Here is a 144,179-nt window from a genome sequence, read left to right on the forward strand (position 1 = left end):
AAGCTGAAAGATGATCACCTTCATTAAAAAACTGCTCTGGCTGCACAAAGCAAGCATCTTGGCTGCCTCCAAGACCTTTCCAGATGACAGCAGAGATGATATATTGCAGAAAGCAAACCAGAGCTGCATTCCCAACCACAAGGGGAATGGATAAAGATTTCTACTTGTTTTCCTATGTTGGTCAGCAGTTTCTTCTCATGATATTGCTCAGAAATCCATTCCCTCTGTCATCCATCTCTAAAAGCTCATTAGATGAAACCAGGATACAGCACAAGGGGATTATTTGCACCTGCTGCCTCTGCAGCAGCACTGCCTGCCATCCCAGTCTGCTTGCAAGTCCCCCAGTGCAGCTGCTGGGCCCTCACCCACAGTCACAAGATGCCCTCCTGCATCCCTTCCTGCTCACTTGGGGATGTCCCAGGCAGCTGTGGACACCTTATGAATGGATCAAACTCTGATCGCACAGCTGAATATCCTTGTGACCATAAGAAGGGAAAGATCTTCTGTTTACTGTGCTTCCTCTTCCTCCACAGGCAAAGACAACTAAGAACTTCTACCAACCAAGATGATGGGAACACTCCTTTTTTTCCAGCACCAGCAGGTGGTTAGATCCGGGTGAGGGGGAGGAATCCCATTTGCTTCCTTTGAAGAAGACCTCTGCCATTTTTACCAGAATATAGTGCACATTTCTGACGATGAACATTTGTGACTAGTTAGAAGCAAAGGAAGCTGCCAAGAGCAACAGCTGAGGAGCTCCTGGGAGAAGTAACCATATGGCAAGAGGAAGGCAAGGGTGGGCAAAACCACATCACAGTGCAAAGCTTTAAGTGCTCCATTCCTGAAGGGGTTGGTATGGGCAGCTCATTTCAGGGAAAGCAGATCCTGGTTTTGGGGCAGGCTATTATGATGGCTTGCCACCACACCCACCTGGCACCTGGCACAACAGGATACTCAACAGAAGCTGGGAAGAAGCAGGCATAGGCTGAGGAGAAGAGAATATATATACCTTTGCTGAGCCTTAAGCAGTGTAAGGTCAGGAAATGGAAATGTTGGCAGTGGAGGAATGTAAACTGCATTAAGACAGGCTTGTAAACATTAAGGTGAAGCTGGCAGGAAACCAAAGAACTGTATGCAAAAGAAACCTCAGCAGCTGGCCCTCAGGGAAAAGCATATCCTCACCTTGGGCACACAGCACAGCCTGGCCTTGCTAACTACACACAAACAAAGCTTGATGGTGCTGCACAAATAAGAAAATGAACCCATAATATACTGGTTCGCTCTACAAGTTCAGCTACACTTTCTGTTTATTTCCAAAGCATGAACTGGCAATCCAGCCCAATTCTTGATTTCCATATTGATTGTATTGTATTGAAACCTTTAAAAGCCTTAATATTTTAAGACATTTATGTTTGAATCAGATTGAGGGGTTTCTTTATTCAATTAAGACAAAAGCAAATCTCAAACAATTAGGAATCTCTTCTTTATGCTTACTCTGGAAATTACAAAAGGGAAGTGCCTCGCTCCCCAGGATATCAAACTGAGGAGTGGTTTTGGGATTGCTTCAGCAGCCTGACTGCAAGGCATATTTTGGTGATACCAGGTCACCTGAACTCAAGAGATCCAACATGTGGCCTTCTCAGGAGTCAGAAAGGACATCAGCTGCTCACTGGCCACCGAATGGGAAAACTGCAGTGATAACTGAAAGAACTACACCACCACTCCATCAAAACTTGGCACTCCGTATTTCAGGCTGGAAGCAACAATTTTAGCATGTAGATACTGAAGATGCAGAATCAACCAGATAAGCAACCCACAATGGGACTGTATTTTCCATCAGAAGAAAGTGCCAAGTTTGCAGTCTTTATTCACTTTTTTATATATAAGAGCATTGATGCATTTTTGTATCTATCTTTACATAAAAAGCAAATATACGCACATCCCTGTATAAATGCATGGGCTAGTGTGGTTGCTCATCGACAAGGGTTTGCAGTGCCATGCTTGACAGGACCAGAATTATTCTCCCTTCTTCCCTACTTCTTTGCTGAATTGAGAGCTTCATCCTAAAACGTGGCAGCAAAATACCCAGCCTCATGACTGCCTGAAGACTGGAATATATTATTGTATCAGCAACTGTTACAGAAACATGCAACAGATGTACTTAAAGGGCAGCTCTGTACATCTTATTTTGTGCCTCAGTAGAGCAGGTAATGCTTCAGAGCATACTGTAGGGGAAACAGGAGAGGAGTCTAGTCCTGTCCAGGGACAACTGGATGCAACAGGTTTCTGACCAACTAGCATACACACCATCAAACCATGTACTTTGAGTTGTGACACGAAAAAAATGAAATTCAAGTGCCATTTTTTAGCAAGTAAAATGAGTTTTGAACTTAGAGAAATAACACATTTCAATTATGATTTATTCAGTAGAAGGAAAAAAGAAAATCCTGGGCTGTACCATGGAGGCTCTTTAGGTTTATAGACTTTTATTTGCAACACAGCTTCTAAATTGCAAGCTGCACAGGTTCATGCCTCCTATTCTCAAATGATTTATTTAAGTAAAAATAAAAGCAAACAAAAAACCACAACTACAGAGGGCAGAAAGTCTGAAAAATAATTATAATTTTTTGCAAACGCATACTCTTCTGGTGCAGCCCAAACTTACCACAAAAAGCTAAAGCATTTAAGAAACAAGTGAAGAAGTGACAAAAGTCTTCCCAAAACGACAATGCTCCATTTCAGAGAACTTGGAACGCCTCATTTCAAGATGCTCTAAATTTTCATTCAAATACATTACACACCATACACAGAACAACCAGGTGATCAGGTCCAGACAGCATGGGTCTATAAAAGGAAGGTCCTGCTTGATGAACCTCATCTCTTTCTATGACAAGATGACCCACCTGGTTGATGAGGAAAAGGCTGTGGATGTTGTCTACCCGGACTTGTGTAAGGCCTTTGACACTGTTTCCCACAGCATTCTGATGAAAAAAAACTGGCTGCTCATGGCTTGGATGGGCAGATGATCTGCTGGGTAAAGCACTGGCTGAACAGCTGGGCCTAGAGTGGTGGTGAATAGAGTTAAGTCCAGCTGGTGGTCTGTCACAAGTGGGGTTCCTCAGGGCTCAGTGTTGGGACCACTTATTTTTAACATCTTTACCAATGATCTTGATGAGGAGACAGAATGCACCCTCAGGAAGCTTACAGATGACACCACATTGGGACGAAGTGTTGATCTGCCTGAGGGTAGAGAGGCTCTACAGAGAGACTTGGACAGACAAGATCAATGGTCCAAAGTCAACTGTATGAGCTTCATATCCAGCAGAAAGGGACCTGGGGTTTCTGACTGATAGATGGCTGAATATGAGCCAGCAGTGTGCCCAGGTGGCCAAGAAGGCCAATGGCAGCCTGGCCTGTATTAGAAAGTGTGGCAAGCAGGACCAGAAAGGTGATCGTCCCTCTGTACTCAGCACTGGTGAGGCCACACCTCAAATACTGTGTCCAGTTCTGGGCAACTCAATACAAGAAGCACATCAAGGTGCTGGAGTGTGTCCAAAGTAGGGCAACAAAGCTGGTAAAGGGCTTTGAAAACAATGAGGAGCAGCTGAGAAAACTGGGGCTATTTAGCCTGAAGAAAAGAAGGCTGAGGGGAGACCTCATCACCCTCTACAACTACCTGAAAGGACATTGCAGAGAAGTAGGTGCTGGTATCTTCTCACAAGTAACTGGTGATAGAACAAGAGGGAATGCCCTCAAGCTGTGCCAGGGGAGGTTTAGACTGGACATTAGGAAGAACTTTTTCACTAAAAGGGTGTCAGACATTGAAATATGCTGCCTGTGGAGTTGGCAAAGTCACCATCCCTGGATGTGTTTAAAAGTCATCTAGATGTGATGCTTGGGAATACAGCTTAGAGCTGGACTTGGTAGTGTAGGGTTAATGGTTCGACTTGAGGATCTTTTCCAACCTAAGTGATTCTAGGATATGCTATGCTATAGAATATCTATGTGTCCTCATACAAGAGATCTAACAAGAGCTTATACTGATTTTTTATTATCCCAAGTGTGTGTGAGGATAATAGGAGTGAGGAGAAAGGCAAGCGTGATTCAAACAACTTCCCTAATAAATGGAATCTCCTTTTTGGAGCAAATGGGAACACTAAAGCACCAGCATATTCACAAACAGTATATCCTGAGTTTTGATACGTCCTAAAAAACATTCCAAATCTGCAGCTTTTGTCTGTATGGCAACTCTTGCCTGTTCTTCACATTACTCAGTGTTAAACTAAACTGAAACCTGAGGGGGTGAGGGGCAGATGCAGGCAGTGCACACCCTGTGATGTACTGAAAAACCAGATTTTGCAATTCTGTTTACTTGAAAGGAAACACTATGTCTGCTTACTGCCAATTAATGTCTTCTCTGAAAAGAGACAGGCAGTATATTTTAGATTAGTTATAATGAGGTCTTTATACAGAGTACTGAAAATGCCTCAATTTCCTTCAGAAGCTAGCTGAATAAATGGTATTTCTGATAAGGATAAATCATGTAAAAGAAAAAGGATCACAGAGTGACAGGGGTTACAGAAGGGACATCTGCAAAAATGGAGGCATTCTTCATTGCTTCACAAGCAAAGACAGACAAAAAGTTCCCATTGATTTTTTTAACAACTTATAGGCTGTATTAAGTATCAAGTTCCTGGCTATTACATGTATTAGAACTGACATAATTTTAAAAACTAAAGTCAAAGAGGGAAAAAAACACAACCGAACAACAAAACATGCTTGCTAACAAGCCTGAGAGAAGTCCATAAAGAGGCTGCAAATGTGTTGTTACACATCAACAGCACCAGAGACACCAAAAAGCTTGCAGAAGGTGTAACTAGGGAAACCAGAGCCAGCGGGACACAGCACAGCCTGTGCAGGCTCTTGGTGCCCTCCTCTGGGCAAGACAGACTCTCACTTTGCCAGTACAGAGCACAGCCCCTCGACACTGAATTGTCTAACAACTCCACAATGCATCAGCATTTTCTATACCTTAAAATAACTCCTTGGGCAAATCAAAGAGACAGGTCAATTATGTCCAGAGGGAAGAGAAAAAAGTTCACACGTTTCCCAGAGAAGCTCTTGGCTGCTCAACACCTTTAAAATTTCTGACACTGCAGGGGGTTACATCACAACATTGTTTATTATGTGACTTTTTACAATACAAACAAAAATACAGAAATGCAGTATATGAATACAGCTAAATGCGAAATGGTGACATTTTCCTTGAGGCCATATTCCCATTTCTAGTAAAATAAAGAAAGACTGCACACAGGTAGAAACAGGTTGGTAGTTAACTCCACAATTTTGCCTAGAAATGACCTATAAATGCGTTTTCCTGCTACTTACCATAAAATGTAAAAAGGGAGTTAAAGGAAAGTTTTACTCACTGGTTCCTACCATATGAAAGAAGCTATATTCTATTTAGGAGGGCCAATATATGGAAAAATATCTAAATTAAATGTTATTACAAAAAATGAAGCAGTAATGAGATCCTTCTGGCTAAAGAAGTTACTAAATGAGAATAGCATATATTTAAAGAATCCAAAACATAAAAGGGTTGTTATAAAAAGCTTAGGTGCACTGTAAGCCTACAACTTTTGTTTTTCCATGTGTACTTTTAAACAATGGAAGTGTCAAAAATAGGGTCAACTGTGTTAGACTAAATTACATTATTGTATATGCTGCACTGAATGGAATTTTTGTATCAATAATAGAGAAGCATTGTTTGCATCATATTATGGCAATTTATCCTCACTAAAAACCGTCTCAAGTCCTTGCATTTTTTTTAATAACCTGTAAACCGTCAAGCCACCAGAACATGATTGTACAACAGTAAAATGTTCTCTTTTGCATTAAAACATCTGTTGAAAAAAAAAAAAAAAAGGAAAAAAGGTACTTAGAGCTGTCATTTTTCCAAGTACACAACACCCTAGACAATTCAAGGCATCTCATTCTCCATCAAAATTAACAAAAAATTTGTCATGCTGTTAAATCCATTACTATGGATACAACTGGTGCAAAATTGGTCAAACGGATCCAACAAACACTGATGTCCAGGCTGGCATATTGGCAACTAATACATAACTGGTGGTCAAAATGATGCATTTAAAATATCTTCCCTTTCTTCTTATTCTTTTCCAAGGTTCTAGAATGATATTTAAAAAAAAAAAAAAAAAGTTTGTTAAATAATCAATATATGTTCCTATTAAACACTTCATAATGTGTATCTTTTAAAAGATGCACTTTATAAAGCCTTAGTTGTTGCAAATACAATGTACTGAAATTTATTATGTATGCAGTGCTTGAGATGAAAGTCAGGCTATGTATTTATCACTACATTTCCCCTTCCATGGACTAGGAGAATGAAATGCTTTCGTTCTCCAAGCTTTAACTCTTCATCCCTCAGAAGTTTAATGCCATCCAGCTTTCATAGACACACACATTTGTTTAGATAGCTCTAGTTATGTATAGATGCAGAGTTTTTGCAGATTAAAATCTGCCTTAGAAGCTAATATTATGATATATGTCCAATTATAACTAAAAGCAGTTCAAGATTTTTCTTAGCTTTTAAGTGTCCCTTCCATAGCAGTCAAACACCACTGACCATTATTTACCACAGAAATTGCCTGTTAGCAGAAAGCTACAGAACAATTACTGTGAGCTGCAGGACAAGGCTCTGGTTTACCTGGAAGAATTCTGTTGTTCCAAAATACGCTGTTGAGCCTCCCAGTTTGCTTTCTCGTCCTCAAACTGGCGACGCTTTTCCTCTAATTCTTTGTGTTGTGCCTCCAAATTCTTTTTCATTTGCTCGTGGCGTCGCTGCAGCTATTGAAAAGTTAAGGACAGAGTCAGTAAGCACTGAAAACATAGCAACTTCTAAAGCTGTAGTAAGAAACATCAGCAACTATACTTAACAGTGTTTTATATATACAGAAAATAATATTTATAACCGTGTATAATAACGTTTACATATTTAAGTACAGAAAGTAACAGACTAAAAACTCTCAGATTACAGGTATTGCCAATAACAGAAACAAAAAGGATATTAACCCTATAGCCTCAGTTTACAGTTAACAGAAAACACCCCAGATGCTGCCAGTTATAAATAGGAGCTGTAAGCAGCTACATGTGGCAAACAAAAGGAAATTCAGGAATACTTTGATGCAAATGTTAAGAAGCAAATTGCAGAGCATTTGAGTATTGGTATTACACAAATTAGCAGCACCTTCGACTCTGTGTGGTGAGAAAACCACAATCATTGATTTCCTCCTATAGTATTAACTATATTAAGGATCTATTTGGAAAAACACTATTAAGTGGATGAATTTACCCACTAAATAAATGAATCAGTATTATTGAAGTTAATTGTCTCCACTGTCAGTAATTACACAGTTCACAGTGTAAGAAGTCTCCTCTGTAAGCTGATGGGACAGACTGACAATCAAATGTGTTGTATGTGAGAACAGAGACAATGCCAGGAAAAGTGCTTCTTTTTGTGTGGGGTTACACATTTTTAAAGTTAAACAAAACTCCCTCTTTCCTTATATTCTTTCAAAAGAGAGTTCCTTTCATAGATTTTTTAAAAATGCTTTATACTCAGTACTGTCTATTGCTTACATTAAGAGAAATGCAGCAGAAGTTCATGAAATCACAAATGGTGAAGAAAAAATAATTAATTGTATAAACATTTAAAAACTGGCATCACAGAATGTACTCAGTCAAAAAGCCATGAGGTAGTACATAAAAAAAAAAAAAAAAGACTTCTGTTTGCTTGTTTTTCATATAACAAGGAGAGCGTCAAGGCCAGACCATAAACAGGTTCAAAAAGATTCAAGACAGAAATTGAGGAAAGATAAATCCAGTGATTAAGAATTCCTTCCTAGTATCTAACCTATATCTCCCCTCTTCCAGTTTAAAGCCATTACCCCTTGTCGTCTTGCTGCAAGCACTTGTAAAAAGCCCCTCCCAGCTCTCCCCTAGGCCCCCTTCAGGTACTGAAAGGCTACTATAAGGTCCCCTCAAAGCCCAGAGGCCATGTTGCCAAGTTTTGGAAAAAGAGCAACCTCTACACTTGTTCAGCCTCAAGCATACTGGTGTTTAAGAAATGTTGATTACCTCAGCTTCAGAGTCCTTCAGTTTCTGAACTTTTTCTTTAACTTTCATCTCAAACACCTGTTCCATTTCCATTTCCATTTTTTTCATTTTGGCTACATGCTCCCTCCTTTCCTCCTCCATCTGTGCCAATGGGCTCCTGCCATAAATCCAGAAGAAGAAGTTAGCTAGTAAGAATTTTTTTCCTGTCTGTTACATTAGGGCATCTGTGAAAAACAAGATAAAAATGCTGAAGATAAACAACAGTGCTGTATGCACTGCTAGCTTAAATTTGATTTGCATTATTATATTAACTGTTAAGCTTTCCTCAAAAGCACATTTCATACAGTATCTTTTCCCCCCCTCCCCACATTGGATTTACGTTATATTTACATTAACAGAAACTCTTGACTTTCTATCTCTAGAAGAACCTGGTTAGGGGAGGGAGGAAATAAAAGTTACAACAACAACAAAAAGCATTTTCCGAGTGATCTTCAGGCGTCTTTTTCTTTCTGTTCAAATATATAAAAAAATTAATGAACAGATAAATATGAATTTTAAGTGTTGCAGACAAAAAGTCTCATTTCCTCTCTAAGTCTTCACTGCTCAAAGTGAGCCTAACTGCAAGTTAACATTACATCTGTGTTGAACACAGCAGTCACGCTTCTGAAGAAATGGCAACTTCCCAAAGAAACCCCAAAGGTTCAGGCAACTGCACATCAGTCTTCCATGAAAGCACTAGTTTGAAGATTTTCCTGAGAAAGCTATTAATAAGCATAACATCTAAAAATAAATATGCAGTAATTTTAATTTCGCTGTGCACTTTATGGTAACTAATTTTCTCAATTTCACTGAACTTTTGAAGTTGGATATGCCTGCTATTTATGTTATGGTGATACAGGTTTTAAATAGCAAGCTTCACTTTAAATACCCAATAAAACAGGGTTATTTTGATTTTATTATTGCTACACACAGTCCTGCAAGACTTTTCTACAGTTCAACAAGGAACACTCAAAACAAATTACTGGCTCCTTGTTCAGTTCTGAGTTTGTGACTCTGAAAAATAACAACATCTTAACTTATTGTGTTGGCAGAAATGAAGAGTTGAATTTATAGGGAACCATTCCAGTCAGCCAGCAGAAGGTAGCTACTGGGAAAGCCTCTCAGACCAGCAAATTGTGGAGGTGGCAAGCCTAAGCCTTATTATAAAAACAAAAAAAATTCATTCCAATTCTTAGAAAAAACTCCAAACCAAACAACAGAAACCCGATTCTGATTTAATTCATGTAGATAAAGCATTCTAAAAGGAGAACAATTTTGTTACCAACTTTCAGTAATGACTGAAACATAATTAACAACCTCTATTTTGATTCCGAATTTGCCACTAAAAGAATGGAGGTTTTATAACAAACATATCTGTTTTGACTACTAATGTCTCATTTTATCCTTACTGCTTGTTCATTTCCAACAACTACCCATACAGTGAACGTAATCAATGTAATGTGAACTCAAGGCCATGAGAATTTCTTCTTTAAGTGTGCCTTAAAAGTGACAGTTTAGGAGTGGCAAGGAGGAAGAAAATGGCATTTCCATGAAAAAAAAAAAGTGAATCTAAACAGTTGTAAAGCTTGAATTGGTGAGTAAAATGCTGTCTAGCATGTGGAATTGAAACTGATCCTCAAGTGTTTAGCCACTGGCTTTTAGCCAGTTAAAAAGCCAAGTGCTAGCAACTTTGTCAAGGAAAAAAAAAGTCAGTTAAACACAGGTGAAGTACAATAATACACAAAAATAAGAAGAAAGTTAAAGAAGAGGTGAGTAGCAGTACTTGTAGAAGCTAACCAGCTGTCTAAACAAAACCATTTTCTTGTTGTTACCTTTCAGAAGTGTAAAGTTCTCAAATGTATCTGCTCTCCAAAAAATAACTGAAGAGTCATTGCTGCAGTTTCTACAGACTTGGAAGGGGAGCAGAACCATCCTTCTATTGACAACCTAATAATCTAATGGGGATGTAACCTGAGCTGTATTTGAGAAAGTGATAAGAATCAGTCTGCACACAAAATTTCATAAACAAGCGAGCACATACAGCTGAGAACTTTACAACATAGGTCACAACTGGTTTTGTTATGTCTTAAGTATGTGATGTGGGTAAACACACATCATCCTGTATTGCTGGAGAAAACTATACAAGTGACTCAAAGGAAAAACAAAAATGAGATGAAAGAAAAAAACCCAAAACACTGAACGAAGATGTAAAACATTCAACTGATTTAAACAGGATGTATGTGAAAACAGCCCTGTAAAATAATCTGCAAAAATGAAAAATTATTCTAGACATGTGCAAAGTGGAACCTCTGCAAGCCAGTAATAAAATAAAACCATGGCCAGGAAAGACTGAAGTAATTCCCTAATACAATGGAAAGTTGTAAATTTACATATAAGGATGAAAATTTAACTAATTCCATCTAAATAAACATGATGGAGCTACAGATAGAAACTGGGGGAATTCTGTAATTTATGCACTTCTACTCATTGTTGAAATTTGACCAAATTTGTCTTGAGGCTTAGCCAAAAGGTTTCTAAAAAGGATGGGGTTTTACAGAGAAATTTGTCACCGAAATTATTTATATCTTCCTAAAGTTTACATTAGCATAGCTTTAGAACATCAACAACAACAAAAAAAACCCAAAACACTAGGGGGGAAAAAAAACAACAGTGCCAAGAGTTGGATAACAGGAAATTGTTTTAAATTTGAAACATTAAACAGTGAAACCCTTTTTGTGTTTAAAGAATTTTTGTCTTTAAGTTTTTTGGAAAAATTTAAATGACCACTTACATGCCTTCAACTGTGTCAAATCTAAAAAACAAAAAATACAGAGGCTTAGCTTAGCATGCTTAAATAAAATCACAAAACCAAAAAGCATAATTTAAAAAAGTAAACTCATTATTAATAGATTCCTAAAGCTAATTATATGCTCCCCAAAAGCAAATTTTTCACAGTAAAAGGAAAGACTGTTAGTTAAAGCTCGTTATATTTATTTCAAATTCAGTTAGTAAATCACTACACCATGTAAATATTAATTCAGGTTTGATGTGCAAATAATTTCAGGAATAGTTTCCCCAGAATATGCATGCTTTTAAAGCAATTTTAAGTATTTTAGTGATGTGAAAAAAAACCAAACCACTCTCTAAACAAGTCTTCGGAAACCAATGCTATATCAAAGCTTATCTCTACATTTAAAAATTGTAACCTCGTAAAGGACATCATATTGAAAACCCACGAATGTGCCTGTGCTACAAAAAGAGCACTCGACTTCAATGGCCAGCAGAGGTCTCACCGGCGGGTGCCTTCAGCTCTGAAGAAGGCTTGGTCACCTCCCCAGAGGACAATGCTCAATCCTGAACATGCCCGTGTGTTGTTAGCACTTCACTAATAATACTACAGGAGGGTGAAAAAAGTCTGAAAACAGGATTCTGATATTAAGTCCCACCATATAGTAAGACGGGCTTAATAACATCAGAACAATTTCACAGAATTCACTAAGAATATAGGCAAAAGGAGTTAGAAGTAGCCCAAGCTCAGCAGTTAGAAGGACCTATGCATTGTGTATTTTGTTACCCTGTGTGACAGGTTGTTGAACACATCAGGAGATGGCTAAAGCTCATCTTCACAGCGTACAATATGGCTTTCAGTAAAATAAAGTTTAGTACACGTGTGAAATTACAATTATAACACAGCTTGAAGAGACAAGATATCCATATATATGAAGATTACCCTTGATGTTTTTGTGTTTTTTTTAATGGATGGGATGATGTTGAAAATTTGAAGAAATCAGACACTAAACCTAAAACAAAAAAAGCTATAAAATAATGGAAAATACATGCTTTGAATTGCTTTTAGGTCAATGAGCTACTCGTAGAACAGTCAGAATTTCACCAAATCAAATGAGACAAACGAGAAAGAAAATTATCAACTGGAAAGAAGAAACTGCTTCAGTTCATCTGCACAGCATTATTAAAACTTGTAGCACATAATTATGTTTGTTTTCACATTTGCATTTGTTTTTTTCAAAGAAATATCTCAACAGTTGCATGAAAAACAAAATCTGCTAAGATCATAAAAGTACAGCTGCTTCAAAAATACAAAGGTCAATCAGTCTCCAACAGCTGCCAGTAGGAGATACATTTGGAAAAATACAAGAACCACTGCGTGTGAATCTCCTCTTACACGTATGCTCCCAGATTACAAAACAGCAGTTTAGGAGTTTCCAGAGCCAGAGGTTGTATCTATAATACCACCAGATAGCATCAGAGCACGTCTCTATTCTCATATAGAGATACGGGATCTGTCTCCCATGAAAGAAACAGATTTCCAGAGGACAAGTCAAATATTGCTTCATTTTGAGACACACACTTCTTTCAAAAGGCAAGCAGGGAACCATAAAATTCCTAAGGGGATGCAGAGATAAACTGCTAATACCTGTTCTTTCCTCTTTCAATTAATTTCCAGGAGGACATGTGGTTATCAGGAAAATTCTTTCTATGCTGTTTCAACTATTCAAGATTCAAAACTATGAAAACACACTGAAGCCAAAAAAGCTTAAAAAAAAAAGCTGCAACTCAACATATGGATAAAGACAAGGACAGCATCAGCGCTTTATAAACAGAATATGCATTAAAGAATTTTATTTATTTACTTGCTTAGTTACCCTTTGTTTGGAGGAACAAACTAAGGAAAGGTTCAAATTATTTCTTACAAGTTTGTGATAGATTTTGCCATCTTTCAGATAGCTGAATCAAACAAACTGCAATAACCTATTTCTTCTCTTGAAAAAAAAAAAAACCAACAAAAACCTGACAGCTAAAAACACCAGCTGTATATATTCACCTCCAAGCTGCAGTACTGCAGTGTTCTGAGCAACAGATTACTTATGGAGAAAATTGTTCCAGAAGGCATTTTTACCTAGAAATATTTAGGTGGGGCAGCAGTGACCTGAAATGGCCAGAGATGCATAAGTACTTCCAGACCCTCCTAGCATAAATTCTAGCTAAAAAGGAAACCTTGACAATGCTATCAACAACTGACCGGGGGTAATGGACAGCATGAAAACAGTTTTGAAATCTTCTGGTATATGCATTTATGCAAAAACGCATCTTGTTATGGTTGAAACAAGGGAATAAAAAGTAAACTTTAAAAATCACTGTTATTCTTTTTAAAAAAATGCAGAATAACCAATCCTTACTTGAAGTAAGGAGGTGCAGACTAAAAGCTGATTAAGCAGGCACAAAACAAGAAGTGGTGAAACTTATAACCAAAAATTAAGATCCTTCTAAATCCAAGGAAAACATAGTAAGATTTTTGAAAAGGATAAAAAAATAGTATTAAATAACCAAAAAAACCAAAATCAAAACATCTTCCTCTGATATCCAAAATAGCAATGGAAAAGTTTCACTTTTCAGTACAGTAAAAGCAAATTATAGTACAGTAAAAAGTATAGTAATAGCAAGTTAAGTCCTGGAGGAAACCCAGCATCTTCTATTCTATGCTACTATTAATACTCTTAACACCTTAGCAAAGAGAAAGCTGGCTCAAGTTCCTGCATTCAAGCACATTTTCTTCTCTGATGTGCCAACCTGCATTTTCTTCTCAAACGTGCAAACTACCTTACATGCCCTCCAACCCAACTTTTCCACACTAACTCATTTAGTAATTTTGATTCTTAAAATTCCTCCTCTCCTTACCATTGTACTGACAAAGGACAAGAGTAAGCTTGAGAAATACTTCTAACATACTTGCCATATGCACTCAGAAGCCCTGAGATAAGAACCAAAGAGAATATCATGGCAAGAAACATGACAGTGAGAACAAGTAATCACTGTCTTATGGATACACATTTGACTTAAGACTTGACATCACTGCAAACTTTATCTAAATTCAAGTACACTTTAGAAGAGCTGATACAACTGACATACTATTCTATTCATGTAGGCTCACACTAGATGCAATAAATCATGTTCACTTAAATCCTTCCCTCAGAGCCACCTTTGAAGCATTAAGATAGTGTAGAATAGATGCTCCTCTAGTGAGGATGGGAATAGTAGATAATTCCAACTAATTTCAGGGACCTTTTTCAGGAAGAACAGCTGTAATTTGATATAGCTGAACAGAACATTACCCTATATTTTGCTTGAGAAATTTGTATTCAAATAAAATAAAATTTACAAATAAGAGTATCACTAATTAGTAATAATTTAATCACTAAATATTGTTGATACAGTTGATAAATGCAGAGCCAGAAAATACTTAAATTTAAGACTGTAGCTGTTCTCAAACAGCATTTCACAATGCATAATACAGTAGAGCCTACTTTTAAATCTGCCAGTAACTTCCTCAGGTTGGCAAACAACTTGCTGTCAGAGGCAATTAAAATTACATACTAGGGGTAAGAAAAACAGCAGAAAAAAACAAAACAAACAAAAAACCTGCATTGCAGCTCTCCTCTCCGAATAATTTCCCTGCCATGCTAAACAACAATGGAAGTAGCCAGGGCTGCATTTCAAAGCTGACAGTTGTGGGCGTGGATTTTCAAAGTTTCTAAACAAATATTAACCCAGTCTTCTCAAAAACATCCCTGGCACTGGAGTATTGAGCATTCATGCCAAAAGAAACAATAATTCCAAAAGCAGCACATAAACCAAAACAAATACTAATGCACAAAACTTTGCAATAAGTACCAGTGAAGTAAAACTTCGAGACAGAAATAGTAAATGTAAGGATTTCCCTTCAGAACTCAATCTAACCAAAACCCAGTTATTGAACATGTTCAGTTAAACTACTGTAAACATTAGTGAAACAGAAAAACAAATTCTCGAGTAGATGAGAAGTACACAGTGTTCAGACCAGAACAGGGTGAAGAGGCAACTGACTGGGGAACAAATACAAAACCAGCATGCCAAAACACCCCAAACCAAAAATCTCACCACACATACCACCAAACAAGTAAAACAAGCAAACAAAAGGAGAAAAAAGTGCAATACCACCTGAAGAAGAACTTACTTTGTTAGCTGCCCTTTATTTTTGTTGTTGTCAACACCATTGTATGTAACAGCTGCCAGTTTTCTGCTTCTGTAGTTCTCATAATGTACATTGTTAGTGACATCCTTCAGGTCCTGCATATGAGTTCTGTCAACAAGTGTAATTTATCAGCTTAGCACACAAATACAAACTACTACCTGAAAAATCCATGTTCATTTTGCAGATTGGTTTATATTATATCCCTCCATTAATGTCCCATTCCCCACAATGTTGTCATTCTTCCATTTAAATTAGAGCTGTCAAGACAGCCAAGTCACAAAAATACCAGATTATTTTGCACTGAACTATCTCAAGCTTGCAGTATCCCAAACATTAACGTACAGGAGCAATCTCTGGATAAACCTGCAAGCATTTGGAGAACATACACAAAACTTGTGTATTACTACTGTAGTAGATGTACCAAAGGGTGTCAGGCAAGAAACAATAAGCAAGCCAAACTTCCTAGCTTTTGTCTTTTAAGTCTGCTAAAAGCTAAATGTAAAGTTCAAGATTAAACCATTAGCTTCCTTTACTAATTTTCCATTATCAGCTTGCAGAAAAAAAGCAAAGCTTAAAAATCCAACTAACAGTTGTTACAGCAGAGGTCACTGAAGTGCTATGAAGACTCTGTTCCTAACACAACAGAACACAGTCAGTCTTGCTTTAGGTAACTGCAGCACTGAAAATTTAAAAAATTGCCTATAGGTCCCTATGGTTTTAAGAACAAATAATCAGAAAGTAATGGCAACTATTGAAAAAATCATTACAACCACCATGTGCTAAATATGTGGTTAAACAAGATTTCATAAAGTGTAAAATACTGCTTACAATTAAATCTAATAGTCATTACTATGTACTCCGTAGATTAAATCCTCTTTTCTCCAATATATTACTTTCCAATCTTTCAGATATATTAGGAGAACTTAATACTACCTGTAAGAGACTTACCTTATCAACATGTTCCTCAGAATTGTGAAGTCACAGTGTTCACCGTTTTCAACTGTAGAAAGAAGAACATTTTTGTTGAGACACCAACCAAAATATGTGCCTTACACAGAGGTCTAGCTTTTAGATGTCACCCCATTTCCTATGTTCATTTGAACAACAGATCACTTCCAGCCCTTCCTTCCTCAACAGTATGTGTGTTAATAGCAGGAGAGCATTAATGATATAACTGTATCAATCTATTTTACCAGCAAAGTTCCTATGCTTGCCCAAGCAATACTGCCAAACTATACTCTGAGTCAGTACAGAAGAATAAGCTATTCCAACAGAAACACAGTTTTTCCCATTTAACTAACTTTCTGATCCTTTGGAGACCCTGCCAGCACAGTTGTGTAACTAAGAATCAGACACTAAGCAAAGACCTCAAGACACTAATCAAAGACCTGAGCCTAGATCCGGCTATATCCAAAAACTTCAAAAGACAAACAATGCAATCTATTTCTCTCTGCCTCACAAAATGAATTGCAAAAGTCTTAATTTTAATGTGGTTTTAGTTATTAACTAAGCAAAGGAAGGTCATATATTTCACTGGATGCAAATACCTACAGTTCAAAAGAGAGGGTTGGCAGCTGGCATTAGATGCCATCCATTGCAGCTGTGCCTACAATCCTGTTATTGTACAAGAGGCTGATGCTGTGACTGGCATTTCCCTGATACATGTTGAAATTATACTAGAGAAAAACGCACACACCAGAATGCTCTGGTGTGCAGAGAGAGAAGGCAACAAACAAAGCTCTTGGTGCATACAAAAGAAATGCAAGGAGGCAGGTTTCAGTGTGCCCCTGAAGCAATGATGAACATTTTCATAGGAAGAAAAATAGGAAGAAGGAATTAAAATAACTCAGGTAAGTTCAGTGAATCCTACAGAAGAATGAGGCACAAAGCCTCTTCATGTGTTCATCTTATATTTGCACTCCTACATTAATTTATTCCGTTGTTTTTCCACAAACTACTAAGTTCTGCTCAGGTAATACCTGAAGTCAAACTCCCCAGGAAACATCATCTCTAGGTATTCTGTCTGCCGCTGACAGGATAAAGGCCACTTAAAGAGTGGCTGTAGTTCTTCCCAAAGTTATACAATCATGTGAATGTGAAACATTTATCAAGTTTATTTTAAAATTGAGAAAAGCAGCACCATTTTGTACATCTCTAAATGCTAACAGAAGAGCCTTCAAATAAAGCTTGATCCTCTCTGGTGCAGCTGGTTTTTTCTTTCTGCCAAAACTCATTTCCTGCCAGACAAGCACTTCAAAGTGCTATAGTATTTCTCTTTAAAGTATTTTGGTCCACACTGATTTATAGTTGGGTTTTTTTTGGTCTATTTTACACTGCATCAAATGTATGGTCCATTGCCCTCAGAAGGCAGAAATAGTGAGGGGAAAAAATATCTTCTCTTTTTTCAATACATGCACACTACAAAGACAAGTCTTCAACTATCATGAAAAAACAATTTAATATTGATTTTTTTGACTAATACAGCATGGTGCAAATTTTATTTTTCTTGTGCCACTTGAAGTAAGTGAACAGCTTTAAAGCACATGCCAGAAGAACATACAGTTGTCTTCAGGCCTCTATAACAGTAGGAAGTAAGTTTTTAATAAATTTAAAACAAAACAACACAAAGAACTAGTACTAGTATTAAATTAATTTTGAGGTATGTTTCTGTTGCTACACTCCAGCAATAAAGACTCAGATGTTTTGGGGAAAAAACCCAAAACCCAAGCTTTCCAGAAACTTAAAATCTAATTTATGCTAGTCAAACTGATTAAGTTAAGATTTATAATGTAAACACTCTAGAAAGGAAAAAAAAATAAAATAGTTCTTATATGAAAAAATAAGAATGCTAGCAAACAGTTGTAATTTAAGCCTAATCATCAACTGCAGTTACTTCAGGTTTTTTTTTAAAGCCTCAGTGAGGCTTTAAAAGGAAACTGCTTGCAAAGTTGTGTTGCTGAACCTTTACCTTGTTCCAAGACTGTCAGAATGATAAAATGGTATTTGATATATTTCCAGACCAAAGTACATTCAAGTTAAGCATTTCAAACGTTTCAAATACAGACTAATAATTTTTAAATGGATTAAAAAAAAAAATGAGAAAGCCTTACCTTCTGCAACACCCCATGGGTACTGCCTTCCTCTAACTCTCTTGCCATTGACTTCAATGATCGTATTACTACCTACCACAGCAAGAGGTAAACGGTCCTACAAGATAAAGCATTTGCTTTAAAAACTAAACTTTCTACTGCAAAAGATACTGAAAGCATGCCCAAGTTTACACTTGATGTAAGCTAGTTTGAGTAAGCTGCATTGCAGTGTTATCGCACCAAAGTGTAAGAATAGTTATGTTTATTGACTTCTGTCTAGTTTAATGACATACATACACCCCCCCCCCCTTTTGAAATTCCTTACACTGCTGTTTTCTGTAAATTTAGTTAAGAAACAGACATTACTGTTACTAAGTAGGCTAAGCAACAGGCAAATAATTTCCTATTTATCAACTTCACAGTAATTATTTATCAATTCATATTCCCACTGGCTACAAGGACTGTTACTTTGACTGGATCTTGTATCCAGTTTTCAAAGGGTTTGTCAAAGAACTACTTTATGTTCCATTTTTTCAGCTGAACCTAAGATCTTTCCAGTGTAACAAGAAACAAAGGAGCCAAGAGCAGCCTCAAGTAGCTGAAAGGAACAGTGTACACAGCTAAGTATTTTGGACTGTTGTCCTTGCTTTTATTCTGCTCTTCTTTCAGGCTTACTTATATCCTATCAGAGTGGTTCGAGTTGGAAGGGACCTTAAAGATAATATAGTTGTAACCCCCCTACATGGTCCCTGAATATCTTCCATTTCTGCTATTTCTGTTCTATCATAGGTGACTCCCACATTAACAAAAAAAAAGTAAAAGCTATTTCAAGCTGTTAAAGCTACTGAACAAACAGAAGCAAGGCTCCAGAAACATTTACAAGATCAACTTCAGCATAAAAGAACAAACCCAAAAAACCAAGAAAACAAAGAAAATTTAAAAAAAAAGCCTTCCAACAGTCTGGCAGCCCTTATGATTTTCTTCAGTCATTCATCTCCATTAAGGTTTCAGTGTATCAATTACTCTGGCAGCTATTAATTGTAATGCCACACTTTGTGCCACTGCACAGCTCTGTCTGAAAGACAACCCTTGCCTCCTTCAAAGCTCACAAACAGAAGGTGGTCGGTGGATAAAAGTCATATAGGAATGAAATTTTAAAAAGTGATCTTTAGGAGTTTATTAATGAGCATGTAATCTAGTGCTCTCATTCTGAATTTTAGCCATTTTTCGCTCTCTACCCTCCCCCCCCCCCCTAAGCAGTTTATGAAAGAAAATTCTTTACCTTTATCTTTTTAACAATCTTATTTTCTTCTTCATCATCTGTTTCTGGAAATTCATATATTTTAATTTTGTGTTCTTGGATTTCTTTCATTATCTACAACAAAAAGTATGTTAGTTGTTTTAGGAATTCAGACTTGGTAATAACTCAATTTACTTCCTGCTGCAATCCAATTTTTCCTCCTTCTGTTCATTTCTAAGTTCTTTGCATATTAAGGTGGCTAAGTTACAGCATAAACCTTGCATTTACTTAACACCATCAGGTGATCCCAGTGGTATTGGGATCAGCTCTGCTTAGTCAGAAGACAGGATCAACTCCAGAGCCACACAGTTAACAGAATACTATTCTATCAATGCAAGATAACAAAAGTAAATGGCTGTTTTCTAAACTAGGCAAACAGAGATTTACACCAATCCAATTCTACTTACGTGCACGTGCAAAAACTAATACAATACAGATTAAATTCTCAGACTAGTCTAGCAATTAAGTACTTTAAAAAAAACTGGAAGAGATAACTGCAGGCATACTTCAGCCCTCTGAATTCCTACAGTAGCTACTGCTGTCACTCCTTTTCTGTTTCTAGCGCACCTGAGAATCAGTTGCTTGAAGCAGGAGCACCTGCCTGATTTAATAGAGCTCGTGACTGATGGACTGACTGTACCAGTTAGTTGCACTAAAAAGTATTTGCAAGCACTAATGAAAATGCAAGACTGTAGTCTTGCTGCCTGATTTGTCTGAAGAGTAGTTACAAAAAGAAACTGATTAATTTTCCAGAATTTTACAACAGAAAAATACTGGACCATTCAACTGACAGCTACACTGCAGAGCCCTGGGCAATACTTCTGGTTCATAGGTTTGCAGTCTTGTAAGAACCTAGTTTCCACTTCATGAAAGGATTTATTTTCAAAGTTTGATTTGTGAAAGTCTCTGCTATTTAACATCAACTCATTGATAAAGCTGCTTAGATGTGAAGTATTCTGCATTCTACAATTTTAACCTCTTTACCAAAAAACTCCCATGAAATGCAACCAAAACAGACTTCAGGTCTACAGCACCTTGCTTCATTTGTGCAGAAGTACAAAGCATCCTTTAATTTTTAGTCCTAAATCAAGAGCTTTGCACACAGCATCTCTTCACGCTAGCTCATTTTCAGAACATGTGTTATTCGTAACTACCACTGAACATAGTTCAATAAAACAAACTTCATGCTTTGTCTTTTCCTGGTCTGGGTCCTCCTTCTCCTCCTAATACAATCCATGTTCTACTCTGATCATTTAGTTGAAATAAAACATAAACCACTTGGAGACATAAATATCAAATTTATTCAACAAGCACAAATAAATTGTATCAGTTATATCAATGTTAAAATTATCTCATGATCTTTAAAATGCATTACCCCAGCCCATGGCTGAGTTACAGGCATACTGATTCTCATCTAATACCTGAGGCATCTTTAATATAGTTAATCAATATGACAGTGAATACCACAATACAATCAGTAACAGTGTAACAGTGTTACATATCTTTCTTTAAAAAAAATAAGAAAACCAAAACCACGTCTGTTAGGCACCTAAATCTTGAAAGCTCCCTTCCTCCCTTAGTGATTTTTATCTCAGCAGTGAATTATTTCCCTTGCCAAAAAACATACTACACTTGAAACCTCCTCCCCTGAGGACAGATAAAAGGTTATTTCACCAAGAAACATAATTAAATCTAGAGATATAAATTACTCAGCTTTGCTGTCTCGAGTCATTGCTTCAGGGTTCAAACTTTGCATATAAGAAGTTAAATCTCACCATTTCCACAGGGACCAACTTACTAAATTATCCCATGTTGTAAATATTTATATTTCGACTCACCTGTTTTTTAAATTGTTGGCATTCCTCGGGTGTAAGTGTGTCTGCTTTGGCAATAAGTGGAATGATATTCACTTTTTCATGCAGGCGCTTCATAAACTCTATATCCAAAGGCTTAAGCCTGAAAGACAGCATTAGAGCTTTGCCATTTATATTAATTAAACAAGATTGTACAACTTACACAAGAATGTAGATGCTATTCAAGATTTGTCCTGAAAACTATTCTGAAGACACCGACTTATGAGTGATAGATGTTTGAATAAAATTCAAAACGCTACCTGCAACTGTTACAGGAAATCCCTTAGCTTTGTATAACACCAGAGGAGTAAGTCCTAAGTTAATGTTACAAGTAGCCATGAGACTTCTGCTAGCTGAAATTACTGTCATTTAAGCATGTGATAAGAACTCTCCTATGAAGGTAGTAAAGCTCATGTCATTAGCTGGAAGATAGCACCATATCAAGCCAGACTGTTGTGAACCGTGCTCCGTTCATTTGTATGCCTCCTCCTGAGAGTGGGCTGTGGTGGTTACTACTTTGTATTTATTAGTTTCCTGAAGACCCTTAACTCTGTATAAAAGTAAAAATATCTCATCTATAAATTGCTGTGTATATATAAAAACAAAACACATTATGAAAGAGGATGACAATGACACAAAACCTAAAAAAATCCACCATATGGGTACATAAAAAAACCACTGAAGTGGGTCAGTATTTCCTGCTTGCTAAAGTAAAGCTACAGAGGTTTCTATGCATTAATGCTTCAGAATTATAGCAAGTTTAGTCAGGCTTAAAGGATTCACTTACAGGATTTAACAAGATTATTTCTCATATAAAAGAAATTAGGATTAGGAACACTAAAAAACAGATTCGTTTGGTATTCAAACTCAGCTTCTTCTCCAAGCCATATGCACACACATAAAAGAATAAAGAAAATGTTAAAGAACGTTAACTTCAATTTAACATTTTTACTTGTCACCGAAATTCTAAGCTTCTCAACGTGCTTCTATTAAAATGCAAACATTACTCCATGTCTAGATTAATGAGCACTGGTTTGGCTACCCATTTACCTTAACACGCTTCCTTTCTCTTCAATTCAAAAAGCTACCTAAGGCACCACTAGGTTGCAGGGCAGTTGCCAAAGCAAAATAGTTGAGAAACACAGCAGCGCTCTCCTCGAGGTCTTCATTTTGAAGTGGAGACTGGGGCAGGAAGCCTTTAAATAAAAGATCCTACAGCTGCAGAAAGAGGCTGCAATTTATTATCAGCCTATTGACCTACCTGGAAGGCTCCTCCTACCCCTTCACTCTTTCCCCCTATCCCCACAAAACCTAACCCATTAGTTTGGATCTCATGGGGATACTAGCTAGAAGTGCTGGGATGTGTTAAACGGAAGGACCAAACCTGCATTTTTTTCCTGCATAAATCATAATACAATTGTAAAAGCCAGCTTTTTAAGTCATAAGAACAAACAGAAGTTCACCTACAAGTGCTTTAATTCAATGTAAATACAATCATGCATTATGAAGACACTACTTGATGGGTTACATCCGCTGCTGCTGTCTGCACAGGAAACATGACTGAAGACTGCACCACCAGGAAAACCAGGTAGGAAGTAAGCAATGTCCTTTCAGAGAAGACAGAATCTTAAAAGAGGAAATGAATGCTAACAGCAGCACCAGTTCTCTCAGTGCTCCATTTTTTCCTTAATTAGATGACAATTCCAAGCACTTACTCCAGTAACTGAAAGACACCATGCAAACCTAGCTTCATGTGTCACCTCCAAGAATAACAAAGTACCTGTACAAAGAACATACATCTCCAGCTTTTAGCCTCACAAATTTAGTGACCAAAAAACTTAATTTATCTGAAGCATTACCTCCATTTTTCCTTACAATCTGTACCTCCTACTGGCTTAGAAAGTTTTAAAAGGTGAGGTGGGGGTGTGGAGGGAAGACGAATGTTTTTCGAAGAATCTGAAAGTTATGCTTGAAAAAGATTGACTAACAAGGAATGGATTTTCCATTTATTTAAATGCCAGTTTGATTTTGCACACTAGTAAAACAGTATATGCCAAGGATTCAAGTGTTTGAATTTAAAATTTACACGCACATTGAGCAAAACTGACTTTACAAATGTGCATGTTGAACAATCACCCCAAAAAATGTTTAGTTAAGGCATGTCTGCATGAGAAAAACTCTCCTCCATCCACTAATATTTCTTTCTAACTTTGAGAAGTCTCTGCCAAACTTACTAGAACAGTTCCAATGCAAGTTAGAGAAGCTGAGTTTAACAGCTGATGTTTTTCACTGCTTGAAGAATATTGCTCAGAATTCCTCTTGTTAGTCTCTTCAACACATATTAATACTTTTGACTCATACCATTGAATAGAAATAGGCTACTTATATTCTCTTCCTTCCGGTTTTGAAAGTGTAATTTAAGAGTCTCTGCCAAATCAGTTATAATACAACAATAAAACACTAAGCAACCAATTTCAGATATAGTCAATCTGCATCTAATACACCCTGGAAATGCAGTTCTCTCTCTCTACCACTAGATAGAAGTCTGATCAAGTTAAAAACTAAATGGGGTGGAAGGTTGCATAATAATTGTAAAAAATCCAAAATGTCTATACTGGAATTATAACTAGACATTAGATTGCACCCGAGGTGAATTAAAGCATGCTTCCAAGGACTCATGAAACTTCTCATCTTTGATTTATCATTAAAATCAAAGGGAGGAAGAGTGGAAAGGAAAAATCCCGTTGCTTGAAGCGTGAACCTGTTTCTGCTTCTATTGTAAACAAAAGACATAGATCACAAATAGACCTGGCACTTGTGAACCCTGTGCATTTGTACTTGTTCTAATACTGTTCTTCTTGTTATATAATTACACGTGCAATCATGTTTTCTGGTGTTCTAACTTATTACTTCTCTGGCTTGCTCATGACTGATAAGCCAAAGCGAGGTAATCTTCAAAATTAAGCATAGTATGTCAGCCATCAAGAAAATCCTTTTTGGAAATATGTACATAACTAAGAGTGCCAAACTTGGATGTTTCACTGAGATAAAAGATAGGGAAAGGAAACAAAATACACTAATACAAACCCATGTCCTGAAGGAGCAATGAAGTATAAACAACACTGCACTCTATTATCTGGCATCTGACGTCTGTTCACTCGAGATTCTGCATTCAGGTAGTCCTCAAATTTGCTGTCAATGTAGTCGATAACTGGCTGCCAACTGCAGAGGTTACATGAATAAAAATCTGTAAGTTATATCACGTATATAAAAAAAAGCCTATCTTTGCTAAGAGATGTACACTATTTCTCCATGGCTTGCCTTTTTATTATTTGTTTTAGTTAAGAAACCTCAATACAGCACATTTTAAGTAACCAGCTCTTCAACAAATGACTGAGTTATGTAGCTCCAAAAACACAATCAGTGAGTTCACTGAGAAAACCTTTCAAACACAATTGCCTTCATTGTAATAGCATTAAAGAGAACACTTAAAAACAGTAGCCAGAAGAAAAAAGTATGCCTTCCTGGTCACATCTTGTGACAGCACAGAAATCAATTCTGCACACTGCATGTGTGTGTAAAGAGCCAAATGTTCCATTCACTTTAAAGAGAAAAGCTGATAGCATTTCAATCAAGTTATAAAGGTACTTGGAACTACAGTAGTTATAAGTTTCCAGCTAGCTGACAAGTTAAAAAAAATGTTAAAATATTAACTGAAGATCTAAATGTGCAATAAAAATAAAAAAGGTCACAAGATATTGTATCATACACACAAAATACAATTCAGAATTACTGTGAGAGAACATCCAAAGAATGTCTTACCAATTACTATTATCCACAGCATCTCCAAATCCTGGTGTGTCAACTATTGTAAGTAGTAACTGAACACCACCCTCTTTGATTAAAACTTTTGACTGTTCAACCTGTAAAATTAATTAGGTAAGATTAATTTTTTAGCAATTTAGTCATCCACTTGAAACACTGGGAAAAGCATTTGATTAATAATAAGTCTGACAACTACTTGCTATATTTCATACTTCAGAGGGATACTGGGTCTGTGTTTTGCTTATAAAATCCAAGTAATGTTATAATCATTAATATTTTTAAAAAGAAAAAGTCAGTGACAAAAGAACTCAATATTTTAACTCCTGTTGAAACACAGAAAAACCCTAACAAAAAATAATAATGTCAGTTTTTAAAATAAAAATTCAGAGATATCCAGACATTCTGATAAACCAAGCATTATACTTGATGAAATTGTCAACTCTGGTCACTTTGGGAAAAAAAAAAAAAAAAAAAATTAAAAAAATACACTTTTCAAAACTAATCCTCCCCCCAAAAACCTTAGATTCTACATTTCTAGTCCTGTTAATGTATTTTTAAGAATGCATTTATTCTTCTACTAGTACAATGCTTAGGAAAGGAACCATAGAAAGTGATGGTTTCCTGTTACAACCAGATTGATACTGGCAGGTAGCACAATCTAGCTGCAATCTGCTAAACTAGACCCCATGTGACCATAATGGATTGGTTCCTGTTAGCTCAGGTCCCTGATGGAAACCTGGCTCTGAAGGCAACTGCATCAACAGAAGGCATGATGCAAGATCTGGGTGTGGGAACATGTGCCTCCTGTTGTGACCACCCATCTGCAGCACTGCTCAGTCAGCTCGCAGTAAGCATGTCAAAACAGATTAAGCATGTAATGACAGAGAAAATTAAGGCTCAACTGCAAAAGGGCTGCCACCCTTCTTTCTACTAATATCTCAGTAATTATCGATAACGCCAGTGTCAGGCCTATCCACCTGAGAAAGTGCTGTACACTGCTGTCGTATCAGTCAGTCTGATCCACAATGCTGAGAAATTACAAACTCATGTGTTAGCTCTTTCCAATTGCTTACATGTTTAATCATCGTTTTTTCCCTGATTTTAAGACAATTTTTATCACTAGTGATGCAGTTTTCCAGATACTGTTTCAAGAAATCAGCTGTGTGAGCTATTTAATCAAATCCACACACAAGCTGGAAGACACTGGTGCCATCTTGTTGTTCACCACTTAACACTTTTTAAGCCATCTGAACCCTAACTGGGGAGAGAAAAGGAAGTTCTATTTAACTAGCTGAACACCTGCAAGAACATTCAGTAATGAACTTTTAGAGAGAGTATAAACTTGGATAATAAAGCCTTTCTACATGGTCTCTGGACCAGCTCAAGATTTGAGAGAGATTGTATCAATGCTGCTTAAGCACTTGCACAGCCCTAGTTCCACAGGTGAAACACACTCTCTCACAGCCACACCTGAACATTATTGTATAAACACTTTGCAATTGCCCCTCATGTGATGCAATGTAACTCTACAAGATAAATTAACACTCTGAAGAAACTCAAACTGAATACCTCTTGCACAAGCCAAACACTGATTTGAATTATTAAAAGAATATTCAGAAACAGAAAACAGTAACTAATTGTAAAAAAAAGCTCCATAATCAACTTCTAAGTATGCAGGATGCTATTTTTACCAACTCATCAGTAGGGATCCTATCTAAGACAGATCAATCCCTTTCGCTGCTAGGTCTCAAAAAATTATCTCTGCTACGCTAAGTCTGTCTACAGGATGCAATCATTAGGAGCTGGTTCTTCATCCAACAAAAAGACATAAAATCCCCAGTAAGACAGTTTCATAAAACAAAAAGTCCCCAACACTGGTCTGCCTGGATGCTAGTCACAGAATCCAGGCTGGAATGGACTTCAAAGCCACCCAATTCAATCTCCTACTTGAGCAAAACTTACTGCAACATAAGCAAGATTTAAAAAATAATAATTAAAAAAACAAATTACCCTTTCACTAACTGTAAAACTCAAGAGTTTTATGGAGAAATTTTATAGCACACAATCTATGCCAGAACTCAATAATCCCCAGCCATGCAACCAATCCAGCCAAGAGTTTACCACTCACAAGCTTTAGCACACAGAAGATTAACTTCTGATTCCTCACATTCTTTTTACTATCTTGCACATTTTAGTCACTGAGCCCTCCTATAACCAGTATCTCTGCAGGCATAAGAAACCCATGACACTCTCAAAATACTGGAGTTGATAATGTTGAGAGCTGTAGTCTTGCCAAGTGCTACAAAGTATCACCTTTATTCTCCAGGACAAAAATTCCCAGCAAGAGCCCTTAAACTATCAGACACTCACAGTGGAATGTTTTTGTAAAAGAAGCAATTAATAAAACATTATCTTGAATGTGTTTATAACAAAGGAAAAGGAAGGTCAGGAGACCCTCAGAAATGCCACACCAAACATTTTTCCTGATTCTGTATGCTCATAAAACCTAAGTGTGGCTAAATTTGTGCAGATACCTTCAGACAAATGGCCTGCACTAATTGAATCTACAGACAGTGCTAATACCTTATTGGGTGGTGAGAGTTTAAGTTTATTCTTACTTTTCATTAATTCATGTAGAGATCTTGCTATCAGAGCAGGGTTTTCAAAAACCTACAGAACAAGAAACATTAGGTGATCAAATTAAATGCCCTGTGCTTGTGTCATGAACAATCAGACCACAGCCGCCACATACTGTAAGTGGTAGAGACTGCTGGTAAGAGATAGTGGGTGAATAACCTGCCATAAGACCTCTGTCAAGCTGCATTTTTCTAATCTAAATGGATGTTTCCATACATGGTCACAGACACAGAAAGCAGCAACATCTGGAAGAGATCCAGAAAATCACTGTAAACTAGTGTCATTCATAGTTAGGCATCCAACTGCATCCTATCATCTGATTTACAAGTACTCCCAAGGGGTTAACAGAAAACATTAGCTCAAGTCCTGGAATTTAAAACTTTTAATAAAAAAGTCTCCACCAAACAGCCATTTTCCCATGCACTCCAGTCAGCTGGGTCACACGGGCCTCCTTGGCAGTTACTACACAGCGTTCCTGACTTGATGCTACAAACTTGACTACTTCTAATGGATTACTCAAGCCTTTACCATACTCCATTTAAAATAGTCAAATTCCATAATTTCTGAATAAGCTTCTTTTAAATTCATCTGACATTGAGTCACTTACTATGAAGTGATTATCCGTGTTTCCCATGAAATTAGTATGAAGGACCTGGCTCTCACAAGAACTTGAAACTGTAATTGTCTTCGAGCCCAAACCACAGTTGGTATTTATCTATGCGAGACTCTCTTACAACTCCTGATCAGCAAGGTATCCCCATCATTTAAAAGCTTGCAATTATTACCATCAATATTTTAGGATGCTCTGGTGCTCTGTCTCATCTCTACCACACAAAACTCTTTCCCCCTGTACTCAGCACTGGTAAGGCCACACCTGGAGTACTGCGTCCAGTTTTGGGCACCTCAATTCAAGAGTAATATTGAAGCGCTGGAGCGAGTACAGAGGAGGGCAACGAAGCTGTTGAAGGGCCTAAAGAATAAATCTTGTAAAGAATGCTTGAAGGAGCTGGGAATGTTTAGTTTGAGAAAAAGGAGGCTGAGGGGAGACCTCATCAGTCTCTACAACTACCTGAAAGGTTATTGTAGAGAGGTTGGTGCTGGTCTCTTCACAGGTAATTAGCAACAGAACAAGAGGGAATGGCTTCAAGCTGCAACAGGGGAGGTTTAGACTGGACAGTAGGAAAAAAATTTCACAGAGAGAGTGGTGAGACACTGGAATAGGCTGCCCAGGGAGGTGGTTGAGTCACCATCCCTGGATGTTTTTAAGGGTCGTTTGGAGATGGTGTTGGTGGATGTGGTTCAGGGGAAAACTTTGTAGAGCAGGGATGATGGCTGGACTCTGTGATCCCTAGGGTCTTTTCCAACCTGAATAGTTCTATGATTCTATAACATCCTCAACTCACTGACAAAGAGTACAAATGTACCACTCTTAGTTCTTTGATTTAATACTTGACTGGAATCGCCTCCACATACACGTAGCTACGAGTGCACACAGAATTTTCAACATTGCAGAGGGAAACAATTTTATCCTCACTTAAATAATGACACCAAAATATGACAGTTTCGGTTTCCTCTTTTAAATGCTTTGCTTACTGATTTTTCATTCAGCACAAGTAATTGAAAGCTAAGGAATGTTACACTATGAGTATACTGAAACAACAACAAAACATACTTATTAGACAAAGTAAGCAGTACTTTCTAAAGGGGACACTGGTCTTTCAATAGGTTTTATTACAATTACATTATTTGCCAAGTCATGACATACCCCATTTCACCACTGAAAATAGTTTTGGCTACCTCTCAGCCATCCTCAGGCTTTAGCCCACACAGTGGAAGTAGGAAAAAATGCACCAGCTTTCCTGCCAGGGCTTTTTTCATTTCCCTCCCAGCTTTACATGCAAACACACACACACACAAAAAGCTTCCTGAAACATACAAAGAGTTTTTTTCAGTGTGTAAACTAATAAAAATCAAATCACTTCTGAAGAACTCAAATCGTCAGGATAAACAGATCATCTAACTTTGCCACCTAATAGATGAAAATACTCAGATTCCACGCACAGTTTTAGTTTTTCTTACACTGGTCCACTTTTAGCCAGGTTGGAACCGAGTTAACTCAGAAAAATGTCTTGTTATTAAGTTTTGGTGTCAATTCTTCCTATGATTTTTCCCAATTAAAAAAAAAAAAAAAATAATCTTCCAATGACAGGTAGTCTAACCATCCATTGGTATTTAAACTATAATTCAATGAACATAACCAAATCAGTTTAGCTTCAACTAAACAAATATGTAATCAACAGTAATGAAATCACACTCTCTTCCAATAAAAAAAAGTCTTCTACTTTCCTTTTCCAACATTCATTGATTATTTCATTAATAAGTACATTATATCAGACCTTAACTATTCACATACCTTTTCCAACCCAGTTAACATCTTTTTGAATCAGACAGAAATTCAACCCTTCTAATTCAAACCCTGCTAACAAGTTTTTAAGTCCATTTCATCAGAGCCACTATGGTTTAACATTAAACTGACATAGCTTAACAGACATGGCAAAAGCTTAGAAAAAATAAATATATTGATAATCTAAGTCAGGATGTTCAAAAGCTTTCTTCCAAAGTAAAATATTTACATTCTGCAAAGAATGCATTTTACTATTAAAGACTTTGATGTTGAGTTAACTGACAAGCAATGTCAGTACAAGCACGTATGAGCGTAACTAACTTTTTCCTGGCACCATGGAAATTATTCACTGTTCTGAAATTGGATTAAAGAAACCATTACCTGAACCCCCAAACAACAACAAACCAAAACCCCCACTAAACAGTAAAATCAGTAGATCACAGCACTGGAGCACAGTTATTAGATTCCACTGAATAAAAAAAAAAACAAAACAACACAACATTCAATTTTACAGCTCCTGTTTAGCACCCTGTGCACCCTCCTAACTCAAGACAAGGCTTAATCACTTTATGACAACTCTGTAATGGCACAATCACTTCAGTCACAGTTCAGGTGGTCTAAGACAGTCATTTTGCAGCTGAAGGAACTGCTGGACAACAGCAGCAATGGTGAGCACCCTGGTCTTTCATCTGTATGAAGTCTGAGTATCACAAGCTGTCTTCACCAAAAATCTCAAACAAGTGTCCGACATGCATCAAGGGAGATGAACAGAGCTCATGCATGTTTATTCAGCTGCTCAACTGTGGAGACAGAAAATACCCCACTGAAATCTAGTGATTTTGTGAGCTGTCCATAATGTTATTTATTAGTATTGGAGGTGGTTTTTTAATAACCTTTTTATAATACAAAAAACATGCTCCTTTTCTTAAGAGAAAACACAATCATTAGCAAATTATTACTCAAAATAAATGGATTGAGTTCAGTTTTCCACTCTTTGACTAAACATTCCAGCTGTATCATGGACTTGCAGAAACATCATCTTTCCCTATGTATGTCTAGTCCTTTAAGTCAAACAGGTTCACCCTAGTCCCAGATATGTTTCAGAGTAACAACTTAAAATAAGTAAAAAGTGTGTCACAAAGGATACAGGCTGCAGAAAATTTTGGATGTTTTTACTTGCTAGGTCCTTACACTTACGTAAAACCCTCTAATTATTTCTGAAAGGCTATCTTAAACAGTCTAGAGGTTTATGCACACACATCTACATATTTCTAGATATATACTCAATACTTTAATTTATAATAAAACATTCAATTTCCAAACAGGATTGCATCCCTATGGAGTTTCTAAAGTACAGGCAGCACACAAAACATTTCATGGCTCCTGCACTCACACAGGCTACAAGTTTCACAACCTGTAAGTTTTGTATAGCTAAGATACTCTGAAAGACACACTATTTCTCAGTGGTTCACAACATGACTATATCTATCTGAAATATAGGTTTTTAATGTGACAACTGTACCCCCTACATGACTAAAATGCAAGTTGCACTATTCAAGTTGCAGGTTTTTCCCCCAGACATACCTGTACAGTCTTCTTAATTCTGTGTGAAGGACCTGGATACTCAGGGGAATACAATTCTGTTAAGAATAACGAGTTGATTAATGTTGATTTTCCCAGTCCAGATTCACCTGGAAGAAAACAGAGCAGTTTCAGTAAATCCAAGAGTATCACACTGAGTATAAACATAAACATCAATACTCTTGAAATGTAGTACCTGAAAACATACACTGCACTCTTCATGCTTTAAGCATCTCTCGTATTTTCCAATTTCAAGGAAAACCTTGCAAATCCAATGTTGGATTCTACAGACATTAATTTTTCAGATCACATTAAGTACTGAACACATTTAGTGCTTCTCCATTGCTCTCATTACAACAGAGGAAGATTCTATTGCTCCAGATTAATGTTTATGAACAAGCTATCTTTGTGGTATTACTTCTGTCACTTATGTGGGGAAGAACAGAACAGTTTCCCACAACTTCCTACCATGATGCCAAAACAGACTGAGCTATCTCCTTTATTTCAAGTATTATTTGAGGCTCTTTTATCAGAGAGGGAAACAAAAAAACCCCAAAACAACAAAAAACCCACAAAAAAAACCCCAACTAACCAAAAAAGAGACAGAGATAAATTTGTTTAACTTCTAATGCCACAAAATCTAAAGTTCCAAAACTATGTGGTTTGCATGGGAATTTTGTTGTTATTGGGGCTCAGAAGGGGGACTGCATTTTGTTTGGTTTTTTGCTAATTTGTTCATGAATAACAATAGAAGTCAGCCTTGCTAGAATATCTGGAGACACTACTGCCATAACAATCCAAGCAAATGCAGTTACAACTCCCCAAGCAAAAATTAGCCCCCATTTACAGCTCTACAGAGACAGGAGCAAGAATTTCAGCACAACTACTCATAACCGTATTTAAAAATACAAGTCTTTTGCTTAGTTTTCTATCGTAAAGAGACCACTTCAACCCAACAATTCATGCCAGTATGAAAATTAAGGTAAAAAGTATTCAAAAGTGGTACTTTGAGTTTTCATATACAGTGCTCTTAGTACACTGACCTGAACAGAAACACCTACACAGAAATTTGCTCTTAAGCTAACAAATTTGGGTGCAAAATACATACTACTGCTGAGGGAGGAAAATTAACTGCACTGTCCCAACATTTTTTAAATAAAAAACCTAATCTACTAATCTCTCCACCCTCAACAAATAATGATTAGAGACTAAACTCAGAGCTTCAAAACTTGTCTCGAGATACATGTCCTGGGTTAATGCAAGTAATTGAGAGTTACAAAACAGAAAGCAGTTACAAACCTCAGCAGACAAGACCCTGTCTCCACTGTAATGGCCAGCTCAATTTCATACACAAGCTAGCTTATACACATCAGCCATCTCGATTACAACGGTGTAGCTCAAAGCCTCTGCAGCACCGAGCAGAGCAATCTGATTAGCTATACTGTAAACGGATTAGCAGCTGATGAAACATTGCAACCAGAGCTTTGGCAGGCTGGCTACATTATTAGCAGCGCTTGTTCTTCAAACCCCACCCTGTCAGACAGATGAGCTAACCCACGCTGCAAGCAGGGTCCAGTTACAGCTGAGAAGATGGGCTGCGGCAGCCAAGGAACAAGGAGATATTCAAGTTATAACCTCAAGACAGCAGTGCTGGGAATGCTATCCCCAACAACACAAGTGAGCCAGAAGGCACAGGCTTGCTGACAAGCATCTCATCACTACCACTTCAGCTTCTGCTGTTTCCTGTGGTCAGATGCATTAGTAATTTCAGAACTATGAAGTTGATAAAAATCCCTAAAAGTGTTTGTTTGCAAATGACACAGGTCTTCCACTCTGCACTTGCAAGATCTTTAGGGAAGGGTCAAGCTGCATCTGAGAGGCTTCCCTACCAAGTCTGCAATAAAAAAGTTTCTGCAAGGCACAGCTTCCCAGCCTCTCAGCCACAGCTAGTTTAAAACTTAACTTTTTCCCATCTCACAATTCTTGAGACACACGGTATCGTTCCAGTTAAGCTGAAGAGTTTTTTATCTACCCTACTGAACCTCTCAAGAGGAGGGCTCCACTTTTGCAATGTAGAATTCATATCCTTTCAGTGAACATCACTTTTTTAGTTGAATATAATCTTGCAAAAGGCTCTCTAAACACTTTTGAAGGAAGATTTCTGTAACAGATTCTGCTTCAATATACCAGAAGGGTTGTCTCTTCTCCCTTCTATTAGGGTTATTGCTGGTCTTAACACGCTACAGAATTTAAAGTGGAAAACATCCAGAACAACCACTTCTCCTGAAAATCACAGTTGCCACTGAAAGTCAACAGAGAGAAATAAGATTTTCAGCTTTGAAAGAGGACCGTGGAAAATGAGTTCACCCTATATGGTTCCTACAGCTGTGGCACAAGCCATAGCAAGGATTGGAAGGGTGTTTTGGGCCGAAATTAGTGAAAAGACAAGTACACTATGTATACGTATGCACCACCTTGTTCTCAAACCTGCCCAGCCTCCTACATACCCCTACCTATGTGAAGTTTAATCAGCCGGTGCAGATTATAACAGCTTAGACTGCTTGACTGGGCTCCAAAGTTCAAGAGGGAGAGAGATTTACTTGAGTCCAGTGGAGGGCTACAAGGATGACTACAGGACTGGAACACCCGCCTTACAAGAAAGGCTGAGACCTGGGGCTATTCAGTCTAGAGAGGAGAAGACTGAGAGGGGATCTAATTAATGTCTATAAATACATGAGGACTGGGCATCAAGAAGGCAGGGCCAACCTCTTTTCACTTGTGCCCTGTAATAGGATGAGGAGCAACGGATTCAAACTCAACCACAGGAAGTTCCACCTCAACAGGGGAAAGAACTTCTTTACTGTGAGGGTTACAGAGCACTGGAACAGGCTGCCCAGAGAGGTTCTGGAGTCTCCTTCTCTGTAGACTTTCAAGACCTGTGCAGATGCCTTTCTGAGTGCTCTGTCCTAGTTTTTTTGGTCCTGCTCTGGCAAGGGGTTTGGACTTGATGATCTTCAGAGGCCCCTGCCAACCACTAACATCCTGTGATTCTGTGATTCAGTAATTGATGTATTCCATGTAAGAGTTTGCATCAATACACCAGTCCTGGACACAGCTGTACATGTGACCACTAACATCATCTATGATGGTAGTAAAAGGCTATAATATAAACTAAAACAACTGCACTGAAAAGGTAGGTAAAAACCATAACTGGAACATACAGGATTGTACTATAAAGGGTCAAGCTGCTTCCACTGTAATCCAATAGGAGTTTCTCTGCTGACACAGGGGAGGCAGAATTAAGACATCAAGTGTATTCGAGCATTCTAGCAACCTTCATGTAAACATTTAGATATTCTGATCTTTGCTTAGAAATATGGTAAAAACAAAAACCAAACAAATGCTTGCTCAACCCAAATTCATCTGAAAGGATTCCCTCCTGGACGGGCTTCCAAAGTTGCAACGAATATGACAAACAAAACACAAGAGAAAAGGGAACACATATAAAACTTACTTTGCCTTAATATGAAGGGAAAAAAAAATAAAATATATACATTCCAGATAAAATGCATTCTCCCACTCTCAGCAAGCATTTCTGGTGAGATGTTGCCCTTTCACCACTACATGAAGTGGCATAAGAATGCAACGTAATAGAACCATTTCAGTGGTAATAAATTCCAATCACTCAGTGCATCATGACAAAGTAAGATCTAGTTGCCCAAATTAGAGTGAGTGGCTTTTAGAAGTATCCTATGTCTTCCATTTTCAGCATAAAATGCTTTGTTTCAAAAAGATAAGGAAAAAAAATAGTACTTTCAATACGCAGGGTAATCTTGAATCTAAGAGTTTAATTATTTTTGGTATCCAGCTACTGCTTTCACCTTACCCTCACTGTCCCACTAAATGTTTCATATGCACTTCAGGTTCTTCTGAACAAATACATGGTTCTTTTCCTTCATTATTCTCTCTTATGTTTATCAGCAAATCATAGTGTCACAAAATTTCAAAATTTTCTGAAGATATTTTTCCTCTACAGTCACTTCCAAATACATGGTGCTGGTCACTCCTGTTGGTAGAAATAAGCATGTACTTTTACTAACATACTCCTGTCAGCCTTGCAAAGGACAGAACCTTCTATGAGCCCTTACAAAACCAGCAAAAGTTTCAACTCTTCTCAAGTTTATGAATTTCTAAGTGGCTGTACAAATATTGCAGATTTTCTTATATACCTGCAATAACAATTACCTGTTGAAAATTAGCATTTTTATACAGGTGGCCCAAGGCAGATCACTTAAAACAAACCTTGGACAGCAAAATTCTACTGTGAACAAAACACTGATCAAGTTAATTCCTTTTTATCTCTACAAAAGTGAGACTATAACATGAGAAGAGAAACAAGATACTTCATCACATTCAGCTTTTTCTTTTATATTTCAAACACATTTTTGGGGGAGAAACAGAAGAGGCAACCAGGAACCAATGGAATGTTTTGCAAACCATGGTAAATAATCTCCAGAATAATATTAAAGCAGGTAAGTACAGAGAACTAATAACAAAAAATTGAACAATAAAGAACAATCAATGGGAATGGGCAGAAAGCAGTTTATTTTTAACCTCTGGAGCACTAATTCAGGTTGTTCTCAGCTGAGCTACATAAATTTCTCACCTTCCTTTCCAAATCACTCCCTGTAAACAAACTAGAAATCCTACTCTGTGATAACCAATTAGAAAATCTACTCACAGCTAAGTTGCAAATGTTCAATAATGTTATGTTATGACTTTATTACTACAAAGCAACTTAAACTATAAGCATCTCCTCCCTATGATAATTGAAGTGAATTGTTACCCTTAAATATTAACGGCTCTTTTTCCACCATCCATTGTTGTGGCACGTTGAGAATGTGGCAGATTTCCAGCCTCCTCCAACTTTTCAGCCTCCGCCATTCTTACTCAAATAGCTGCAACAGAACTGGACGAGGAGTCCAGTCCAACCCAGCTTCCAGCTCTATATCTAACTCCTGTTGGAGACCCCTGTTTCCTCATTCATGTATTACATCTGATAATGCACCACACTACATCACCTAGCTACTACACCCCTCTGAAAATCCAGCATCAGTTTTTTACTGTATTTTTAGGATCTTGTTTTCTAAAATTCTTCAGATTTGTGACCCCATGGGAGAGTTCATTAAACACATTAAGTGATCAAGAGCATTAATCAATATTGAACATTCTTAGTATGTCCTCTGCATGTTTTATTTCTTATTTCTTCATTAAATAAGAAAGAAATTACTCTTGCAGAAATCATGGGAAGTTTTTTAATTCTTCACCCCTGGCTATCTACCAGTCAAACAAGTATTTCGTGCTCATACCCTGTGACAGTCAATTGTACCCCTGGGAATGTTACCATGTGTGCTACACACGTTTAGGAATTTCAGGTTGCTTTCCCAAGATCTGGATGGGATTACAAGGAACCATCCACCTGCATAGGAGACTCTTTTGGTGACAGCAACATTCAAAACTGAGATTTCAGTTAAATTGCTCAAAGTAGTATGCTTCATGGATTGTTGAGGGTGACCCTAGTCTCCATCACTGTATCCATTAACTGAAAACAGTAGGAACTACAGATTCAGAAGGTGCGTTAAGTCCTAACAGCTCTGGTTGGTGAAAGAAGATAACTTCTCCTAGTGGGGCTTGTAGCTTATTAGAGCCAAGTCATCAACACCATACATCCCAGGGTAAACAGGTCTTCTACAAATTGCACATTTTTTTCCAAAGCTTCCACTGCATTCTAAGAAGTCTGTATTCAGAGTTACTTGATACAAACAGTCCAACTCAAGCTGCAATTGCTTTACTGCTTTATCAGAATGAAGATATCCAACAACACATTTCTTCTCTGATATGAAGGTACAGCAATTTTTCATGCATTTGATAGCCCTGGTGTTACTACAACAGAATCAGGTTTAACAGAAAAACACTGTTCTTCTCCATAACTTAGAGAAACAGAATGTTTATATCAAAGCATGCTTTATTTTTAGCAAGTGAGCCAGTTTTTTTCAGTTTTATAAATTTCAATTGTTGTGACAAGTTTTTGCTTAAAGTATAATCCCATCAGTTTTATGCTGGTGACTCAGAGGGGTAAAAAGCTTGTCAGAAGACATAACAATAATGCATTTCATCTTCTTTCATCCTTGTACAACGCACAGTTTACGTGCATGACAGCTTTATGCAAATGTGCAATGGCTTTGATGGCACTGTAACACATTTTTTTGCTTTGATACAGAAGGGAAGCTACATGAATAATCAAAGCGCCTGAACTACACCGAATGGTATGATGGAACCATCCTCTTGCCAAGGCGGAATGATGCTTTGCCATGTCATTATAGGTGACCACAAAAATGGAGACTACAAGATGTTTTTTATTTTAAGTCTGATTTTAGAAGCTTTCGTAAAAGCCAGTTCCTGTCTTCGGCACTCTGCAAAATATGAGCCAACATTTTGATAAAAATACAAGAACATCCAAATGAACCCCATCAGCAAGAGGGGTGGGAGCAGGACTGTGCTACACAGCTGCTCCCACCTATATACAGCTCCATGTAGGATGGTGTCATGTGAAATCCTGCAAAAAGTTCAACTTCATATTTTGTGAACATTTAGGAGGAAAGAAATCCAATACTCCACTGTTTCATAACTTTAATTTGGAGCATAAACTGTGGAAGTAACATGTCAGAACCACAAAGCTGACCCTAGCAAAACAGAGCAACAGAGAGGCCCATCAGTGATAAATTCACTTTTGCCTATCAGCAATGGTATCAACAGCAATAAAATTTCAGCATTCAGGATACAATACAACAATTCAATTGACTTTCTTAGAGCAAAATCTAAAATTTAAGTGACAGACCCTTGGCATATCATTCTTGTCACAGATGCCATTTAAATAATTCAGAAAAGCCATCAAAAGCAGGGAAGAAAAGTCCTTCAGAAGAATGCTTTAATAGTTTCTAGATAGCATTTTTCAAGTAATGTTCACCCTCAAAATAGAAGCAGTTCTAGCTTTCTACAATGGACAGATTAAGATGACCATGAAACAACAGCTTAACTTCACAGGTTAGATTTTGTTTGCTGCCAAAATAAATGGTCCCCTGTTCGCAACCCACCACTTGCACTAGAATTCACAACGCAGTGTGGTGAGACAAGAAGTGATCCAGCAAACCAGGGCTGCAAGGATGGGAAAAATGAGGGGCAAGAAGACTCCAGACAGAAAAGGCAAGTCAAATCTACAGGTTTCCAAAAAGAGGGGAGGATAAATGTAAAAACCTGTATTTAAAATTAGACTTCTTCTCTGCAAGAAAACAACCACCAACGAGTCACAAGCCAAAGAATCTGTGGCACTTCACAAATAAAGTCATATTTGCTTTAATTACATATATTGGCTTTGCTCCTCATAAACAGCATGTCTGCAAAGTAGCCATTTAAAATAGGATATGTTACTTAATTAAACATTAGGCAAAGGAAGCATGTTCTTAGCATTTAAAAAAAACCAACCAAACAAAAAACACTCTCCTCTAGCAAAATCAAAGAACCAAAATAATGAGTTTCTCTTCATTTTTACACCTTCGACATGACTGCAGATGAAAGGAAAAAAACACCCCACATCGTTAGGCCACCTACATCTAGTACCAACAGCAGCTGAAATGTCACAACCTGGGCTTCTGCAACCCAGCTTGCATGGAGATACAGATACATAATCAGCAGCTGCAGCCCAGCTTACTACCTTGTTTTGCTTTCTGTTAGTTTAAAAAAACCTCCTATGTCTGATCAAGCTGTAGTCACACAGCAATGCTGTTTCAAAGATATTACAAGCAACAAGAAATTGTGAAAACTGACCTACATGGAAAACGTGAATGCACAAGCTATCCATGAAAAAGCTAGGTTAAGGGATTCAGTTGGAAGTGACAGAAGCTGCAGAGCTCCAGAACACAAATCTTCTATGGTTAAACCCCATAACCAGCATATACCTCAAATTTTCACAGGCTTTTAAGAAGCCAAAATAAAGAGTCTTGACAAGAAAAATAAATAAATAAATAAACAAATAAAACCTAACAAAACAAACCGTTTTGCTTCAAAATGAAAGAAAGAGGAACAAAACAATTGTGAAAGATGCTAAAGGAGGACGCTCTCTTTAAGGCTAGGAAAGCATACATCTGTGACCACCACTGCTTGGTCAGGAAGAATTATCTGTCTAGAGAAAGCTGCAGAGCTAGACTTACACTCCTGGAGACATACACAATGACAAATATAATTAATTAAATTACCCATTTATATGAATTTTTAAAAGGATAAAAGAAATACGATAGGAACATGAAATTTATCATCTATACATTACTATTGACAATTCCACAGCATTTGCAGTACATAATTTCTAACATCTGCCAACTAAAGAATCAAAGTTATATTAATCAACAGATCGCAATTTAATTAGTCACAGTAGAATCTCTCTTTACTTGGGCAAAAATAAAAACCACACAGCTGATCAGGAAAAAAAACAAAACACTGGGTTCACTTAACCTTTACGACTAAAACATTTGGTACAGATACAGGGTCATGGAATCAAGGAATCACGGAATTGTCATAGTTGGAAGGGACCTCTAGAGATCACCCAGTGTCAACACCTTAAAGATGGTATAGATTGCATTATTTGCATTCTACTTAAGAACAAGCAGTATTACAGATCAACTTCGGCAAAAAGAGAGACAGATAAAGCACATTAGGCCCAATGTTACTCAAAAAAACACTCAACTGAAAAATCTAAGGCAGTAATACGATAGAAAATTTCAAAAGGGCAAAATTTACGCATGAACACAATAAAAACAACTGGAATTAAATGCTGAGTGCTCTTAAAATATCTGAGGTGGGACAGCCTGCTATGAAGCCAATCCACAAAAATCTGTCAGAGGACTGAACTTAGAAGACTTGCAGTGCCAACAAATATTTCTTTCAATACCTTATACCTTACTCTTGCAGCTTTCTCTCCTTAACATCTTTGGAAGCACTTGTTATTGCAAGCAGGATGTTAGGACAAGACACAACTGGCCCAAGTGGCAACAGAAAGATACAAGTAGATTGACAGAATTCTGCAAACTTACTGCAATAATTATATTTTGGGGGCTGTAAGGAATGAAAAGTTAGGACAATGATATTTGCAAGCTAAGATACTTGTGCTTTTCAATACTTGGTCTAGTGTTAGTCAAACAAGGAGCAAAGTATGGCACAAATATTCTCTGCTGGACGCTTCTAAGTTGTCACTTCTAAGCCACCTCAGCAAAACAAAAATGTGTTATCTCAGTTACCTGAGGGCAGTTATATGCTTTGTTTCCATAAAATAGCTTCCACTGTAGTCACAGTATTTTATCTTCAATAAAGTCTGAGGTGGGTTGGAACAAGCCTGTGTTGTCAAGGCTACACCCTTTTTAATAGGATGAGAAGAACTGTTTTGTTTAAGTAAAGCCATTGCTTCCAGATTGCTGCCCCTACTAGTTAGCTTTCTGATAATTACTCAGAGGAAAACCGAGTCCCCTTTTGTAGCCAACAACAGCAGCATAGATTTAAAAGCTGAAAGGAAAAGGGACAGATCTGATGACAAGGTGATATCCTAAGACTTGTCTGGTGTGCTTGTTATATTTTGCAGATGATGAGCATGAAGAACAGACATAAGAGGTGGACCAGGACTCCTTCTGGAATGCCTGCCAGCTAGGGAGGACACAGCCCAGAGCCAAGGATCCAGAACAGAGTAGGTGAAAGGCTTCTCATTTACAGAAGGTGAGGATGATATACAATGAGTTTAGGCAAAAGAAACAGAAACCATAATTCTTAAGACATTTTCTCACATAAATTCTTGTAACATTCAGTCAAATGCAACATGAAAGAAAAATAAAAAAATACTGACTTGGTAAATTAGTGAAAATCTGACATCCCCTTTTCCTCTCAACGTGAGCCAAGTGCTCAGCTATTGGTTTCTGCTATGCCTGGCACTGATACAGGATAAAAGTGATGAATAAATACTTGCCAAGGGTCAGTTTCATCTAAATTAAAAACTCTTGAGTATAATCCACATTTTTGTTAGCAGTCTATGCCTCCAAAACCTAAAAAATAAAGAAATCTTGCAATTTCTCCTCCACTACAGTGTAATGGCATCCCTTTAAATGCACTTCTTCAATTCAGAATACCACAAAATCTCACCTCATCTCCTACTTCAATACTTATGCTACTCTAGGGCTCTGGCTTTCACTGTTGATTTTAACATTACTTGCTTTTATGGGGCAACATATAAAATATTCTAGTAATTTCTTCAAATTAGAATATGAGGATACCACCTTTGCAGTTCTGTGAATTTTCATTTTAACCAAACCTGAAAATAGGTATTGAAAAAGTCTCATGTTGCTCTCCCACAGCAAAAAGCTCTGCACTCCTCACAAGTCATCTTTTAGAATTTGGTTGAGTAATTGTCAGATTTGTACTTAAGTTTGTTGATAAAAGTGGTTTATAATACACTTATTCATACTGAAATGGTAATTCTACTCATGGAAATTTACAAAAACTTAAGAAAAGCTTCAGTGATGCATGGAAGTCTAAATAAGACACATCTGATGAACATGTAGTTATTTAGTTTAACATTTGTGAAAACTCTCCACTTAATAAAAACTTGGGGAGTAATTTGAACATACATACAAATAAGATTTCCATGTCCAACCAATGTTTCACACACACATCCTAAACAATTTATTTAAAGCCAAGACTGTATGTACTCTAAACCATGTGTCATTTACAAAACTCCAAATTGTTTTCAAGACCAGGAAGAAAGTCTTGAATTTATCCTACACCACACTAGGCAGCTGCAACAGCCAGTGCTTCAAAAAGGATAATTAAACTCTAAAGCATGTCTCAAATCAAATCTCAACTCAAAAGCATGTTGCCAAAGTGTAGTTATGCATCCATTAACATCAGCTGATCTGATGCGTTACTTCAGCTGAGCAGCATAACACCTTACATTCTTCCCTGAGCTCTTAAAAACTTCAGCAGACAAATACAGAACCCACAAAATACAATTTCACAACATCTACCTAGGAATATTTTTCAATCACATCCTACAAGACTGACGTGAGCATAGCTTAATTTAGTATTTTTATCACCAAGGTATCCATAGGACAAGCTGCTCTTCCAGCGATAAAAATCTTAAAATTCTTGAAGAATAACTATCTCAGACAAACCTAGATACATCACTACAGACACCACAGCATAGTCAGTAAATACAATGCTGAATATTTCTAGCCAAAAGCAAGTGTTATTCTAATACAAGCAAAGCTCATTTTGACACATTTCTGAAAAAAAGACACCTAATCACTGTCCTATCAACCAGAACTGCCACCAAAACCAAAACCAAATCCCAGCCTCCATGCCACCCGTTCTTTGTGCTGACACAAGATTATTTGCTCACCATACTGCAAACAGACTGAAGCCTAACCTTCCATACAGCTCCCAGAAAACTCTCCAGCTGGATTCACACATTAATCCAATTTGGGCCAGGTACTATTAGTCCTTTCAGCAGCAGCACAGACTTAGGCCACAGTACAATCTGAACTTTAGCCTAGAGAAACAGCTGCTATTGCTGGATCACAGTTTTTCCTAATTAAACCAGAACGACACTTCATAAATGCCACTGAGACCAGTATGCCTCTTGAAGTACTTAAAAATGATGGAGATTCATTTCAGTACTCTTATTTACGCAACCGACACCCTTCTACAACAATCGGACTTTCCCATCCAAGCACATTCAAAAGGTTGCCCAGGTTTCCCACTCTATTAAGGAACAGCATAAAAAGAAAATTCTAGAATCTTTTTTAAAAGTCAGTTAAAAAAAAAAAAAAGCTGTATAGAAAAACTAGTCAAAAAGAGGCTGACCGCATATGGAATGTACAGCTTAATTTTTTCCCCTTCACTTTGTTCTGTTTTTCATTAAGCAACAAAACCCTTCAAGTTTTTTTGGTTGGTTTTTGTGTCCCCCACTTCCCCTCCCAACAAAAAGTACTCAAGTCTTATTTTCTTAAAAGTCACTGTAACCTAGTTTGGGAAAAAAAGTTGACAATCACACAACACCAGAATTAAGACACTCATTTACATTTTACAGTTTTAGAGATATGCAATTACTGAAAAGCTGAAAAGAGAAAAATGCAAACCTTGAAATAAACAAGTCTAATACTGACTCTATTGCCAGATTTAAAAAGGTTTTCTGTACAGTGTTTTATCCATTAATATCTGTGATGTTAATCGTCCTTGCCATATTCCAATGGGAAACCTCTCAGAGGAACCAGTGATCTTGGAGACAGCAGCTCTAGTTATTTTCCAGTGGTAACTCCATGCTGGTCACATTACAACCAACATAAAAATGATCGAAGGAGAACTAGAAAGAGACAACTGGTCAGTGGAAAAAGAGCCCTGTCAAAGACATTCACTGGCATCCATATTAAAAAAAGAAAAAAAAAAAGGAAAAAAAAAGAAGAAAAGAAAAAAAAAAGAAAAAAAAAAGAAAGCAGCAGCCAGATGAGGCAAGAACTGCAAAATAGAGTTGTGGCTAAGGCAACAACTGCCAAGGAATTTGCATTGATTTTAATATTTTTTAAAATGAAGATGCAAGTCTGGATTCTTCCTAGCGGCTTCCAAATTCTATGGCTAAACCAGGTCATTATGTAGCACACCATCCTTCTGAAGGGGTGTGTGCATGTGGGCACTTTTACAGTTTCAATAACATCAGATATTCTTCAAACTTAAAATGACGAAAAAAGACAGGGCAAGTTTTTGTACTTGAGTATCTATAGTGTTATCAGGAACTCTGTTCTCAAAAGCAAAGCAACCATAACAGCCAAGTCAAGACCACAAAAATGAAGCCCTAAATGAAGCACAGACTAAAAGATAGGGAATTAAAAGTATGCAGCCAGCAGATGCAGCAGTTATGTTGCACTAAAACACCAATACGCATCAGAAGGTAAAAACACAAAAACCCTAAGTTTCCCCTAAGGAGGGAAACTTGGAGAAGACTGGAAAGTCTTCCAAAAGTACATGGAAGTTTGACTAAAATTGAAAAATAAACTCCTAGCTATATCAACAAATAATACACCTGTAGCCCATCTACACTGCTTCTGAACAAAACGTCTCCACAGTAAAGCACTTAAGCCATGCAAACTAATCAAAGAGAAAGCAAGGACAAGAGTCCTAAAGCAAGTATCATACCAGGAGAGCAGTTCTAACCACCCCAGCAGCCAATTACGCTGGAGTGAAATAGTCCTACAGAAAAAAACAATCAGAAAGCTGTGGAAAATTGTTTTAGGCAAGATTCAGACTTCAGTAAAAACATCTCCTGCACTGAGCTATGTTACAGTGCACATCAATATGCTCACTGCTCTCCCAAAAAATATTCCTTTCAAAAAGAAACTCACCATAACGAACCAGTACAAACTTCCTCTTTACAGTAAGTATTTCAGGTCAGTTACTTTTTATAGTTTCACGTAAATTGATCTATACTACAAAATAAAGATCAAGGTTGCCACTACCAACCCTTCAAAACATCACCTTTCCTTCAAATTTCTGTGAAGGCGCTTTTTTTTTTCTCTCCCCACTCATCTCTAAGATTTCATTTGAATTACCAGCCGAAATTGCTCCAGATATAATTCAGGTACTGAAAAATGACCAACAGACTTATTTGTAATTAGAAACAACTTGCTACTTTTACCACCAGTTAAATTTTACATCCTCCACCCCCTCAGGGATGCAGCACTGCTATTTCTATCAGGGCACTGTACTTCTTTCAATTATACAGGTAAGTTAAAAAAAAAAAAAAATCCTTCTCTACTAGCTAACTTCCTAATTACTGGAAAAGGAGCATTTTCCTGCTTCTAGCCCCCCAAAAAGAAAAAAATAAAAAATAAAAATTAGATATGCACTCTTGTCTTTTCCTAGATTTAAGGGATTCCGCTGTCCCCATTATGACCATGAACTATGTCTTTTCTGCTGCTTACAACAATCTTGAAAGACAAGTTAGCATATTTCTGGGTCAAAATTTTTCCTAAAAACATACCTAGCTATGATTCTGAAAGGAGCAGTTCAGAGCATATTCAATAGATATTTAACTTACTTAACACTTTCTTAAAAAACTTAACATAACACTTAACTTAAAAATGAAGTATTTCAAATCAGCATCTCCTTCAGTCCCTACCAGGCCTATCACAGGTATTTGAGAAGAAAGTTAAGCCAAAGCTGAGGGTTTCTGGGTCGGACGGTTTGGTTTTTTAGGGGACATAGTAATGGTAAATAGCCCTTTTAACAACTGCAGTGACACCTTTCAAATTAAAAAACGCTAAAGGAGACATTACAACCACTGGCCCTTACTCAACAAACATTTGCAAGTGCAAATTTGCAAGTGTAGTAGACTTGCTCCTCAAGTCTACACAGACATGCCATAGCTACCATAACTATGTTCCTGCATGCTTCTACATGCTTGACTGATCCTCTTCAAATGTCACAAAGGGAACAAAAAGAGGGGCAAAAACCAACATTAAAAACTTACCATCCATCAAAGAGGAAACAGAACTATCGCTAATTTCCTCATCAGGAAAAATAAACACAGCAAGCCCACTGCACATCCTCAAGTACTACCTGTGTTAAGTACCAGGACATCTAAGGCATAAAGATGAACAAGCCTGAAACTTTTACCACTGACATGAAGTTTGCAACAGTTGCCTAAGCAATCTACAGATAAAAAGCAGTTAGAACTACTCTGGCTAATTCCATTTAACTTGAAATCTTTAAGTTACAGCTTACAGCCTGCACATTAAAAACATCCTGTGCTTTTATGGATTCTTGAGGTTTCTACACACACAAAAAAAATCCCCAGAATTCCAAAACTTGCTACTAGGCACTTTGCTTCTTCTTTTTCTCCTTCTAAAGAAATCAGCATTGCTTCACAGAAAATATTAACTACTTGCTTCATACAAGAAAAGCCAAACACTGCAAAATTTGCAGTAAAAACCTGGTATTACAGGAACTAAAACCTGACAACACCTAAGGCCATGTTTACACTTTTACTGGAATAACAGCTGTGCTCAAAAGAATTGCCTTTGTGAACTGTTAATAAGGACTTAATTATAAGTATATACTTATAAAAGTGTTTATAAATTTAATGTATTATTGTACAAGTTGTTCCATATCTGGCAGAACCAAGCTTGGTTTTCTAGACACCACTTGCCATAACCTCCTACCAAGCAGTTACTGCAGGTTCCCATTTCAGGCCTCCTGCCTCTCTGTCTTCCTGAAAAGCATCCTCCCTGTAAGCCTCAAGGCAGACTCACTGAATGTTAATTAGCAAATAGACTATTTGGTAATTTTAGACAGGATCTTATTTCTTTTTTTTTCTGAAAGAAATAGAGTTCACATGCTGCCAGACTGTGAATGGAAGACCAATAAATGAGAACTGGGAGATTCATTTCAAAGATGAAATTAAGATGAGAGCTAAAAGTTCCTTGTAGATGCAACCATCTAGTACACTGCTTCACCAGACAAGAAACACAAGTGAGACTTGCTGGCCCATAACATTTGTGCTAACTAATCAGCTAACTAACACCAACTGTAGAATAGAAAACGTTTATTTTTATTGTCCCTCCAGGAAAAGAAGTTAAACAATCCTACAAAAATTCTGCAAATAAAAGTGTCTACGTAATTATATGACATTTTGATTCTTCAGCATCTTTTAAAATTCCTCAACAGGTCCAGTGAAGCTGCAGAGTAAAAGGGGTCTGACAATATGCAGCATGATCCCTGTGTCTTCCGCCCATAAGGAAGAACAATAAGTGCTCTGATGTAAGACAAAAGGTATGGGGAAAAAACAGCACTGATACGCTACACAGATATCTACAATCTGCAGTTAGGCTACAAAAGCACTAACTTTAAAATTTCAATGCAGAATAGTCCCTGTTTCGAGGGGATCTTTTGTGTGATCACTTCTGCCCTTAGTTATCTAAAAGCTTTTTCCTAGATAAACTAATTATAAGAGTATAATTTATATTCAATCCAGAAAGGAAGCAAGCCTCCCTTCTTCCCTTTTCCTCAAAACTTAAGGGTCCGTCTTCTCACATGTGGGAATGGGAGTGAGGAAGTAAGCTTTATTCAACCAAGAGAGGAACACACCCAAAACAGTTTTTTCCTTATATTATATTTCTTATACATCTGTATTAATGCTTTTGGACTCCAGCTTCCTTGCACAGAGCCTTGCTGTTGGTTTGTTTACTCCATTTTTTCCTTCAAGTGCTGAAGCACTGTCTCCTCTACAGCAGAGCAGTACTTTCTAGACCTCACTCTCTCAGACTACCTAAAGCAGACCCCACTGAGTCAAGTGCAACTTTTGCCAACTCCCCCAAAACATGTTGGTGGTTTGCCAATCAAGGCAGAAGGATTTATGCAGAATAGTGGAGATGCTCCCCTTTCCAGAGACAAAGCTGAAAATTATTACAATGTCAGAGCCCCAGAGGTGCAACATAATTACTGGGAGCAAACATCTGACTCTGCTATCAAAGGGGGACTAGAAATTAGTTCTCTCAACCTTCTATTCAGGAATCGCACCCAAAAGAACAAGCCTGAAGTACCCTATGTAAAACCATGCCATTTTTGCAACTATACTCCTACTCTGAGAAATGTCATAACATACTGAATACATTCTATTTACAATTCCAAGATTATTCCATTGAGTCAGGCAGCAACAAGCTGTAGAATATGGTTAGGCTATGTTGAGTAGTATTTTGGCAAGCACACGTGAATGCCTTACAAGAAAATAAATTTAGCACATTTGGATCATAAACTTCACGCAGTCTCTGTCCTCACAGCTCTGAAAATGAAGAATGGCACAGTACATAGCAAGCATACTCCTACTTGGAATGTGTTATTATGCACAAGATCTTGTAAGACTTCATAAAAGCCAACATATTTGAGAACCTTTTTGCATACAAGCTTTACGTAAAACTTAACATATCGTTATTACTGAAAAATAAAACCAAAAAAACCCCACACCACTGCACCTTTAAAGTTGTCCTTATCTTTGTCACTTACTTATTTCGAAAGATACTACTGGACCCAAAGCATAGATAAAATACTATTTTAGAACTTGAAGTGCATTCAGCTGAGAAGGATCAACACCGAACTACTACATCCCATATATCCTCAAACAAGAAGTGACAAGCAAAACATGCATGTAACAAGACAGAAAGCGCTATTAATACATCTTTTTCACAGCATACACACAGTGTTTAGTTTTGACTTATGACCAAGGCTAACTACTAATTAGCAGGCTTAAAACGGTGATGTTAAGAAGCCTGTTGTGAAAGGCAAGCTAGAGTAGTTTCAGTAAGCTTAGTAAGTTAGCAATATAGGTACAAGCCATAGTTACTATGCACTAATTCAAATATGGCAAGCGGGGGATACAGACATGGTAAAAAAAAAAAATCCCACCAAAAACCCCCACATTACCTTTCAAAAACAGCATCACAACTTTATATATACAAATAAAAAAGGTAAGAAATTTATGCCTTTTTACAAAACGTACACTTCATTTTTAAACTTTAAATATAAAATATTAAAAGTCTTCTTTGCCACTTTTCAAGGCTCTTCAGAATGGCAGTAGTCATTAGATCCATTCGTGGCATGATTGGGACTATAAACAAATGGACCACCACACCTGTCCAAGAACCAATTCTGCACTTAACCTTCAAGATGCCTTTGTTAAACATGAATCATTTAAGTCAGAAAAAAAAGTTACGCAGAGGATTACCAAACATATTTAGTAATACATGGACAACAGAAAGGGCACTACCAAAATACATTTAAGTCTTCATCAGGAAACAACCAATGAGCTCCCATGTAACAAAAGAGCAAAAGAGCTTCTGATGAAAGAGGCATGAAGAATACATGCTTATAAAAAGGCCCCGTGATACAACCAACATTCAGACCAATTCCATCAGCAAATGCATTCTTTCTGATCAGTGTCTATGCAGTATCCCAGGCCCTGCATCCACCCAACTCAGCCAGACAGACAACAAGTCTGCCCTGACAAATCTGCTTTGTAACAAATTGAATGAAGTGGCAACTCATTTATGCTAACCCTTTAGGGAAATACTGCATGACACCTCAACCTCCCTCAACTGCATGATTCCAATGTGTCTTTGTATCTTCATCTGCAAGGACTTTAGTCACCTTAAAGACAGATCGCAAAAAGCTGTGGTATTCAGTAGGTTTGAGATAAGAGAAATCCTTGTGGTTACCATCTGTCAGCCTCTCACGGCATATTACAAGATGCTGGACAGAAATTCACCTTTGTTAGCAGATCTGACCAAGGAAACTTCTCTATGAACCACAGCTCTCTGTCTACTTATCACCAGCCAGCTATGCAGTTTCCACTTCTTCAGCAGCATCTAGTGCCAAATCTGAATCATGGGATTCAAACTGAGGGCAACACACAGCAGGATTATCTGTCCTAGTTGCATTTTTCCACCTTTTTAACTATGGAAATTCAAATACCAACTATTTTTGCAAATCAAAATTTACATCTCAAGACTAAGCAGCAATACAAGATGCTTCCTTTGTCTTCTGTTTTTACCTCCCCTTCCAGTACTTTCCCATCTTCACACCCAGCATATCAAATGCTCACTTCCTCCAGGAATAGCTTCAAGAAACACAGCTTTTGCTTGCTTCTAGAAGCAGACAACTCTGAAGATACACATATGTTTTGACATATGCAGTCACTTTGTTAGAATATGTGGAAAGAGCTAAAGATGGTTTTGAACAGTAAGTAATAAAAAGCCTTCCGGAAATGGTCCAAAATACATCAACAAAAAAGCTGCAGCCAGAAACATCAGAAACAAGATCTCTGCAAATGGCTGAACATGAAAGAATGCTAAATATACTCAACAGTACTGCTATGACACAGCAACTTGAACAAAACAGGTAGAAAGGCATGTAAGATAAAGCTTTTGATCATCCATTCTCAGAAATTTACACATAATCAAGGCATAATTTAACTAAAGAGTCATGTGTAATCATCTACAGAAAGAAATATAGTCTTTTTAGTTACCTTAGTCATCTTAGTTGGGAAATAAAACATTTCTCAATTGTTTTGTTGTTTTTTTTGTTTTTGTTTTTTTTTTAAGACACTAATTTAGAAGCTTCTCACTGTACCAAAAAAAGCCTGAGGTTTTTTCAAATCCTTTGTAACAAAGCCTATCACAAAACTTCAACTATGAAGTGGCTGTTTTATATAAAAAAACAGAGGGGAGGGAATCTTACACAGCAAATAGAGACTGTAGCTCAATAGAAGAGAAACTGCATATTCACGCCTCTTCATAATAAATATCTTGTATTGATTGAAGTGTTCATGTCACTCAGACAAGACTGTCAATACTAGTATGGGCACCAGAAATATCTTCTGTGAAAAATGAGGAACATTAAAAAGACAGATACTTCATGGGGAAAAATTTGCAGGAGAGGAAACACAGAGCAATTACTGCCAACCTAAATTTGGCATATACATCCACCTCTCTAAAAGATACTACAGTTTGCAATATTTATTACCAAGTCAAAGTTAATATTTAATCTTTTATGTAGAGTTAAAAAATGCTGGAGGCTCTTAAATTCTTACCCAATAAAAGCCAGTCTCAAGCTCATCTAAAGTACACTGACAGTGGGTATTGTTAGAAGTATGTGTCTACCTGAAGAAAATAAACAGCTTTTCAGATGTGATGCTTTTTCTAGGAAGTACTGACTTTTTTAGTATACCTGCAAAGGTCTAGCTCTCTCTAGCTGGACAATTACCAAGCAGCCTTCTCCTCCTTATTAAAAACCTACAAAAAACCCAAGAAAAAATCCAACTACTTTGTTATTAATTGGACAGGGAAGGTGGTTCTGAAGAATCAGAAGTTTTACAGCCAAAGATACAGACAAAAACAAATTAAGCTTTTAACCACTTATCTGGGAAGTAAGGGCAACTTCTCAAAAGGGAGCATTCCATAAAGCACTAATACAAACAGCATGTAGAGCAAGTTATGAAATGACTCCCCAAACCACAAAGTGCAGCCAGTAAAGATTCCTTCTTTACTGAGGCTAGAACACTAATTTTAGTTCTTATTTTTGCACTCAGCAAGGATAACCTAACCTTAGAAAGCTAGAACTAATTTAAACCTCTAAACACAGAAACAAGTAAAGAACACAATCTTTAGTGAAGCATGGTTGTTGGGCTTTTAAAAAATTAATTTCATTTAAATAAACTACTTAATGTTACTCATATTCAACATCAATGAATTTTTTTTATTTTTTTTTAAGATGACACCAGCAGACAGTTAAGGAAACTAGCAGATAAACAATGTTGACAATCATAACTTTATTTGAATAAGCAGAATAAAGTATTCTCTGCATCTGTCATGAGCACATTTTTCTTTCTAGTAATAAGGAAGCCTTTGTTGCCCCTCTTTCCAATGGCACAAAATATTATGCAATAATGTATCCATTTAAAAAGCAAAAGGAATAAGACAATTAACTACAGCTTTATTCATGAACTGTGTGATCTTTCCTTTAACAATTTGTTTAAAAAGATATATAAAGGTCTTCAAACTCTCCATATTAACATTAGTGTCATTAAAACAAGAACTGTCATTATATGCAATTTAAGCGAACACTAGTTTGTATCTGAGGCAACCCTATTTGATCTTTTGCTAAAAAACTACTTTTTAATAAAATATTCACAGTATATGGTTAATAAGAAACTGAAAATAGTCTAACTTCACGTGATATGCAATTGCAAAGCATGTCAGGACACAAATTCAGCCAGAGAAAAATTCTAAACGGTATTAGATACACAAAGATTTCAGAGTCCTTTCAAACTATCAAGGACATTTTCCATATTCCTGAACTCTACTTCTTATTTAAATGGCATAAAACCATTTTCATGATTCAGCCTTTTTTTTGTCAAAATGAAACTACCTACACGGTAAAATCAGAAAGCTGAATGGTAGACTTTGGAGGACAGATGGTAAAAGAGAATTGCTGACTTTCAAGACAAACAAAAAAGTTTACTCGCAGAAAACCTACAGCTCTCTTATCTCTGCAGCATGGGACAGAAACTTTAGCAATATCTCCTCATCAGAAAAATCATGCAGCTGTAAAGGCAAATTAATGGATCACAGTTTAATACAAATACAAAGTAAATGTTTTATAGATTCACATCATAAAGAGTTTGAAGAGATACTTACAGATGAAAACTCAACTAGCTCTTTACCAGAATATTATCTCACAGGTAAACCATTCAGATCTTTCATGAGACAACTTCAGAATATTCCTGAGATTACTTAATTTGTAATAAAAATTAGATTTTTCCAAAGAATACAAATCCAACTACATTTGGTGCAACAGTTCAAATCCCTTTACTAAACTATTGGTCTGACTGGCAACAACCAGAACCTTGACTACAGGCATTTCCATCACAGTAAAACAACCTAATATTGTTATACCACTGGCAAGTAACATTTAAAGTAAAAAAAAAACAAGCAGGTTTTCAATGAGAATAGATCAAGGACAGCAAGTTCCAAAGTACCATAACTAACTAAAGATCGATGTTACTTGCTTCTAAAACACATGGTTCCTTACCACACTTTTGAATACAAAGCATACTACACTTCTACCTTGACAGACAGAAGACATGCACAACATAGAACAATGCATGTGTGCAATGAATTCCCCTTCTTGTTTAACTCTATGCCAATCGTGCTTATCAAATGCCACCAACTGCTTATCTGATAATTATATTTTTCAGCAGTGGTTTGTTTCTCAGTTCTTCTTCTTATCACAGTGCTCATTAGCCTGTGCTCCACAGACATCCAACAACTCCTTTCCGATCACTGAATTACTATTTTTCAACCATCTCCACAACAGAAAATGAACTCAAGATTCAGGATTAGTCCATAAATTCAAAACTTAACATACATAATGACTTCAGACTGCAAAATTGCCATTTTAAAAAGCACTGCTGTTTGCAGTTAGAGATGTCACCTGGGAATGCTTCAGATTCTTTTTAAATAAGAAAGCTTTCACCTTACACAGAAAGCAGCACTACTTAATGCACCCCAAGTAGTACAATACCAGAGCCAAATGCTGCTAGAACCAACACTTGTTGCCCTCACCCAGCCTGCATTTATTTGTTTCCTTATATTGCATTGCTTCTCATTCTGCTGACGGCCAAGAGATTGATTCCCTCAAATAAATCACAGACCATTTCTGCCCTTCTGAAGTAGTATCTGTCCCATGAAAAACACTCTTTTAGCCTTCCCAGCAGAAGTTTCATGCAAAGAATTATCAGAATTATGCACTACGCATTAACTTTGGCACACTTCTAGTTTTACTTATGTCAGCATAATTTCTGAATTAAAGATAAATCAATGGCAGAAGTAAAAAATTCTGTGATACAAAGCCAGAAGTGCTTGGGAAATTAGGAAGTCAGGACCCTCTAAAAACTTTCACTTCAAGCTTAAGAGAGCGAAGGAACTAAGTTGAATGGCATCAATACACACTTAATATCAACACAGAGAAATTTAGCACCATTTCCAGAAGGAATGTAAGAGTTCTTAAAATTGTGCTCTTGGTATGAGTAACAAAATCACCTAGAAGAAAAATCAGGATGGAAGCAAAGGCTGACAAGAACTCAAACAGAAAAACTAGTTTAATACAACAGTCACCTTCAGCAGCCTCTCTCACTTCCAACCACTTATAATTGTAAATATTCTTCATTATTATGGTAAATTAGTGGAAAAACCAGACAATAGAAGTGAGAAAAAAAATCTTACATGATGCTAATTTTCTTTAATAGAAGAAATTCTAGACAAGAGTATGCTATAAACTTTTATTTTTCAGTAAACATGCTCAAATGCTCAACATAAAAACATACACAAAAAGTAAACAGTTGTGTGCCATACTACAGCCAGAAAAACACTGGAAAAAGGAACAAAATTTAACAGCTTCAAACAGATTCACTGAAGATCTGAACTGACTATTGCAAAATCAGCCAGAGGGAAAACATGCATATTGAACCAGAAGAGGCACATTTAATGGGTCAATGTGGCTTTACTACAATTAGAAGTTTAGACCACAAATACTCCATCCAAGAATATCACTTAATTACCATATTAACCTATTCATTCATGAAATTGTCAGCATTTCCTGATACAGCAGGCAAGCCTAACGTTTTCAGCTAACAGAAAAAAGCAGTTCTCAACTCACACAGCATGTTTAATTTATTAAAAAGAAAAAATTACTTTACTTTGAATCTTACTCTGGGTTCATTGAAAAGATGGTCCCAAAAACAGTCCTTCAGTAAACTGGCACCTGATTATCCAGGACTAAAGAGCTGGAAACAGTAGTAGCGTGATTTCTAACATGTCACTGCTTATAAAATGTGCAACATTTTGCTCACACCCCAGCAATACACTGTGACAGCTCAGAACAATCTGTTAACTTTTGAGGGTACAATCAAAACAAGTGCTGGCCACCTGATTATCAATTTAAGTAGTAAAATGTATCCATTAGTTCAGTACCTTCTCTAAGATGTTTACGTTCACAAATTACATTAAACACATTACCTCTGAGCATCGACAAAAGCTAACTAGAACATCATGCAGTGACTAAAATTATTACTATTCTCACATCCAGAAAATACTCATTTCAGTTAAATTGCAACCTATTAACCTGTCACCAGCAGGAAAAAGGACCAGGTTCAAATTCTGAACTTAACATAACGAACAAGTTGCAATAATATATGAAATAGCAACAGAGTAACTGTATTTGTGTGCATGTGGGTACATATTCAGATGTGCAAAATCAGCAAGGACATTTCTATTTAAAAATAAAATGAACTAATAAACTAGGATAAGATAAACCACATAGAGCAAAAATATTTATGTTAGTTAGAAACATAGCAAAAGTTACAGCTGGCATGAAGAGAGCTGATACCATTACAGAATTGGGTAGGTAAGTCCTGAAAAACTCCAGAGCTAAAAAAAAAAAAAAATACAGTGAAGATGACACCTACACAATGCAGAGCACAGTATCTTATTAGATGGTTTTCATTAAATTATCTGAATTCATCTACTAGAGATCCAGTTTTAAATACAGATAGAAAAATAATTCATACCATTCATTATGAAACTGACAAAAAAATATGTTCAATTGAAAAAATAAAATGTTTTCAACAGAATTATCACTTATTCAAAGAAATAAAACCAATTAGGTTATAGGCAGATTTTTGCCAAATTATGGTTTCACATTCACTCACTTAGGCAAATGCCTCTTCCCTTAAAAACCTTTGCCAGGAAAAAAGTTGACAAGAGAAATTAAGCTCTAACCAAAATGCTGCCACACAAGAAACAGTGAGTTCTGTTTAATTTCAATACAACCACCAAGGCTTTACAAAACCTTTCCTTAATTTTACAAAGCAATATTTGAATATAATAGCATAGTAACCTTAGCTGTCAGAACTCAAGGTCTGTGTGACAGCACACATCCAGTAGAAGACACCACACTGAAGTCTGCTTTCATGTAACCTAGTCAAAAAGCTTTGCATCCAAACAGTTAAGGAGAATAAAACCCCAAAGGTTCTTTAAAAGTTGCCCAGCATGCACTACAATTCTAATTAATACTGTAGTTGCAAACGAAAATTAAGAACAGACAAGCTATCACTTTAAATACCCACTCCATTTCCGGCCACTAGAGTCTTTAAGCATTCTTCAGTACAAGCCTGAGATATTGCACAATGAGAGAAACATTTAAAATGAGCTTAAAAAAAGAGAAAGATTAACAAATATGCTGTTATTCGGATGGAGTAATTAAAAACCACTATGCTAAGAGCAACTTGTGAGAATTTGAAGAGCTATTACTTCGAGATAAACTCAAATAGGCAGATTAACTGACCTTCCCTAAATTTCATCAATAACACACTGTAAAAAGTTTCTCTTCCTCCATCAGGTTTTAGACTTTGTGCAGGTTTCTTTATCCAACAGTAGAAAAAGGCACAGGAAAATACCACAAAAGAGGCAAGAAGCCTAAGAATGCCACAAACTGTATTTCAGTGCATGACAAAAGAAAGTGGGGGGAAAGAACCAAAACCCACTCTTATGACTAACAAAAGACATCTCTGAGAAGATTTTCTAATTGAAGCCAAGTAGTCACATGAATCTATACTTCAAGCTCTTACCTGAAAGTAACTCAGTGAAAAATCATTCACCTTACAGGCCAGTAAACTCACTGTTAGATTACTGGCCTGTCACATCTTGAAGAGATACTCACTTTTTTCCCCTCACAGGATATTCAGAGTCCATCTATTCTGCATTCTTAAAAAACCTTTATCAAGTTATTTACAGATAAAGGAGTGATATTTATGAGGCACTACTCCATCAGTAGAGATTACTTCAGAGGAACATGTAATCTCTAAGAATATTCTAGTTCTATTCTAAATTCCACCCGTTTTTATTTCTTTAATTTTTATCTCTGCCAATTCTCCTGAATTCAACATATTCTGCTTTGGCATCTTCATCAGATACATGTATGCATCGAGCTATTAATTTTAATACTCTGTAGGCACCATCGTTAGAGAATCAACACATGAAACATTGTAAATTATTTTCAAGGTTATACAATTTTTCAAAGAACCTTTCTTACTTCTGTACTTCACTGAAACTTCATAATCCAGTCAACAGAATAACTTAAAAAATCTTAAAAAAGATAAATTAATAATGTTTCCTAAGGGAGCTCTATCTGCTAACAGTTGAACCCAGATTACTACTTTTCCTTAGGAAAGAGTACCTCTTCGGAACTGAAAGGGTATTGTCTAACCTGGCCCTAGCCCACTGGCACAGCAGCACCAGACAGTCAGCCCTCACACAAGGAGCTCAAAATGGGCTGCAGCCAAGGTGGTAGCATGGAACACGTGACAGTTTTCAGAGGATGAGACAATTAGAACAACTGAGGTATTCTGAAGAAGTGAATAAAAAAGGCGTAGCTTGTTCTTTTCCATTGTACGCTTTTTCTTTCTAAGATATGTATGTCAGTATACACCCCTGACTGTATGTATATACAAGGGAAAGCTCCATAACCAAAAATGCAAGAATATAGCTCAGGGAAGCCAAGAACTGACTGGAAAGGTCAAAACATTTTTTTTCCTCCAGTAGGTTTAACAGAAAGGATATTTTAATTAAAACTGTATTTGTACAGTTAGAGCCTAGAGGACTCTAAAATAATGGCAAAGTTAGGCAATGAATACTCAGCAATGACATTTCATTGATCCTGCGCAGCCAACTGTGAAGGTCACACCAAAGGTCAAACACATACTCGGATATTGTGGTAGAAGGGACACTACAGAAACCTTAATTAAGAGGATTTCAAATCACAGCAGGTTAACAAGAACTGGGAGCACCCCAAAACAGTTTCTACTAAATTGAACTAAATTTTTCACTTGATTATTCTTCCTATCTTCTAATGTCTAATGACTTTGTTCCTGGATTTAAAATTGGGAAGGGGAACTAGCAAAGAACAAGTAGCTGACAGCATCCAAGGCTCTTGGTACCACTGGTTCCTTTGATAAATAAACTGCCCCAGAAAGTGAACAAAAAACATGGTAATTCCAATCAGAACATGATCCATCAACAGTAGATACCAGTATTAAACCAGTATGAGTTCTCTTCAGTGAACAATACAAGTGTTTTAAAATTAGAGTGTGCTTTTTCGTTAACATAACTTCAAGTCTTGCAAAATACAGCCCTTTGAGTCCATACCAAAAAGCCCACATTTAAACCAAAACATTTGAATGTGCATATAATTACAAATGAAACACTAAGCCCACACTGCAAGACATTTTCCTTTAAATTGTAATCCACCGGTGATCTACAAGGCTAAAGCAACAATTAGAAATCAAAACAGACAATTTACTACAGAAGAGGTTTCAAAACAGCTTTCCAGGAGAAGCGACCAAACAGCTGTTCAAGAAATAGAAACTGTGTAGAAAGGTGCTCTGCAAAGTCACTCGACCATAAGTGTTCTGCACTTTACAAATCAGATTTATTTTTTAATAGTCCAACTCTAATAAGGCTTGTGAAGCCTAAACAGCTGAAAGTATATAGCTCTATGAAAAGCCACTTTCTTTGATGCAAAAACTGCCTGAAAGAGTCCAGTGCAGAGCCACAAAGGTGATTAAGGGACTGGAACATCTCCCTTGTGAGCAAAGGCTGAGGGAGCTGGGTCTCTTTAGCTTGGAGAAGAGGAGACTGAGGGGAGACGTCATCAAAGTTTACAAATATGTTAAGGGGGAGTGTCAGGACGATGGCTTTTTTCAGTGATGTCCAGTGATAGGACAAGGGGCAATGGGTGCAAGCGGGAGCACAGCAGGTTCTACATAAACATGAGGAAAACCTTTTTCACTGTGAGGGTGACAACACTAAAACAGGCTGCCCAGAGAGGTTGTGGAGCCTCCTTCTCTGGAGACATTCAAAACCCACCTGAATGCGTTCCTGTGTGACCTACTCCAGGGGATCCTGCTCTGGCAGCGGGGCTGGACTAGATCATCTTTCGAAATCCCTTCCAACACCTAAAACTGTGATTTTATGAAGCTACTCCGAATAATTAGTCTTAAGTAGGTATGAGAAAAGAACTTTTAAAAATTATTACTTGTCATCTACTTGGGTTTTGGCTTCAAATCATGTCACCAGTGTAATTTCAACAAAAGAAAAACAAAAGATATTTCCTCATCCAACGCTCCAAAAAAAGACACACTGAAAAGCAACTGTTGGATACACACCTCATTAAACCAAAATGAAAACACATGCCTGCTACTTAAGCAAGTGTAATTATATTAATAAACAGGACTACAATTTCACAATTAAGATTTTTTTTTTACTGTAAGCTACTAACCATGGTAGTATTACTTCTCAAAGTATTCTTTTCATAAGCATCTGACCTAATCATGTACTTTCATCCAAAAAACCCATACAGCAAAGAAATACAGACACTACACTTTGGATTTCCAACAGACCAAATATTTATGTCGGGTTCTCAAGTGTTTCAACAACTATCTGATACTTGAAGAGATTACACAAGATTACGAAGGAAGCAGCCTACTGAGGCAAACAACATTTTTTCCCCTGGTGTGCTTTAATATTTCAGATACAGAATTAGTTGCTTTAAACTACTATTTGAATGTCTTCCTTTGAAAGAATCAAGAATTAAGCTCAATGTAAAGCATATTTGTGCTTCCTTTATGACTTAGCCTCCAGGGTAGTGCTTATTTTTACTCTACAAAAACAAGTAATTTCAGAAATAGCCTGATTTAAACTACTGATTAGCCTTTTAGAATGACTAATGTGAAATTCATTATCTCATGAAGTTTTTAAAGACACATCTATGTCAAATGACAACTGATCAATAAGAAAAAGAGCTATTTCAGTCTTCAGTTTCTCAAGAAAAATTTAGAAACAGTACCAAAGGAAGCTATACAACTTAAGAGACAACATAAACACAGTTGATGACATAGGCACAATAAACATTTAAACATTTCCAAGTATTATAGAGTAACCTCAGTTCCTATTAGGGTTAACTTTTCAGTTATTCTTAAACCACTGCATATGAAAGGGATACTTTAACATCAACTTTTTAGATGTATATGTGCGCAGTTTAAACACTTCACCTTTTAGTTACATCTGATGCAAACACCAGATCACCTGAAAATTAGGAACTATATTTAAAGACTTCCCTAGAACTAAAAGGTTCAAATTAAGCAATCTTACCAACTCCTGACTGAAAGAGCAAGTTACAGGACAAATCCCTGCCCACATGTCTGAAATGGAGACACTTCCAAAGCAATGTCCCCAACTAACCTAGGTCAGCTCAGATAAGGAGCATCCAATGTCCTGAACCTGCTCCAGAAACCATGCTCCAGGCTATTCAACCACTACACGACCTTCTGCAAACCCAAATTTAGAAGTCCTCTTTCCAGCTTCACTGCTGCACTAGAAGTGCAGGACACAAGGCGGTTTCACCACACAACTATGGGCAGCCACATCACCTCCAGCAGAATGACAGGAACTCAGCAGCCTGGGGTATATTCATTTTATGGAGTTTGTTCGTGCTTCATGAGCAGTATAAGGTTCTATCAGGCTGATCTCCCTGCAGAAATTCTTACTGGAAACAATGTCAGATCTGCTGGTTGCTGTACTTTTTATGTCTTCAGTGACAAATACCTTACATAGTTAAAACTGGAAACTTAATTGTTTCTACAACAGCCAACAACAGCTGAAAAATCATATCCTCATGTCCCTCCAAAACACAAACAACATCCAATCCAGTGATTTCTGAATACTACACAGCTCAAGCCAAAGAAGCCAGGCATTATGTATGCTATTAACGTCTATTAAGTTTAACTGATAATTCTAGACTAAATGGACAACTGGAAAATAGCTATTACAAATGCATTAGCTGCAATATCAAGGCTTACAAACACCCAAAAATAGTTGGATACAGAGACTGCAGGCCCCAAACATAACTTATTCTCTTCCTTGAATCTGTTCAGCAACCACAAGTATTTGCTCTCTCATTTGCCACTTCAGAACAAACAGGTAACATATTGACACTGTGGAACTTATAAAGCATTGCCAGCAGACTAGTAATTGTGCAAGCTACAGAATAGACAGCCGTGTATGCACAATGTCTTGCTAGTAGAAAGAGCAAGCAAATATTTTCATTACCTTGGAGAGATGGTATATACAGTATTCTTATTCAGCCAGCACTATTTTTAGACCAGCACAAAATTCTAGAACTTTGGAGAAAATTATAAAAGCATCATGAGGTAAGCTGAAGACTTCAAACCAAGTCAGAGTGCACTGTCACAAAGGATGAATGCAGCAATAGTTAATCACAATTCTAAGAATTTAATTGCACATTACAGTACTATGTTTACCAACAACAGCAATCAGTAATACACAAACTGTTTCACCTTCATATTCAAAACAGATGTGTCCTTGCAGGGTGTACTAATACTAGACACATCACACAAGTCCCAGAACACAATAATTTTTGCTCCCTGCCCTTCCCCAGATGCTTAGAGTACTAAAAGATGAGTCACCATTTTGTTTAAATATTTGCTTTCAAATCTCATTTCTAAACTTGGGGGTTGGAAGGAAAAAATTAGCTGCATTTTTAATTTAGAAAACTACTGCTGATTCCTCCAGAAAACTTTCAATTAATTTGCACGTGAATTTATACTACCAAGTGCTAGTACTAAGTACTAAAATATGAAATGTAAAACTAGTAACAAGATTTTCTGATCAACATCTCATTTTCAATCTAATTTTGGACCAACTTTTCTTCTCAACGGCCAGAGTTTTCTAACAGTTCCCCTAAATGCATATGCATTAGTCTGTACTGCAGGCAAATATAAGAACAGTAATTTTCCACACTTTCTCCAGTTCTGATACATCACTACATCTACTACTTGTGCTTTAAGTGACTTGCTTTTTCCAAGTACAAAACTTGGAAATACAAATTATAACTATTTCTGGAATAATACTTTATGAAGACAGTTCTCTCCCTTCCTCCTCCCTTGTTCCTGTATATAGCAGAAAACCAAATTTTCTTTAAGACTAAACAGCTTTGTACCAAATAATGAATTATGTACTCGGACCCAAGATTGCAAAGAAACCTGTAATCAAGTACCAAAAGAAAAAAGCAACTATCACATTTTAAAATTCTAGCTCACTTCGTAATCAAAAGAAAATGAGAAGTGATCTACAATGAGCTTTCACCAATTTGACCTTGATTTCTAACTCTGTCAATAGTATTATTATGTAACATGCCACATGCACATAATGACTGCACAAGATATCCATTGTATTGATGGCAAAACATCAAAGAACTATTAAGCTATCCGAATTACAAAAGATAAAGGTAGCCATCAACAAAGAGACAGCTGGCTATTATAAAACACCCTTAAAATAATCATAACCTAATACTGAAATTACTATCATTACTATAATCATCATTAACTGTTAGCATGTTAAATCTGAGTCACATATCCAGTATCTATCTGTTACAAATGCAGCTAACCTTAATAACAGTCTACTATCATGCAAGCACTCAAGAGGCAGGAAGGGAAAGGAAATCCGATGTCCTAGCAGGACAGACGACAATTTGGCTCATCACTGAAGCCTAAATGAATGTTCTGCATGACATTACTCATCCATACTAACTATATTTTCCCATTCTCTGTAGACCATAGGAAATGCACTGTGGACATTTGGTTTTCTTTGCAACCATACAAACTAGAAAGGTTTGTTTAAATTAAAGCTTTGATTTTGTATCAAAGTTTTGTGGCCACAGAACTGCAGGATATACAGGATCCTGCTGCCTGGTTATGTGCAAGAAAAGATTCCAACTTTACTTTTGGATCCCTGTTTGCCATATTACACCCACAGCTGTAAAAGCAGTTTGATTTTTTTATTCAAATGAAAAGCCACGTTCAAATTATTTCTATTATGTCGTACTTGCAAGTCATATTTCTGACTAGATCCACACCAAACTTTTTCTTAGACTGGATGAGCTATAACATTCTCATTCCTTATTCCTCTTCTTATCTATTTGCATATTAGACAACACGTTCTTTTCAAACATTCTAGATTTATCAGTGTAGAAGAGGAAGATCCATATTTTCTCATGAGCTCACAAAAACCATATTCACATCACCATCATAGATTTTAAGAGCTAAATCAATATACTTCAAATGATCACCACTCAAAACAAATAAAGAAACTTACCTACTACCATGAGTGTGAATTCAAAGCCTCTCTTCACAGACTTTCGGTAAACTTGATTGGGAAGATTTGCAAACCCCACATATCCTTCAAGGTTCTTCTGTTGCTAAGACAAGAGACATTTGGGAAAAAAGCTTGTAACTTCTTACTTTGCATGTGGTGGGGTTTTTTTTAGTTATTTTGATATTCACTTCATTTTCACATTTGCAGAAAGGTGCTATCTACCGAACCTGCCAACATTCCAAGATGTCTATATCAAAGAGACTGCAATGAATTGCAGTAATACATAGGTAAATGTGATTTATTTTTTTGTTTACTGGATACCAAAAAAGACTGGCTCAGAAAGTTAGCTATGCTAACAGCATTTTGTGCAAGTACAATTACCACATTATGACTGTGGAAGCACCAGAGTGTACAAGCACAGATTAAAATATAACCAACTTAGACCAATGCCCATTTAAAACACAGGCAAGTAGTATGAGCGTAGCTCTCCTGTGCTCCTAAATCATGCTGGTACCGACTTGATAGTAAAAGGGTTAAGCTGACATTCTTTTCTTGGGTCTCACAACTGGAGCCTTTTCTAGTTCCTTCACAAAAAGTCTAGATCCAGACCCATGCCAATGCAGCATGCACTGCAACAAACCCTTCAGAAAGGCAAAACTTCAATGGCTTTGTACTTTGAAGAAGTTATTCAAAATATGGCCTACTACAAAAAGAGCCTTATATCACGGGGAAACTTTTTTTAACATGCTTTTTGCTTCAATTCTGTCTTAGGTGCAGCTATTTTGTTATCTGAAAGTTCTCAGAAGATTAAAAAGAAATTAGCTGGGAACTAAAAAATTCAGACTGTTTTACTTTTCCCATCTGCTACTTTAACCACATGGGAGGAATACAATCTACCACATTCTAAAACCCTGAACAGGAGCCAACACTTCAGAGATATTACATGACATATAGGTGGGTGCTCTATAAGATATTAAATAGATCCTTAGCAGTGCAGGTCCTAAATAACTATTAAGGATAAGCAACTGTGATTCATCCTACCAGATGTAAAATATTTAGTATCATATTTAACACCTACAAACCTTGTAAGGTATGTCATGCTTACCAGAAACTGCTCACTTCTTCATTCAATCTAGGTAATTCTACTTTTGCTCAGAAGAATGGGTTTAAATATAATTCCATTTTTCATTTATTTTATTTCTCTTCCCTTCCCCTTCACATATAGCTCCACATTCAGGATAGCTTTACTACTAAGAACTTTAAGAACACTGAGTATGAAATGCTAAACAAGAATAGGTGGCAGTTTTCAGGTTATTTGCTCTGTTCAGTGAGTCTATAGCATTTATATCCACAAATTTAGATAACAAAATACAAATGTTACTAAGCAAAAAGAAGTCTGTAGTGTTACACTTAGCATTAATGCTGTATTTAATACAAGCATTTATACACTGTAATTGGATGCCAGATTCTGATTTCTGGTGTACCAATTTAAGTTAAAGCTTTCAACATGGTGATTTTTAAAAGCTGCATTTGTTCCTAATGTGTTCCTTCTCAACAGACCAAAACAAACTGGGAACTGAGTTTCTTGAATTCCTGCAACAACTTTTAAAAGCAGTAATTCTTTTTTTTTCTTTTGTTGAAACATTGCCTTCCACTGTATTGACCACTATGCCAAGTAAGATCTTGTGTTTCTAATACAACAGCTTTCTCTTAACTTTTATCCCTTCCTGATTTTGAACAAGCTGCTACTTAAGCTCAGTTTCAGTTCACCTACTAAAACTCTAATCCTTCTTCTATTTCCAGAATAGCTGTAATACATCTTAATCAAAATAATACTTACAGCTACTTTGTAAACAACACATTTCCATCATTTCCAGGGTTGAAGATATCAATATAACAGATACAAAAGCAGTCCAGTGAAACGATGAATTTGAACCATCACAGCAATGAGTCCACATAGGTGCAGCAGCAATCCAGAGGGAGAAACAGGGGTGTGAGGAGAGAAAGAAAAGGAAAGAAAAAGTTACTTACATTTGACCAACAAAGTTACCCACAAAACTTTTAGTCAAGTATGCTTAGTATAGTGTTTCACATGACCTTAATTTAGCTTTATACATGACAGCTTAATTTCATTACTCCTATGCCATTTAACGATCAATACAAGTAGCCATTCAATAATTGTATTTATTCTTGTTATTCAACATGCTTTTTGTTTATCATATACTACCTGAACCTCTAATAGGTTCAAGGGCATTTGTTTTCTTCAGAGGTGCTCACCAGAACATGTAATTTCATTTCAGGATGCTATTGCACAATATTTTTGAGTGAAAAAGGTGCAAAAATCAAAGCCACCACCATTCTAAGTGTCTCTCAGGATTTTGTATTTCTGTAACACTTAATACATTCAGTGAACAGTGTCAATTCACAATACTAAGTATTAGAGCACTGCTGCAAATTTGGGCATAACTGTCTTTGTTGGACAGCCAGGAAATAAAGAACAAACTACAGGGTACAAGTTAAGTGTCTATTCAGCACCATCTAACTCTGTGGATGACAAGAAACCTATGCTAGTTCTCCAACATGGCACTTAAAATACTTTAACTGCTAACACGCACCAAAAAGACCTTTTAAATTTCTGTATTTCACTAAAGATCTTCCTGTGCTTGAGAATTTAATATGCTGATACAAAAAAAAACAAAAAAAACAAACCAAAACAAAAAAACCACAAAACAGGGCTCTCAGTACCAGGTTACAACTAAGCTAGCAGTCAGTGATGCTTACAAGCCTGAACATCTAAGTTTTTAAATCAATCCCATCCTCCCAGAGGCTCAGAGTCTATTTTTCAAAAGTGTACACTATGATGGAGACTACAATACAAAGGGGCACTTGAGTTCCCTTCTCCTTTACTATCTACTGGGAGATGAGCTTTCCATTCTTACAGTCCCCAAACACACTGTCAGTATCCAGAGCCCTAACAATTGAGCACACCAGGTACTCTGCTGCTGCACTCTTCTGAGAGGACAAAAAAAAGGAAAGCACTGCCCATCAGCTCCAGTCCGTCTCTGTGCCCTGAAGAGACGTGGCACAAGGCACTCTATGTAGCTTCAGGAGGACAGATGCATATGAACCAGAATTGGAGAAAGCTGTACAGGCTGGAATACAACTAATACTGCAAATCCTGCAGCAGCATACCCAAAGGTTTTGGTATGAACCACCTTATATTATTAACGTTTTATCTTGTTGCACATCACTACTTTCAGCTTTGAAACAAGGCAGAGTTGTCAAGCACAGATGACTTCTACAGCAGTTTAACAAGTACATGGAGAGCCTGGTTACCTAGTTAAAAACAATTATTATATTAAACAGCATCATTTTAAAACCATAATACAGCAAGAATAGCCATATAGATCAGATCAAAGCTCCTGCCCTCAACAGTGGACAAACATGTATCTAAGGCAGCATATATAACTGTGTAGTACACCTCTTAAACACTTCTGTAGCCACTAAAAACCTACCTCTCAGGCATTTTCTAAAATGGAGGAATTTTTCCACTTGAATAGCATTTGAGTGTTCTTCCATGCATTTGTATAGTCTTCTTAGCAACACATAAGCAGAGCATACACAAAAGCCCCTGTACCAAGGACTCCCTCTGATTATCTGTACATTGTTAAAGGGAGAACTTCATAACACACTACCTGTTGGCTTAATTGCTGCACAATACTATCTGTGTTGGGAAACAGCCTTAACCTAGCATACTTTATAGAAAAGAAGCTGTTTCAGGCCTCTGATTGCCTCCACTACTCTTCCGTAACACTCTTCTAGCTCTGTAACCTTCCAGAAAGACCAGGGTGAGAGCTACACATGCAGTATCCATGAGGAAAAACAGTCACAAATCCACAGTCTGATCACACAGTATCTTGTTCTCTGTTCCTATCTTACCTATGTTAACACGCGGTTTGGTTTTTTGACTACGAGCTGATGATTTTGTGACCTGTACGCAAGCACAAAACCTTGCTACTGAACTTTAACAGATGTTCACAGCTTATTACTGAGCACAGAGTGTGAAAGAAGTCTGCACATACATCACTTTACATTCATCTACTCTGCATTTTAGCTATAATTTCATATTAAGTCTTCTAACATTTTAAAGTCCTTGCAGTTGTCCATCACCTCTGCTCTGAGCACAAATGAGGGCAAGCCATACAAGTAATTATAATTTTGGCCTTAGCTGACTTTTGATGCATCCACTCCTTGCACTCAATGTTATTTTAATGTAGGTCTCCCCCAAGGAAAATGTCAAAGCCCACATAAAGCAGCTGCAGAGCCAGCATTTTTAGATCCATCATCTGAACCAATGGATTAACAGCCAACAGCAAGCTGCTGTAACTATGTAAATGAGCAAAAAGAGAGAAAGGAGGCACCATAAGTGGCTTTGCAACAAGTTTTTAGGAAAAACACTGACAAGCAAAAACTCCTTTTCCTTTTTTTCTGTCAAGTCTGTCTACCAACTTTGTTATTGCCCAGACACCATAATTTACATATCTCCTTTATTCTGTGCTGTGTCCAGGAACAATAAATCTGAAGTTATTCTTCTGGTAATACCATCTAGGCCAAAAGATTACAGACTCTGGCATAAGGTCCACTGCCTGACAGAACAGCATCCCTTAACCCTCTTAGCAAGAGGGAAAGCAAATCCAAGATGAGCTAAAGCCATTTTTTATTTCTACTACACGCAACTTGACATCTCAACTCGCACTCTACACAGGTTAGTGCAGCTGCTGTGGACTGGTAGTAGCCAGCAGCCTGTTACGTGATGCTATGAAACTCTTCAAGCATTTATGACCCAGCCAAACTAGCAGCAAATATTAATGAAGACAGCTGAAGAGAAAAAGAAGACAGAACAGAAAAGCAGTTTGACATCAGAGGAGTCACTGTCCTTTCCAATCAGTTGGCTTTGGAGCTTCTCAAACTTATTCTAAAAGAATGACATGCAATACATTTTTCCCTAGTATTCCTCTATCCTTATTTTAAAAATCCTCCAGAAGCATCACAGAAAACCCAAGAACTCTTGAAATCTGACCACAACTATAAGCAATATAAACTGTCTCAGAAAGGGCTCAACTATCCATTGCATTAGGCATGTGACAGCAATGTTACTTGTCATCAACAATGAAAATAAAAGGTGATAATTTCTAAATTATTTCACACATTTGGAACAGGGAACACATTCTGAACACAGTACTTTTTCTACAATTTACATTTGCTGTAGAATCAGTTTGTTCTTTTAAGGTATCTAGACATTGGGGAATTTTCCTTTATACACAATTTACTTGGAAGAGATGTCAGAGCTGCCAAAATCTAAGAATTTGCACCTGCTCTAACAATGACTTCAATAAAGCCGTCTTTTAAGAACTTCAGACTAATTACTGTGTACTCTTTACCCAGTGTTTCTATTCATTTTTCCTACCATCATGCTATGAGTAAGATCAGTTTAACAGAGTTGCTAGTTTTACATCGAAAGACTAGTCTATGAAACACTGAGGACTTAAATTTTCTCCAATATAGCTGACATGGTAACTTTTTATTTTCTTCTTTCTAAGAGTGCTAGTCGTTTAAAGTCTCTATGCCAGCACCTTCAAAATCTACGAAATGGCCTAGGGATACCTCACCAATCTACAATTTAACAAAGTCTGCATTCTCTCCCATTTTTTATATGGAGGCAATATTTAAAACATACAGCTAATACATATCCCCATCTTGTCCTGCTACATGGCAGAGGCGGACAGTAACTGCACATCTTGCAGTTTTGGTTTTGTTAATGACTTTTGGGTTTGTTACTGCATTCTTAAAATAGAAGCTTTATGTAGCAGTATTTAGGGTAGCAATGCTTCTAAAAGCCCTGAGTGGCTTGTAGGCTGAGATACATACACTCCAGATTTCAAAAAAAACCCAATCCAAACAAACAACAAAAAAAAACCCTGAATTTTTTACAGTATGGAAATAATGACACAAAAGGGAGAAACTCAACTGCTCTAGCTGTAAAGATAAACTTACATTGAACATCTACAAACATGTTTTACCTTTTGTCACAGAACACTTGTTGCTAGTGAAAAGAGTGCTTACTGAAGGAAAATAATCAGTGAAAGGAAAACTGGCTTCATCCTGGCTTAAACCAGGACACCTTTCACTATCCAAAGTAAAACCTGAACAGTAGAAATCTAGCACTGATTGAAAGGAAATCAGCACTTTCATTCCCTCACACAGGCATCAATTATAGTCAGCAGTACCTATTAAAAGCCTTCTTTTATAATAAGACAACCTGGCTTCCAAGTGTGAACCTAGAGTCTTGCCTACATTAAAAAATTAAAAGTATCCTCAAAAAGGAGCCAAAATAAGAAAAATGTGTTGATATGTAACCATGATTAAGAAATAAGGATCTCTTTCAGTCTGTAGGAGCAAGGTGATTAAGTCAATAATAACTTCAATCGCTGACCCAGTGAATATACTTTCAATTCAAGTGTTCCTCAAAATCTCACCGGGCATAGTGGGTCAGTACAGGTCATGAGTAAGCTTTAGACTCTCTTTTTTCCTGTGCCAGACACTATCATCCAGTTTTATTAACAGTATTGAAACACATGTGATGTCTAGGAGCAAAAGGATTCTGCAAGAAGGATTCTGCAAGAAGGATTCTGCACTGTAAAAGATCAGAAAGTGCAGACACCATCTGCTGAGCTACAGGCAGCACGTCCAGATGGAAAGTAGGAAACTGATGAAAAACAAAGGGGATGTAGCAGGCTCACCAGTAAGCCTCAACTTGCCTGCTAAAAAATGTTTGCCAGCCCTCAGAGCCAGAGTACAGTATACACAGACATGCCTGAGCAAACTGCACAGACCACAGCAGCTGTAGCAAACACAGCCAGTGCTGCAGTACTTACAGTGGCCCAAGAAGTGCAAGAAAGCAGACAACTACAGGAAAATGAAGTCAATTTCTTAGAAAAACAAAACTAACTATAGATAGATGGGGGGAAGAAGGAGAGACAATTTTTAAAAGTCTGACCAACTACCAAAGCAGGCCTGTAAAATACAGCACACAACATTAAAAGAAGTTCTACCCAGGATGACTGCAAAACAGCCAAGGCACATATATTGACAGGTTTTATGTAATAGTTCATAATTCACTAGAATTAGCCGGACAACTAATTACTTGAAGAAGTTGTTAATCTTTTCTGTGCATTTTTAATATAATCTAAAAGTAGAGGAAAACAACTTTAAAGCTTTGTATTCTTTTTGCCCATTTTTCCCTTTATTCTGGCTTTTAAAAAAGCCTTGGTCTGTCTGCAGAAAGCAGCAAGCAAACCACCATCCCATAGCAACTTGCATCTACCTGAAATGACCAACTCAAAATTAAATTTGACAGTAAAGTGAACTATTATCTTCCACTCCATAAGGCAGTGGTCAAAATTCCTACAGCAAGAAATGGCACAGGCAGACAGGAAAGCAGTCCCTAGAAGAGCAAACAGGGAACTAGTGTCAGGAACATCAGAAGATCAGGCAACAACCACAAATCACTTGATATACTTATTACCACTTGTAACCTTATTTCCAAACTCTTCAGTTTTGCTATCCTTGAATGTTTATTCCAATATGAACACTGATGATGAAAGATGCAAAGGAAAAATATTTTGAAAAAAGCTATGAAAGATTACTAGGTACAAAACCTCCAGAGAAAAAAACAAAACCAAAACCAACCCAAAATCAAACAAAATAATAAATACTAACATCTCATCTATTTCATTTGTGAAAGCTTCCCAAAGAGATGTAAATAAAAGATCTCTAAAGGATTTTTTTTTAAGTCTGGAGGGAACTTTCAGGCAGTTTGAAAATGAAATAAACTAAATCATGGGTTTGAAAGGAGCTGTTTTTAAGGACAGATATTTCCCACAATGTAGTTTAGTGCCTCAACCTGGAGATCACTTTGAGCATCTTACTTGGCATAGGAAACACAGTAGAAAGAAACAACAAAGCACAGTAACTATTAACACATTACAGTATCATGCTGTAATGTATAATTTAGCTCTTCTATGGTTTCCTTTTAACCTAAGTTACTGTTGAGTATTTTTCAGTTCCTTCAGGTTCACCTTAACATTGCATTTTCCTTCAAAATTTGCACACAAAATTGGTCAATTAACACAAAGACTCATCAGGCGGAGATACATTATGCTTTATAGGTTTAGAACTATCTAAAAAGCAATGACAGCAACAACAAAGATCCAAATAAAACAGCCAATTCCCAGCCTCTCCCACCCCAACTCTCTGGGTGAAGCAACAGCACAGGCATCTTACATCTGCCCAAGCACACGGATTTTTTTGAGGAAGAGAAGATTCCTGCAACCCAACTGGCAATATTTCAGGCAAGGGACTCAAAAAGAGGTATTTGCAGATGTGCACTCTACACTCCCTTCTGCTCTACACCTTGAATACCAGCAGACGCGAAGTCCCAACAACCTATCCCGTTCTCCTCTTCAATCAGCCATAAGGAGGACAACACAAGAAACTGTACTGTTACATGTTTAGCCGGAAAGGCTATCAGAACTACTAAAATTTCTTGAACATGTAGGTGCTGAAATACTAATGAGAGGTGAAGAAATATTCAAGTATGTTCAACACATTCTAGGCGAAGTGTGTTCCCCTTAAAATCATGAGAGAAATCACAGCTTTTCATCTCTGATGCTTCTGTTAATGTAAGGAATCCTTATTTAAAGTAACTAAGGTGAATGGCTTACCACTTACTATAGTGGGTGCAACTTGTTCTCTTTATCTGCTTACTTTCCTATAGAATGTTCTATGGCAAACACCTCGAGCTCTGACCTATAGAAGCCCTCAGAAGCACTGCAGGCTTCACCAAAATAAAAAATTTTAGTTCCAAATGTCTAAGAGACATGTCCCTGCCACTCTCTTTGAAGGTCTATTATATTTTTGTGCTGTAGCAAACTAGCACCACAGAACAGTGACATCCAAGTACTTCTGAAAGCACCAATCCTTTTGTTTCAGCTAAGCAACTTCTTTGGAAAAATGAAAACATATCTTGAGACTACCATTAACAAGCTGTTACCAACTAACAATTTAAAACATTTTTATGAAAAAAAAAAAAGCATGGTGGTATTTCAAACTTACGTTATTGCAAAAAAGAATTTTCAGGATACTCTGAAATCATGCTTATTTTTATGTTTCAATACTACAAGTTCATCAAACATCATCAGGTCCTGAAGGATAATATTAAATTAATAATACTTAGAGGATTTTACTTTTTAACTACTTAGACAGTCTGAAGAGTTCTGTATTTATAAAGAATTCTAATGAGACCAAGAAGATTAAAAAAAAAAAACAGACTCAAATACTATTTTAGAGAATTATGTCAACTAATAAAAACCTCTCCGTGTGTTAAACTTAAATGTTTTGGAACACAGCTGGCTGGCTGCATTGTTTTTAATTGCCTTTATTTTTAAGCTAGAGAGATAGCACAGAAAGATAGTTCCTGTTACAACTACTGTGTAAAGAAGATAGTAAGTAAAACTAAGATTGTTTCACCGCAGGTTGCAATGGCAACTGACACAAATGAATGGTCTATAGTGGTAATAAGATGTATCATCCAGGTTTAATACTAAGACTATTACAATACATAATTGGCATAATTACCACTCATCTGTAGTATAAGTTGGCAGCTAGAAACCTTAAGTTTTCATTTCATTTATTCCATGTCAAAAAAATAATTTTCAACTTGGCATTTACTTGCATACATTTTTCAAAGAGGAAGGCAATGCATTTGAGAGCACCCAGATCACCAGCAGTCTAATTACCATGGATGATAAAAGTAAGATTGCAAGGACAGAAGCTACAGTTTGATAGTGAAGCATCCCAGTGATTAACACCACCAAATTTGTTGGTTTCTCAACTTCCCAGGTACTTTTGGCTTTGGCATTACTAAAAAGGCCAGCTGTGAAGCATGCATTACGTGGTCCAACACGAATACTGGCACAGCAGCTATCCTGCATGATTAGCCATGCTAAATTTTAGAGTAGGAGTTAAATCCTCTCCATACCTGGCTGCCACACCAGAGTACTTGATGGTCAAGTTTCACAACTAGAAGCACAATTCAGAAGAACAAGAAACCCAGAATCATTTTTGCTACCCATAGTGACAAAGACTCAAACATATGGAAAGAGAGTCACCTTCACCTAAGGGGACATCGGCTGTGTTGCAGGTATATTGCTAGGCAAGAAGCCAGAGACACAAAACCAGGGCCAAATTAAATTAATTCTGCAATCAGGCTACAGGCCATTCATTGGACATTTCTTTAGAGAAGCTGTATCTTAATCCTTTTCAACGTTGTCTCCAAAAATCAACTCTTGGACAAACAAGATGTCAGTGTCCCTTCATTACTAAGTTATTAATACTCAAATAATTTCACTTGGTCTGCATCAAATACTGAGTACTGATACAACTTTGAACTCATTTGCTGAAAATTTTAACTGTTTAAGGATTCAGAATGCACCGTATCTTAAAGACCTTTTACAGAGACCCTGTTAAAACACCTAAAAAGGAATACACACTAACCAGCTCAAAAATTAACTCGCTGATTAAATTTGAAACTGCTGGTAAGGAAAATCTCCCTGCTGAAACTCCCAGCCAATTTTTACTGGGAGCTCATTAACCCTACTTTCTCCTCCTTCCAAGCATCTAGTCTCCAGTATTGTATAAACTTATAACATTAAGGCATTTTTCCATTAATTGATTGAAAAGGAGATTCCTTTTATCCACAATACACAACTTCACAACATGTGAAAAAGGACCGAACAACCATATCCTCTAGTTTTTGCCCCAGTCTCTTCAAGGTCTTGTTCCTCACTGCTACAATCTTTTACTTAAAAACTGCAGGTTGCTTCCACGACTCTGAAAACTTTCAGATTTGCAGATGCTCACAGGATTGCAAATATGAACCTGGACAGTCAATAACTTGGCACATCTGAACAGCAGAAGATGACCACAAACTTCAATAACCAATACTACAGGAGCTTCTCTGCAAGTTCTCCCTCAAGTAAGTGCTAAATAAATACACAACACGAAAGGCAGCAACAGGATGGCTCCCCTTTACCCATCATCAAGAGATTACTCAGACCTTGATTTTGCACCATCTGGCAAAGCCTCCCAAGAGGAAACTAATTTAATCTTGAATCTATTTGTTTTATTAGCATACCCTTAGTAACTATAATTAGGAAGCATTTGTTTCCAGAAGCAGGGGGTGGGAGAGAGAAATAAGAACGGTTTTTTGGCATCATTCTACTTGGGAAATTTTCATTGTCCCAAACTTTAAACCATTTAATTACACATTTAAGCCAGCATCTGGAACTCAGATTTTGAGTCATATACTCATAGTCTTGCATTCTTGTTTTAAAAAACTACAGTGAGTATTGATAAGACTGCAGAACCGGAATAACGTTTGCTGTCAGAAAGCTTCCAGAAAAATCACATGTAATGCCTCACAACTGCTTTGTTTTTGACAAGTCAGCTAAAATTGGTATTTCAACTTACTTAAAAATACCATCACACTTAGGATCTGATCAGGACTACAAGGGCCTCTGCACCACCAGATTTCTGCAGCTATCATTAGTCAGGGCTTTAGTTTTGCACATCACTCAAGAAAGCCCTAATGCTAATATTAGTATTACCATAAACATCTCGGGTAATGATGCAACAGTATACAATAAAAAGCAAGTCACCTCACCCACTCAGTCAAGAGTAAATGATAACAGCTGAAAAAAGAGCCATTAAACTTTGCCCACTTGTGTTTATCCTCAGCTAAGTCACCAGCTCAGCACCAAGAGGAGAGTACTACCTTCTTAGCCATCAGCATTCAATCCTCCAACAACATAGGATTTTCCTCTTTCCCTATCTTAACCACTGGTAGAGTGGAAATAAACAAGTTGAACAACTAGATCAACTACCACATACCTCTTCTGCCCTGGGTACACCACCACTACTTTCAGCCTAGAGTAAGATCCAATGTTAGGGTAGGAACAGAAAATCAAGCTCGCTTCTCTTTGCAGCAGTGCCATGTTACACCAATCTAAAACAGGCACTAAACCAGGACTGCACATACCTGTCTACTGTCAAAGTGGCCAGCTGAAGGTGCATCCCTTACCTAGAGCACACTAGATTTATTTTTTTCACGCCAACACTTCCGTGATCCCATTATACAAAAGGTTCAGGGAGCTCAACTGATAGAAAGAAAAATAATCTTGAGGAAGAAAAACCAGGCAGTTCCTGTGAGTTGATCTCCATGAACTGACTCATTGTCGGGTCAAAGGGGCATTGCTACAAGGCTGGGGAGAGCAGCAGAACAGTCTCCTTTCAAACAGCTGGCCAACAGTCAGCCAGGAACTGCACCATCGGGGTGAGCTTAGGCTGCCTCTCTCATATCGGTTCCAGTAGGTGTACAACTAGGGGACAAGCCAAACCAGCCCACATATCCAGCTAAAAACTACTCTGTCCTAAGGTGAACTTTCCATCACATCAGCAAGCTTCTCTAATCATACCAGTATATGAACACTAGGGGTAACACAAAAGAGAAGAGAAAAATACACAATCAAGATGGTATTTTTCAGCTGCAGTCCAGTTATATTAGCCTAAGCTAGGAAATCACATTATAAGAAATAACTAAAAGGAAAGCAGAGGATACCGTTTGAAAATACTGCTGGGCACACTAAAACTTCCTGCAAACTGTTAAATGATTACATATAAGTAAAACTAGAACATTCCAACTAGGCAACATGAAAAATAGTTTTATTTAAGCTTTTTATTAACTTGGTGATTTTGACCACCTCATGAGGTCAAATTTAATGTTATTTGAAGTTCAACTTGTATAATTACATGAATGGTCTTTTAATGTATGAGATATAAAAAGAGGTAAGACTTCATACATTCTTCTAATAATCTGCCTGCCCACAATACAGGGACAACCACTAGCACCAGAACCAACGTTCTTGCTATCTTGCATTTTTCTCAGCATGAACTGACGTTGCACCAGAAATTCTGCCATTGATGACCTTGGCTGCCTTTCTGAAAGACCTCTTTGTAATAACATCACTGTATAACTGATTGATTTCTACATATAATTAGCCTACTTTGATTGGAATTCGATAAACTGCAACTCTGTAGCTCAACGTTCACCAACAACATTAAAGCGCATGCATCACATATATAGTTTGCACTTCTCTTTCTCTGGTCATTGCTCCTGCTTTACCCCAAAGAACTGAAAAAGATTAATATGCTATATTCTCTGAGAGCATGCTTCTAAGACCACTGTTTCCTTGGTCTTTTTTGTGGTCAAATGAAAGATGAGTCTGAAGTTAATTATTTCCCCCCCCCTCCTTTCTTCAGGTCTTGCATCTTTTGTGAATGTGATACAACTTTTCCATTTAAAAACCACTATTTTTAAAATGCTGACATCAAAGCTAGATGCTGCAACTTAGTATTGATCCCCCTAAAGCTACAGTGGGTCAAATGAGGGAGAAATCTCCCTGATGTTTTAATCAATCCTCTCTCTGCTTGTAAGTCCTAAAATCTTCGCTGTTTGGGTTAAAAACCACAACCAAACAAAAACCATACAACTGCTAAGTGTAAAACAGGAAAAAGAAACAATTAAAAACTACATCTTGAGATACAACCTTCAATGTTGACAAAAGAAAAATCTAAATCTTCTGTGCTACTAAGAAATAATTCAGCTCTATTTCAATTGCTTAACTGCTTCTGAATGTAACACCCATAGCGTTATTGTTCTGTAATACTGCTTCCAAAATTATTTGCAAATGCATTCTGACTATCACTGCGTTAAAATTATAGAAATCTGGCAAAAAAAAATGGCCATGCAAAGACCCCTGTGAAAACAAGACACAGGACTAGCCTAGAGCTGCTGAAGAACAGACAGCCTGCCTGTAAGTGGCTTTAAAGAGGGCTACCAGGGTGGCAGTGCACTGCTCTGTGTGGCAGCATGACCAGCCCAGACACCAAGGTCAGTGTGTGACCTGTGGGCTTGTTTAAGGCATATTTAGAAGCGTGGAGCAGTGATGATGCACAAAAAGCAGAAGTAAGATGAAGAGTGTTTTGCGGGAAGGAAGTCCAGGATGTACATCAGAGCAAGGTTTAGTCAGGCCTCTGTTTTACATGTCTGTACCTCAAACTTTGTCAAAAGAAAAGTGGATACATATTTGTCTTCTGAAGTGCTCATGAGCTGAATGGCTACTTTTCCATTTTTCATGCAACACAAAGGATGTCAAAACTTACAGTAGCTTCACAGCCACCCTTGTGCAATGCAGCAAACACCCAGTTTAGCAGGACAGCTGCATTACACTAAAGCAGAAGGCAAAACTACAAGTTATGTAAGTATTGATTTTATTCTTGCCTGTAAAAAAAATAAAAATGAACCAACAAAACACAACACAAATAGAAGAGAGCTACCTGATGACATTACAGAGCTATCACGATGCCACCATTAAACCAGGGCTGGAAAAAAGTCCTATTTCACTCATGACCAAGGTGAAACTCACTCTGGCAAGATTAACAGGAAGTCACTGGCTTCTGTGAACTGAGGTTCTTGCAGATGAGAAATGTTTTTACCTCACCTGTGCCACCATCCCCACCTCTGCAAGACATTTATTCTATAAACATCAGTTCAAGACGTTCAAACCCTCCTAGGGAGTAGTTTGTGACCGCCTACAGTTTGACACTACCCCACATTTGAATGACTAATTTAAACGAGACTTAACTAAACTACTTAAATGGTGACTAAATGCCACTCTAATTACAGAGAACACATTTGCAATTAATGAGCTTATTTCAGGAGCTAGAGCACCAACTTGGAGAAAACAATGTCATTCATACATAAGCATCTCTGGTCTAGACAGGTTAAGTGAACAGTCTGGCAATAAATTAAAGCTAAGAATGTATGTCACCCTACAGTAGAAACCTCTTTCCTTCACCTTCTCCAGATCTTCCTTCACTGAGTTTGTGTTTAAAGTGAGGTTTTGAATCCATAGCTATTTTATAACTATTTATTGTCCTAACGGGTATTTTAAGACAGTATTAAAAACACTGCCACAGCAGAATTAGCTGCCACTAGAACTGAGGAAATTAATGTACAAGAAGTATGAGCCTGACCCATGGAAGAGAGTAATGAAAGGTACCACCAAGGTGCCAGCCAGTTATAGAAGAAAAAAAAAATAGTTCTACTGTGCATCTTTAGACATTTTTATGCAAAAAGAAAGCAAAATCTACTGTATTTTAGCTTACAAAGAAGACAAATCCGATCCTTCATTTCTGCATAAGATAAATAATCAAGTTTTTATCCCTATATATACAAACACACATTTGTTTGGCACACTGAGTATACATCTAAAGTACCATTTTAACTGAGACTAGTCACTTGTCCTTGTGGGTAAACTGAAGGAAATGCTGTGAGTTATTATCAGCACACAGACTGATACTAACAGCTCTGGGTGCATTTGCTTCAATTTCAGAAGGACTAAGTAGCAACCCCTCCTCTTCCATAGTAAACACAGAACAGGTGATGTTCTTGCATTTCAATCCAGGTTTCAAAATAGACAAGGCAGTAATTGACCTTTAAAGCAATGGCTTTTTGAAACCTGGTCTCCCAAGTAAAATTTATATTTATTGTTTTTTTGTTATTCACATGTCAGCTAAAAAAAAAAAAAAGCCATCTGAAGCCAAGGCAAAATAAAGGTCTTGTGTTCACAAGTCACCAAAGATGCTAGCAATCTCACAGAGCAAAAAGAGGTAAACACTGCAAACTAAGGAGGTATCACATGAAGGGTATTAAAACACTATAAAAAAATACATCTTCCCCAACACCCTGATGCTTCAGCAGACTAGAAATGTAAAATAGATGTAGACAGAATTATAGGATAAATGTTTTACAATAATATTAGTTTTCTACGTCAGTCAAAAGTTCTAGTCAGAACTTATCACTGAAAAGCTACCACTACAAAGAAATCTGGCACACGAAGGTATGGCCTCTGCCTTTCAGCTGAGATACCCAGCAGTGGCCCATCTAACTTTCAAGGGAGCTGAGCCTGCATATTCACACAAACTGACATATTTTTGGTCCCAGTGTTAACACAGAGCTTCAGTATTTCTACATATGGAAGCATTTCTTTCACTGAAAACAACCTGAAGGCACTGTCAATCAGAGGGAGATTTTTATGGCCAAGAAAAAACATTCAGTGAATGGGTACTCCTGACAGGCTTCGGTTCACTGGTTTTCATCGGCAGGAGGCGGGACACAAACGGCAGGCAGAAGATTCTTGAACGTTTTCTTTTCACAAAATTAGATTTGTATATAACTGGTCCAGCGTGAAGTCAAGAACTTCACGCTAAAATAAGTTTAGCTGCTTTTCCTTAAGTTGCCCATTAAACGTTCTACATGTCATCGCGCCTCTTTCCCAGCCAAGCCTCCTGAAAGACCAAAACCACCCTCTCATTTATTTTGCAGGACCGGCTGGCTAAGCGATGGGATCACACAGAAACTACTGAAGCGTGTCATACAGATTTCGGGGCAGGAAACTGTAATTTTTCAGTATTTCTTTTCGTTTTAAAAACGACGGGCCCCGCCGCCGCCGCGGCCGCAGGGGCGGGAGGCGCCCGGAGCATCGCGGACCGGGCGCCTCACGGAGGCGGCCACCAGCCCCCAGCGGCATCAAACCTTCGAGAAAAGCCCCCCTCCACAAAAAATAATCAAACCTAAACAAAAAAAAAACACCAACAAACCAGCCGAAAAGCTGGGGGGGCGGGCGGGCACGGCCCTCTCCCGCTGCCACACAGGCCCCCACCCGCGCACAGGCCCCTTCCTCCCCTCGGCGCCGCGATTTCCAGTCCCACCCGCTCCTCTCCCGCATATTTGAAGGCTGCTTCAATTCCTGCAGCAAATTCCTCCCTCCCAAATTTGGGCGCAAAAGGAGAAAAGGGGAGGAGGGAGAAGAGGGGCCGGGGGGGGGGGTGAAGAGAAAGCGAGGGAGAAGAAACATCTCCGGCATTTTTCGCCGCCTGGCTCCCCAGCTCCGCACCAGGCATTATACAATTTCGGCGAGGCAGGAAGTGGCTGCGGGGAGGGGGAGGCGGCGGCGAGGGGGGCCTGGAGCCGCATCTGAGGAGGAGGAAGGCGGGGGGCGGCCGGAGGGAGCGGGGGGCCCCGCGGCGGGGCCGCTGCTGCGGCCACCAGGCAGCCAAGTCCCCGCCGCCAGGACGGGAGTCTCGCCGGCGCCCGCTGCCCCCCCCTCCTCCGCCCACCCATCATGGAGACCCCGCAGGCTCCCGCCTCCGACTGTCACGGCCCTCCTGCCCCTCGGCCCCGGGCTGGAGACTCACCCATGGCGCTGGCCGGCGGCGGTGCAGCGGCTGCGGCCGCAGAGGCTGGGCTCGGGCGGGCTGGGCTCCCTCAGCCGCGGCGGCACCGAGCGGGGCCGCCCTCTCCTCCAGGCGCGCCTCCCGCCAGCCAACCCGCCGGCTGCCGCGCCGATTCCCCAACGCCCTCTGCGCCGATTCCGCCACCGGGGCCGCGGCCCTTCCGCACAGCGCCTACGCGCGCCCGCTCTGGCGGCCGGCCGGCCGGGCGGAGGGACTTAGCGGCTCGGCGCGGCTCGGCGCGGCTCGGCGCGGCTCCGCTGCCGCCTGCTGCTCCTCCTCCTCCTCCTGCCGCTCCCTCGCCACCTCCGCCCCGCTCCTCACACGCTCGCTCCTTGTCCGCCTCCCCGAGCACGCAGCGGCAGCTTCCGGCTCGGCCCCTGCGCTCGGCGCGGGGCTCGCCGCGCTCCCCAGGGCCCCGCCCCCGCCCCGCCCCGCCCGGGAGCTGGCTGCTATTTCCTCCCGCGCCGCGCCGGGGGAGCGAGGGACCGCTCGGCGGACATTTTGAAAGCGGGCACGCCCAGGAGCGCGGGAGCCCCGCAGCAGCCGCCGGGCTTTGCCCGCAACAAAGATGGCCGCCGATGGCGGCTTTCGACGCCCCCGCCTTGCCCCGGGGCTATGTCCAGCCCGGCCAGTCCGTGCTCGCCTTGCGGAGCCCAAGCCGGCGCTCCGGCTTCTTACGCTCCCTCCGCCCGCTCACGCAGTTGGCGTGAGAGACGCCGGCGGGAGGGACAGAGCGAGGGCCGGGGGGGGGCTCAGCTCAGCGGCCGCCTTTAGCCTGGCGGCGGGGCGCTGCGGCGAGGGCCCGCCAGCCGCCCTTATCCCCAGGGAGCGCGGGGGCTGCAGCACCGCGGCGGGCTGCCAGCCATCCGCCCCTCGGCTTCCCCGCTACCCGCTCCCGCAGCCCCTCCGGCCGGCTGAGGGGGCCCCGCCGCTGCGGGCTGGCGCCGGGCTCTCCCGCCCCCCCGCAGCCGCGGCTCCGGCTGAGCCCGCCCCTGAGCGAGGCGTTTGGGTCCCATTCATTCCCGCCGCCTCAGTCACGCAGCCGCCGCCCAAAGAGGCGCGGAGCCGCTTCCCGCCGCGCTGCGGGCCCCGCCGGGAGCGGGGGACGGGCCCTCGTCCCCGCAGGATGCCGGGGCCTTCTGGCGGGATGCGGGGCTCCCGAGCTGCCGCTGCGGCGGGGAGGGGGGAGGCACCGCCGAGGCCGTCGTCGTGTCCCCGCTGCCGGACCTGCCCGTGGGCCCGGAGCCTGGGCTTTCCTGCCGTCGGTGAGCGGTAATTTGGTGCCCACGAAGGGAAAGAGAACTCATTTTAAAAAAAAAAAAAAAATAGTAACTTTGGGCAGCTGTTGGCAGGCATCAGGTAACAGTCCTTCTAGGAGACCAAAGGGGTGCCCGTACCCCCCGGGAATGACACTGACAAGCTGAGTCATTCTGAGCCCCGAGAGCCCCGAACTGGCACCTCTGAAACGCTGCTACGATTGGGTTAAAGATCCACGGTAGTAAAGAAGTGACACTGGAAAAGGGTGGACGCCAAGGGGCAAAAAAAAAAAAAAAAAAAAGACTTTTGCTTTTTCTATCCCAATACAGTTCTCAACGTTGTATTTCTTTTTTCATGTTTTGGACAGGTATCTTAGGAGCCTTTTGCATTCCAGAATATTTTACGCCCAAATTGAAATACTGGAGACCTGTATTTATGATGTGTATGATTTGAAACATAACATATTTTATGTCAGGGATTTCCAAGTGTGGCTCATTCCTTGCCTTCTCTTTCACACATAGCACTTCAGCAGAGAAAGGTACTTAGCAAAAAGGGAAAAATAGATACATTTATTGTGGCTGTGATGTAGTTTGTTTCTGCCAGTACTAAGAGTACATGTTAAGAGCATGCCCTGGTGCTAGAAGACTGAAAATAGCAATTTTCATTTCAGCAGCAAAAGGGCAACTTTCAATAATGTAGTACTTCTTTAGGTAGTTGTAGCAAGGCCGACAGGAGCAACAGCGAAGCCACTTGAGGTTGTCCTTAGCTCTCACCAGTTTTCATCCAATTCCTTCTTGTCTAATATCTGACTTTCCTGTTCTTGGTGCACTAGATAAACAAATGCCTTTTAGGACAACAAGGAGAACACATCATCTTTTCAGAAAGGTATGCAGCCTTGCACAATGTGGTTCAGCACTGTTTAAGAACTGGAAGTGTTACGATATACTGTGGTTCTTGGATGCCCAAGGGAAAGAGATTTTATTATTGTTGGTCACAGGACTGCCAAATGCTATCTTATAAATCTCTGTCTTTCACAATGGATGAGGAGAAAAATAACCTTTCTTTTTTTTCAGTCTGGTTGGTTTAGGTGGTAATGTCTGCAGCAGTAACATAAAGCTGCATTGCTTTTGTGGTCATTTGAATACCAAAAATAGACATTTTATACCACAGAAGTTGTTCACTGAATACAAAATATAGTCTCTGCAGCTCTCCCATAAAATACATTGTGGGAAAAAAAACAATAAGAATAATAATTGTTTTGTTTCTTGTAGTAAGGGCTTCAAATTGCTCAAAAGCATGTATCTTGGTTTTCAGATATGCAGTGTTGAGAACACGGTATGTAACTGATGGGGAAATCTTCTAAAAGGGAATGATGCTTTTTAGGTAACTTCCTTTTAAGTCAGACTTTACTTGGTGGATTGAAAAACAAAAGTGAGCTGGCACCTTTGAAATCTACTGCAAAACTGGCACAGGCGTAATGAGGAAGCAGGATGGAAGCCAGTGGATTTTATGTGAGGTTAATGTCCCATTTTTCTGTATGGTGAATAGCAGGGGAGAGGGTTCTCTTTTCATACGGTAATTAACAGGGTTAGGAAGATTCTGCAAAATCATCTTCATTTTGAGAAGAAATGAAACAAATACAAATGGGTCCCTGAGGTTTGAAGAATACTGTGTTCTGTGTACAATACAATAAATCCAAACTTTTCCATTCCTGTAGCGATCTGCTGTTCTTCCTTCAAAAAGAAAAGATTTTACTAAATCTGTCACTAAACTTCAAAAAACTGAATTCAACAAGTAAATTTCAAGACTCTTTAGATTCTATTTATTTGATTCTTTTGAAAGAAGACACAACCTCGTGACTGCTTTTTTTGAAACTAACCAAAAGCTTTGCAAACTTAAATGTGGAGTGCTACCTGCCATAACTCAGTACCCATCTGTGTCCTTGTCTTCAGATACAGAAAGAAAACCCACTCACCTTATTTACAAAATCTGCTAACTAGGATTGCCTCCAGGTTGGTTCCCAACCAGCCTAGCCAGTTTCAATGTCTTGCTGGTGAGACATATGAAGACTATTTTGTTTTCATTTGGGTTTGTTTTGTTGTTGGTGGTTTTTTAATGCAAGCAGATGTGACTCACTGGTGAATATGCACATAGCATTAGCTCCATCATGGGATGTGGTGGAATTACTGTGCTTGTATCTCTGTTGACCTGCTCCTGCATGGCAACTCCAATAGCTCCTGGGTTTGCAGGGCACATGGTGCATCTCCAGAGCGAATCACACTTGCTTAGTCGGTCCAAATTATGCAGCACCCTTCTGAGCTGCAGTGCAAGTGTAACAGATCTTTGCAAACCCTTGCCAAAGCAACCAGTTTCATTATACCGACTGGGTGAAGTCCTAAAGTCCCACTCCAGTAAACAATCTAGCTTTTGCAAGATAGGAGGCTGAGGGTGCTCAAAAACGCATAATAAGCATGATATCCTCTTTCAAACCCATCCTTAAATCTCAGTTTTGCAGTAATGCCTACTTGACTGCTCTTTGACCACTGCTTGTGATGCTGCTCAGAAATGTTTGCCGTCCTTGTACTTTGTTGTGTCTTTGACATCTGTTGTCCTTTAGAGTGGATCATCTTTTTTTGTCAATGCTGCCATTTTTCTGTGTTTACTAGCGCAAGAAATGGCCCAACACAATTGTAATACAAATGCTAACACTAGTAGAGGCATCTGGTGTCACATCTACTTGGGCCCTGGTGTCTTGTCCATCAAACCTTTCCTATTTTGGGACATCTCGGGTCAGTAGGGCCACCTCTCTGAATAAAGGTTGCCAGATTCAGGCCTGTATTTGTGGCACTTTTCTTTGTTCAGAGGAAGGCTGTCATGAAACAGAAAACCCTGTCAACTCAAAGCAGCACCATAGCCAACTATCCTATCATCGTTGTCTTTAGCTGCCACCTACATTGCTATCCTATGAATATGCAAATGAAGCAACATAAAATGTATACCTCTTAGCCCCCTTTTAGGTCTTGCCTTTTGCTGTTAAAAAAAAAAATGCTCTGCATCAATAAGAGAGAGCTATATTCACCAGCAAATATTTGTAAAATGTCGTAAAAGTTATGAACACAGGCTTCTATTGAAGAATTTGTATGGGAAAAATACAGCATCTCTTGTTTTGTAGTGTGTTTACTGTATCGTCCTGGTATACATCCATTACTTCAATTATCTAAAGAAAGAGGCTTTGATAGATTACGACCCAATGATGTGATCCTTGTGAGAGGCACACACATGCACTTATTGTTTAAGGTAGAAAATGGTTGCTTTGTGCAGTTACAGTTGTGTAGCAGGGAATATAGATCAGTAGAAGCAGGAAGGCAGCCTAACCCTTAGTCCTGTACCAGTAACAATTGCTTCCTTAAGTGAGGTGAGATACAACCTTCATGGAAGTTTATCCAGTACTCTACACCATTTTGATCCTTGTGAAGGACTTGCAGCTTGGGAAACCAGCAGATTTCCAGTAATGTGAAACTATTTGAAAAATGCACCATCTAATACATTGTTTGTGTAACATTCACAGATGCAAGCCAGGGAGCTGACAGATCGTTAAGATGTATTTCCAATGGCAGGCAGTGGGAGCCTTAAGCAAAGGCCCCTCTCCCCCTTCTGCCCCTCTGCTTGCAGGCACTAGCAGTGACTGCTCGGATGACCAGGGGCAAGCAGATCTGTTTGCAGCATGCCTCCTGTAATTCCAGTTCTCCGTTTGTTTATTTGTTAATAAGTAAACCCCGCTGGGGTAGGGCAGGTCTCGGTAAATCCATAGAGGCTTTCTATATACTCAGATGTGTAATCATTAATTCCCAGTGCTGCAGCCTAACATGGGCTGATGAGCCATTCTGTCTGAGCAGAATCTGGTGGGCATAAAGGATCTGCTCATACTTCCACCACTGCAAGAGCAAGGCCTTCAGAGAGCTGGGCTTACTGCTTTTTTACATAAGCAAGTGCTTCCTAGCATAGCATAAGCTACTGCTGTCATACTTTACATATTACATTAGGAAAAAAACACTTAGATATGTAATGCAATGTGGCATTTTATTACTTTTTAAAAAGTTATTTAGGGAAAGAAGTTATGCCCTGCAAAAGAAAAATAATTTTTCTTTAAATTAATTAATGATCTTAAAATTTAAATGCTAGACAGGATTATTTTTTTTTTCATTCCAGAAATGAAGTATTATAGAGTAAATAATAGTAAATTATAAGAGAATGAAAAAAATAAATTCTATATATGCAGTAGTCAGCTCTTTATTCTATTTACTCATATCGAAACATTGTTTCTACAAAAGTAAAGGCAATGTCAGGTTCTGACAGGAAACTGCCACTGTGGTCCCAGCAGTCTGGCTTTGTATTTTCTAGCTGTCCCCTTTTGTTTAAAGGACATGCACATCACTCTAGGAACATTGCGTTGGGCTTTGTCCTTGCAAACACTAAAGCCATGTTGTGCAGAGTACGTGCCATTAGTCCTGAGGTAGCAGTATCAAGGCCTTGGGTACAAATGTTGAACCATTGAAGTGTTGCAGATTGTGCTTACTGGCACTGTAATGACTTCATCACTTTGTTCTGGTTCCTGTACCTGTGCAAATATGACTCTACCTTCTGACATGGTTACTGGGCTACCTACCATCTGGAGTCCTCTCCGAATTCATCCCAAAGTGACAAGCCTCTCCCTTCACACCACAAGGCAGACCAGCCTGGACCCTGCTCCCTCTGGGTAGGCAGGTCCTGAGTCTGCTACTTCACTTATTCTTCTGACCTGCACATGACTAGGCTCCCAAATCCACCCTTTGAAGCTGCACCAGGCATTTAAATCAAGCCATTAAGCAAAATTAATTGCTTATCATGACCATCAGGAGCAAAACACTTAACAGAGAGGACTTAAACCCCTACACCTGTCTAATCCACCACACATAACACAGGTAACTTGCCCATCCTTCCTGTTTTTCTGACCACCTGCTTTGTATGAATAAATTCATTGGTGCCTGGGTACCAGAACATCCACTCTAGGCTTCATGAAAGTAATTTTCCAGATGTTCGATTGCACTTCTCAATTTCAGATATTCCATGTGCTTTGATCTTTAGGTTCCAGCCTAATAACAGTTGTTGACCCCTTGGGCTAGAATCAATGAACACAATCTTTACCGTTCACTGCTTGGCTTTATCTCCTGCTTTTATCAGAAGATGGCTTATTTTGGGCATTGGCGATAGTTTATCTATCAGCAGGCATTAAGCTGAATGGACCCTCGTGTGTATCTCCAGTTAATCCAATAGAGCTACTCAGTTGTCCCTTGCAACAAAAGGTGATGTTAAACACTTACCAATAAGTAAAAAGCAAGCCAAGTTTTTTCTTAAGTCCTGTGTAAGATTGATGTTTATATCTTTTTCATTGAACTCTCAGAAGCCTACTGCCACAGGGTGAATTTTACAATTGGTTTTAAGGATTATACAATCTCCTGCAGTCAAATCTTTCTTTTATAAAAAAAAAAAATTGTCAAAACTATGTTTTCTAAGAAAACCACAGATAACAAACTATGAATGTAAGGATATAGAGACACTCAAAGCACACTAGAGTTCAATCCAGTTAGTGAATTTATAGGTGCATAATGTGGGAAAAATTAAAAGCTGAAACACAGAGCAAGGAAAATGCTGAAACTTAATTTAGATTACTTTTTCATATTTGTATTCTGAATTACATCATGCTGAACTTCATTTTACATAAGAACAGTACTTAGTGATTTTGCTGTGATGACTGAGCAATACTAGAAACAGAGCATGGTTCTGAAAGAATCTGTTATGTAGACATTTGGGACTCATAATGGAAGATAATGGTATTTTTGATAATGAATCCACTGTATAAGCCAAAAATATTTCAATAGCTTGTTTCAAAGTAGATCCATTAGCATAACCCAAGACATATCCTTGGTCTTCCAGATAAGAAAAGTTCTTGTACTGTTGGAATAACAGAAAGTTAGAGCGTTAGAGAGTTTTGGAAGAAATTATGTGCTTGTCACAGAGCCAAACTTCAGGCTGAGTGCTTTCACTGTCTACATTTTAAAGCAAAATACATAATCTGTGTTAGTGTAGAAAAATTAGGGTGGGGGTTATTTGCATAATATCATAGATATGTTTTATGAAACAACATTTTTTCCCACCTCTGGATCATGGGGTCATTGAGTGTCCTTCTTGGGCTAACTAGCACTGTGGACTCTTTCTAAGCTCCTTGCCAACATTTTTTCTTTCTTTCTTTTTTTTTTTTTCTTCCTTCTTAGAGTCTAATGTAATGCTCAACATTCTGTAAAAACCGTGGTTAAAACCTGTGGTTGGATATATGTGAAGCATGTACTGTTTTACTGTTTAGTTGTGCATTGATAGCTCTTTTTGACAGTTAACCTTGTGCTCTACAGAGTGCACGGGCACACCTCTGTTATATAAGATGCTAAATAAAACAATTTTTTTAAACATTGAATGCCTAGTTGCATGACTTCATGTTTTATGAGTACATGAGTATTTGTAATGCCCACTTTCAGATATTACTCATCTTCACCAAAGACACTGTGATAGAAATAGTCTATTGGACATGACACTTGGTTACAGACTAGTTGATGCATGTTCTTATTTCTTTGAAATACCTAGGTGAAGAATTGAATGTAACTGAAAGAGGGTTCATTTTTGTAGAAAGCAAGTATTTTCCTACATTATCCTTCTTTAAAAATTGTTTTGACTGCTTTTGTTGCAAAAAGAATCATAGTATTGTCCTACCTGTAGCATGTTACTATGCAGCTCATGCAGCTTTAATTCTCATTTACAAGCCAGTGATCTCTCATTTTATATCAATTTATTTCTTCATGTTTTTCTAGTTTATTTGTCCCAACTGTTTAAAATGTCTGCAAATATCCCCATGGTAATGGAATTCACTTGGCAGAAATATATAGTTATATGAATCATAACTAGACAGTAAATAAATGGTTTAAGGCATAGCTAAATACCAAATGGAAGTGAGTATGTTTGGTAACAGCAGAAGGTGTTTATTGTGAATATACCTCAACATTATTAATATTCTTTCCTGGAAAACCTTAGTTCTTGAAAAAGTTGGTTTGAGCGCATTTGAGAGTCTGGCCCTGTTGTTTTGGGATATGTCCCTAAAAAGAAACCCTGTCCTCACAGATCAGTGGATCACCCCATCATTCTGTTGTGACTGTGTCCAGGGAGCAAAGGTGGCTGTTGGATTCTATACGAAAGAATTGGTGATCATTGAATTTTTAGGATTGTGGGTCTATTAAGGCTACAAGCTGTCCATAGCAGATAAATGGAGAAGTAACCCTTTAGAAAGGTTCTCAGCTTGAGCCTGTGCCTTTGACAGAAAGGAAGCTAAAGCAGCATTTATGGACCTTCAAAAGATCTAGTGTACGTGCATGTAAATTCCACTGAATAAACACATTGCTGTTTTGCATAATACCATGCAATGGAATTAGATGGCTGAATACTTGCAAATTTTGCAAGAGAACAGTATTTGATTTTCTTGGGCTACAATTGGCAAAGAAGCCTTTTTAAGAGTATTCGTAATTACTAGAGCTATGAAAGTGTCCATTCAACTTAATGTCTTAGACAGACCCATTAGCTACTGGTGTCTTGTTGCATAAATGCACACAGTTGCAAAACTGACATAGGTTTTCAATGTAGGATTTCTTAATTCACTGTGATAGCTACATGGCTTCTCCTTTGAACATAGAGGGAAGACTGTGCAGTCAAGGGTATTTTAATACCGTATCTCAAGTTCAGCAAATGGAAGAGAGAGCATTGAAAGACTTAAATAAACCACAGTGTGATAAATCATAACAAAGTACAAAATGAAAACATTCCATTTATTTAGAGAATGTTCTCAAAGAATGGACTACATCAGTCTTGAACCAAAGCATACATTTATCCAGACTGCTGATAATTCACAGTTTATTTACAAAATGATTCAATTTTTGATAACATCTGTATATGGCAAGGTGCCTAACCTCTGGGGCACAATGGGGAGAAGTTATTAAGCTAGCATCCTCCTTCCTCTTTATCTGCAAGCAAAGAAGCTGGAAGGAATTGCAGTGTTACTCTGCTGACAACTTAGGCAGCAGCACCAGGTCGGTCTTAGCAACTTCCACTCACCAGAGAAGAGACAGAGCTCCTCTAAAATGGAGACAACAGGAAACTTTGGGAAGGAGATTCTCAGAACAGCTGGACACCAAGGCAAGTGAGGTAGAAGACTGTAGACCTGTTATTATACAAAGTCAGCACTTTGCCTTCATACATGGAGGAAACTAAACAAAAGTAATCATACAAAGTGATGAAATTAAATCAGAAATTACCGTATGTGTTTTGTGACAATTTGTGATAAAAACTCCATCTGTTTACAGGCAGTACAAAAACATGGTTACTATTACTTTCTGATGGTTTCTGATTACTTGACTGGGAAAATACTAAATAATAATTTCTATTTGTGCAAATTTTTGAAAGAGCAGTGAGTGCTTATGAATAATACACCCGTAAGATAAAGTACTGATCTGGACTGAAACAAGGTTCTTAAAATACATTGTTGGTGTACAGAAATTCCATTCACTATACATCACTGATAAATGTAGTATGACTGAAAAAACAAATCTGATTGGCCGCAAAATGTTTTCTCAAATAGTTTTGACCTATAATGTATTTTTGATATTGGAAAAAATAACATATTGGTCATTTTGCCTGATGGATTTTACTGTTTCCTGCCTGATTGTTGAGGAATTCAGAGTACTTTTTGGCCAACAAGAAGTATGTCTACACTAGGGATTTCTTGCTCTCTTTTCAGGAAACACAGCTACATTAGTACTGTTAATGCAGGCTTTCTCGCCACCATTTATCTAATGCTGTCTGGCCTCCATCGCTTTTCTAGATCACTCTTATCTTCTCCACACCAGGCCTGTATCCTGCAATTAATTCCACTTGGTACAGAGGCTGGCAGGGCTTGCCGTGTGGTCCCAGCCATTACAGATATCCATATGTAAACATGGAGGAGATAGCAGTACCTGAGCTAGCAAATACCAAGCCTTCTTGCATTTGCGTGGAGATCTGATTGAACTCCTTCAGATATGATTACACAAGGTGACCATTCACCCTTCAGCCTGTGTGCCTCTGGGGCAGGGACCATGTGCTCCCAGGGCAATGTGGTCCCCATCCTCACTGGGGAAAGTAATGAGAAAAAGAAGATGAGACCTGGCTGACCTGCTTTCATTACCTGCTGCAATACCATTATCTTGGCTTGAGCTGAGCAGGTACTTCACTCTTCACCCTTAATTGTTTGGTCTTTTTTTAAATAAAGCTTTGATTTTCTAAACCAAAATTATTTTATGTAATATGAAATAACACATTAGCAAATGGAATGGTCTTTTTAAGACTCTTCTCATCAAACTGGCTTTCACTGAGCATTACACATGCCTGTGGTAAATAAATTAGGAGAGAAAGAGCATTAAACTCATAAAACAATTGCTGTATTTTATTGACGGTTGGCAACCCTGCAATACAGCTGCTTCTCCCAGCCTCCTGGGAGCAGAAAAAGGGACAATAGCAAGCTATGCAGTGTGACTGACATCTCTTGTACCCCACCAACCTAAAAGCACACACACATATTTACCCACACGCATCGTCAGCTCAGAGTAATTTCTATAGGTTTGGTATCATCTTAAAAGACTTTGTCACCTAACCAGGACTCAGTGCATGGTCAATGCAGGAGGTCACAGAGAACGGTCTTAAAAACCTCTTTTGGCCATGCAATCCATCACTGATTAGACAATGTCCCTGTCTCTGTCAGAACATGCCTTTTTTCTTAGCATCTAGTCTAACAGGTGCAGCCCTATCTGTAAGCTGCCCAAATCAGCCAGCTGTGCTTGCGATGAAGCATTACAGTCTGGGATCATCAGAGAGGAGCCCTGGCTGAAGGCTGTAAGTACAAGGAGAAGAATGTAGTGGCTTTGGGCCTTCTGCCCAAGGACATAAACCTTGACTGCTGTTGTGCCTTTGCTTTCTTAAGAAGCCCCAAGTGCTGTTTCTGATCGGAGAAGAACCAAGTCCTCTGCTGTGACCCACATCATTGGCTGTGGCTCTTCTAAGCTGGACGTCACATCAAAGGTCAGAAGGGCCAGGACTGAACACACAGTGTTGCTCCCTTCCATGTGCAATCCCGTACACCATCATCCACACACGATGGGCTTTTCATTAGTTGCACCCGGTTTCTCAGGGCCTGTGTCCTATGAGGAGCCCTCTACATTAAAACAGGCATTGAAAAGGCAAGGGGGAACAGGTAGGTAATAAGTAAGTCGGTGATGGGTAATTAAATTAGCCTGCCAGGAGCTAAGAGACAAGAAATCTCACACACTGTAAGGAGAAGTCACTTCTCAGGAAATCCTTATGGATCATTGTTCCTATGGAGCAGGAAAACTGACCTCTCACAATAGAAAATATCTTCCCATCAGCAGCATTAGAAAATGATAAAGGAACCAAACTGGTAGAGTGAGTCATCACTCAACAATTTTTCTGCCAGCACTTTCCCAGTGATTGCTGGCAAAGGTCATGGCTTGCTAAGCCAGAGTTTGGAGGCTCTAAGATGGGAAGGGCCATCAGGAAGCTGTGATGCTGACATAAACGCTTACATCTAAATTTCAGTCAGACTCAGAAGTAGAGTATCAGGGGGAAGATCCATCTTCCTTGTTCTAAATTAAAGACTTGCATTTTAGCAAATCTGAGGGAAGTGTTACGGTTGCTATGGATAAAATATATGAAGGTCCAAAACTTAGCATGTAAGAAGACAGTGAGCAAAGAAGATAGAGTAAGTTAAAGAATGTAGTGTTGTCACATCCCCTTCTGAGACATTCAGTTCAGGGCTAGCTCCAGATAATGACACAGAAAGTGGCTTTGACTGCAGTGTTCTCCTGTCTGTTGTGATAATCCAGCCTTAATGTCCTTCCAGTCCACTGAACTGACTAACCTACAGAAGGTCTTCAAACCATCGTTCAGCTCTCTCTTAATTCCCCATTTGAACTGTCTAAGTAATTAATTTACCACCTGTAAATCTGTGATAGTAAGAGGAATTGTGTTCAAAAAAGGAAGATCACTGCTTTCTGCTTAATTTATCTGAAAACTAAAGTCCTACAGAGGTGCCACATTACTTTTCTTCCTGCAGATGCAGGCTTGTCTAAAATAGTCACCCTCCCCAAACATTCAGTTATCTATAGTTTAGCACCACTGCCTGTAGCAACACTGAGAAAAATTAAGATAAAACAACAGTGTTTTATCACTCTGTGGTCTAACCTTACTTAAAGCAAGTCTGGTTGATGTAGTAATATGAAAAATAACAACGCCTAACAGTACTTCTCTTGCCCCACAGATCATATTGCTATGGACAATCCAGCCACAAGGGAAGTTTCAACAACAGAAGATGTTATGGAGGAAAGTCTGGTGTAGACACAGGTTTTGGAGTTACACTGGGGCAGCAGGTATAAGGACAGGGAACAACCTGGAACCAGATTTCATGTCCATTGTGTTCTGATCTTTCTGCAATATCCCTGTGAAAAATAACAGAAAAATGCTTAGGTAGTGTTAATCAAGTGACCTCCTGAGCTCTAGGGAATTTATGTCTTTCATAGAGGTCTCTGGCTCTTTTTGTTTTACAGGGAGATTATTTCATTTCTGTGTTTCACATTCAGGGTGATTTCCCCCTGCAAGGGTAGAGCAACAGGCTGTGCTCAGGTAGAGCTTCTATCCTGAGAATGTCCAGACATGCCCCATTCCCCTAATGAGATTATTTTTACTCTGTCTTAAGAGTATTTTGGGTCTTCACAGAAACTGGGTTTTAGCTGCATACCTTACAGGCATAATACATGCATATGAAGACAAATGTCAGCTGCATTTATTACTGCTTCAAGTATGTCAGAAAAATGTAAAGTATGACAAACAAAAAGATGTGCTTGGGGTTTCAACCATCTTTCTTCTTAGTGAGGCATTTCAGGACTTCAACTAAATGCACATGTCTTACATTAGAGAAGCTTAGCAGGCTCAGAACATGTATATCCCCATTTCACTTCAGCCTGTGAAGCTGCATTACTACCAAAGCTGAGTAAAGTACCTTTATCGAGTCCGTGTAAACAGCTCCTATTCAGCTCTCAGCCCTGCGATCGCACTACTGGGTGTTTTTTGTTGGTTTTGTTTTTTTCATTTTGCTTTTTTCTTTTTCGGAAATAAGAACCTTCTCATGCCTGTTGATTTCATCATTCAGGAATTTAATTCAGCAGTCACCTTAAAAGGCCATTCATTTAGACTCTAGGGAGGAGTGCATTTGCTTCCTTTGCAAAATGTGATGTCAAGGTTTATATTTTTTCCCCCTCAATTCATCGTAAAATAGGAAGTGCAGAAAGAGGAGGGGTCCTGAGTAGAACAAAGCACACATTTATACAGCTAACTAAATGAAGAGAGCTGAAAGGGTCACAAGTAATACATTTCTTACTGAACGTGAATACACTGGATGCTCTTTCTGAGGGTCACAGGTACAGAAGACACAACCTATTTCAGCAGTGTGCTGATTCAAGCTTCTTAATTAGCCAGCTGAAGAGATCCAAGAGTCAGATGAAAGCTAGGTGCTGGTGTGGCTGTAATTCCTCTCCTAACTATCTGGTTCCCAGATTACAAGGATGTCAAGCTGTATCTGTCACAATTAACATGAGGAGAAGGAGGATAAAACAAAAGCCTCTTCACTGTAGGCTTCACTTAAGTGGTTTTTTTATTTATTTCTCCAAATTAAATCAGTTATTGTAGGTGAGGCTGATGGCTTTGCTGTTAGTTGTCTGCACATCTCGTTACAAAGCCCTGTCTCCAGCTGGTTAGAACTTGGTCTGAGTTCAGCTCGTAGAATGGAGCCATTCAGAGCTGTCTGTGTGCACTAGGTCCACATATGTACACATGGCTGTACTTTTCAGATACAGGATGAAAGTGAAATGTGTTTCTTGCTCAGGTCAAAGGGGTTTGGAGTGGGGACTCGGCCTTTGCAGTCACGAGGTGATGGGGAGGAGGGTGGAAGTGGTCTTTCTGAAAGGGCTCTCTCTTTTACACTCCTTCAGTAAATTTAGCCACAGTTAGCTCAGGCAGAGAGAGGCCTTTGAAAGTGTGCAGCTCACACATGTTCAACAGAAACCTTTATGATTTTAGCAGCTAACCTCCATGATGATTTTTGTGCCTTGAGCACACTCCAGTCCAAATTTAAGATTATATTTTTTTTTCACTGTACAGTTGTTATGAGCCTCTGTGGCAGGCCAGGCTTAATGAGTAGGGGGCACAGCCTGTTTTCCAGTCAGCATCCCCTGGCTGGCACTAGGGAGGGGGAGCTCCTGGGGCCAAGGATCCTCAGAGCAGTGGAAACAGACCTTGGAGGAAGACACGCAGGAGCTTTGAACTGGCAGCAGAGATGGGGAAGAATGCTGGCTGTCAAGCAAACTGCAAGGCAGAAGCTGGGAAGGGAGCATCGCATCTGGGGGACCTGGGAAGTACGCACAAGCAGAGGCCTGGGGCTGAACCCATATGAGGTGGCATGGGAGAAAAGGAGAAACGCAGCAGGGACAGTGATGCTGAGCCAGGGAGAAGATAACGGCGCTGGTCCAGGCAATGTGCTGTGCATGGGGCTGATGTCTGCAGTCCCCTTATCTTGGATTTACTAGGGCCTAGGATTTGCTGAGCAAGAAGATTAAGACTAGGTGGGAAATTTATGGAGTGGAGGTGAGGACTATCTCAGTCAGAGGTACAAGGATTAAAGCTGAGGGCAAGAAGAAGATGGTGTGTGGAGAAATGGCTCTTGCAGTTTAAATGCTGCCTTGGACCCTTTCCCACTGCTCCAGAACTCCTTGTACACCAGGCAAACTTTATACATGGTGATGAGTGATCAAAGATTTAACTAAAGTCAAGGGGGGCTATGGTTTTATTGTAGAAAAAAAAACAACCCTCTCAAACTGGACGCCAAAATTAATTTATCTTTTCCCCCATTTTTCATCCACTCACCTTGGAGTTTTACTTAATTAAACATTAATATTTGTGAAATACTCAGATTTTATAACATTAAATGCCATTAAATAAGTACCATGGGAACAAACAATTCTTCCTTCAAAGAAAAGTAAAAGAATACATCACTGTGAAGTCTGAAGCTCCATTAAACAACCAGGAGAACAAAAATCATTGAACAGTTGCTCATTACATGACCAGCTCTTTTTACTGGCTGAAGAAGAGCAACTCTGAAAATATAGTTATGTATCATGCTGCTAGGAGATGAGTCATTCATGGAAGTAATTATTGGAAAAATATCATCAATTTCTTCTCATGTAGTAGTAATAGTGTAAAAGCAGTGGTTTTGAGCTTTCTTCACTTGTAGATCCCTATAAATTTTGCAGGAGAGATGCAGACCATTGGATAGGGACAAGACAACATCTTGTTCCTTGGTTACCTTTTCTGCAGCCCTCGGAAGTCATCTGTGGAACCCTAGGAGTCTATAGACCACATGTTTTAAACCAGTGCCTCTGACTGTGTAGCTCACAAAGGTGAAAGATCCCTGTTAAATCAAGAGTAATTTTCTCGGTCTTCCCAGTATCGTGCTCTGTGTAATAAGAACAAGTATGAAACATTCAACACCCTTGCTGCTAGCAGTGATCTTGGAAGAAGGGAACAAGTTTGTTCTGACCTCACCAATCAGATGTTCTTCCTGAGACTTGTGTCCTTGTTTTCTTTATTTGCTTTCTCTCCCTGGATCTCCACTGCCATCACTTGCATTTTTCTAGTCAACCATCATTATTGTACCCCCAGTCTGAGTTAGGATCCCAGTACACTAGCTCATCTCTGCCTATTTAGTCTAGCTTCTAATATGCACCAAGTAGGGCTGCAGTCTGATTTAAAGGCTGACATACTCGAATGTTTCCATTCCAGTACAAATTGGGAATGTTATTTGATTCTGCAAAACAAACATTATGAAGGTGTTTCCCCTCAGAGTTTGGGAACTTCTGTCACTGAAGTGCAAGGGTCTGTAATTACAGCAGTTTTCCCTTCCATCCACCACAGCTGTCTCCAGCAATGTTCCCCTTCATTAGGCAGCTATCCTATAATTTAAGATTAGAACTGGAACATCAGGCAGTAATTGCCCCTTTCTGCTCGAGTCTTTGCAGAATATATGTTGTCATGCTGAGGCGTTTGTTGTACTTAAACCTTTCCACCCCTTGGCAAACAGGTCTTTACTTGAACTTCATTTAGCTTTGGCTCCTTTGCATCAGGAGTTCGCCTAGTTCAAATGCTGTAAGAACTGGCTGTGGACAGCATTTCCTTCAGGGAAGTGAAACCCTTTGATTCTCTTGATAGTATCACAGTCACTGGTTTATTTTTTTTTCCTCACCATATGAAATTCAGCTTTTGCTGTGTTGGTGACCCATGTTGCTTGACCATTAAGTTATTCAGGATGTGAAAATTCTGAAAGAGAATGAAAGTAATGTGAAAAAATAGCTTTATTCAGTTTCCCATTCTCAGTATCTGCTAGTTTCTGGAATATGGAAAACAGCACATATATATTTATTCATTATCCTTTAAAATTACATACACACACACACACATATATATATATAAATACAAAATTCCATCTATGTGATATATGAGAGATTTTCCTGAGCTCAGAATATGTCACTGTTGTTTCTGTGTGATAACCTCTAGTAATATGTGCTTGGGTGCTGGTGAAGAATGTAGGTCCCTGCTTTCTTATTTCTACTTTACTTTTGTCCTTTAAAGCCCTGAGCCCTGGCTACTCTTCTCTGAAAAGCTCTGTGTTTGCTAGCAGAATTATAACAACACATAGATAATTTAAATTTGTCAGCAAGCTCATCTTAGCTATTTATTTATTTTTCAATTTGTGAAACATAAAGAAGTATGTATTCTGGGCAGCGAGAACATTTAACAAAGGATTAAAAAAGCAGACAAACCCCTAGGAGCTTTAGCAAACCACTGGCTTTTTCCTACATGCCAGGACTCTTTGTCAGATTTTTCAAGCCCAGCAAAGTGGACAAAAAGGACTCGGTTGTGGGTGGGCTTGGGACAGAGATCTAACATGTGTGAACATGTGCCCAGACTCCTTAAGCTGTTGGTTTCTCTGGTCTTTCTTCCCCCTGCCTCAGTGTCTGGGTGGCATACATACATATGTGCATACATAGGCATGTTTTGCTCCAGATGTGTAGAACATCCATGTACTGGGAATTATTGTATTAGCTGTTTCTTATGTTCCCTGTTCCAGCTTTCCCACCCCAACATTAAGTTACTTCTGCTTTACTGTCAGCACGTGACACAATGAAAAAGAGAAATTTTGAAGTTCCATAGATAATTTATAACATCTTCTTTTCAATTAATCCCCAGTTAGTAGGGCTAAACACTTCCCCAGAAGACAAAACACTGAACCACATTCCAATATTCAGCTCGACTTTTTTAAGAGATTGACTTTTACAAAGTGATCTGCTGCTTCATGGGAAGAAAATCCCATCCTCAAAAGTGCTTCTGAAAAAGCAAGGCTTTCTTTTTAGAGAAACCCGTGCATTTGCTGTTTGCTGACTCTCTTCATGTGTTGCCAATGAGTGGGGATGGTCCGAGCCTGACTTTTCCTTTCTCATTGTATTTGGTGCGTGTTTGCTTCCCTCATGGGCTGTGTTTTGAATGCGTTTGTTTAGTTTCTCACTGCTTGCCATACTAACCCCTTTATTCTTTCCCTTCTGAGTTTGCTGCATATTTTATTCCTGTCTTGCATCTGCACTCTGCTTTGCTTTGCTCAGCTGGGTTTAGTATCCTGATTATGCAAAGATGTGCTCTTTTGGTCATTTTAACCTCTTGAGTATTAGTGCTCTGCTGAAGAGAGGGATTGCAGGGGGTAAGTCTAAAAATTAAACCCTTAAAATAAAGTCCTACTGACAGCAAAAAGAAAATAAAAAAGCCCCTCAAAAGTATATGCAAAACTAAAACTAATAAAACAGGCACAGGATTAAAAATCTGCATAATTTCTTCCCGCAGATATAATGCAGATGTTACTCAGTAAAAGAATCACATTTAAATAGAAAAGAATCATATTTATTGCATTGTATAACCACTGTATTTATGAGTCTAAGAAAAATCTGATAAATCCAGGTTCAGTAATGCACACCTTTCATAGGAATCCAAACCTTTCTTAGGATGGTTTATGGCCATTGTGCAATATGATCTTCTTATCTCTGGTAAAAGTCTGCAAAGTTTATCAGCAGCTTTTGACACACATGAACTTAAGATCTGGGTGCTTTTCCACAGAAGATATCTGGGATCGGTAGGTTCATTCTAAAGATGAAAACTATCTGAACCCCCTGCAGAAATACCTGCGAGGGTTGTATTGGTTATCTTCCTTGCTTCACATCCGCTCCTGGAAAGCTAGTTCTCAATATTTGCATCAATAGGATATGTCTTGATTAGATACCTCATATTTTTAAAATGAACTGTTACATGTATCTCATAATCTATGCTGAGCATTACAATCATCCAACTGTAGCCAAGCCTGGAAATAGTGAATGTCAGAAGGAGAAAAGAAGCTAACTGAAAAGAAGTTTGAAGAAAGATGAGTAGGGCTGACAGATGGTACAGCCCTTTAAGGAAATCACGACTTTCCCCTACTTTCATCAGTTGCTAAGGAGAGATTATATATGAGGGAGTATCAAGAATATCAGCATTTAGGTAATACTTATTACTGATAAGTGTTTGAACACCCTTGAAACCTTCTTACACCCTGTTCCTCTTAATCCAACCTGCTTCTTGGGACTGTGGCATTCAGTCCTGTGACTCTTTACTTCTAAGACGGAAATTGGAATGCTCTGTCTTTTAAACCAACCAGAAAGCTGCTAAAAATGTTAACCAGTCCACCATGGAGTTTTGCATCTCTTGGGCTGCAAGGGCAAATGGAAACATGTCAGAACATAAGTCCCTGCAGTTTAGTGACTCCACTTTCAGTAGCTGCTTTAAACCAGAACAATGATCTTTCTCTTTGCAGCTTTCCACAGGATAGGGTTCAACCCCATTAATTATTGTATTTCCCTCCCTACCACTCCAAGGATACTTAAGAGAGGGGATGATGTAATTGTCATGACTGAAATGAAATTCAGATCAGTTGAGGAGACTGAGTGTGAAGAATACACATTTGCTACAGAAATTCATCTGGCAAAGAACAAAAAATATGCAGAAGAACATTGCTTGCTTTTTTAAAAAAAAAGATTGCAAGATGCATATTGCTTACTCCAGCTTTCACTGTCTAAGGACAGAGCTCAAAGGGTTGCAGTGAATGGGGCTGTATCTGGCTGGTGATTGGTCACCAGTGGTGTTCCTCAGGGTTCAGTTCTAGGGCCAGTTTTGTTCAATGTATTTATCCATTATCTGGATGCCATGATCTGGTTGAATACACCATTAGCAAGTTTGCTGATAGCACCAAACTGGGACATGCTCTTGACTCTCTTGAGGGACAAGAGGCCTTGCAGAGGGATCAAGACAGATTGGAGCATTGGGCTTTGATTAATGGGACAAAATTTATCAAGTCAAAATGTTGGATTCTGCACCTAGGAGAGAGTAATGCCAGACACAAGTGTAAACTGGGAGAGGAGTGGCTGGAGAGCAACCCTGCAGAAAGGGCTCTGGGGGTGCGGGCTGACAGGAGGCTCAGCAGGAGTCAGCCATGTGCCTGGGCAGCCCCATGGGCAAACTGCATCCTGGGGTGCATCGAACCCAGCATAACCAGCCAGTCCAAAGGGGTGATTATACCTCTGTATTTAGTGCTGGTGCTACCTCACCTTAAGTATTGCGTGGGCCCCACCATTTAAAAATAATGTTAAAGTACTTGAATGCATCCCAAGGAGGGCAACAAAGCTGGGGAAGGAGCTGGAAGGTGCATCCTCTGAAGAGTGGCTGAGGACATGTGGTTTGGAGAGAAGGAGGCTGAGAGGTGACCTCACTGCTTTTTACAGCTTCCTGAGGAGGGGAAGTGGAGAGGGAAGTGCTCATCTCTTCTCACTGGAACCCAGTGCCAGGATGCTTAGGAATGGTTCAAAGCTGCACCAGGGAAGGTTTAGACTTGACATTAGGAAATGTTTCTTTACCAAGAGGGTAGTCAAGCCCTGGAGCAGGCTTTCTGGAGAGATGGTCGATGCCCCATGCTTGTCAGTGTTTAAGAGGCATTTGGATAATGCCCTTAATGCCATGCTTTAACTTGGTCAGCCCTGAATTGGTCAGGCAGTTGGACTAGATGATCATTGTATGTCCCTCCAACTGAAAAAGCTGTATATTCTATTCTAAGCCTTCCTTCAACAGAAGCAGTGATACCTTGCCTGCTATATCATCTCCCTTGTCTCCTGCTTAAACTATATTATATCCACTAATTCCTCCAAAGACGAGAGCTGTAGGAAGACATTCCAGCTGAGGATGGACCAACATAATCCTCAGAGCAAGGTGAAACCATGTTTTCATCATCTTCTTCTAAGTGACATGCAGCATACTAAAACGCAGCCAAGTCCTAGCTTCTCTCCCATCTAAGGTAAAACCAGCCCTTGTTTTAGCAAAGTGATACAGAAAATTGCCTTTTATTTGGTGACCATACACAATAATTATGATTTTGATGGGAATGCATATGAGCTAATGATGAGCACTCTTACTTGAGAAGTGATACCCACCAACAGAATTGCCTGCAGGTGTAGAGGATGGAGTCCCACACCATCGCAGAGAAGGGTGCAGTTCCATGCTGCAAACAAGCATTTCATCAAAGGCCTCCAGGGAAGGGAAAAAGACCAGGCTTGCACATTTTTGCAGTGTAAAGCACCACAGAGAGCCCAAAGCCCCCTTAAGTGTTAGTGGGAAAATCCCTTGGGCTGTACTGTAGTATAATTATGATACCCAAAATGGAAGGCATAGAAAACACAAGAGGCTGGGGGTGCTGGTAAGGATGACAGGGCCAGTGATGGTAGCTGGGGGATATTCATGAACCTTCTAGCTAGAAAGGATGGTAATAAGAAGCAAATGCTGTAAAAGGGACTAATATGTTTTAAGACCAGTAGGCAGAGAGAGCAGAGATGAATGGATGAAGCAGTCACTGCAGGCAAGTTTTTGGGTCAGAGAACAACAGAGAGGGTGAGCACAGACAGAGGTTACTCAGGCTTGTTTCCCAGACCTTCCTCAGAATACACTGCCTCCCTTATTCCACATAACAAAGACTTAAGACTCTCCTTAAGATTCCTCTCTTTTGGCTTGACTTGACTTTACTGAACTAACCCCCATACTGGCACTATATGGCATTGGTCTTTCCCTTGGTTTTTGCTGTATGGTCTGTAACCCAGCTATAGAAATGAATTGCATAAATAGATTACAAAAGGGTAAGATGTAGAACCTGTACTTGTGGAATGGCTCCTGCAACAGGGCTGGAATACTAGCATAGTAGGTTTTTTGGGAAATGTAGTGGTAATAGAGAATTAATTTTAGTCCTGAGAGAATCTTGTGTGCAACAAGAACCCTCATATGTGTGTGCAGAAGAAAGTGGTGCCATCACAAAACTATATAATGAACCACATGCTCTGGTCAAATTCAGATGCAGTCAAGAATTTTTAAGCATCACAGTACACATCTTATCTAAAGCATTTAGCAGCACACAGAAAAGCCCTTCAGCTGGTGAGAAGTTGTGATGTAATTTTAAAGCAAGAATTATCACAGACAGAGCTGTCACCAGTGAAAAAAACATTTGGACTCAAGTGAAAGAAATGGTAAAAAAACGATGATAGGAAGCCATTATTGGACACTGGGGGAGGATGAGAAAGCAGAACAGGAAATGTTTTTGTAGATAAAGGAAGCCTGCAAAACAACTACAACAGGGATCATAGGAATTTCAATCGGCCTGTCACTGAGGAGAATTGTAATTAGGAAATATCAAATAAGTGTGAAAAGCTGAAGACTTTATGTAATCCTGAATTGTCTTTAGACAGTTTATGAATGTGCAGCTATAGCTAGAGTAGCAACGGCCTCAGAAAGTTCACATCCTGGCTTTTATCTCCAACTCCAAAATATTGCAGGTCTGAAAGAATCAGTGTATTGACCTTCTGGGTTATACTACTAGCTCTGTTTTCTCAGGCCTTCTGCAGATGCCTGAGGGCTGGTGTATTCACAGAGGAAGTGGTTCGTTTAACTTCTGGGGATTGACTCGTCATGTTTGTGGAGGGCATAAACTATAAATTGTTGGAAAGACAACTTTGCAAGCTATGAGATGGTTAACTGGCTATGTGTTTTTACCCCTTGAGTTATTTTTTAAATAAAGTTGGAATATATTATAGGCAATAACTAGTCAATTTTGGAAATTACAATATACGCTAACAAAAGTTTAGTTCCATTTGCAGTTTAAAAAATTCAGGTATAAAACCCATTCTGCCACTAGCAATACCATTGTGCCTTTTGTGAGGTTTAGATTCTTCACTGCTAAAATGCACTTAAGAATGTGAGGCTCTGGCAAAAATTCTCTGTGTTGCAGTTGTAAGAAAGCACAGTTAAAGTGAAAATTACTGAATGTTACTCAGGTGATGTTAAAGCATCAGCTGTGGCAGCATTGATCTTCTCTCCAACCCTAGCTTTTGTTTGTCTCCTGCTCAGGCTCTGTGTGTCCACTGCACTGCTGCAGACCTTCCTTTGCCAGAGGTTTCCACCTGGTCCTTCCAGTTGCCACTCAAATGTACTTGATGCTTGCCTCATCCAAAACCTGTGTGTTCTGCCATGGGGCCAGTATAAAACAGGTAGAAGTTCCCTCTCATGCTGAAATTAAACAGACTCAAGGAACATTATCCCATACTAACGAGACTACAGCCAGGAAATAAGAAGAGTTACAAGAGTAAACAGCAAATATTCAAGGGCAGTAGTTCAAAACATGTTCTCCTGAGAAGCTGAAGCTGTAAAATTTATTGTGCTAGACGTTTGTGCAAAGATTCATCTGAACAAGCATCTGGTATGTTCTGGTTCAAACCAAACATGTCTGCTAGTGTATCATTCTGCACAAATAATGATTTTAAGATTAGCCCTGACTTCATTCAGTATTACTACTATAACACAAATTATTCCTTGACATCTGCTGAAATAGATAGCACACTTTTATGGTATGTTATCTTTTCTGGTCTTTATTTGTCCCGGTGAAAAATGATGCAGCTTGAATTTTCTCAAGGCACAATTGTTTTTGTCTGGAGTCATTCTTGTTTGTGTAACAGGGATTGCACTTGAGAGACTTTCAGGGGATTAGAATGAGCATTGATTTTATACAGAGACTGTGATTCACTAAGGTTTCAGTGAAATGGTGGCAGAAGAGTGGAGATAGTTATTTCTGCTTTCCTCTGGTTCCATGTGTACACTGGTCTTCAAAAGCTGTGCAAAGAGGTTTTCAAGAACAAACTCTAATCAAACCTTTTCCTGGGAAACTCTCATTAGCAGCCTGCAGAAATGCTGGCTTTAATGAGTCCTTTCAGCAGTATCACACAACTGCTTTCATAATCTCAAAACTCTTCTTTAAATAGCTGTGACAATCAAGCCAATTATGCTCCCATGGACCAATTTTTAGTTATCTTTGGTCAGCTTCCACTAAAAACACATTTGTGTTCCTCTAATGTCAGCTGAATTTTTTTTTTTTGGAATTCAGTATTATTTATCTCACTAATTACCCTTTAACTTGCTTTTGCTTGTTTTTACAAATGTCCCTTTTTTCCCCGCTACGAGATTATTTATTTTTTTAGTGCTTACTACTTATTGTTTCTACTGATCTTTAGATCCCTGAGCCTATGAGGCTCTGGGATATTTTTCCTATTTAAAATACAAAAGGAGACATTTCAGTTTCCTTTCCCGTTCCCCTCCCCCACCCTCCCCCCCCCAGTATTTTCTGCCAGCAATTCCCTTTTATATGACCGCTTAATTTTGTTTCCCCAACTCGTAGAAATTCATGTTAGAATAGAGTAGAGGAGATTCTTTTGGCAGCCTGCCAGCTGAACTCTAGAAATGCCACTTCAGATAGTCCACACTTTGGATGGTTGAGTGAACTCCAGAGAATATAGCTGGGAAGACAAACCTTCGGACTGAAGCCTCTTAATCTGAGGAGGGGGGAAGCCATCCTCTAAATTGCTTCATCCTGATCATCACATGTCTGTTTTAATCTGAGTGCTTCATCTTGGCAAAGTAATTAATTCTCTTTGCTGCTTCATTCGTCTGTCAGTGTGGTAACTCAGATGGCAGGCGCTAGTGGTGCCAGTGAATTTTGTGACATTTTTACACCCATTTACTAATCAGCATATTGAAATATGGCATACAGACAACTGTGCAGTTATGAGATAGTAAAGACTTCAGACCTGTGCTTATCTGAGCGTCCTTTAAGACAGGGATCTGGCTGGGAAAGGATGGCTGTGTTGTCACTTCATGGTCCTCTCCCAAACAAGACGATCCTAATTATATAACCGAGAAGTCCTAAAAGCATTTTGGTCTTTCCCAAGTGAAATTAAACTGCAAGTTTACACTCAGTCTTTGTATGGAAAATGTTAAAATTCACAGCAGGTTTCCAGACGTCTGCTTCCCAACTTTTTTTTAGAATCTAGGTCATTATATATAGGTGGCATCATATAAATCTACGTGGAAGTCTCAGAACATTTTAAGCAGCAAAATGGTTCAGCATTCTTTAAAGCTTTTAACTATCTAATACAAGTTTTTCATGTGTGTACAGTCCAAGAAAGGGTCAGTCTCTCTCTTGGCCCCTCATCAAATGTGAATTTTTAGCATTTCACATTCTCATAGCTCTGTAAGGCCACATTTTCTAGGCAAATTCCCCTGCTATTTCAATCTATTAGCAGGTTTTTTGCCATCCAGCATGAAACCCACGGCAATATAAATCCTATCTTGTTCCAGACCTTAGTCATTCATTTCCACATGCTGTTCAGTCATTCCTTAACTGTAGGCACTTTCCACAAGCTGAAACGTTTCATGTGCCTCAGCTACTATTATTTCTTTGATTTTGTTATTATTCTTCTCCTCATTATATTGGCCCAGACTGGGAGTGAAACAGCACTTCCAGAAGGTACCTCACTCCCTGTGCACAATTTAACACATGCTCACAAACAATTTCCAGACTAGTGAGCAATGCACATTATTCTAAGCCATGGCAGAGCAGAGGCCTGAGGTAGTACAATGCTGGAGAGGGCTACTGGATGGTTACTGCTGGGAGGTGGCAAGGGGACTGATAGGAAGAGATGGTTTCCAAGGCTGACAGTACCATCAGAAGTGAAGAGAGATATCAGATCCACATGATTTCACTGGCAGAAGGATGCTGGATGGGAAAGACATTGCTTGGTGAGGAAAGCAGTGTTTGAATTTTTTAAAGGTAGAAGCTACTTCACCAGTGGAGCAAAACGTTGGAAGGGATCCTGCCATAACTGGCTACAGATATTTCAGCTTGGGAACCTTTAACCTGGTTCCCTTGTCCTGGATCAGGTCCACTGCATAGGGGGCATAATCCAGTTACAGACAGGGCATGACTGAGTGCCTCAGGAATAGAGCTACGGGAGCCCCTAGCAGCTCCAAGAGAGAACTGCAAGCCAGAAGCCTGCCGCCTTTTCCCACCACCAGCCAGGGCGCCTGAGAACCCAGCTGAGAGCCAGGCCAGAGTGAGAAGGTTGCTGCTAGCTTGAGTGAAATGGGTGACAGGTGGCAGCTCCATTACTCTATGGGCTATTGAAACCCCTAAAAACATTCCCAGTGCTTTCAGAAAACTGGGTATCCTGCCTACAGACTGTTTTCCTTGTGCTGTGACAGCACTCCAAGAACTCTGATAATGTCACCACCTTCTGAACATAAATCTACCTGTGTCTATAAGTGTTCACTGTTTTTTTCCCTGAGCTTCTTACATCTGATGCTTCTTTTCATGTACATCCCCCCAGTTGCCAAAGAATAAACTTGTCTCTTTTTTTTGTAATTTCTTTCCATTGTAGCCAGTACAATTTTCTTGTGCCTGTGAAAATTCCTCAGCCATTGAGCTCTTCTGGCATCATGCTGGCTTGTGTTTTTATGGCAGAGGGGAAGAGGGTTTTGTATGGTCATTTAATGCATGAGAAAACTCATTAATAGATTTTCTGAGTAACTGAAATGTTTTTATCTGCAGAATAGAAAGCCTAACACTGCAAGCTTCCTCCTGATGCCCTGGCAGTCTCCTGCAATTCCAATTTGGTGTGACTGGTTTTTGGAAGGAAAGAGTAGCTTGAACTCTGTGCTTATTCATTCTAATTGCTGGGGCTAATCCATAAAGCAATTGTAATTTTTGTTGATGTGAGCCTTGGCAAGTTTTAAACTGACAGAAAACCATTCACATCTACAATTGCTAGGCCACCAGATGAGAATGAGAAGGAAACAGGAGGGTGACTGAGAACAGACCTGAGTTCCCAACACAGCTGAAGAAACTCTCAGCCCACTTTTAAACAGCTGAAACCCTCAGTTCCTCCAGAGTAGTTTATTTGTGATTTTGCAACCTGTTGCTGTGAAATTAAGGTGATGTCAAGAGCATGTGAGAATTGTTTCAGCCAAGTTGTATAAAACAGCAACAGACAGACTGCTCAACCAGAGCATTAAAAAGATTCTGTGCAACTAACAAGTACATAAATATAGAATAACAATATTGTGTGCAAATTGAACCATTTTAAAACAACAAAGAGCAAAGGTCTGCATGCACTGTCAGAGGCTCCTTGTATCCCTGGGGAAAGGCACTCTCTTTCTCTGCCACGGAAATGCAATTTCCTTCCCTGAAGATCGTTAGAAGCCATACAGCCACCTACTGACTGACAAGGTTAACCACAGCATATTTATGTGCTTGTCATTTAACTCACACTGTAAAATTCCATCCTAAGATTGAGGCCTGTGGAAAACTGGTTTTCAGCAGAAGCTAATTACTGAAGCACAGAATTAATAACTGATTACTAACTTGCTGGCTCTTCTTATGACTCACTGCTTTGACATCTGGTTAGGTAGCTGTGTGTATATAAGCACTCCTAAGTGTGTGCCATACATTTTCCCAAGTGTAAGATGGCATCATAACTTGCAGTTGACAAACAAGGGCTCCATTCCCACATCTCTGCTGCTGTGTAGAGTAAGGCAAAATCATCATCAGAATGCATTTCCATCAAAGAATGATGTCTTTGGTGATCCTGTTTCCTTTTTGATACCTCACCTTGGTATTTGCTGAACACTGATCAGCTTGTAGAAGTCAGAGGAACACTCTGGACACCAACACACTGACAAAGTAACCTGGCAAAGTAAGGGGATGGGAAGCTTTGACTCGATAATTATTCAGGATATTCAATTGTGTTTAAGAGCTGTTCATAGGCTGTGTGATGATGCAGGTGTTTGAAAAATGTAGCCTGATGTCCAGTACCCCGTGTGTTATGTGACTTGAGGGCTCATGTGTCCAAAGACCATGGAGTCTTGCAGGAGGTCCATGTCTTGCCACAGACACTCATTAAAACAAACTAACGAAAAACATTTCAAATTCATAAAACCATAATAAAATATGTGAAAATGGAATGAAGATGGATAAAATACTGCTTTTAAAGACAGTTTGTTTTACACTAACACCTAGATCCTGGATGGATGTCAAGAAGTTCCCTTTTACCAACAGGCTTTTGTAATTTTTGAAGGAAAATGAAGTGTTGGTTAATAATCATATAAGGCTCAGCAGGAACAGTGTCTGTGTCAGCAAATTGAAAAAAATACCTGGCATAATTGGTGCACAAGTAGCTGGCTGAGCAGTCCAAAAGGCACTCATGGAAACATAGTGAGGCAGCAGACTATGTGCAAACATACAAACAGTCCTGCACTGTTATGAAATGACTATAGGGATCAAGGCTGAGCAAAGCAACAGACTCTGCACAATGAGCCTCATGACAGAACATTTTCATAAATGGTGAATCAAGTCCCATGATCCTCCCTAGGTTTGGGAGGAGCTGTGTAACCTGCAGTGTTGCCATGTAAACGCTGAACGCTCTGTAGGCAGGAGGCTGATGGCAACGGTCGGAGGCAGCTGAACCATATACACATGTAGGGCTCCCACCCATGCTGGAACTGGAGCATCCAGATTGACATGACTAAGACTTTTCTTTGAAGTGTCACTATGAGGAAATTGGGCCTTTCTTCCTCCTGCACCCACTTCAGCATGGCTTGGATTAAATTTTAACTATGCTTAATCTCTATTGCTTACTTAACATAAAGGCTGAAATCACCCTTTGCAATTTTTAGATGAACAAAAAGCCAAGGCATCAAGAACTACAGGCAAGATACCACTCCTAGATTATTTTATTGTATCTTACTATTGTAAATGAGATGTTACTGTAGATTCTCAGAGCATGGTGTAAAGCTCCATGCATATGAGCAACAAGCATTTGAAAGTTTAAACTGAGATGCAAAACTCTCCTTGTGATATTAAAGAGCTTGTAAAAACTTTATTTAAATAAGAGTGTGATATTTAAAGGACAGAGTTAAATACCATGCTATTACAAAATCTCATTGCTACAAGAATAGCATTTCAGGCTGATGTGATTATATTTTCCAGACTACAGGTGTCAGACTGACATACAGAAGCATCTGAAAACAAAATATTTGGAAGCAAAACCTAAACCAGCTTGTTTTCACTCAAAAATAAGTGAGAACATCATCACAACAGATGTGAGACAATGGCTCAGACAGAACAAAATATAAATATACAAAATAGATGGATTTCCAGAACAATTGGATCTTGTTGCTGTGAATACTTGTGCATGAGTGGACACATTGAGTTTCCTGAGATTGTTCATGTGTTATTAGCTAGAGTCATTGCCTTATATGCAAAGCCATAAAGCAGAGGCTGATAAAAGATGAGACATTTCATAATCATTGGACTGGCAGATTTTAGTTTTTCCTCTTCCCTCTCATGAAGGCACATTCTCAGCCTTGCACTTTCTCCCAACTATTTGTGAATTATTTATGTGGCAATTTTCAACCTATGCAGCATTGACACACAGGGCGTATGGTGGGGGGGGGGAAGAGAAATGCTGAGGGCAGTCCTGTGAGAGATACTGCCAGGTGGCCATGGCTACACCAGAGTTGCAAGCAGGCAGGAACTGCCTTGCTAATTCCAAGCATTTTCGTCACTACTTTGTTCCTATCCCAACACTTCTGCCATAACCCCCCTCCTAACTCCATCAGTTGTGCCTCAGATGCCACTGGAAGAAGGCAGTGGTGCTGTGCCATGTCATTCCTGGAGCATGGCAAAGAAGGCTTGGAACCAGCACTGCTGCTCTGCTCTTGCCATTTCCTCACACCATGTTCTGGGAGCTGGGGAGGCACTTGGAGACAAATAGCACTGTAGTGGCTAGTGGAAGAGAAATCTGTTCTGTAATAAAAAGCTGAGTGTTCACTTACATATCTTAATTTTTTCCATGCGTGTCCTTTCTTGCCTTTCAGCCCCTAAATTTTGTTCCAAGAGAAAAATGGGAATTTGGCCTCATGTCTGAGATTTCTGGACAGCTAGCGACCTGACTGGATTTGCAATAGTGCAGATCAAATGATGACTGTCCTGATAAATGGCCAGCACACATATACAGATCAACTGCACTTCAAGTGGATATAAGTGAGGTATCTGGAGCATGTCACGCTTACTGCACAGGTGCCAGTTATCTGAGTATATGGCAGGAGATGCCTGTGTCCACGTTTCTGCCTGTGTTGTCCTGAGCTGAAATCAGAGATGCTAACACAAACTTTACAAAATATAAAACACTTTTAAAATATCTGACAGAGCCCTTGTAATGTAAATCAACAATCTACCAGGTTACAGAAGAACTTTTCCTTTCAGCATGAAAAATTCTTGCTACCAGCAAGTAGTTTGTTTTCTTTCTTGAGTTTTTAATCCTGAATACACAGAAAAATTTAGACTACAGGAAGGAGTGATCTTTTGAATGACAGTAAATTTTAGGTTGCCGTTGATCCAGATGAGTTCATCACTGCCTCCTGGAGGTGGAAGGGATGATACACTTGCAGGCAATACCTCAACTTAGCTTGTATACTAAAGAGAATGAAACAGGCATATCTTCAGACTGCACTGGAGTAGTTCTTAGATGGGGGATTACTACAGTCTCCATGTTAGCTGTGCCCTTCCCTAAGCAAAACCTTGACACTACCCACCCCACCCCTCCACTGGGGCTTGGCAGTATCTTGAGGCAGTAAGTTCCATGGACTAATTGTATGCTATTATAAAAAGACCCAAGAAAAAGGGTTGTATTCATTTTAACTTTGTTTCCTCCTAGTTTAATTAAATATTCCTTTTCTCTCAAATAATGAGAGATCCCTTAGAAATTGTTATGACCTCAAAAGAAAGTCAAGAAAGTAACAGAAAGCAAGGAAACATTTAGAGTGAGGAATAATATTTCAACTCTCAGGGTCACTTCATCATATATTACCCTATCAGGGCCTGTGTAGGAACTGAGTGCAATTCCTTTCATGTGGGCAGGCTGATAGGTCCCTTAATGTTAATGTGGCATCCCATGAATATAGAATGCTGGAGATGAAAGGAGCTGGATCACAGTACTGATCTCTCCAGTAGCCTCTTGTGGGCAATAAGGTCAAAGGCTTTTTGAAAGCTAAAAATCAATTCTATTAGAAGATTTTCTTTTATTCTCTTCCCTGCAAAAGAGATCTTCCTTTGTAGCAATGCCAATTTGTCTCCATTTATTTTTTTTTTTGGTAGCAACTTAGAATTATTTGAAATTTAAAAAAACATGGAATTTCCTAAATGGAAATAGTATTTTTTTACAAAGACAAATGCTCTTCTAAAGAAAAATCCTTACAGTACCTGGTTTTGTTATGTTTCCCACGATCATTTTAGCAATTTGTTTAAAATTAAATACTTGAAATTGTGTTTCTTTAGCATTCTGCAATAAAACATTTTTTTTTTACATTTTAGCAATTATTTTGGTAATTTTCATAATGTTTAAAATGGGTGAGAAATTATTGAAAAAATAGGCCTTAATTTGAACACACACTGAGGAAGAATTAATAGCACAAACCTCCCCAAAAAAACCAAATAAAATCCTATACTAAATCTATAAGCAAAAAGCCATTCTATACAATCACAGTCCATGTCTGAGATCAAATCAGAGATGTGATCTGAGACCACGTAACACAGCGGTCTAGGTCTTTTATACTGCAGTTAACAAGATAAAGAAGGGTCCATTTGTGTCCCAGAAAGCTACTGCTCACCAAAAACTTTTCCATCCCTGCAGCAATTTAACCAGCATATTTACTGTTTGATTTCCCTTGAAACAATAAAATATCAAGACATTCTCTTACCTGTATGTCTCCTTTGAAGCACCTCACGTGTTAGAGGGAAAACTTACAGATTGCTGCTACTCCTCTTCAGCCTTGAAGCTATCATCAGAGAAAAATTACTTGCAGATGAATCAAATTTTCATTTGACTATTTCAAGAAGTTATTCCTCATATGAATGTCACCAACTGGACTACCACTGCTAGTAACATTGCACCCAGTAACACGTGTTTTCAGGATTTGTCAATAAAACCATCTTCACGCCCTTGTTAGAAACAGTGTATTTGGTCTTGCAGGATTTTACTCCAGAAGTTAAAATGCTGAAGCTGCACAGCTCAGCTGAAGCCATTGGAAGTCCAATTCCATATTGCACTCCATCCACCAGATACCTATTGCAGACTAGTGGGGCCTTCAACTGTCACATTCTCTACAGGTGATTTGCAAGTGAAAATGAGTAGTTTTGTATTCCCCTTTCAGCCTGCTCCATTTGAATTCTCTGGTGACAAGAATGGAGAAAGCTTACTAGTATTCTTATCAGTAGACACTTGTGAAGTCTCTCTCTCTGTGTTAAAAGCCCCTTAGTTCTTGAAACCTTCAGTATTGTAATAACTGAGACTCCTGCCCCTGATGAAGTTTTATGAAGTTTGATATTTAAATTTACATGCATTTCAGCTTGTTTGCTTACAGAAATGTCAGGACTGACAAATTGTACACCTCTTGTTGAAAGACAGGTAGTCAAACCAGTTTGTCAGTGTTCCACAACCATTTTGGCTCATGGAAAACCATTATGGAAATTCCCACAGTCCTGGGAATTAGCAAAACTTCTAGTACAAAAGAGATGATATACACTTCCAGAGCAAGAAAACCCATGTGAACATGACCTTTCCCTTAGTTTTCTTCAGGAATAAACCTCTCTGGCTTCACATATACAACTGAAAGGAGCCCAAACAGCACAAACCCACTCTTTCCTCCTTGTACATCAAGTTTTCCAGACCATTAAATGAAATGTAAATTCTGTGATTTAGAACAGAAAAACCTGGCAGGGGCTGAAATACTTATTCTCTCAAAGCTGTTTGTTCTGAAGAAGGAATGTGGGAATCCTTGTAATCATTCCATGGTAAGGAAGCGTTTTGAGAAGTCTTGGAGAAAACTGATGTTTCTGAGCAAACAGATTCTCAGATTCTTGCTGGATGTCATCCCACATACAGGTCAGTAATTTCACATGACCCCAACTATTGGTATAAATAGCAGGAAAGGCTGTATTTGTTAGTTCCAACCCAGCTTGCAACTGCTATGATTTTACTTGGTGTTGCAAGTCCTAGGCTGAGCCCTGCTGGCTTGACCAGAGGAATGAAAGAAAAAGGTGATTCAGAGTTTTTAGATTGCACAGTCACTACCCTATCAGAAAAACAAAACACATGAAAAAAACAAGCTATCAAGATTATATTTTACTTGCAATAACCTAAGATTTTTATCTATTCCAACTTAAATAGATATCAACATAGATAAATCATACAAAGTATCTTCTGTGCCTAACATAGCTAAGAAGGTAGAGATGTAGGATCTTATATGCTCTGAAATGTCTTTTGGGCTGTCTAATGTCTGTATAAGAAGCCTCAACTCTCAAATCAGGTACCTGTTTTACAGACCTTAAGAGTCAGAAGAGGATCCCTCAGCCTTTAATCATATTTCAGTGCACGAATTCCTTTATTTAAAAAAAAATTTAATAAACTTTCTGCTTTCTTAAAGATGATTTGCCAGAATTTTTTCCTCTGAACTACAGAGATGTCACAGACATCAATACAAGCACACAATAAGATTACTGTGGCTTTGTCAAAGTAAGTCAAGTCAGACAAGTATTAAGAATAATGACATCATTTCTTGGATGTTAAAATATCAAACGGCCTCTTGGTGCCATTCTTCATGATATTTCACAATGTACATTGACAAAATGTTTTCTGGAACATACATGAATGTCAAAATATTTTTGCCAGGTTTTAAATTTTAGTCCTAGAGTGAGATGGCTGGAAGTGTAATTCTGACCCCCGAGGGCCTGTGCACACTACAGGGATCTGTTCACAGAGCTGGCTCAACATGCAGCTTCTAAGCTGGCACCACAGAAGAGAGCTTACCACTCTCAGGTTGTGACTCCAGAGATTTCTTGGTCATCCCAAGTCTGGATTTTTTTAAAGCAGCTAAGGAGTGTTATAGAAATATTATGTGCATGTAATCAGATTGTCAAACAATAAAATCACAACCATCCTAAATGCAAAGTTGCAACTTACCATTTGCCTTGATTTTTGTGGATTCATCCTTGCAAGTGCTCGTCAAGCTGACTCACTTTGAAGCATCACCCTCTGTGCAAATATTTGCCTTAGTGCTTGGAAATTCTGTTCTGTTCTTGGAAATTGCTGGGAATTCCAACTTACATTCCCAGGTAATGATGGCATGTTGAGAATTTCAAGTGCAAATAATACATAACAAGGGAGGAAGCTGGAAAACCAACACAAGTATGTCAGATACTACATTTGAAGGTGTTGTCAAGTACCAGTTGTCCACAGTTACAATTTGATAAGCCATCTCAAGGACAACAGGTGCTGCAGAAATGCAGAGGTCCCAGGCTCCACTTCCAAAACTATGTTTGTGAAGGAGTGGTTGTAGAGGAAAATAATTAGAAGTCAATAAAGATTTTTATTGTTTTCTCGGTTTTTGCAAATTCTCATATTACTTGTTGTCTGTACCCAGCTTTTATAAAAGGAAGAAAGAGGACCTGGGTGCTCATGTTATTCTATTAGGCTTATTTTTTTTTTTACTTTTTCCTTCAAAATCTGCAGCTCCATAAAGTCCTCTTTATTTGCAGTCTTCCCCATGCATCAGTCCTTGTTCATACTGCAGAGCCTAATGAAAGTTATTATTTTTTTGGCATTAAAGGGACACCATCTACTCAAAAAATCAAACGTGTCTGAAACCCTTGTTCCATCTGCAGTTACATGCATTTGAATACTGGAGGCAATAGAAGGAAAACATTGTTTCTTGGTTCTTTTCAAGAGACAATTTATTTTTCATAAGCAGTTTATTGTTTTAATTGAGTTAAAGAGACCAAGTTTTGCTGCAGAGATCTTTAGCAGAAGTACCACAAACTGAACTTTTCCCTTATTGTCACTTTATCCATCAAAGGTTATCCTTTTAAAGGATTTTCTTCTCAGCAACTGAGAATCACAGAACGAGATCAGAAGTTTACACTGCTAGTCTGTGACTACAGAAACTTGTTTTATGATTTTAGCCAGGTCTCTTGTGCAACATAAGGCAAATCTCTTCCTATTCTGGTTATAAAGTAGTATTTCCTGACCTCACAAGGATGTTGGGGATAAATACACTGAGCTGTTCACACACGATGATGATGGAGGCAAGACACACAAGAAGTAATGAAGTTTCAATTCCGTTGCTAAGACGTATTTAACCTTTTCAGTCTTGAGAATGTCTTGTGAACCAACATCTTGACACAAGAAGTCAGTGGACACCCCACATCCTGTATCACAGGCCTCTGTCTACAGCCACAGCCCTGGTGAGACCGAGGACCTGCACTGCAGCTGGCCAGCTTCTCTGTTTCCCCCACACCCCACGCTGGTAAGAAGTATCGTAGTATCTTAGAATGGTTTGAGTTGGAAGGGACCTTAAAGATCATCTAACTCCAACCCCCCTGCCATCAGCAGGGACACCTCCCACCAGACCAGGTTGCTCACACTTGCTTGAACTTCCAGGGATGGGGCATCCAAAACTTCTCTCATCAGCCTGGGCCAACGTCTCACCAGTCTCACAATGAATAATTTATTCCTTAATAACTTCAACCTAACCTCTTCCAGTTTCAAGCCATTCCCTCGTCCTACCACTCCACGCCCTTCTAAAATGCCCCTCCCCAGTCTTCCTGTAGGCCCCTAGGGCCCTACGAGGTCTCCCCGGAGCCCTCTTCAGCCTGAACAGTCCCAAAACGCCCCAGTCCTTCCCTGCCAAGACACTTTTTTCTCTTCTATTCTTTACCTCGCCCTCGGCAGAAGGCGGGAGGAGCCTTCCTTTCCCCTGAGGCAGAGCCGCCCCGGCCCCTCACACACCCCCAGTCCCTCACACCCCCCTGGCCCCTCGCACCCCCAGTCCCTCACACACCCCCGGCCCCTCACACCCCTCCAGCCCCTCACACACCCCTGGCCCCTCGCACCCCCAGTCCCTCACACACCCCCGGCCCCTCGCAACCCCAGTCCCTCACACACCCCCAGTCCCTCACACACCCCCAGCCCCTCACACACCCCCTGCCCCTCACACACCCCCAGCCCCTCGCAACCCCAGTCCCTCACACACCCCCGGCCCCTTGCAACCCCAGTCCCTCACACACCCTCAGTCCCTCACACACCGCCGGCCCCTCGCACCCCCTGCCCCTCACACACCCCCAGCCCCTCACACACCCCCGGCCCCTCGCACCCCCTGCCCCTCACACCCCTCCAGCCCCTCACACACCCCCAGTCCCTCACGCACCCCCAGTCCCTCATACACCCGGCCCCTCACACCCCTCCGGCCCCTCACACCCCCCCGGCCCCTCGCACCCCACCTCCCCGCCGGCTCCGCCGCGGCCCGGCCCAGGCGGCGGGCGGGCGCCCCCCGGCGGCGCGGGAGGCGCGGGAGGGAGGCGCGGAGAGGGGCGGGCCGCCGCCGCGCTTCCGGTCTCCATTTTACGCCAACGACAGCGGGCCCGGAGGTCGAGGCGGCGCCGCGGGCGGAGGGGCCCGAGCCCGGGCGGGCGCGTTCTGGGTACCGGCCTGTCTCGTCTCTGGCCTTCCTTCTCTCCCTCTCCTCTCTCTCTCTCGCCGGGGGCGCAGCGGGGCGGGGGAAGCGGCGGGGCGGGAGGTGAGGGCGTGTCCGTTGGCCCCGCGCGAGCCCCCGTCTCTGGGGGAACCGGCGGTGGCGGGGGGGGGGGGGCGCGCGCGTGTGACGCGCGCGTGACGCGCGTGTGACGCCCCGAGCCGCCCGCGTCCCTGCTCGCCCCGCTCCCCGCCGGGCCCGCAGAGCCGGGCCCGCAGAGCCGCCCTGCCCGCCGCGTGAGGGGCAGCACGGGGATGGGCTCCCCCGCCTCGCCCAGGAAGTTCGTCCCCGGCCGCTGAACCCACCCGCAGGCGCCCGCAGCTCTCGGCGGCTTCGTTCGGCCCTGGGGGCGAAGAGAGGGGGCGGCAGGGCCGGCTGCCCCGGCCGGCAGCATGGACCAAAGCGTCGTGGATCACCCGGTGACCCTCATCATCAAGGCCCCCAACCAGAAATACACCGACCAGACCATTAACTGCTTTCTGGACTGGACTGTGGGCAAGCTAAAATCTCACCTCTCCAAAGTCTACCCCAGCAAGCCGGTAAGTTGTTGGCCAGACCCTTTTTTCTTCGTCTTGTCGGTAATACTGGTATCGCAGTAACTTCTGGACAGTCGGTCAGGACTTCTCTTGGGTGCTCTGCACAGTAAACAAGGGGCCCTCCTGCCAAAGAGCTGCTGGTGTAAGGGCAGCGGCTGGCTCACTGCTTTCAGGGGAGCTGGCAATATCAATAGCCACTCCTACATGTGATTTAAGAAGGTCAGGATCCCTGTGTGGAGTCGTGAAAAGTGGTGTCACTGAAGACACCTACGAGTGCTCTGTTTAACTTCTTGTAGCAACTGGAGTTTCAAGATCGCAGTTAACTCGGTTTAACGCTGATTTCTGTAAATATAAGAGTTCTGTTTAATTTCTGTAAAAGCAAGATAGCTAATGTTACTCCGTTTTAGTGAATTCACTGAGGTGGGGAGCAGATCATGTCTATTCATAGTATCATTTAAAACACGCAGTCGAACAGCCTCCAGAATTACTTATAATTTGTTTTCTCCTCTTCAAAAGACGTTTTTTGAGGTTGTGCTGAAAACTACGCTCTCAGGTGTTTTACAAACTTGTGTGACAGTTATAACTGTATTTTTAAACTTAATAGAAAAGCTTATTTTTTTTGTTGTTCACCAAGGAAAATACGATTTATTCCTAACTTCTTTAAGGTTCTAGATTAGAGTCTAGATAACAAAAAGAAGTTATGAAAAATCATACAGATAATAATAAAAAGATAATACTGGACATGTTCAGAACGGTAGCATACAAAACATTATATTTGAGAATTTGTTCCAGAAAAGTGTATAAAAGGAATGACTCTTGCCTCCACACTGCAGCAGCATGTGGGGCCCTAGACCTTGTTGTGGAAAACATCAAACAAAGGTTGCATTTGTATTGTAAATGATTAGTGTTCACCTAGTTCAATAGAAGAATCATTGCCATTGTTGATTTTATTTTTTTTTTAATTTTTCTTTTGGCGGTGTGGAAGGTAAAGTAGTAGCTTTGTGCCTCAAAAGAGGTTTCTGCCTTTTGGAGAAAGTAGAAGAAAAGCTGTCAACAACGTAGGCTTTGTCACTGGTACATTGAGATCTGTTAAGCAGTATTTGTTAGTGTTTGTAGGTTCAGTTACTGCTGTGAGTAATTCTCTGCTGAGTGAGCCTATCTGTGTAAAAGAAACAAATACGTGCCTTCAGCTGATTGTTGCATCTTCCTGCTCCCTAGAACCTCCTCCAGTGACGTGCTTGTGTTTAAACACTAGTTTTCTGACTCATCCTATGGCCTTGCTAAGTTAGGCTTCTACAAAGAATCCTTAATGAACAAGAGGTTTTTTATGTTGCACGGTAGGTTTTAACCGGTAGTATAATATTAAATTTCAGTTTCCTGGAACATCTTTCTTTTGTTGAAAACTGATTCCTCAACATGCCGCTCATTATTGAATGACTAGTTCAGAATCCCCAAAATTGCTCTGGGTAAAAGAATGGGGAGTTTCTTTAGTGAAAATTATCTCAGATATTCAAATTGAATTTGAATTTACTGTATTTGCAATTAAACTAGTAACACTCTTTATTTCATGGGACCTTTAATAGCATGGGGAGGGAGAAAGGTGTTTAATAGGATGCCTCCTATGTGTGGGAAAATGAAAAAGCGTATTTTTGGCTTGACTTTTTTTTGATGTTGAGTGTAACTACTTCTTGCAAAATTGTGTTTGTGCTTTTAGGAGGTCCCCACCCTTTTTTTTTTTTATTTTTAAACCAGATCAGCTTCAAAATCTTGTCAATCAAATTTCTACATTTCCTGAATATGAAAATTCCTGGAAATAACTTATATCACAATGCTATTTTAAGAGTGTGAGAGTACATCAGAACACAGCTTCTCTGTACAGGTATCTTGAACTTGAGGGTGTAAAATAGAAATCATTTGCTATCACTACTATATATATTCTTTCAAGTTTTCATGTGTGACTTGTACCTCGTTCTCCTATACAAATTTGTAAATTAGTCTGTAAACTGATGGTAACTGGACTTTTTATAAGGGCTTGTCGTGGGGACAAGAGGTAGTGGATCAAAACTGGAAGAGGGGATGTTTAGGTTTGGCATTAGAAGGAAATTCTTTAGTGTGAGGGTGATGAGACACTGGAACAGGTTGCCCAGGGAAGTTGTTGAAGCCCCATCCCTGCAAATATTCAAGGCCAGGTTGGATGGGGCTATGAGCAACGTGGTCTAGTGAGAGGTGTCCCTGCCCATGCAGGGGCATTGGGACTGCATGATCTTTAAGGTCCCTTCCAACTCAAACCATTCTATCATTCTACGGTAATTTACAATTTTAAGAGTATGTATTCAGAAAATTAGATAGTTAAAATTAGCTAATAAGAAGTTAGGTCTTGAGGCAGATTCCAGATTCATTTGTGTAAATGACTTAGTTAAATACGTACAAATTCCAAGTATAGGCAGATTTAAATTGGTTCAGTTATTATTGTAGAGGGTTTAAATTTGTCAGGTTTTTTTTGCCCCAACTGTATGAATTCTTCATAGCTGGAGTACTGCAGTTATAGTGTATGTTTGTTTAAGAAAAGAAAACTTGGAAAATCAACCTGTATGTCATAGTCTGGCAGATCTTGCATTCAGTGCATTAATGGCTGCATTGGTTACACCCATAAATGTGAACTTAAAACTGTTACTTCTCATATCCTGTAGTACCTGATCTCTAGTGTATTCTTTACTCACAGTTCTAACCAGATGTGGTTGCTTGGATTTCTGTTCTTATGGAAGAATGGGGGAGAGAAGCTGAGTGACCAAAACAATGGATATCTTATAGCTGAAACAGGATAGCTGAGAGATTGTGTCTTTAGAGAGTTGCTGCAGTCATTTAGGTTTGGTGTTTTTGGTCACACGTTGGGCTAACTTGAACTAAACATTGCAGAGGGTGTCTTCCTTGAAAAAAAAAAAAGGCAAAAAAAAGCCCAGTAGCTGAGGAAGTTCTAGCTTTAAATTTATACCTTTTGAATTATGATTTAAAAGTGCTCTTGCACCTCACTCTGAACTTTAGGTTCTAGAATAATTCTACCTGATGTTGTGTATTTACTCCTGCAAATTGAGCCACTTATATATATGTTTAAAGTATTTTTCCAATGCAGCTAAGTGTTTGGGCTACCAGTAATCATGCTGTTCCTTGAAGCAGGATATATGGCACTGAACCTCCTCTGGCAGAGGATGAGTTGAAATGCCTTTTCTGCTTACTTTGGCATATATGTGAAATACTGTGTTTTCACTTTTCTCACCTCTTCTTCTATCTGCATTTTAAAAACACCTGCGTTTCAGAATCTTAAGGTGCCTTTCACTCTGAGAATGGCAAGTGATAATCCTGTACTGCACAGATATTTTAAGTTACAGAGGGAGGAGTATGGGGTTTAAGACCTCATCTTCCCCCATTAATGTCTCTGGCTTAATATGATTAACGGTACTCAGCGTATGTGTAACCTTTTCTTTTGTGTTTTTATAGGAAGCTGAAAGGCAGCACTGAAGGCTATGTAGTAGTCAGCTTTGAGAGGTCATTTTCATCTAGCATTTTCTTCTCTGTAAAGTATGCATACTAAAAAATAATTTGTACTGCTTGTGTTTGAGAAGGTACTTAATTAGATGAGGCTGACAGGAGGTTCTACAGAGAAGAATCTGAATTTTACCACCTAGAAAGTAGTATTATGAGTGTGACAGACGAAACAGCACTCCATTGCCATGTTGGATGATGGCAGAAAGCTTTGGCTTTTTTTTTATTGTAGTGTTTTCTTTTAACTGCTTATTTATTCTAATTAGTCTACAGATAATCTATCTCAGGACCCAGAAGCAGGGTTTCTGAGACTTTTCTGGCTTCCTTGATCACTCTAAAGCAACAAGTTTCCAGTTTACAGGAAATAAAAGTTTTCTCTAATCTTGATACATGCTGCAAATTCTCGTTTTTCTAAGGCCTTTCCCAAATACAAAATCCAAGTAAGCCTTTATTCTGTAAACAGACTGTTCCTGCTTGAAAGGAGCAACCGAAATGGTGTAGTTAAGAAGAAGTAAGTCTGATGTGAGAGAGGCAGGTATTGTCACTTGTTTTAGATGTAAATAGAAATAGTATGGCATTGATATTGAATTAATTGCATTATTTTATCAGTTGCAGCTGCAAATAAATAGTTCCCTGTGTTGTGAGACTTAAAAAATAGTGCATTACATAATTAATTAAAAATACAGGAGAGCTTAGAAAGTTATTCTTCAAGTGAGATACAATTCTGTACTGTATGTGGCAGGTTACATACATTTTTAAAGCCATGCATTTGATAATGAAGAGCTAGTATGAATTTGGGAAAAAAGTTACAGAAATGCTTCTCAGATTTCATGTGTACTTCATCTAACTATTTGCTTAGAGTATCTGATATTTTTTTTTTTCTAGTGATATGATCAGATATCTTTCAGGGGAAAAAACAAGTTCTGCAAATTTTCTGTGTTGGGCTGATTTACAGGAAATCTGTTAAAGGGAATAGCAAGAAAAAAATTCTCAAAACTTCTGTGAAAGGTTTTTCTAATCACAACGATCTGAATCTGAGGTATTTGTGTCTTGAGTATTAACATGAAGAAGACTGCAGAGTGGACTACAGAAGGCTGAGAAAGGAGGAGAGACTAGCTGTCTGTGATGGGGAAATTCTTTAAATATTTCATGCTGATAATGCATTTCTATTCCACTGATGTTAGGCAAGATTTCATTTAGCATTTGTTTGTGTTAGCACTCTGTTTAAAGAGATAAGCCCTATTGTGTTAATTTAGGATGTAGGCAGGAGTTAAACTGAATGAATGTATCAGTTGGCCTCTCTTTAAAATTCTTTTAATATGGGTGAATATTTAGGAATGTTATGTATTTATTTACATAGTTAGCAGCATGTTAGTGATCCACTAATATTAAGACTATTTAAAATTTTCTGACCACATAAACCAAATTTATTAGAGTGGGGGCATTTTAAATGTTTGTTTTGCTTAACCAAGTAAACTGCCTGTTTCTTTGCTGGACTGGATATTTTGCTGTAGGAGGGTACTCCAGATAGTTTCATATTAAAAAGAAGTTGGTCACTATGTCTTCTATGTAGAATAGTTAAGAGTTACTAGCTAATGAGTAGCATATAATTAGGGTTTTTAAAAATGTTTTTATGTTAATAACATTGTAAACTGAGGAAGTGTAACAACAGGCAAAAAAGTTTACCAAGGTTTGAAAGCTATCTTAAAAAAAAAAATATATATAAAAATTGCTACTTCGTGTTTTTTAATGCTTTCCTTCTCATTTCCTCTTGTGATTTTTTTTGGTGGTGGTGTTGGGGCATGGATTTGGGGCAAGGACTAATAACGAAATTCTTTGTCATAAAAGATGGAAATTTGTGTCCTTTTGCATATGGTAATGTTTCCATCATTCTGCTATTTGTGGTTTTTTTTTCTTTGCCCCAGCTACTTTTCAGCAAGTGCCTGGGAATGGAAGCGGGGTAAAAAGCAAAGCTTTAAAAAAGAGGACTTTTTTTTTTTTTAAATAGACTTCATAGTTTTCTTGAGCAGCATTTGCCAGTTAAGTGTTGCTAATTGTTATGACACTCTTGCTGAGTGTGTAATAACAGAATTCTTTTTCAGAATTAATTTGTGAGTTGGACTTGTGCAGCCTCTGAAACATTTTTAAAGCTGTTGGTGGTTGGAGTTATAAGGGTTTTTCTCATCTTCAGATGTTGTCTCCAGCTGTATATCTGTACAGCAGGAAAAAGCTAAATTCCTTTCTTTGTCCCATCTCCTAGTCTACAAAGGATCAGAGACTGGTGTATTCTGGCAGACTGCTTCCTGATCATCTGCAGCTGAAAGATGTTCTCAGAAAAGTAAGCTTTATATCAACACCATATGATATTTGATCAAACCCCCTTTTTTGGAAATAGGCATTTAGATTTGTGTTGTTTAGCTTAAAATGTTCATTGTTGCATTGAAGGATGTAAGCATATAATGTTGCTATGTTCAGGAAAATGTATTTTCTAGTATCCCTTGTATGTGGAATTGTGATACTTGTGGACTGAAGAGTATTTCTGATTGGTGGGAGAGCAAGTAGACAATGTAAGTCCTAAACAAGTGATGTGCAGTGTAGAGGGACTTTTTAGGGCGGTTCCCACTATGACCTAAACATAATCATTTGACAGATTAGGTTTGTTTGGGGCATAATTTCATTTCTTGTGCATACTTAAATCCAAGAGCTTACATGAAAAACCGCATTTATGTAAGCAAATTAAGGGTAATGTATTTATATGCAAAACCAGAATTCCAAATTCCTGAATGCTTTTGCTGGGAAAGCTATTTGCTGCCCTGGTTTTGTCAACAGCAAGCCATTTCTTTTGATGATTGAAAGTCCTTTCTTAATTTGTATTATTATTAATATTATTAGTTGTTACTATTATTCTGCTTTCTCTTCTTAGGAGAAATAATTTTACTAATCTAACTTTGGTTTCTCCATTCAACCTTTTAGTTAAATCCAAATACTGCATACACATGACATCTGATGTAGGAAATCTTGAAATACAGGCACTTAGTTCTCAGATTGGTTCAAATAGTTTGGATTGATGCTACCAAGTAATAGGGACTTCATTGAGTTAGTAGAGTTCTTAAAACTGTATAGAATAAGATGATATTTAGGGCAAACCGTCAAGAACTTTGTTTCAGTTTTGATGGTAGCAGAAAATAGTGCATTATGTTGAATAGTCTTTAAAATCCTTGTAAACAGATCAGGAGACATCAGTAGCTGTATATGAAAAATACTGTCACATTAAACAGTTACACAGTTTTTAATCCTATAAAGTAGGTAAGCTTTGTAATGCTGTACCTGGGTGTTAGTAGTGATACTTTTTTTGGGTCAAGTGTTAAGGTAAAAATGCGCAGACTGCGAGAGTGGGTTACATTTTAATACCTAGTCTGGAGGAAAGTCTTTTAAGGCAGAACTTCTGTATTTAGTATGGAGAAACTGATACAGAGGCATCTTGAGCAGACTGAGGCTGAAATAGATTTCATGCTGAAACAGATTTTATTAAATTGCTTACCAAAAATTTACTGTGTATAGGTTTACTAGAAAACCAGAGCTGGACTGTTGCAGATCATTATATATCTTGTACCACTTAAAAGTTGATGAAAAAGCTTATATAGCTTGCCTCAAAGCTTAGTTTTGCTTTTAAAGGACAAAATTAAGTCTGTCTCCCTTAAATTCACTTGGCCTGCTAACAGCAGTCTAGTTTTAGGAAACAGAATTTCAAACCTTATTTATGTTCTAGAGGAGAAACTTTGCTCAGCTATCCTCTTCCTTAGCTATACAGAGGCTATGTTTGACTTTAAAGGCATTTTAGTAACTATAGGCCTTGGGTTTAGATAAAGAAATTTAGGGAGTTTAGAAACATACTCATCAGTCTTAAACATAAAGTGAAATAAATGAGTTTCAGGGAGGTTTTTGTGCTTAAGCTTTTAAGTGCTTTTGGAAAAAAGTTATAGTTAGTCTTGAGGTCAATCTCATTTTCCACTGTATTCTTCCTACTTGATTAGCAATAAATTCCTGATGCTGAGGATTTAGTAAATCTCTCAAATCAGCTTTATTATACTTGCTCTTTGGTATTGTCATTTTGCTGATACCTTAAGGCTTTAAGTTGTGCCACTCTTCAGGTATGGTGATGTTCATGCTATGTATAAATAGAAAATACATTACAGTAAACTGACACATTGTATAAAGCTTACAAGGAATATGTCTACCTTCCTTGGCCTCTCAAGTAGTAGAAGTTCTCACCTAGAAAGAAGGTAACAAACTAGATAAGTTAAAGGCTTTTGATGTGGTCAGAATGCTGATCACCTGTGTTCAGTGCTCTTTGGTCATTGCTCACTATCACTGACTAGTAAGAATCTACACCTAATATAACAACGGGGCTGTGCTTGGGTTTAGAAACTAATACACGTGGAGGAGTTTAAATGAATGTGGATGTAGATAGGCTATGCTAGAAGTAATGCACCATGGAGTATAGAAGCAGTTATCCAGTTTTCTATATTTCTAAAGATTAAAACTTAAAAATGAGTAAGCATGTGTGTTAAGGTTTTTTTAATAGTTAAAAAAAAGCAACAAACCATCCAAGCCTGGTATTTCTAAATGTCATCTTAATAAAAACTGCAGGTTTACTGTACCACACTGTTTTCAGAAGACAGAATATATTTTTTTTAGTTGCTTTTCTTGTTTAAAATTTGGTGACTGAGGAAGCTGTAGTAAGCAATTTAAATACAGTCATAGCTGTTCTTGTTGCTGTGGCCATTTAATCTTCAGAGATGCTGGTATAATGGGATGTTTTCATTTGGTGTGGTGAAATAGCTTCAGATTGAAGTTGTTGGGGCATCCATGTTGGGAGGGAGCAGATTCATGAAGAATTGATGCGGGCTGATTATTTGCACACTGACATGGCTTCAAGTGGTGCCACTCCTTTTTTTTTCCTCACTTGCAAATACTTAGGAATATTCAAGTCCTGTTTAGCGCCTAGAACAATGTTCCCTGATTGTGAAATATCTGCAGGGGCTCTTCAGACACCCACCTGCAGGCTAGGCTTGAGCCAAGCTTAGACTGGAGTGAGCTGGAGGTAATGGCTGGTACTTTTTTCTTACCTTGGTCTGCTTGTGGAATTCCAGCACCTACATTTTTCATGTACCCTGATACTTTTATTCTTCATTAGATCTCAATGCAAATGTAAGCATTCTTAACTTCAGGGAAACTGAGCCCTGTAGTGGGTTTGATACTTTTCCAAAATAAGTGTTAAAGCTTGTGATATACTTCCTTGTGTTTCTCTGTGTGATCTTCCACTGGTTCTGCTATACTGCAGTTCTAGGGAAAATCTGGGGTAAGTGAATGTTCAATATGTTATTGTGGACAACTGCTAAGAAAACATCAGTTGTGAAGCAGTTATGAAGTAGTGGGCTTCTCTTGTGCTAGGCTCCAGTTTTGCTTTCTGGTCTCTCCATTTTGATAATGTTTCTTTACTGATTACAAATGCAGCTTTAAAAGTGGATTTTAAGACAGTTTTTGCTTGTGAAATTATCAAACATTGTTGCTTTAGCTCTTCAATTTCTTTAATTTTTAGCAAGATGAGTATCATATGGTTCACCTGGTATGTACTTCCCGGACACCCCCAAGTTCTCCAAAACCCAGCACCAGTAGAGGAGGTCACGGAGCTTCAACCTCCAGCAGTAGCTCAGTGAGTTTTTTTCATATATAGGCCATTAATTTATTCTGCACTGATAGAGCTTTCGGGGAATTTATTTTCATTTTCAAAATTTGACTATAAAATAGCGTGATGAAGGTAGAGCATGCCATATGAATTTGTACAATTAGACTTGATTATCTAAGGGTTTTTGTTTAAGCAAAGATGACTTTTTATTAAATTGTAACACAACTATGTTTATTAGATCGTTGAGCACTAGTTTTCCTAAGCTGCTATTCCTTTTTAGCTCTTTTTTTAGAAGTACATTTTCTGTTCTCTCCACATTCCTGTGTCTTTGTCAGAAATTGAGCAGTGTATTCCAGTTACTTTTTAAAACAAGATCTGATAAATGTTGTGAATTTTTTTACTGCTGTATAGAGACCAGTCAAAGTGCTGTGGTTGTGAGATAGAGAGGGAGGTTGGCCAGTGTTTGTTTTGTTTTCAGAACCGTCCAGTACTTGCTTAGTAGCCTCAAAGTAGTCATACTGCCTGTAAGACAATGAGAAGTAGGTGTTCTGAACATTTTATCAGTTAAGCTGTTCACAGAATACTTTTGTTTAGGATGTTTTGAGCCTTCTTCTCTTCACACCCTGCAAAAATGATAATGATCCTTGGTTGTACTGTTTTAACAGGAGTGCAGTTAATGTTTCTGTTGATGACTTGGTTGCCATTACTGTCATTCTCTTGGCTTTTTCTAGAGTTGGCAGTATCACCAAGTGAACCCTTGAAGGTTAGTCAGAAAGGAATGTGTACAATACCACTGTAGGTACTTCTCATCTGTAGTGTGTTGGTTATCAGCATATGGAAATACCCTACCAGTAATAAGCTGTTTGACTTAATTTCTCTGTCAGTGGGGTACTGTTTCTGACTGCTGTGTGACAGTCAGAAACACGTGCAGTTTATGCAATAGTAGAGAGTGAACAGTGGATACATTGTCTTTTCAAAGACTATATTTATATCTCTGTCTCTGTTTGCAAGCACAACACAGGGGCCTCCTTTGTGATTCCTTTATTGCTACATAAATCAGTTGTAAATGTTGTATTTAAATGATTATACGAATGACTGCCTAAAGCAGTCAATATGCACAGTGTTGAGGCCATAATGCTTTTAAGGAAACAACCGAAAGCCCAAGCTTGAATGGCTTTTGTTCTTCCATTTGGTTTTTTACTTTTTATTTCCCCTCCCCCCACTGTCTAGTGGTAAATTTATCTTGTTTTCCTTTGTAGGGCAAATGTGATATGGATGTCTTAAGTAATTGCACCTTCTCACTTCCTGAGTTGTCAAATTTGAAGAGGATTTTCTACTGAGTAAACATTACAGTAATGTTTAGCAACAGAATTTGATTTATTAAAACTAAAATAATGCATCTTAGCGGCCAAATTGCAGACTTGTTTTGGTGACACATAATCTAGGAGAGCCAGCTGTTGTCCTGCTTCCGGGGTTAAGTACTGATCTTGGAAATCATTGAAGGTCTGACACACTAGTTTTAGGTGCATTTCTGGAAGCTTAGGTAGTTCCTAGCTACTTCACTATTTCCACCCCTTTCCCTCTCCCAGCTGTGAGTACAGCAGTTTGGATTGGGCAGCTGGCACAGTGAAGAGGATGATAAGTATGAGAGTGGAAGGCGAAACTGAAGATGAGGATAGAGGAATGGTATTTTAAGCAACTGCAGGCACTCTTTTCTCTGAATATGCAGTAATATCCTGAGGTTGTAGTTACTTTTGTTAGTGATAGCCACTAGAATTTTTGTTGCTGCTAAATATTATTTCAATTAAGCTTTGGTATGGTTCAGCTTTTTGAAATTTTAATTCCCAGTGACTTGTGGTGTTCTCTGGGACCTATCAAGTGGTTGAGTCTCTCTGAAAACTGTGGTTTTATATTTGCACCTGAGTGCAATTTTGAATTGCTGTTTTTACTATAGGCTTGCCAGAACCTATAAAACCCCAGAAGACTTGCCAGGTGCTTATATTATCAATAAAATCTGTGACAAAATGTTAAAGCAAATAGGTTTTTAAGACATAGTAGTAAATCTTGTAACTGTGGCAAAAAGATCTCCAACCTCAGTTCTATTTATTTTTAAGAATGTAGACTGTTCTGGATCAACTGCTGCCTCAGCCGCAAACCAAGAAGCTTCATCTACGTCTTTGAACACTAGTGCAGATGGAGTGAGGCATCGTAATCTTCCACAAGCACAAAGCAATCCCATGCCAAGCCATCAGTTCCCTTATTTAATGCAAGGGTAAGTGAGAATGAAGCAATCCTCAGCTCTTTGATACACTTTAATGTACTTTAAATGTTCAGTTACATTTACAGCACTTTCACAGTCTGAAAATTATTTGGCTTGTTCATCTTGAAATGTAAGTCACATTAGAAACATTTTTCATCTGAACATTAATGTTTTTAGCCAGGAGTCAAAGTGTTCTTGGTGCTCTCCATAAGGCTATTATTTTTTCTTCATGTTCTCTGTCCTCAACTTTCTGCTGGGAAGTGCAGCTGTAAGATTTATCTAACAGTTGTAGCTAATAATGTAACTTACGAAATTATTGCTTCCTTTTTTCTAGTCCTTTGTGATAATTGTCAACACTAAATTCTTATTGGAATATAATCTTAGTTTTTGATATGTTTGTTACTCTTCACTTTTCCATATTGAATTCAACTGTAGACGTCATGTTTTTCTACAATTATGTGTTGAGTGTGTGTAAGTGCTTGTGTATCTACAGTAGAATTATGAAGTGTTTTCATACATGCCAGTGAAATGTAACAAGCGTACATTTCTTGATCAGATCTGTATTATGTAACTTCCTACATTTTTTTGTTTTGTTTTGTTTTCTCTTAAAAGCAGCATTAGGAATTTTTAACCCATGTGGCCTTTGCAGCTTCTTAAACTTTTTAGGAAAATGTTTTTCCAAGGGGGAGTGCATGTTGAGATCATAACTGTTATTTTTCCAGGGAACACTTGCAGAAATTTTTTCTCACAAGGTGTTTTTCCAGTACTGTACAAATTCTAGAGATTTGCTTTGGAGAACGTTGAATCAAGCAAACAAACAAAAAAAACCTCTATGAAACTGCTAACAGTAACAACTGTTTCTGTCACTGGAAAGAAAACAGATGTCAAGAACTGTTGAAAATTTACTTAGTGTCAGTTTAATTTACATATTCTCTTGTTAGCGTTTACCTAGACTTTACTAGTGTTAGTTTTTGTCTTGAATTCCTTCAATTGCTTTTTTTTTTTAATCTGAGATGCACTGTTGGGAAGAAATAGTCCTTGCAGTGGGTGGAGCACTTAGCTTATTTTGACCATGTGTGTCTTCAGGGAAATGGTTATACCTGCCTTTATGGCAAAGCTAGGTGACACTGGCTTGACAATCAAGACTGCTGATTGATGTAAATATAAATTAATTCTGGAAGCAACTTATTGCGTGATGTTTTAATTACTAATCTGTAAGAAGTTTTAATGGCTTTCTAATTAGCTTGTAATGTAACCATACTCTTGAGTGTGAGTTTTCCGTCAGTATGCATGGTGAACTGCTTAGGCTATGGACTTCAGAAAGGCCACAGAACCATTGTTCAGTCTTTTAGCTGAAGTAATTAAAGTACAGTGGGAAGCATCAGTTTGGAAGACATTACTATGTTTGGAAGAAAGAGTAGCTTAAAAAAACCAAACATAAGTCTATGTCTGTATTAGCAAGTAATGTGGATTGAGAGGAACGGAACTGTAGACTGAAAGAGATGCTGGGAACCTGGCATCAACAATGGACACATTATAGGGTTTTCTGTCTTATTTGGACTATCTTTAGTTTGGTCGCCTGTAATAGGTGCCTGTTTGTGGCAAAGGTGCCTTAGCAATGCTCCTAAGTTGCATATTTCAATTTAGTGTGATCCAAAAGGAATGCAGATGGTGATCCAAGAGCACTCTGTGGTGCAAACCAAAACTTAGTAAGAGGAAGTGACTCGAGGTTTGATTCGGAAGTGCATTCCTGATCTAAACAGAAATGCTAAAATAAATGAACCCTAAATAATATTAAGCCTTTTTTGTAAAAGTAATTTAGTGTAACACTACCAGAACTTAAGGTAAATCTTTGCAGAGTGCTGGGCACTGGCTCAGCTCAGCTCTGAACAGTCTGTGTCAGTGCCTGCTGTAGTCTGCAGTCTTCTTTGAAAACCGGTTTTAATGCTTTCAGTAATCTTTTCAGATGCATCTGTTTTTGCTTCAGAGCAGTGCTGCTTGTTTCAGCAGTAAGAAATGCCTTATTTTTTTTGCTGCTTTCTTAAACATCATTCTGGGCAATGAATCTAGCTTGAATGTAGTTTACATGCAGACTGACACTTGTTAGGAGCAATGAAGATTTGTAGCTGAAATTTGTGTAACCTTGTGGATTTTTCTTACTGTTTTGTAACTGAACATTGATGCCAGCTGCGTGATGGTCTATAGGCTCTGCTGATGGGGAAAGTTCTTCAGATGTTTGGAAATGTACGAGAGAGTCAAATTTTTTGAGCAGTTTGCAACACTTTCATTAGTAAAGTAATTTGTACAAATATGTAACATGATTGTTGGGTGATTAAATTACGTTTTCCATGTTTTTTTAAGTTCCTGGCACAAATCTTTAGTGTGCCAGTTGAATACACTTTGGGGAAAATGGCTAATTCAGATTGTTAAAATATTACACAGGAAGCCATTTAGAACTTCCTGCTGCTTTGAGCTTTGGTAAACGCTGTTTATCTAACAATCTAGACTGGAGGTTGGACTGGGCAAGTAGTTTATATATCTACCAAGTTACTTTGTTGCTGTAAGTATAGCAAAAGTATGAAATACAGCTTTTGAGTAAGCACAGCATTGTCTACTCCTGTGGACTTAGTTGTAGATCAGGGCTCCACTGTGCCAGGCAGGTACAAACAGAACAGGTGAGCTCAGTCCTGAAGGGGCTTGCGTTTTGGACTGGGGAGTACTTGGAAGCAGTAAACAGACAAGAAACATCAAGGCAGTAAGATTATTTGTGAAGTGTGGGCAGCCCATCTAGTGAAATATTTTTGTACTGTGTAGATGGTAATGTTTGAAAGCAAACAACAAAATAGCATACTGACAATATGCAGTATGTTCTAGTGCATAAATACCTTGCTTAATCAGTAGCTTTTGCCTGCAGTTTTTTTTTTTGCTGTTGTTTAAAATAGCAAATTACATAGTGAAGGATATTGAAATATCACTTGAAGTTGATATCCCAGGCTTCTATGAGACAAACACTAAGAGAGATGTCTCTATGGGCCAAGGTCACTAAAATGCATTTATTGTCAGTCATTCAGATGACAGATTGAGCTTTTAAGTCTGAATAAAAAGTCTAATTTTTCCACTAGTGGTGAGCAGTATCTTCATGATTACACTAACTAACAAGTCTGACCTTACCCTCAAGTTGAATCTCAGTTCATTTTACATGTCTTCCATACACCAAATAAGTAATTCTGAGCTTTCTAGGCATTTAAGGAGTAATATGCCTCTTTTCAGAACATTCTGAAGCTACCTCTACCATTTGAACCTTAAAACCTGTTTTTGGACTTTTCTAGCTGTTCTTCTACTGTCTGCTCTGTTCTCCAATCTTGGAATGCCTGCGCCTATCCAGTTTGCTTCTCTGCTCTTGTGCTGTTGCTGCCTATCTTTTGAAATACTCTGCTTCCTGCCTCTTTCTCCTGCTTTTGGAAAAAGATGAAGAACAAGCACATGTTACTTTCTTTTTTCTTCCAACAGCAAGCCAGCTTGCCTTGCTGAGAAGAGCCTCTTTCTTTGGAGAGGTTCTCCTCACTGCAATACATTACACTGAGTTTAGAATTGTTCCTGAATTTCATAAACTCAATACCCCAGCATCTGTAATAGCTGTATAATGGACAGCATCCGCCTCATTCTGATACTTGAGCAAACAAAATACTGCTCTGCTAGTTGGCATTCTAAACCAAAAGACTGTTCTTGAGTATTGTTGTCTACTTTTTTGCATTAATAAAATCAGATTTTTAAATGTTAAGTCTTCTGAAGAAGTCACATCTAGAAAAGCTGTTAAAAAAACAAACAAACAAAACAAACCAACAAAAAACACAACACACCCTCCTTTGTTCCCCCCAACAACCTGCCAGGATTTTCCATTTAAATGGGAAAGAAAAGAGCAGGACATAACTGAAATATTTTGTTGTTTGTCTTGATTGACTGGTTTCTCAATCTACTATTAAGCTTTAAGACATCAGGAAAGCAAGTTTCAAAAGAATGGAAGAAAGTAGAGACTCAAATCCTGTAATATTTCTAAAAGATGTATCTTGGGGGGGTGTAGCTATTAGCCTAAGGCCTCTCAGCTTTTGTTGAGCTTAACTTAGAATTTTCAAGAAGAGTCTGCAAAAGCTGAAAGCTCTAACTGACAAGAAAAAGCATTGGTGAATTCCTGCAGAACTTTGGCAAATTGAGTAGCACTGCTTATTGATGACTGAGCTGGTGAAGTAGGTATGGTTGAATAATGAGGGGTCCTGCCTGTTTACATCCCCATGTGGTATTCTACCTCGTGGAAATTGAGACGTTGGTCAGTCATTTGTCACAGTGTAGTACTTAGCAACATCCATGTAGAACATTTGAATCTCCTTTAGACTTTGAGGGCCGAGTGTTTTATGATGGTCAGGGTTTTATGGATTTTGGAGGAGCCTTATTTCTCAAAGTGTTTGCCAGGTCAGGGGATTGAAAAGAATGTTCTTAAAGCTTGCAGCCATAAAGAGAAAAACATGATTGTGTTTTTCAATAACAGCTTGACAGTTTTTTGTTCCAGCACGTTAATTATGCATAAATAAGTAGCATCAGCAGGGCTGCCAGTTCACCCTTGCAAATTTGTCCATGACTATCTCAGTTTTTATGTGGTATCAGGACAGTAGCTTTTACTTTCTTCCCCTCCTGCCGCTGGTCTGTTGTCAAAGCAGGATATTGCCGAATACAAACACAGCAAACTGTTTTGGCAGAGGTCATGGAGTTGCCTGACAGGCTCTTGTCCAGAATTACAGTGAAATGCTTATTCATGTGTAACATGGAAAAAAGATGTAAATGTCTTCCTCCCATCTTTCTTTCTGGGCATGTCTTTTTATATCTGAATGCCTGGTAGACTAATGAAATCTCTTGGTGATATCTTTGCAGGGAGTGCCTTACTTAGGGAACAGGTGTAGTCTGCAGAACAATTACAGCAGTCTCAGCTTTTGCTACCTGCAGTCTGAGTAAACTTTTCTTCATCCTTTATACTCTCATGCTGTCCTGAAAGATGTCCTGGTTTACTACAGTTCACTGCATCAAAATCTTTATGGAAAGAGTTGGAAATCTTGCCAAAACATGCTATATGCTCTAGGAGGTAAGAGAGGCTAAGGAGATTAAAAGCAGACAAAACCAAACCTAAAATTCTGTATGAGAGCTTTGTCTCTTGCATGTCAACCAGAGTTAAAAGCCCACAGAGAGGAGAATCACTTGTGCTCCAAACATTGAGAAGTGGGGAAAGTAAATAATTTACAGTGTTCTTAGTTGCAGTCTTCAGAAATTGTATCTGAAAGATTAGCTTGTCTTTGCTCACGTTAATTTAATTGTGTCTTTGATCACAGTGATACTTCTGGTATTGTTTCTAAAAGAAAGCTATAGAAGATAGTAAGTTTTCCTTTACAACTCCTGCAGCATGTTTAAGTGTGACCTCTGAACTTGAAAGGAATTATATGGAAGAATTTCTGCAGTTATACACAATTTTGAAAAATTTCAACATGGTTTTGTCCTAGAGATGCAGCTAGTGACAGACTTCTAAATACAAAAACATAAATCCACTTTCTGTAGAAATAACCGTGCTTATTTATTTCTTACATGAAAACAGTGCTTTTTTTTGAATGGGCTGGAGAATCTTACTACATATTTCAGTGCATTATAGGGGGACAAATGAGAGGAAAAAAATATGGTGGTTTTTTTTTAATATTGGTGCATTTAAAAATGTGACAATTTAGAACTGAATGTTTTTCTTTAAATCCTCTTCTAGCAGTATAGGCAACCAATTTCCAGGTCACGGTGTTCCTGCTGGATTTTCTATGTATCCTGCATTCAGTCCCTTACAGATGATCTGGTGGCAACAAATGTATGCACGTCAGTACTACATGCAATAGTAAGTCTGCATTATCTTGGGTTGTACTGTATTACTCTAATGAAAGGAAGGTATTAAAAACTTCAGTGTTGTTTACAGGATCAGAATGTCTGTGTTTATTTTGTCTGGCTGTTCTGTTTTACACTAAGTTCTGTCCAGCAAATTATGAAATCCAGTTTTGGATTGAAATGAATGTATTAATAAGTAAAGATTTAACTGAAAATGCAGTTTGTTTTGACCTGTATTACATCTGAAACTGTTTTTTATTAGTGGTGCATGTTTTAGACAAACCAGTTTTATGTTTAAATTTTTAGCCAAGCTGCTGTTTCAGCCCAAGTGACTGAGCCAGCGAGATCCACGGTTGCCCAGGCCGTAAATTCAGAACATGCTCCTGCAAATGAGCCCGCAGCAGTGCCAAATGTAGCCGTCCGGGAGAACAGGCCTGTAAACCCCAATGTTCAGATGAATGCACAGGGTGGCCCAGTAGTGAATGAGGAGGACTTCAACCGGGACTGGCTGGACTGGATGTACACATTCTCTAGAGCAGCAATTCTTCTGAGCATTGTATACTTCTATTCTTCCTTCAGTCGATTTGTCATGGTAATGGGAGCCATGCTACTGGTTTATTTGTGAGTACAACAGTTGAGTACAACTGCAGATCTGATATATGGAGTACAGTGCTAGTGTATGAGCCACATGCACCAGTATAGATTAGGAGCTGACCTGCTAGAAAGCTGCTCTGTGGAGAGGCACCTGGGAGTCCTGGTGGACAACAAATTATCCATGGGACAGCAATGTGCCCTTGTGACCAAGAAGGCCAGTGGCATGCTGGAGTGCGTGAAGAAGTGTGTCCTGCAGGCTGAGGGAGGTTCTTCTCCCCCTCTACCCTACTGAGACCACATCTGGAGTATTGTGTCCAGTTCTGGGCTCTCCAGTTCAAGAGGGACAGGGATCTACTTCAGAGAGTCCAGTGGAGGGGTATGAGGATGACTAAAGGACTGGAACACCTGTCTTACAAGGGAAGGCTGAGAGACCTGGGGCTGTTTAGTCTAGAGAAGACTGAGAGGGGAGCTTACTAATGTCTAGAAATATCTGAAGGGTGGGTGTCAAGAAGGAGAGGCCAGTCTTTTCAGTCATGCCCTGTGATAGGACAAGGGACAGCGGACGCAAACTAGAACACAGGAAGTTCCACCCCAATGTGAGGAAGAACTTCTTTACTGTAAGATTTACGGAGCACTAGAGCAGGCTGCTCAGAGAGGTTGTGGAGTCTCCTTCTCTGGAGACTTTCAAGACCCATCTGGATGCCTTTCTGTGTGACCTACCATAGATTTTGTGGTGGTCCTGCCCTGGCAGAGGGGTTGGACTCAATGATCTCCAGAGGTCCCTTCCAACCTCTACCATTCTGTGAAACTCTGATTCTGTGATTTAAACTTAAAAATTATTCAAATGCAGAAGACACTGCTCCTTTACAGTATGACATGTGTTTAAAAAAAAAATAAATAAAAAATTCAAACAAGTAGAGAAGCTGCTATGAAAAAAGAAATAATTCTCAAAACATGGTTACATTAAATTGGATGCCATTTAAGCCTGAAATACAAACCTGAAATACAGTGCTCTTAAATGTTGGTGATGTTACCAGTTCAGTATTGTAGGAATGTAGAATTTTGGAATGAAAATTTAGGACGTGGGGTTGAGGAGAGAGAAGTTCATACAGGTCAAGCGTATACTTGGATAAACTTAAAATGCTTCTTGAATATGGAAAGAAAACTGCAGGGCCAAAGTCACTTGTATTTCAAAAGTAATATGTGGAATTTTTGCAGTAAGTCATGTTAGGCAGAGCTAAAGTAGTGCTACTGTACTGGTGGGTAACTAGATCTGCTAGAGTTACAGGGACTTTTTTTTTTTCTTATGAGGTATCAAAAAGGCCTAAGCTCACTCCGTTTTATTCAGAAATACCAATGATACTGTCATCACTTCCCTTTATATATGAAAATACTTCCGTGATATAAATAAAAGTAGAAAACAGCAGTAATGCTTGATCTTTTGGACTGACGTAATTAAGAGTTTCCTTACATTGTAGTCTCAGTCATCACTGTTCTGTTTCTCATGCAGATATGACAGTTGAAATCAGAATATAGACACCTGAAGACACAGGATGGGCTTATTTAACTTACAGTGTGGTTCAAGCCTTAGCTGAAGTTTAAATTCTTTTCCATAGAAAATCAAGTTTAAACTATGAAAATTAAGGCAGCCTATGAAAATTAATATGACTTAAAGTACTTAAAAATGGGGAGGAGACCCCAAAAAGTATTCTATATATTTAATCTCCTAATCATGGTAAAGTATTCATCCTCTGGAACAGAGGGCTGTTATCAGCACTTCTGAAACTCTAAGAATAGCTCTTAGCAAGACCCTTCTGAACCCAAGCCTCAAAGAATAGCCATTCAATCTAGAAGTAAGGCTAGCAGAAAAATATATATTTTTTTTCCCCTTTCAAAAGAGTATTTTTCAACTGTTCCATTTTCTTACATAGACATCAGGCTGGATGGTTCCCCTTTAGGCAAGAGGGAGGCCAGCAACAGGCAGCCAATAACGTGGAAGTGAACCGTGATGGGCAACATGCAAATAATCCAGATCTTGAAGAGATGGTGAGTAAGAGCGGGCATGTCTTTTGAGACTCCTATGTATTACATAGTTAAGTATGCTGTAATGCCTGGACAGAAAGTCAACTTCTATGGAATATAGTCAGTTTAACCAGAAGGCTTTCAACATTGTCCTCAGTGTTGCACCTGCTGCTGAAATTCTATATTTTTCCAATCTGACAACTAGAAAATTAATTGAAGTTGAGACAGGCTTTTTTTCATGCTAGTTATTCTTCAGGAGGTTGTTCTGAGAGAAGTTAATATAGGAAGATACTGCTGGTTACCTTATGTCAGAGCTCTGAATAGCAGCAGTTTAATTGCCTCAATTTCTGTTTTGAAAGGAACGACTTATGGATGATGGCATTGATGATGACAGCGGAGAAGATGCAGGTGAAGATGCCAATACAGAGCAGCAGCCTGGATTTATGGCTTCTGCTTGGTCCTTTATCACAACCTTCTTCACATCACTGATCCCTGAAGGGCCACCTCAGGTTGGCAATTAAAGTGGAAAAGGAACTGTCAGGCAGCCTGAAGTAGCCATACGTAGAAGTGGAACAGATTCCTAGAGAGTGTTTTAAATACAGTGCAATTTTTGAAAATTTATAATGTTATCTTTTTGATCATGGTGTACAAAAATGTGTATTTTTTTTCTTTTGGCTTTCTCACGCATTGAATATTTGAAGCACAAGTGGACTACTAAATGCTTTCTTTAAGATTCTTCTTTTTCTGAAGAACAAAATGTAAAGATATTGGTCTTCCATATTTTATTTTAATTTCAAATGTGTATTATACTGAGGCAAAAGGCTTGTACTTAATCTGCACCATTACCTCTTTAAAGAGCTGTTAAAAATATGAATGTTGATGGACCTTTCCAAATGCTACCTATTCATCTGAATAACTGTAATGTATCTTATGTTAATTTTAGACAGGGTATGAATTACCACTTGGGATTTGGAGTTTATATCATTCCTGAGGGAACAGTGTGAACACAGGATTATTTGCTAATGGCACATTGTCTTCATGCCGCAAAATACTAAGCCTCTTACACATTTAGAAAGCTAAAAGCTTTTTCTTGAGGCTACACTGAAGTCCATTAGTTGGAAGTGTTTGACAGCTCTTCAAAGACAATTGACATCGATGGGATGAACCTTCAATGTTTGATACATACAGGACTTTTTAAGAAGAATATTAGCTGTACTGGGGAAAAAACATGTACACTAGGTTTTTTTTTAATAAAAACTTACGGTAACTCCTTTGAATGTCTATATGCATATTTGAATGCAAACAACTACATGGTGAATCATTGAGGATGAGGTTATGATTGATTTGAGAGTGGAATAAAGTTATCATGGTAGCATTATTGATATTGACTACAGTGGTATATTTGTAGCAGTGCATACACGATTACTGGTATGATCTCAACAGCAGGATATCTGTATTCTTACACTTAATTAAAACTAAGAAGAATAACACTGTATATGATATAATAATACAGTTCTGCTGTTAGATTTTTGGTTTATCTCTTTAGATTTAATCATAGTCAAGAAGTTGTATCTGGTTTTGTTCCTGATTCTGAGGTTACCATATACTATATAACTTAAAAATGGCTGCAAAGGTGCTGTTGTTCTGCAACCAAAAGAAAGCCTATCCAGCTTTCTGATTTCCAAGTGCAGGAAAGCTCTTAAATAGGTATGAACAAGTGAGAAATAGGGGTTTATTTTTCACTTGCTCATGTCGAACTACTGAAGCAGTGCAGTGAAGTTTTAAAACCTAAAAAAAAATTTCTTTGGATTTATACTGTGAAACATCTGTCAGGATTTCTAGGTGTTATTGAGAGTTGATGCTAAATTGGAAAAGATGTGAAAATGTTTTTAATTTAAATGGCTTAAATAGTGTTTTTAAAGTTGCAAAATAATTGTTGTTTACAAATCTGTTAGAAGAGGAGAATAAGATAAGCCTTAAAAGCATCAATTACTTGCTGTAGAAGAAACTGATGAATAATGTTTAATTAGGATGTTTTACTCCTATGTTACTATGGAGGGTTGCTCTCAATTTAGGTTCATTACATAAACATAAAATGTGTAGACCTTGTCTGAGTGATTTTACCCTTTTAATTTGGTGGATGGATCTAACTTGGCTAACATTTAACAACTGTTACACAACTTGACATTTTCAAAATGAAGGGCACAGCGTGGCAGTCTTGTATGTGATAATACTTGTTTCTAGAACATGTTTAAGAGATTTTGTCAATTTGACCTGTGTTCTCCCTCTTTTCCAAAAAATTAATTTTTCTTTTTGTCCTGGGTGTATTTGTCACCTGTGCAGTTACTACCTATTGGTATCCAGCTACTAACAGGTGTTGGCTGTTTCTTGCTGTCATTGTTCAGGTTTCATTTGTTTTCCATGCTATAGGAAGCCATTGGTGGTGGCTCTCTGCTGTTAGTAGATTAGAGTAATAAAGTTGCTCTTAAGCTGTTAGCCCTGATTTAGTTAAAAAAGTGCAGCACTGTCATTGTTTGTTCAGACTCAGATATGGAGAAATTTGTTTAACCTTAGAAAGATGTAAGCAAGGAAAAGCAAAAAAGATGGTTAATGAGGAAAGCGGGTGAGAAATAAGAATGAAATATGAAATGTTACCAAAAAGCAATGAAAGAGTTGGAGGCAGAGGAAAGTCCATGAGAAGAGCAGCGTTGAGAGAAGGTGCGGTCGTAAGTAAATACGAAGCAAGGACTGAAGAGCAGATTGAGGTAAGAGAGGTGCATCTCTTTTTCTTTTCAGAAAAGGAAAGAGCTGGGTTGAAAGTTCATCAGATTGAGTCTTTATGGGTTTCTGAGAAATTCAGGCATAGAATTGAACAACATGAAATGTGTAACAGGCGTGATGATGGAATAGAAATGAAAACTCTAGGAAAGCTTTTTTTTTTTAGTTTATCCTTGTTGTAGGCACTCTTCTGTAGCATAAAATGAAACACAATTACGTAGTGCATGTCTGTAGGCAAAGCTGAGATGCTAAATTGTAGCAGATCTGTAACATGAGACAGAACAAAATGTACTGGGATTAAGGCAGCACAGGATGCATCCTAGAATTAATGGTTCTGTAACATACCTGTGCTTCATCCACTTCTACAATTTTGAACCAGAAAAAGCAATGGAAGTTCATTCCTTCTGTTACCTTACAGAAAGTCATTAAGTGACAGATACATTTAGAGGAGGTCTGTGTATCTAATAGCAAGTCTCTGCTGACATGTGCCGGCAGAAACAGACACAAGATAAAGCCTATTCCCTCTGTAACACTGCGTGCTGTGAAGAGACAAAGGAGTACTTCATGGGATATAAAAAGGGTAACATACCATGCAGAAGAGCAGCTGTATCTCAATATTGTGCTTACTCTAAAAACTACTTCACAACTGATGTATGTATGTACCTACATACATCTGCATTGACCTCTTTGTCAACAAATTACAGTGGGTCTGTTTGTTTAACAAACTGGTATAACTTAAACTCAATCTGCAGGATTCTTGGGTGCAAAATGCAGTCAAAAGGATCCTTTTTCTCCTGTTAACTTGTGAACTCACAAGGTCATCCTGGTGCTACTGTTTGGTTTGACAGGCAGCATTAGCTTTCTAGTTGCCCCCAGTTGTCCTTGAATTCAGGTAACTCAGAAAAATTATCATGTGGTACTTCAGGAAAAGGCTGCTTGTGTCTCAGACCCACTCCCCTACCTTCTTACTGTTACTGTAGCAGAGGGAAAAGAAAAACAAATTGTGTGTGAGATTTGTACTAGTAACAGGTGGTAAGCCAGGTTTTTTTCAGTGAGGTCTAGTGACAGGACAAGGGGCACTGGGTGCAAACTGGAACATAAGAGGTTCCATGTAAACAGAAACTTCTTTACTGTGAGAGTGACAGAGCACTGGAACAGGCTGCCCAGAGAGGCTGTGGAGTCTTGTTTGCTGGAGACATTCAAAACCCGCCTGGACACGTTCCTGTGTGATGTGCTCTAGGTGATCCTGCTCTGGCAGGGGGGTTGGACTAGGTGATCTTTTGAGGTCCCTTCCAATCCTTAAGATTCTGTGATTCTGTACAAAATCACTTTGTTCCAGCGGAGGGAATGGCTAATTGTTACTGGTGGCTGTTTTCTATACAACTGAGAGGTTTTCTAGCATAAGACTTTTGTTAGCAACTTTTGCTATTGCAAGGAAGTGGTTCAGAATTCACCCTGATGTAGTGGTTGTGACCTCTTACCTGCTTTTTCGGGGTAGGCAGAGGTGGGCAATTGGGCAACTGTAGCCCTGCTGGATGCCCTTTTGTTAATTAGGTGGGAGGCCCTGCTGTTAATCTGGTACAAGCTAGCTGCCCAAGTGTCCAGGGTGATGCTGTGTTACTTTTGCTGGGGAAGCTTTGATGCTGCAGATGTCCAGGTTAAGTAAATAAATGCCCGTGTGGCTTTGGGTGTGGGTGGTGTACTGGTGTGTCAGCTTACAGTCTGAGTATAGGTGGGATGGTGCAAGCTGGGAATGAATTACTTTTTCATTCACAGCCCTAGTGTGCTTCAAAGCTGCTGGTTGTCTGAGTAACAAGATAATATGAGGTAATAAATACATTTCATTGTTATTTCCACCCCCCAAAAAGGGGATTTAGCCATTCTTCATGGCAGTGGCTGTATGTAAGTGCTAGTCTGGAGTACCTGTGCCGCTGCTGCCACACAGGAGGGAGCTTCTTGCTCTCATTGGGGTTTATTCACTTGCAGCTGTATGTTCAAGGACTTGGTTTTGGAAGAAGCTGAGGTGACCACAGCGAATGCTTAGCAGTTTAGACTTATTCAGAAGACAATCTACCCAGTAGCACTGGTTGGAGAGGAGAGAAGCACATACTGGACCTGAAAAAAGCTATCCATAAAAACCTGAGGGCTGGCTGACTTTATTCTCTTTGAATTTACAGAGGCAAGTCCAGTGTCCAGTGGGAGGGTGCCCAAGCTACATAAAGAGTATTTCTACTTCTTTAGCAAGACATTCATTTGTGCTGGCTTTAGAGCTTTATACTTTAAAACAACATGAGGAAACTATTTTTAAAATATTTTTTTCTTTCCTTAATGTGTATTTGTGATACTTATGTGGTTTTACTGCTTGAGTTTTTGTCAGGGCCTGGGATGGTGAAGCTGAATACGCAGAGTTATTCTGTTGATCTCTTTGTTTGAACTTGCAATTAATGCTTTGCTCTGTGGGCCTTATGATGGTGTAGTTGTGATGTGTCACTTCTGTGATAAAGTCTGGTAGGAGTAGAAGGGAAAGAAGGATGATGTTCCTAGAATTTCATTTAGTTTTCTCATTAAACACCAGGGTGATGTTAACTGGTATTCCTCATACTCACGTAGTTTTAGCTGTTCTTGGAATAAACTGCAACATTTCTGGTCATTTTTTTGGAGCAGAGGGCTCATACCAGGGCAGCTGCAACTGCAGTTTTAAGTCTCATGATGATAAGGGGTGTGTGTCGGGGGGGTGCATACAAGTAGTACAGAACTTGCAGAAGGGCTAATGACATTTTTTCCTGGAAGGGGAAACCTAGGTGTGAGGAGCTTATGGGATGGAAGTAAATGGAGTTGTGGGTATGTTAATTTTTGAAAATCGAGGGGGTTTATGCGTGTGGACACGTTTATTTTACACGGTCAGAAAGGCTGTGCCGAGCTTAGCTGCTTCGATAAAGGAAGCCCAAGCCTGAGCTTTGCGTTACGGTTAGGAAGGCTAACCTGTAACAACCCTAGCAAG

The 144,179-nt window shown here is 38.9% G+C and overlaps 2 protein-coding genes and 1 long non-coding RNA gene across 9 annotated transcripts; 1 reads left to right on the top strand and 2 right to left on the bottom strand.

Moving 5' to 3' along the window:
- Window positions 1-5,160: 5,160 nt before the first annotated feature.
- On the bottom strand, window positions 5,161-63,916 carry SEPTIN7 (septin 7). 2 transcript variants are annotated; one of them, XM_051612707.1, is made up of 13 exons: window positions 63,814-63,916; window positions 31,895-32,001; window positions 25,267-25,367; window positions 24,532-24,666; window positions 21,430-21,547; window positions 19,574-19,666; window positions 18,313-18,409; window positions 16,151-16,202; window positions 15,185-15,310; window positions 10,964-10,984; window positions 8,155-8,290; window positions 6,725-6,864; window positions 5,161-6,184 (listed from the first exon to the last, which is right to left on the bottom strand). In XM_051612707.1, exons 1-13 carry the CDS (start codon window positions 63,821-63,823, stop codon window positions 6,145-6,147), a joined length of 1,176 nt encoding a protein of 391 aa, XP_051468667.1. In that variant the 5' UTR covers window positions 63,824-63,916; the 3' UTR covers window positions 5,161-6,144. The 2 variants fall into 2 exon arrangements, with proteins under 2 accessions (XP_051468667.1, XP_051468668.1); XM_051612708.1 differs by lacking the exon at window positions 10,964-10,984.
- Window positions 63,917-96,547: 32,631 nt separating this feature from the next.
- LOC127381429 (uncharacterized) lies at window positions 96,548-117,086 on the bottom strand. 2 transcript variants are annotated; one of them, XR_007888718.1, is made up of 4 exons: window positions 116,748-117,086; window positions 115,290-115,497; window positions 113,029-113,106; window positions 96,548-98,094 (listed from the first exon to the last, which is right to left on the bottom strand). It is a non-coding gene; the product is annotated as an uncharacterized LOC127381429 (long non-coding RNA). The 2 variants fall into 2 exon arrangements; XR_007888717.1 differs by having other exon boundaries at window positions 115,290-117,086.
- A 662-nt stretch (window positions 117,087-117,748) lies between these two features.
- HERPUD2 (HERPUD family member 2) lies at window positions 117,749-139,782 on the top strand. 5 transcript variants are annotated; one of them, XM_051610375.1, is made up of 9 exons: window positions 117,749-117,804; window positions 118,167-118,394; window positions 124,192-124,269; window positions 127,534-127,647; window positions 129,735-129,892; window positions 135,675-135,797; window positions 136,091-136,405; window positions 138,310-138,424; window positions 138,760-139,782. In XM_051610375.1, the coding sequence occupies exons 2-9, from the start codon at window positions 118,248-118,250 to the stop codon at window positions 138,919-138,921; spliced, it is 1,212 nt and encodes a 403-aa protein (XP_051466335.1). In that variant the 5' UTR covers window positions 117,749-117,804; window positions 118,167-118,247; the 3' UTR covers window positions 138,922-139,782. The 5 variants fall into 5 exon arrangements, with proteins under 5 accessions (XP_051466335.1, XP_051466333.1, XP_051466338.1 ...); XM_051610373.1 differs by having other exon boundaries at window positions 117,761-117,804; window positions 118,060-118,394; XM_051610376.1 differs by lacking the exon at window positions 117,749-117,804 and having other exon boundaries at window positions 117,844-118,394; window positions 135,678-135,797.
- The last annotated feature ends 4,397 nt before the right edge of the window (window positions 139,783-144,179 follow it).

Source organism: Apus apus, chromosome 2 (assembly GCF_020740795.1).
Source record: "Apus apus isolate bApuApu2 chromosome 2, bApuApu2.pri.cur, whole genome shotgun sequence".
In the NCBI taxonomy this organism is placed as follows: domain Eukaryota; kingdom Metazoa; phylum Chordata; class Aves; order Apodiformes; family Apodidae; genus Apus; species Apus apus.

Coding starts and splice junctions, on each gene's coding strand:
- SEPTIN7 (XM_051612707.1), bottom strand. Junction 24,667..25,266: donor GCTGTGGATAATAGTAATTG/GTAAGACATTCT, acceptor TAACCTCTGCAG/TTGGCAGCCAGTTATCGACT. Junction 8,291..10,963: donor TTTGACACAGTTGAAGGCAT/GTAAGTGGTCAT, acceptor GATTTATGGCAG/GAGCCCATTGGCACAGATGG.
- HERPUD2 (XM_051610375.1), top strand. CDS start 118,248: ATGGACCAAAGCGTCGTGGATCACCCGGTGACCCTCATCATCAAGGCC. Junction 127,648..129,734: donor CAACCTCCAGCAGTAGCTCA/GTGAGTTTTTTT, acceptor TTTATTTTTAAG/AATGTAGACTGTTCTGGATC. Junction 138,425..138,759: donor ATCCAGATCTTGAAGAGATG/GTGAGTAAGAGC, acceptor CTGTTTTGAAAG/GAACGACTTATGGATGATGG.